At 41.7% G+C, this 139,686-nt stretch overlaps 11 protein-coding genes, 1 non-coding gene and 3 pseudogenes across 18 annotated transcripts in view; 7 read left to right on the forward strand and 8 right to left on the reverse strand.

Annotated features, from left to right (window-relative positions):
- Positions 1 to 1,132: 1,132 nt before the first annotated feature.
- Positions 1,133 to 2,085, reverse strand: LOC100541756 (olfactory receptor 5J3-like; annotated as a pseudogene).
- A 4,662-nt stretch (positions 2,086 to 6,747) lies between these two features.
- Positions 6,748 to 7,686, reverse strand: LOC104910969 (olfactory receptor-like protein COR4). The gene has a single exon (XM_010710911.3). The coding sequence runs from the start codon at positions 7,684 to 7,686 to the stop codon at positions 6,748 to 6,750; it is 939 nt and encodes a 312-aa protein (XP_010709213.3).
- Positions 7,687 to 7,753: 67 nt separating this feature from the next.
- On the forward strand, positions 7,754 to 10,569 carry LOC100541913 (olfactory receptor-like protein COR4; annotated as a pseudogene).
- Positions 10,570 to 12,653: 2,084 nt separating this feature from the next.
- Positions 12,654 to 13,947, forward strand: LOC100542067 (olfactory receptor 5J3-like). Its single transcript, XM_085226098.1, is given in 3 exon segments — positions 12,654 to 12,753; positions 12,756 to 13,271; positions 13,274 to 13,947. Coding segments are annotated over 3 exon segments (933 nt in total). The 3' UTR covers positions 13,591 to 13,947.
- Positions 13,948 to 17,092: 3,145 nt separating this feature from the next.
- Positions 17,093 to 18,031, forward strand: LOC104910968 (olfactory receptor-like protein COR4). The gene has a single exon (XM_085226099.1). It carries the CDS (start codon positions 17,093 to 17,095, stop codon positions 18,029 to 18,031), a length of 939 nt encoding a protein of 312 aa, XP_085082225.1.
- A 7,875-nt stretch (positions 18,032 to 25,906) lies between these two features.
- Positions 25,907 to 28,305, forward strand: LOC100542222 (olfactory receptor-like protein COR4). Of its 2 annotated transcripts, XM_019615308.2 has the most exons (2): positions 25,907 to 26,594; positions 28,055 to 28,305. In XM_019615308.2, exons 1-2 carry the CDS (start codon positions 25,907 to 25,909, stop codon positions 28,303 to 28,305), a joined length of 939 nt encoding a protein of 312 aa, XP_019470853.2. The 2 variants fall into 2 exon arrangements, with proteins under 2 accessions (XP_019470853.2, XP_085080088.1); XM_085223962.1 differs by lacking the exon at positions 28,055 to 28,305 and having other exon boundaries at positions 25,907 to 26,857.
- A 920-nt stretch (positions 28,306 to 29,225) lies between these two features.
- DNAJC17 (DnaJ heat shock protein family (Hsp40) member C17) lies at positions 29,226 to 46,446 on the forward strand. Of its 2 annotated transcripts, XR_014883350.1 has the most exons (13): positions 29,226 to 29,371; positions 30,979 to 31,048; positions 32,226 to 32,284; positions 33,550 to 33,637; positions 34,031 to 34,113; positions 34,508 to 34,604; positions 36,054 to 36,103; positions 36,602 to 36,679; positions 37,335 to 37,415; positions 38,182 to 38,310; positions 45,357 to 45,486; positions 45,578 to 45,691; positions 46,398 to 46,446. XR_014883350.1 is itself a non-coding variant. In XM_010710869.4 (12 exons), the coding sequence occupies exons 1-11, from the start codon at positions 29,294 to 29,296 to the stop codon at positions 45,477 to 45,479; spliced, it is 936 nt and encodes a 311-aa protein (XP_010709171.2). In that variant the 5' UTR covers positions 29,226 to 29,293; the 3' UTR covers positions 45,480 to 45,486; positions 46,398 to 46,446. The 2 variants fall into 2 exon arrangements, 1 of the variants encoding a protein (XP_010709171.2); XM_010710869.4 differs by lacking the exon at positions 45,578 to 45,691.
- On the reverse strand, positions 41,704 to 43,676 carry C5H15orf62 (chromosome 5 C15orf62 homolog). Of its 3 annotated transcripts, XM_010710868.4 has the most exons (3): positions 43,547 to 43,676; positions 42,457 to 43,106; positions 41,704 to 42,326 (listed from the first exon to the last, which is right to left on the reverse strand). In XM_010710868.4, the coding sequence occupies exon 2, from the start codon at positions 42,987 to 42,989 to the stop codon at positions 42,459 to 42,461; it is 531 nt and encodes a 176-aa protein (XP_010709170.2). In that variant the 5' UTR covers positions 42,990 to 43,106; positions 43,547 to 43,676; the 3' UTR covers positions 41,704 to 42,326; positions 42,457 to 42,458. The 3 variants fall into 3 exon arrangements, with proteins under 3 accessions (XP_010709170.2, XP_010709168.2, XP_010709169.2); XM_010710866.4 differs by having other exon boundaries at positions 41,704 to 43,106; XM_010710867.4 differs by having other exon boundaries at positions 41,704 to 42,990; positions 43,547 to 43,670.
- GCHFR (GTP cyclohydrolase I feedback regulator) lies at positions 45,816 to 53,317 on the reverse strand. Of its 2 annotated transcripts, XM_010710864.4 has the most exons (4): positions 53,184 to 53,317; positions 50,658 to 50,752; positions 47,502 to 47,588; positions 45,816 to 46,714 (listed from the first exon to the last, which is right to left on the reverse strand). In XM_010710864.4, exons 1-4 carry the CDS (start codon positions 53,217 to 53,219, stop codon positions 46,591 to 46,593), a joined length of 342 nt encoding a protein of 113 aa, XP_010709166.1. In that variant the 5' UTR covers positions 53,220 to 53,317; the 3' UTR covers positions 45,816 to 46,590. The 2 variants fall into 2 exon arrangements, with proteins under 2 accessions (XP_010709166.1, XP_003206173.1); XM_003206125.4 differs by lacking the exon at positions 47,502 to 47,588.
- Positions 53,318 to 57,548: 4,231 nt separating this feature from the next.
- Positions 57,549 to 89,788, forward strand: RMDN3 (regulator of microtubule dynamics 3). Its single transcript, XM_010710910.4, has 12 exons — positions 57,549 to 57,832; positions 59,513 to 59,708; positions 60,881 to 61,027; positions 65,014 to 65,281; positions 66,491 to 66,593; positions 67,874 to 67,934; positions 80,091 to 80,166; positions 80,928 to 81,005; positions 82,090 to 82,188; positions 83,527 to 83,580; positions 85,309 to 85,389; positions 87,068 to 89,788. Exons 1-12 carry the CDS (start codon positions 57,616 to 57,618, stop codon positions 87,119 to 87,121), a joined length of 1,434 nt encoding a protein of 477 aa, XP_010709212.3. The 5' UTR covers positions 57,549 to 57,615; the 3' UTR covers positions 87,122 to 89,788.
- A 4,411-nt stretch (positions 89,789 to 94,199) lies between these two features.
- LOC100545420 (cytochrome P450 1B1 pseudogene) lies at positions 94,200 to 95,856 on the reverse strand (annotated as a pseudogene).
- A 3,288-nt stretch (positions 95,857 to 99,144) lies between these two features.
- On the reverse strand, positions 99,145 to 106,223 carry RAD51 (RAD51 recombinase). 2 transcript variants are annotated; one of them, XM_085223964.1, is made up of 10 exons: positions 106,128 to 106,223; positions 105,519 to 105,618; positions 104,568 to 104,705; positions 103,726 to 103,843; positions 103,324 to 103,415; positions 102,668 to 102,762; positions 101,794 to 101,907; positions 100,478 to 100,607; positions 100,164 to 100,285; positions 99,145 to 99,902 (listed from the first exon to the last, which is right to left on the reverse strand). In XM_085223964.1, the coding sequence occupies exons 2-10, from the start codon at positions 105,603 to 105,605 to the stop codon at positions 99,779 to 99,781; spliced, it is 1,020 nt and encodes a 339-aa protein (XP_085080090.1). In that variant the 5' UTR covers positions 105,606 to 105,618; positions 106,128 to 106,223; the 3' UTR covers positions 99,145 to 99,778. The 2 variants fall into 2 exon arrangements, with proteins under 2 accessions (XP_085080090.1, XP_019470852.1); XM_019615307.2 differs by having other exon boundaries at positions 106,012 to 106,150.
- Positions 106,224 to 108,074: 1,851 nt separating this feature from the next.
- KNL1 (kinetochore scaffold 1) lies at positions 108,075 to 135,918 on the reverse strand. Its single transcript, XM_010710861.4, is given in 28 exon segments — positions 108,075 to 109,089; positions 109,198 to 109,317; positions 110,424 to 110,542; positions 111,069 to 111,178; positions 111,325 to 111,393; positions 111,667 to 111,767; positions 112,210 to 112,311; positions 112,426 to 112,465; positions 112,827 to 112,910; positions 113,593 to 113,680; positions 114,317 to 114,433; positions 115,929 to 116,019; positions 116,627 to 116,742; positions 117,925 to 118,023; positions 118,147 to 118,214; positions 119,203 to 119,347; positions 120,108 to 121,480; positions 121,483 to 124,968; positions 124,971 to 125,283; positions 126,738 to 126,790; positions 127,136 to 127,173; positions 128,256 to 128,289; positions 128,747 to 128,802; positions 129,236 to 129,297; positions 130,878 to 130,937; positions 132,136 to 132,175; positions 132,581 to 132,650; positions 135,494 to 135,918. Coding segments are annotated over 28 exon segments (7,332 nt in total). The 5' UTR covers positions 135,666 to 135,918; the 3' UTR covers positions 108,075 to 108,983.
- A 7-nt stretch (positions 135,919 to 135,925) lies between these two features.
- Positions 135,926 to 136,007, forward strand: TRNAS-GCU (transfer RNA serine (anticodon GCU)). The gene has a single exon. It is a non-coding gene; the product is annotated as a tRNA-Ser (tRNA).
- Positions 136,008 to 137,871: 1,864 nt separating this feature from the next.
- Positions 137,872 to 139,686, reverse strand: part of RPUSD2 (RNA pseudouridine synthase domain containing 2) — a 3,849-nt gene continuing 2,034 nt past the window's right edge. Inside the window, exon 4 of the mRNA XM_085223820.1 lies at positions 137,872 to 139,686. This exon is cut by the window's right edge and continues 63 nt beyond it. Within this exon, the coding sequence (XP_085079946.1) occupies positions 138,961 to 139,686 (726 nt within the window). The 3' untranslated portion in view covers positions 137,872 to 138,960.

A 139,686-nucleotide genomic window follows, 5' to 3' on the forward strand; every position in this document is an offset into this window, starting at 1 on the left:
GTTTCTATTTTCAGGACAAATGACAACTCTGTAAGATATGAATGAGGAACTCCAGCTGAGTTGCTTTGGGACATTTGTTCAAGTGTTTTCATGCAAAAATCAACCAAACAAACACATTAATCTGTTCATACATTAATCTGTTTATACTGGGCAGTGACTGAAAGGACCTAAAAGTAGCATTTTCCAGTTCTTTGTCTGAGGAGGTCTTTCCTCCTTCATGTTTGAAGTAATGTGTGAAAGTTCACACTCATAAAAAATACAATTTCATACCCACCAAATCCATGTGTGTATGAGTGTAGCCTGACATTGCTGAATATCAGGTTGTGTACTCTATAGTGCAATTCAGATAAAACCATCAGCACTGGATAAAATTTTCTTGCATACTTCTGATCATGGTGGTGCAACTGAAGATAATCTCCTTGTAATTTGTAGGCAGTTACAGTAATTCTGAGTACCACCTCTACGAAATACGCTTGATTTACAAAGCTCCAAGGAAAGGAGAAGGACAAACCGAATTCTCAGCTGAGAATTCATGACAACATACTTGCTTAGATAGCAGGTTTTGTCATTTAATTTTTTTTTTCTTAATTTGCCAAGAAACAGTGCATGGTTAAGCTGAGACCTTACAGGATTTTCTATGTAGATAATGCTAGTCCAAAGTCATCTTGGGCTTCTTTTGTGGAGCTGAACCTCATCTGATATTGCGACTGAAAAAGAACCAAAGATTTGGGAACAATAAAAACATGTCAAGCAGGATCCAATACTGGAAAACTAGCACTGCAGGCATGCATGTGAATTTATGAGTCTCTGCCCTTGAAATAAAGAATTACAATATTTTCCTGGATGATCACACCAAAAACATGGAGGTACTTTACAGAACCAAACAGTAGAAGGAGACAATTTTCATCTTCTTCTCTAGGAAGATAGAAATGTGTCAGAAAGATGAAGGAATACAATCATCATCATCATCAACCCAAGCAAATAAACAAAGATGAGAAGATTGTTTGTTTTTCCTACTGTTAGTCCTATCATCCATTCTCTATCTTTTGAGTTACATTTGATTCATAAGTGTTCATAATTAGTACAAAAGTGGTATCTCCATCTCTTTCCAAATCTCCTAGGGAACTGGTTATTATCTTGACAAGCAAGCTGATGGACAGCATTTTTTCCTCTCCATTAACCTTCTAAATGCATTTTTCACCTCCTTGTTCCGGAGGCTGTATATCAGGGGATTCAGCATAGGAATGACCAGGGTGTAAAATACTGCAGAAATTTTTTCCTGTTCCAGTGAGTATCTTGAACTGGGCTGCACATGACTCAAACTCACAGGCCCATAGAAGAGTGTTACAGCTGTCAGATGGGAGGCACAGGTGGAGAAGGCTTTGTACCTGCTTGCAGAGCCCATGCTCAAAACAGAGGAGAGGATGTAGAGGTAGGAGATGATGATGAAGAGAAGTGTTGACATAGCTACGATCCCTGAAAGGTTACAAGCACCAGCTCATTGACATGGTTGTCAGAGCAACTGAGTTGTAGCAGCGGGTTTGTGTCACAGAAAAAGTGGTTGATGGTATTAGGGCCGCAGAAGGACAATTTCAGTAAGCCACAAGTATGTACTAATGAGTTACAGAGTCCCCCTAAATATGACCCAACTACCAGGCAAACACAGACTCTTCTGGCCATAAGAGTGGTATAAAGCAGTGGGCTACATATAGCGACATAGCGGTCATAAGCCATTGCAGCTAGCAGAAATCCTTCTGTGGTCACAAACACAACAAATGAAAAATGCTGGGTAAGACATCCTAAGTAAGAAATAGTCTTATTCTCCACTGAGAAGTTTATTAGCATCCTCGGAATAAAAACAGAAGAATAGCAGAGATCCACGATGGACAAGTTAATGAGGAAGAAATACATGGGTGTTTGCAGCTGGAAGTCAATTGTGATCAAGATGATCATGCTGAGGTTGCCCATCAGGGTGATGGTATAGATCAGCACAATCATCACGAAGATTGCAGGCTGTAGTTCTGGGCGCTCCGTCAGTCCCAACAGGATGAAGTAGGTGACTGTGGTGTGATTGATTATCATCATCCTCACCTCTGTAGCAGTTTAACTGCTGAGATGAGGTGTTTGGTGACCATAAAGCTAAGAGAGGAAGAAAAGTATTTCATGAGTAGTCCTACCATCAAGAAGCACGGAGGTTGAGATTGTGTACCTGGATTTTGCTTCCTTTTTGTCCAGCTGTGATTCTTTAGAACATCCTCAAAACTGCAGATAATATTTTCACCAATTAGACCATGCTCAAGGGGATAATAATAGTGAGATGCCCAATGATCCTTCTTTGGGGGACAGCAGTGTGCATCTGCAACAACACAGATCCTAATTAATATATTTTGTTGATGCTAAGTTTGACGAGCAAGTATCAGAAACACACATGCTAAATGCTGAATGAGTTCTGCAATTGCCTTTGTCTTTTCAGCTAGGCATTTCTTGTTACCTATTCACCAGGAAATAATTAAACTCACCAGGGTGTATTTTGTCTGGAAGGGAAGCATCTAAACTAAACCAGGAGCTCTCACTTTGGCCTATGAAGGACCCATTCTTTGTCAGTCACTAGGAGAGGCAGCCAGATTACCCAACTATTTAAAATATTAACGCAGATTGTGGGAAATGGCAGATTTGGGTATCTTTCATGACTAAACAGATGCAAATCCAAAGCTGCTTTCTAGAGGAGGGTACATGATGGGTTGGTCCTCTTTCTCATGACTGAACTTGTATTTTAATCAGAAGCCACTCACACAAAATATAAATAAATGACATGCATTTTTAGATATCTTGGTATGTTGTTAGATCAGAGGAGACTTTCCCAGGCAATCAGACAGTTATCATTTCCATGTCTAAATGTAATCCAGACTTCCAAATCAACTAGGGTGCTCTTGCAACCCATGCATTATTAAACAGCTATGGAGGCAACTACTCATCTTATTTATTTCACCTCCTATTTGGAAGGGAGTGAGCAGACTGGAAGCCTATGAGTAGGCTGAATTACCCTCTGGGGAGTCTAGTCTTTTTCCATTAACCAAAAAAGCAGCCAAAATGTGTAGCTTGAATGGCCACTCCTATTTTTGTGTACAACAATTGCTCTTAATGGTTTAAGCTAACCTGACCATCTTGCTCACATGGAAACACACAACTTAGAAAAGAAAACAAAAAATAATGTTTTGAGGCCTCTGGGTGTGAAATTCAAAGAACAGGATTGTTTTCCCCAGCCTTTCTGCCTTTCTTGTGCATTCATACCTGGATTTTTTAGAGGAGGTTGTTGGGATGTGTTTGTCAGACACGCAGAGCAGGAGACCTGTCAAGGTCTGTATGGCAGCTCTGTGCTAGAATTGGCAAGGACGTACCTGGATTGTAAGGCTCAGAAACACTTCTTTCGCCAATCCTGAACTTCCAAACACTCCAGCACTGCAGATCTGAATCAGATCTCCCTCTGAAGGATGCCATCACAGCCTATGTCTGCCCACAGAAAGGTACCTTCATGGCTAGTTTTCAGCTGGGTGCTCCAGGCTCCATCATGACTTTTTGTCTAAGTGATGTCTCTGCTCTGTGGATTCTCCTTAGAGAAGATGTGCAACTAAAGGAAACGTCAGGACCTGCTACTGCAAACATTTGCTCCTTGGGCTCTTAGGAACTGAACAAACAACGGAGTCTTTTTTGGCTAATATGTTTCAGATCGAACTCAAAGGACATAATTACAGAGTCCTTGTGGGAGTCCTCTAATAGGCAGACAGAGGTCTTGTCTCCCACAGCTGCTCACAATCCTCTACAGCCCCATTTAGGGCAAATCCTGTTTGCTTTACTAAGACAAAGGAATGGGGAAGGATGCCTTAGGAATATTGTATGTCTGTAGGACACTGGAAAATCAGCGGAACACACAGGAACACAGACATTTAGGTCTATTAACCTGATGCTGGTCACTTCTCAGACAGTCTGCACTCTCATCCCCTCACTCGTGCGGCTGCGTATCTTGTAGAGCATGGGCACTGCAGAGGCAGAGTGCTGTTCTTTCTGGCCGATGTGTCCTTTGGGTGGACTCAGTGTTCAACGTATACCGAGAACTCATGCTGGATGCCCTGTAGTGCGAGGGCTCATTGCTCTGGTTACTTGTTTCTCACACAGATGTTGTGCTGTGTTTGGATGACTGAAAGAGAATGCATGACCCCGTAATAATACCTGGTCACGCAACTTGACCCATCCTAAATTCAGATCTTCAGCTGATGGAGAATCCGTCAGAAGTGGAACGTTATACTTGGTTGATTACAGCTGCTGATGAAAGCCAAGCAAAACATTGCGTAATTTCAGAAATGCCAGTTTCTGTGCCTAACTACCTGAGAGAATAGGTGTTCTCTTTTGGAAAATAACAAATAGAATATTTTCCTGATGGTCTTCATCCAGTTGAGGATCACCAAACTAGTCACATTTACAAAGTGCACGTGTTCCCCTGAGTAAGGAACCTACAGATGTCCACAGGACAAAAAGTAAAAAACTGTTGTCAAGCAGACCAACCCAAGTCTCATCCAGGACTTTTTAGAAGATAGGTGGAAAAGTGGAACGGATGGATTGTGTTACTTTCACATTACGTTTCTCTCCTTCAGGAAAGATCTGATCGCCTCTTTAAATGGCAGGAGCCTGAGGCAGAGAAAAGAAGCTGCAAATAGATTTCTGAAGAGTTCTGCAGATGTAATAACAAAATTCACAAAGCCCAAGAAGCAATCTCAAAAAAAGAAGAAAAAGAAAAAAAAGAAAAAAAAAAAAAAAGGTTGTACAAAATATGAAAAAAAAGCATTTGTAAAGCATTTCATAGAATCAGAGAACCGTAGGATTGTTTGGGTTGGAAGGGACCTTGAAGAACATCTGGTTCCAACCCCCCTGTAATTTCAGTCATTATCTTTCATTGTTTTTCTTAGCCCCTTTTCAATGACCTTCAGAAGCAATCTCTCTGATCTCTCTTTGTTCTGCTTGCTTTTGCTTGCAGTCACCAGATGAAGAGTTAGAGAAGGAGGAAGGAATGCTTCTGAGAAATGTCAATCATGGAAATGTCTTTAAATTTGCGGGGTTGCAGTGGTGGGGAGAAGGAGCTCTCACTGTCAGGAGCCTGCAAGACCTATGTTGAACTTGGCAGGTTAACACGTTAGCTCTTTGTACAGCCCACAGAGAAAACAGTCAGCTTCAGAGACAAGTGCTTCTAATCTGTTTTAAGACTCCTTTCTTGAGAAGGATTGCACAAATTTGAATGCTCCCATGTCTCTTTTGTAACCCATTGGTTACAAAAATGGAGCAAGCTTGCAAGAGATATCCAAACATAAACATTTATTCTAGAAGGATTAATCCCACATTGGTATCCAAAGACTTCAAAGAGGAGACAGCTGACCTCTACGATGGAGAGCTTCAGTAAGGCCAGAGTAAGAGGATTCATTTGTGTGTCTTTCCCTATTACACACCCTTCAATTAGCAATCTTCACAACATGTCTGTTACACGCTAATGTAAAAGATTCAGGAACCCAGCCATTTGTGGAACATTTTTTGCATGTGTAGAACAGTGAGTTACAAATGGCCATCTAGCAGTCATATGCCACTGCAGCCAGCAGAAACATCTCAGTGGTGGCAAAAATTGCAAAGAAGCCAAGCTGTATACGGCATTGTAGGTCCTTCCCTGTAGAAAGGATCCCTGGGGGTCCTGGTGGGCATCAGGATGGCCATGAGCCAGCAGTGTACCCTTGTGGGCAAGTAGACCAACAACATCCTGGGCTGCATTAAAACATGTGCAGCCAGCAGGTCAAGAGAGGTGATCCTCCTCCTCTACTCTGCCGTGGAGAGGACACATTTAGACTACTGCATCCAGTTCTGGGCTTTCCCGTTCAAAAAAGACAGGGATCTCCTAGAAGATGTCCATTTGAAGGCCACAAAGATGATAAAGGGCCTGGAGCATCTCCTTGATGAGGAAAGGCAGAGTAACCTGGATCTGTTCAGCCAGGAGAAAGGAAGGCTGGGGAGGAGGGGAAGGGGGGAATCTGATAGATGTTTATAAATATAGTGATAGGACAAGGAGCAATGGCCTAAAACTTGAACATAGGTAGTTCCATGCAAACACACAGAGGGGCTTCTTCACTTCTTTAGGATGATGGAGCACAGGGACAGGTTGCCCAGAGAGGTTGTGGAGTATCCTTCTATGGAGATATACAAGACTCATGTGGATGCCTACCTGTGTGACCTATTGTGGGGTACCTGCAGGGGGTTGGATTTCATGATCTCATTAAGTCCCTTCCAACCTCTGCAATTCTGTGATTCTGTAATTCTGTGAAGGCTGAGACCCATCTGTAAATAAATCTGTCAAAGGAGATCAAAGATAACAAGGAAGTCTATGGAAAAACAAAAGTCTAGTGATAATGTGGGTCCAGTACAGAATGAAGTAGGTGCCCTGCTAACAGGAGACTCTCAGAAAGCAGAAATGATGAATAAAATAGAAATTTAGAGTATTTTGATTTCACAAAGACTTACTAGACCTTTTGCTTCTCCTCAGTTGTGTTCAGGACAAGGAATGTCAGGATATAACAATCATCTCATTCGGTAGTCACCTACAATTTATATTTATTTCTCTAATAACATTCTGCTAGAAGAAGGGAACCAGTCTCAACCTGCCCTTAAAAATCTCTTTTCAAATTCAAAATGGGATCTCACTAGACAGCCTAAGGCTCAGTGAAGCCAGACGTTAGTGGCTATGACTTTGCGTACAGCATCATTTACCTCCTTGTTCCTCCAGCTGTAGATGAAGGGGTTCAGCATAGGGATCACCACAGTGTAGAACAAAGATGCAATTTTGTCCTTGTCCAGAAAGAAGCTCTTGACAGGTCGCAAGTACATGAAGATGAAGGTTCCATGGAACAAAGAGACAGCCATCAGGTGAGAGGTGCAGGTGGAAAAAGCTTTGTATTTGCTCTCCTTGGAGCGGATCCTCAGCACAGTCAGAATAATGAAAATATATGAGATAAGGGTGGAAATTATATTGATCACCATAAACAAGCTGCCAAAAATGAAAACCAGCAGCTCATTGAGAGCGGTACTGGAAGAAGAAATCAGGAAGAGTGGGCTGATATCACAGAAGAAATGGTTTAGCACATTTGAAGAGCAAAAGGATAGTTTTAGCAAGCCACTGGTGTGCATCAGAGAGTTGAGGAAGGCCAAGAAGTACAAACCTTTCACCAGCCTCCAGCAGACTGCCTTGGTCATGATGACAGTATAAAGCAGAGGTTTACAGATGGCCACATACCGGTCATATGCCATCACAGCTAGCAGCAGGCACTCTGAGATTGACAACAAAACAAAGCTAAAGTACTGCAGAATGCAACCTCCATATGAAATTGTTTTTGTTTCTTCCAAAAACGTGGCCAACATTTTGGGAATGATGACTGTAGAATAAGCAGCATCTGTGAATGATAGATTTTGCAGGAAAATATACATTGGTGTTTGAAGCTGGATGTCTATGCTGATTAATGCAGTGAGACCCAGATTTGTCATCAAAGTGGTGATGTAGATGGCTAAAAACACCACGAGGAGAGGCATCTGCAGCCTTGGATTGTCTGTCAATCCAGACAGAATGAATGTGGTTGGTGCTGTGCAGTTTCCTGAAGCCATCAGGCTTGGCTGGTGTGCTGTCTGCAGGAGGAGGGGTGATAAAGCTTTTATTAGTGCTTAGAAATTAATGAGGTAAGGAAACGTGCAGTGCTCGCATCCATTATCAACAAGTACACAGCAGAGACTTGGTAAATCCCCAGTTCCTAAAATGCATTTTGCTATGAGAAATAACTCTACCTAGATAACAAAATCTTATTTACCCATTCATTTATTCCACCCAAACCAGCTATCCAAAATCTTGAGGTTTGTTAGGAGTCAGTTGCATGGGCTCTCTTTCTCTGCAGTGAGTGGAGACATCAGATTAATCATGTTCTTGGGTGAGGACATAAGTGTTTTTGTTGACCAGAGAAGAATATAGACCTGATACAATTTTAGGGAGCATTCATATCAATATAAAGCCATGTAAAGCTATGTACGGCAGCCAAACTTGTCTTCAAAGACTTCCAGACTTCTTACATTTAGCAGAGAGAAGTAAGGCACCAGTAGGATGGCATGCATCACATCTACTCCACGCACTTGTAAGATACGTATCTGAGGATAAGAATCTAATGGCAAGAAACCTACAAGAGTTACTTATGGATGCCACGTCAAGATGTGATGTCAGTCCTACATCCTAGGGCAAACATGCTATTCAGTACCTGTGCTTATCCTGTGTTCACTCCTTTCAGTTGCACAGGAGAAGGATTCAAGCTATGCAAGCTAGAAAGGAAAACAACTCAGAAGGTCCCCAGTTACTGATTAGAGTCTTTGTAAAAAAGGACACAAACTGCTTTACTCTCTTCTAGAAAGTCTCAGCCCATTTGATGTAGAGACATGCCTTTGTGACTAAGACTTAATTCAGTTCTGCAGTTGTGCAGAATCAACAGGCAACTTATAGCAGATACCTACTTTGCAAAACTAACTTCAGTGAGGACTAATTTTCACAGAAAGTGATAAGAGCTATCCAGCTTCTTTATGTCTTGCTCATACCTCTGATTTTTAATCCTTGTGTCCAGAAGGCAGGCTCATAGCTGCAGAGCTGTGTTAGTACACTCAGAAAATGTCTGAAGCAATTATATATTGGACAGCCAGACCACAGTAGCGTGGCAATTATCCTGTACTTCACATCCCCTGAGAGAGAGGAGCTAATTACATCACAACGACATCTTAAGAAGCTTTATGGTATTTCTGATGCTTTTAGGTGTTGCTTGTTGTCAGTGGTTGCAGTCTGTGGAGACCAGAGTCTCGATAATACCACACATGCTATTTACTTGTTGAAAGACAGTATATAATTTGCTATTTGGAACCAATGCCAAAGATTTGTCCCACAGCTTTTCTTTTGAGACCAGGTGTTATCAACATTTATAACCAATAGCTGCTGGTGAAGTTTTCTGGTGTTGTTTGTTTTTTCTTGGAATTTCACTCATTTTTTTCCGTACTAAAAATATTAAACATAAACAAAGCTTTCCAATATGCTTAAAACAATAGCAGGCGTTCACCTATAAAGGTGTAGACATTTACAGTGGTAATCGCAAACATGAACATTTGTCTCTTCCCAAACTTAACCTTCTTTGTCCAATTCAGATGTCTACACAAGTTCTTCACTTGGACTTCCTGTTAAGTCATGGGAAAAAAACAAGCAAATGAACAAACAGGTATTTCTGGGGCTCAGTCATCCCCAGCTAGTGGGAGTAGGAGTCTAAAATCAGTTTGTGATCCTGGAGTGTAAATGTTTGGTCTTCATTATGAAGGGAAATGAGAGAAACCAGTTCAGAGGTAGACGTCTGTGTTATGGACGTGCCAAATTAAACAAGGGAGTCTTGTCTAATTAGACTATAATGACACTACAAGAAAGTGATTTCAAGTGATCCAAAAGTGGATCAATAGCAATTACATATGCAGTTTGCATTGCACAGTATTTTAGCTTTGTGTTGTTAACACTTTCAGAGTGTCTGCTGCTAGCTGTGATGGCATATGACTGGTATGTGGCCATCTATAAACCTCTGCTTTATATTACCATCATGACTGAGATGCTCTGCTGAAGTTTGGTGAAAGGTTTGTTCTTCTGGGTCTTCCTGAACTCTTTGGTACACACCATTGTCTTCCTAAAACTATCTTTTTTTCTCTTGAAATGTGGTGAAGCATATCTTTTGTGATAACAGCCCACTCTTCCCTCCAGGAGAGAAGACTCAGATTGGATGTCAGGGGAAGATCTTTACAGAGAGAGTGGTGAGTTGCTGCAACAGTCTGCCCAGATATGTTGTGGATACTCTGTCCCTGGAGGTGTTCAAGGCCAGGTTGGATGGGCCCGTGCAGCCTGATCTAGTACCAGATCTGGAGGTGGGTGGCCTTGCTTGTGGAAGGGGTGATGGAACTTGGCTATCCTTGGGGTTCCTCCAAACCCAAGCCATTCTATAATTCTGTGATTCTATGATTCTATGACTCTTCCAGACTTCTTCCAGTACCACTCTCAATGAGCTGCTGGTTTTCATTTTTGGCAGCTTGTTTATGGTGATCAATATAATTTCCACCCTTATCTCATATATTTTCATTATTCTATCTGTGCTGAAGATCCACTCCAAGGAGAGCAAATACAAGGCCTTTTCCACGTGCACATCTCACCTGATGGCTGTCTCTTTGTTCCACGGAACCTTCATCTTCATGTATTTGCGACCTGTCAAGAGCTTCTTTCTGGACAAGGACAAAATTGCATCTTTGTTCTACACTGTGGTGATTCCTATGCTGAACTCCTTCATCTACAGCTGGAGGAACAAGGAGGTAAAAGATGTGGAAGTCAACCAGCCCACAGTGTGGATTGAAGCTGGAGGATCTGTAAGGTCCCTTCTAACCCATCCAAAAGGCAAGGAATTTTCTCTTGCAGAGCAGTTAAACTCTAAACTCTAATCTCTAATATCTGTCTCTAGACTGTTTATCTGAAAAACTTAAAATTGCTGATTATGTGGAGCTGTATTTATGAACAGGTTCAAAGAGAACCACTGATATGAAAGCTGACTTCTTGCAGTTCCTGCTGCTCAGGTTCAGGCCATTAGGCTCAGGAAAGCAATCTGTAAATACCTACAGAACAGCATGAAAGGAAATAATCAGGCCCTTGGAGTATTAAACCACAGAGGGCACAAGCTCCAGCTCCCAGAAGCACACTGCAGATCTCTCCTTTAAAATCAAAATGTTCCTTGCACGCTGACTTTAACTCATTCCTAAAATCAATGCAAGAAACTCGTGCTCTGAAGAGGGCTTAAGGCTGAGTGAAATGATGGAGCATCAAGACAGGTAGATTTTTGAACTGCAAGAACTGACAAGATGACCAATGACTTGCAATATTATTTCTTTGTGTAATAAGCCTGGAAAATTGCATCAGATTACTCCAGCCTGGCATTCAGAGGATAACTGGGAGATAAGGATTCAAGACAACAGGCAAAAATTAAAAATTGTTTCAGGTCGAAAGAGATATACTTCAGGTCCATAGCTACCTAATTCTATCAGTCTGAATTTGGGCTCTACGGAAGTCAATCCCAGGTAAGAAACTGCAGTGCATTAGAACTTCATGATGCTGGATGTAGTTGGCTGCCAATTCTCGATGTGCTTCTAAGACGATGGTTCCTTCCCAGGTTGCTACATTGTGCAAAGCTTCTCTACTTTCACATTTCTTTCCCTTCAGTTCTTAGCTTTGTTCTGACACCAGTAGACAGAAACTTCCTATTTCCATGTGCTACTAGGAAACCATGATATAGTTGCCATCACAAAAGCAAGGTCTTGCACCTGGGTCAAGGTAACCCCCACTATCAATACAAGCTAGGGGATGAAAGGATTGAGCCAGCTCTGCTGAAAAAGACCTGGGGGCACTGGAGAGATGGGAAGCTGGACATGAGCCAGCAATGCGTCCATTGCAGACCAGAAAGCCAATTGTATCCTGGCTGCATCAAAAGAATTGTGGTCAGCAGTGTGAGGGAGGTGATCCTACCTGCTCTGTGCTGTGAGACCTCACCTGGAGCACTGCATCCAGACGTGGAGTACTCAGTGCAGGAGAGACATGGACCTACTGGAGTGTTTCCAGAAGACAGCCACAGAAATGATCCAAGGGATGGAACACCCTCCTGTGAGGACAGGCTGAGAGCCGGGGATGTGCAGCCTGGAGAAGAGAGGGCTGCAAGGTGAAATAAGAATGGCTACTCAGTATCTGAAGTGGGGCTGTAAGACAGAAAGGGACAGACTCTTTAGCAGAGTCTGTTCTGCTAGGGCATGAGGAAATGTTTTCATGCTTAAAGAGGGTAGATTTTGGTTGGATATAAGGAAAAAAGTCATTTACAGTGTTTTCCAGGTCTTTCTCCTAGCTATGTCTGTGTGGACTTTAATTTGGAATTCAGGTCAGGAATACAAACGGACAGCATCTGATATCAAGTATTTGATCAATAGTATTGATAATGATGAGGAGGAAGAAACTAGCTGAAACTGGAAATCCCAGCTGCAGTAGAAACTGTTGCAGAACTGGAAGAAATCCCCAGAAAAATTCAATGTTTATGTTGTTGTTGATCTTCTGGTTTTGTTTTTGTAAAAGACATCTAGGAGACTGGCTACATAACATTTTGACTAGTAAAGGAAAATGACAGAAATCCCAGATTAAAGTCACATTTATGAAAAAAAAAAAAAAACAAAAAACACCTATATGCAATAGCACTAGCTTTTGAAGTCTAATCAGTTACATGTGAGATTGGAGATTCAAGAGAACATTTGTTGCTGCAGTATTTGCATAGATTTTACATGCTCCACCAGGTGTGTAACAAAACAAAATATCAACTGCAAATCTTTGTGGCACCCCTTCTCACATCAGCATGAAGGCATGATCAGGCTACAGTTCCAGAATAAACCTAAAATGGCCAGTTCAATTTTCTGTTTGTAATGAACACCGTTTCCTTCACACTGACCACTCTTTGTAATTCAGCAGATCTCCCAGGGCATCCCACAAGTGTCAGATGGATGGGAAGAATGACAGCAGGATCACGCAGTTCATCCTCCTAGGACTGACAGATCGCACAGAGCTGCAGGTCCCTCTCTTCTTCACCTTCTTAGTGATCTCATCATCACTGTGCTGGGGAACCTTGGGATGATCGTTTTGATTTGGACTCATCTCCAGCTTCACACTCCCATGTATTTCTTCCTCAGTAACTTGTCTATGATCGACCTCTGCTCTGCTACTGTCTTTGCTCCAAGGGTGCTGGGGAGCTTCTTCGTGCAGAGCAAAACCATTTCCTATTCTGCGTGCCTTTCCCAGACTTTCTTCTTTGCTGTTTTCATCTCCACGGAGGGCTTCTTGCTAACTGCAATGGCGTATGACCGTTACGTTGCCATCTGTAGCCCACTGCTCTACAACACTGTTATGACTAAGAGAGTCTGTACACAGTTGGTGGTGGGATCATACCTGGGGGGACTCCTGAACTCACTGACACACACCTGTGGCTTGCTGGGGCTGCCGTTCTGTGGTCCCAATGTCATCAATCATTACTTTTGTGACATCCCTCCCTTGTTGCAACTTGCATGCTCGGATACCCATCGTAATGAGACTTTGCTATTAGCTTTCTCTACTATATCATCAGCTTCACTCTCTTTGTCATCACTGTTTCCTATATGCTCATCCTATCTGTCATTCTGAAGATCCAGTCAGATGATGGCAGGAAGAAAACCTTCCACACCTGTGCCTCTCACCTGACAGTCATCACCATTTTCTTTGGATCCCTTACTTTTAGCTACATCCAGCCCAGCTCCAGCTACTCAATGGAGCAGGAGAAAATCTCAGCAGTCTTCTACACGCTCCTGATCCCCATGCTGAACCCCTTGATCTACAGCCTGAGAAACAGGGAGGTGAGAAGCAGCTTCAGAAGGACATTTAGGATGAGAGAGCTTTTCCACTAATCACTGCAAGCACCTTGCAAAATGCAAAGACAAAGCTGAGAGAAAGGACTTTGGGGTTATAGTTCCAAATACTTAAATTCATCGTGTGTTGCAACAAGTAAGTGACATGTATAGTACTATCAAGTACACTTTTCTTTTGAGAAACTCTTCTGCAATAGTATGAAGATTTAACTTCTTGCTTTTTCCAAAGCAGGAGGCCTTGAACTGCCTCTGAATGTGACTGGCAATCACAAGATCTGAACTGTTTGTTGACCTCTTCTCATGTACCTGCCTTCTCCCCAAGACACTGTCTGTTGTGAAAGGGTGGTTTCATGTTTGTGTGCCTGTGTTATTAAACAGAACAGAACCTTTATTTTTTCATGGAGACAATATTTGCTAGAGAAGGTGTGATCTGCTTGACCACATGGCCTCATTTAAAATGTTTCTAGGAAGGGACAATTGCATAGCTCATGTTTAGAGAGCTGCCTTCTGAGTAAAGAGAAACAGATTCCTAAAGTGCTGATTTTTGCATGAAAACACTTGAACAAAGTTAATGAGCATACCTGGCTGTCATTCAGTGGACTAACTGGGCTTTTGGATGGTGATAGTATCAAATCTCTAGGTGAAGAAGGATGTGCAAATTGCGTGGATGGACACTGTTAGGTTAGATTTGATGTTATGTTTGCTTGCTAATCAGTTCTCACTGTGCTACCCTTTCCTGAAACAACACAAGAGGAAGATGGTTGTCACCAGCCATCTGCTTTCTCTGGGGCCCAGGACATTATTAATTAACTTCTATGGAAACAGCAAGAAAAGGTATGCAATCCACTTTTGAATCACTTGAATTATCGAGTACATTTGTCTTTTGTGGTATTATTCTGGGACAGTGTGAAGATCTAACTTCATTTTCCAAAGCAGAGTGCCTTGAACATCCTCTTTCAAGCAGGAACAGGTGTCTCAAAGCAACTCAACTAGAGTTCTTCCCTCATTTCATACTGACGTGTATTCAAACTGCAAAAAAATTGAGATGATTATTTGCTGTGATTAATTACAGGAATCAGCTGAAATATGGGATTCCTGTGCTCACAGTTTTATGTAGCTGTTCAAGGCAATGTGTCTTGCCCTGTTCTACAAACGGAATACATGAAGCTCCATACCAAGGAGTTGTGCAATATGCAGAAGCTGGTGAAAGAAACAGAGATTAAAGCAATTTTAATTAGCTGTTCAACATTCCACGTGCTGTAACGTAATAGTGTTTTCACTGACATACATGAAATCCGAAAATCACACAACTACATGCAAGCTGATTTACTCAGGGACCCTTTAGAGACACAACGGGGGGGCAGTTGGGGAAATGTCAGTATTTTTACGGTTGTGGCTGAATTATGCCCATATTACCCTTCAGACAGTCTATCTTTCTTCACTGCCTAGAAAGAAAGCATATACAGATGATAGCCATATCATAGACCGATAATGAGAAATTAAAGACTACACGTTCACTCTGGAAAAGCCTTCTAGTTTCCTTCTGCCAATGCAGATGTACTGGTGTCTGAGAAACTTTAGCTGAATCATCTCTAAAGATGGTCTTTGTCAGTAAGGCAGCTGGAAAGACAAGGCTGGAATGTACACCTAATGCTAGGCATGGTGGGACCTTAGATTTCTATACACCAATGAAGAACAGAAGTTAGACTCAGGCAGTAAGAAGACATAGGTATTCTCAAACATCTTCTGGAGTCATCTCCCACTCTGCATATACACGGAACAGGATGACTCAGAGGCTAATTAAGTATTAAACTATCTTAGAATAAGATAGATTAATGTGACTATATAAGAATATCCCTCCTTGTGTCAGCCTCCAGGCTGAAGAAGTGAGGCTTTTTAGAGAAGGCTCCAGGAGTCTTCACTGTGGCCTTCCATTACTTGAAAGAGCTTGTAAAAAAGAGGGAGATGAACATTGTATGCAGTCTGATAGTGATAAGACAAGGGAGAATGGTTTTAAACTTGAAGAGAGGAGGTGTAGAACAGACATTCAGGGAAAATCCTTTATTCAGAGGGTAGCAAGGTAATAGCCCAGGCTGTGCAGAAGAAGCTGTGAATGCCCCATCCCCAGAGGTCCCTGAGGCCAGGTGGGGGAGAGTCCTGGGCAGCCTGTTTGGGTTCAGAGGCAACCAGCCCATGACAGGGATTGGGGCTGGGGGGGATTTGTGGACCTTCCAACCCAACCATTCTGTGTTTCCGTGATTCTGGGATCTAACCAAAGTCTGAAGAACACAGTAACAGATTTTCTTCACTGTAATCAACTCTGGTCTCCACAGACTGCAACCACTGACAACAAGCAACACCTAAAAGCATCAGAAATACCATAAAGCTTCTTAAGATGTCGCTGTGATGTAATTAGCTCCTCTCTCTCAGGGGATGTGAAGTACAGGATAATTGCCACGCTACTGTGGTCTGGCTGTCCAATATATAATTGCTTCAGACATTTTCTGAGTGTACTAACACAGCTCTGCAGCTATGAGCCTGCCTTCTGGACACAAGGATTAAAAATCAGAGGTATGAGCAAGACATAAAGAAGCTGGATAGCTCTTATCACTTTCTGTGAAAATTAGTCCTCACTGAAGTTAGTTTTGCAAAGTAGGTATCTGCTATAAGTTGCCTGTTGATTCTGCACAACTGCAGAACTGAATTAAGTCTTAGTCACAAAGGCATGTCTCTGCATCAAATGGGCTGAGACTTTCTAGAAGAGAGTAAAGCAGTTTGTGTCCTTTTTTACAAAGACTCTAATCAATAACTGGGGACCTTCTGGGTTGTTTTCCTTTCTAGCTTGCATAGCTTGAATCCTTCTCCTGTGCAACTGAAAGGAGTGAACACAGGATAAGCACAGGTACTGAATAGCATGTTTGCCCTAGGATGTAGGACTGACATCACATCTTGACGTGGCATCCATAAGTAACTCTTGTAGGTTTCTTGCCATTAGATTCTTATCCTCAGATACGTATCTTACAAGTGCGTGGAGTAGATGTGATGAATGCCATCCTACTGGTGCCTTACTTCTCTCTGCTAAATGTAAGAAGTCTGGAAGTCTTTGAAGACAAGTTTGGCTGCCGTACATAGCTTTACATGGCTTTATATTGATATGAATGCTCCCTAAAATTGTATCAGGTCTATATTCTTCTCTGGTCAACAAAAACACTTTTGTCCTCACCCAAGAACATGATTAATCTGATGTCTCCACTCACTGCAGAGAAAGAGAGCCTATGCAACTGAACTCCTAACAAACCTCAAGATTTTGGATAGCTGGTTTGGGTGGAATAAATGAATGGGTAAATAAGATTTTGTTATCTAGGTAGAGTTATTTCTCATAGCAAAATGCATTTTAGGAACTGGGGATTTCCCAAGTCTCTGCTGTGTACTTGTTGATAATGGATGCGAGCACTGCACGTTTCCTTACCTCATTAATTTCTAAGCACTAATAAAAGCTTTATCACCCCTCCTCCTGCAGACAGCACACCAGCCAAGCCTGATGGCTTCAGGAAACTGCACAGCACCAACCACATTCATTCTGTCTGGATTGACAGACAATCCAAGGCTGCAGATGCCTCTCCTCGTGGTGTTTTTAGCCATCTACATCACCACTTTGATGACAAATCTGGGTCTCACTGCATTAATCAGCATAGACATCCAGCTTCAAACACCAATGTATATTTTCCTGCAAAATCTATCATTCACAGATGCTGCTTATTCTACAGTCATCATTCCCAAAATGTTGGCCACGTTTTTGGAAGAAACAAAAACAATTTCATATGGAGGTTGCATTCTGCAGTACTTTAGCTTTGTTTTGTTGTCAATCTCAGAGTGCCTGCTGCTAGCTGTGATGGCATATGACCGGTATGTGGCCATCTGTAAACCTCTGCTTTATACTGTCATCATGACCAAGGCAGTCTGCTGGAGGCTGGTGAAAGGTTTGTACTTCTTGGCCTTCCTCAACTCTCTGATGCACACCAGTGGCTTGCTAAAACTATCCTTTTGCTCTTCAAATGTGCTAAACCATTTCTTCTGTGATATCAGCCCACTCTTCCTGATTTCTTCTTCCAGTACCGCTCTCAATGAGCTGCTGGTTTTCATTTTTGGCAGCTTGTTTATGGTGATCAATATAATTTCCACCCTTATCTCATATATTTTCATTATTCTGACTGTGCTGAGGATTCGCTCCAAGGAGAGCAAATACAAAGCTTTTTCCACCTGCACCTCTCACCTGATGGCTGTCTCTTTGTTCCATGGAACCTTCATCTTCATGTACTTGCGACCTATCAAGAGCTTCTTTCTGGACAAGGACAAAATTGCATCTTTGTTCTACACTGTGGTGATCCCTATGCTGAACCCCTTCATCTACAGCTGGAGGAACAAGGAGGTAAAGGGTGCTCTACGCAGAATCATAGCCACTAACATCTGGCTTCACTGAGCTTAGGTTGTCTAGTGAGATCCCATTTTGAACTGAAATGGATGATTTACCAATAAGTTTATAGAAGAAACCATACACGTTCATATTCAGTTTTAAATGTTTGTTGTCTTTACATATTAAATATGTTTTAGTGAATTTTAGTGTTATTATGAGGAGAGTATTTGCTGATCTGAAGTTTATTGCATGTGTAACAGCATTTATTTTCCTCAATCCAATTTGAGGTATTATTTTCCTTTTAAAGCTTCAGGTTGACAGTACGCTATAACAAGTAGAAGAGCACAAACCTTCCTCTCTACTAGTGTGGCACGTATTTTTCTGGTTCCAGTTCCCTGCTCTGTCCAAGGGAAATCTCACTGGAGATGCTCTCACTGGTGAGTCCAACTATATGTTCAGTGCAACACGAGTGAAGTCAGTCTCTCCCCTTGGCACATCTTCAGTGTGGAGAGAACTGGAGGCACTCAGATCTTAAACAAGAAGCTCAGTGTAGCATCATAGAGGAGAGGTGAGCAAATCCACAAAAACAACTTCTCTGTATGTAGAGATGAGATGTGGAGATCTCTGCCCTGAGATACAGAGCAAGGCAAGGAAAGGAAGAGAATAGATTTACATGGATTTTGTATTAATGTGTCTCTGCTGTAGTGCCACTGCACTCACAATGCCAGAAAATCAGCAGTAGATGCGTGCTGAGGATACAATCCTGCCCCATGGTGTGACTCAGCTCACAGAACAAACATTTGGAACAGGACATGTAGGTGTCTATATGTCACCAAGATGCATCTCATCTCAGTGTACTCATGGACACTCATGACTGTTGCTCGTAAATGAGTTGTCTCAGTGTCAAAGTGGCTTTGATTGTATTGACTGTATCTGGACAGAAAAATATAAATGTGCATTTGAGGTTATTTCCACCTCTTTGTCTTTTTTATCCAAGAGAAAGGGATTTTTAAGGGCAGGTTGAGACTGGTTCCCTTCTTCCAGCAGAATGTTATTACAGAAATAAATATAAATTGTAGGTGACTACCGAATGAGATGATTGTTATATCCTGACATTCCTTGTCCTGAACACAACTGAGGAGCAGCAAGAGGTCTAGTAAGTCTTTGTGAAATCAAAATAACTCTAAATTTCTATTTTATTCATCATTTCTGCTTTCTGAGCGTCTCCTGTTAGCAGGGCACCTACTTCATTCTGTACTGGACCCACATTATCACTAGACTTTTGTTTTTCCATAGACTTCCTTGTTATCTTTGATCTCCTTTGACAGATTTATTTACAGATGGGTCTCAGCCTTCACAGAATTACAGAATCACAGAATTGCAGAGGTTGGAAGGGACTTAATAAGATCATGAAATCCAACCCCCTGCAGGTACCCCACAATAGGTCACACAGGTAGGCATCCACATGAGTCTTGTATATCTCCATAGAAGGATACTCCACAACCTCTCTGGGCAACCTGTCCCTGTGCTCCATCATCCTAAAGAAGTGATGAAGCCCCTCTGCGTGATTGCATGGAACTTCCTATGTTCAAGTTTTAGGCCATTGCTCCTTGTCCTATCACTATATTTATAAACATCTATCAGATTCCCCCCTTCCCCTCCTCCCCAGCCTTCCTTTCTCCTGGCTGAACAGATCCAGGTTACTCTGCCTTTCCTCATCAAGGAGATGCTCCAGGCCCTTTATCATCTTTGTGGCCTTCAAATGGACATCTTCTAGGAGATCCCTGTCTTTTTTGAACGGGAAAGCCCAGAACTGGATGCAGTAGTCTAAATGTGTCCTCTCCACGGCAGAGTAGAGGAGGAGGATCACCTCTCTTGACCTGCTGGCTGCACATGTTTTAATGCAGCCCAGGATGTTGTTGGTCTACTTGCCCACAAGGGTACACTGCTGGCTCATGGCCATCCTGATGCCCACCAGGACCCCCAGGGATCCTTTCTACAGGGAAGGACCTACAAGTCTTCCAACAAGTCATCCCTAACCTGTACTGATGCATATGGTTATCTCACCCCAAGTGCAGGACCCTACACTTGCTCTTGTTGTAAATAAACCTCCCTGTGCAACTCTCCAGTCGGTCCAGGTTTAGTTCAATGGTAGTACAGCCTCCCAGTGTGTCAGCCACTCCTCCCAGCTTTGTATCAACACAAACTTTCTGAGCGTGGACTCTATCCCTTCATCCAGGTCATTGATGAAGATATTGAGCAAGACCAGACCTGGCACGGACCCCTGGGGAACACTGGTAGGTCTCCAACTAGACAACTGCACACTCTTTTATACTTCCTCCTTAGAAATATATTCTTCTTAGGTGTCTGCTTTTTTTCCACTGCTACTCCCAATATGCTGCTCAGCTTTTTAAAGGTATCAAAGGGAGTGTCGTACAGTGGATGCCGTATACAGCTTGGCTTCTTTGCACTTTTTGCCACCACTGAGATGTTTCTGCTGGCTGCAGTGGCATATGACTGCTAGATGGCCATTTGTAACTCACTGTTCTACACATGCAAAAAATGTTCCACGAATGGCTGGGTTCCTGAATCTTTTACATTAGTGTGTAAAAGACATGTTGTGAAGATTGCTAATTGAAGGGTGTGTAATAGGGAAAGACACACAAATGAATCCTCTTACTCTGGCCTTACTGAAGCTCTCCATCGTAGAGGTCAGCTGTCTCCTCTTTGAAGTCTTTGGACACCAATGTGGGATTAATCCTTCTTGATTAAATGTTTATGTTTGGATATCTCTTGCAAGCTTGCTCCATTTTTGTAACCAATGGGTTACAAAAGAGACATGGGCACATTCAAATTTGTGCAATCCTTTTCAAGAAAGGAGTCTTAAAACAGATTAGAAGCACTTGTCTCTGAAGCTGACTGTTTTCTCTGTGGGCTGTACAAAGAGCTAACGTGTTAACCTGCCAAGCTCAACATTTTGAATTTTTGTCTGTGCAGATTTAGGTACCTCGATCGCACCTCAAGGCTTCAACTATTCCTTGTGACTGCTGTCATCATCCCCTGCTGCTGTCTCAAGGATTAGTACAAAACAAGAGCTACTACTGGCATACCTTGGCAACATTCAGAGTATGTGTGAGTGTTGTGAAAATTTAGCAACTGGGCAATTCGAAAGGTGACTCAAGTTATCTAAGAGGGAAATAAAGAGAGGAAACTCCATCTTACATGCTTTGGAAGCATGAGACATGGGCAATTATACCAGCGGAAACCCTCCAGAGAGTGGCTTATAAAATGGAGTGGTGTTTTGCTCGCAGAGTGAGTGCTTTGAGGACCACAGTGTGATTTCTTTCTCATACACACGCCAGGGCTTTAGTCAGGACGGTGAACAAGCTCTGACTGGCTGAAGTCTTGGAGACGGAACCTTTACCAGCTCGGTCCACAGAAGCTGTACTAAAGCTTTGCAGAGGTTGCTCAGGTGGAATCTGCTGACGAGAGCTTTGAACAGGGCTTGTGCTCCCCCCTTGCTGTGCTTCCTATGTACAGAGTAAGTCTGGCTTTCCAGCACACATTCCGGAGGTCTTGCAGGCTCCTGACAGTGAGAGCTCCTTCTCCCCACCACTGCAACCCCGCAAATTTAAAGACATTTCCATGATTGACATTTCTCAGACGCATTCCTTCCTCCTTCTCTAACTCTTCATCTGGTGACTGCAAGCAAAAGCAAGCAGAACAAAGAGAGATCAAAGAGAGATTGCTTCTGAAGGTCATTGAAAAGGGGCTAAGAAAAACAATGAAAGATAATGACTGAAATTACAGGGGGGTTGGAACCAGATGTTCTTCAAGGTCCCTTCCAACCCAAACAATCCTACGGTTCTCTGATTCTATGAAATGCTTTACAAATGCTTTTTTTTCATATTTTGTACAACCTTTTTTTTTTTCTTTTTTTTCTTTTTCTTCTTTTTCTTCTTTTTTTGAGATTGCTTCTTGGGCTTTGTGAATTTTGTTATTACATCTGCAGAACTCTTCAGAAATCTATTTGCAGCTTCTTTTCTCTGCCTCAGGCTCCTGCCATTTAAAGAGGCGATCAGATCTTTCCTGAAGGAGAGAAACGTAATGTGAAAGTAACACAATCCATCCGTTCCACTTTTCCACCTATCTTCTAAAAAGTCCTGGATGAGACTTGGGTTGGTCTGCTTGACAACAGTTTTTTACTTTTTGTCCTGTGGACATCTGTAGGTTCCTTACTCAGGGGAACACGTGCACTTTGTAAGTGTGACTAGTTTGGTGATCCTCAACTGGATGAAGACCATCAGGAAAATATTCTATTTGTTATTTTCCAAAAGAGAACACCTATTCTCTCAGGTAGTTAGGCACAGAAACTGGCATTTCTGAAATTACGCAATGTTTTGCTTGGCTTTCATCAGCAGCTGTAATCAACCAAGTATAACGTTCCACTTCTGACGGATTCTCCATCAGCTGAAGATCTGAATTTAGGATGGGTCAAGTTGCGTGACCAGGTATTATTACGGGGTCATGCATTCTCTTTCAGTCATCCAAACACAGCACAACATCTGTGTGAGAAACAAGTAACCAGAGCAATGAGCCCTCGCACTACAGGGCATCCAGCATGAGTTCTCGGTATACGTTGAACACTGAGTCCACCCAAAGGACACATCGGCCAGAAAGAACAGCACTCTGCCTCTGCAGTGCCCATGCTCTACAAGATACGCAGCCGCACGAGTGAGGGGATGAGAGTGCAGACTGTCTGAGAAGTGACCAGCATCAGGTTAATAGACCTAAACGTCTGGGTTCCTGTGTGTTCCGCTGATTTTCCAGTGTCCTACAGACATACAATATTCCTAAGGCATCCTTCCCCATTCCTTTGTCTTAGTAAAGCAAACAGGATTTGCCCTAAATGGGGCTGTAGAGGATTGTGAGCAGCTGTGGGAGACAAGACCTCTGTCTGCCTATTAGAGGACTCCCACAAGGACTCTGTAATTATGTCCTTTGAGTTCGATCTGAAACATATTAGCCAAAAAAGACTCCGTTGTTTGTTCAGTTCCTAAGAGCCCAAGGAGCAAATGTTTGCAGTAGCAGGTCCTGATGTTTCCTTTAGTTGCATATCTTCTCTAAGGAGAATCCACAGAGCAGAGACATCACTTAGACAAAAAGTCATGATGGAGCCTGGAGCACCCAGCTGAAAACTAGCCATGAAGGTACCTTTCTGTGGGCAGACATAGGCTGTGATGGCATCCTTCAGAGGGAGATCTGATTCAGATCTGCAGTGCTGGAGTGTTTGGAAGTTCAGGATTGGCGAAAGAAGTGTTTCTGAGCCTTACAATCCAGGTACGTCCTTGCCAATTCTAGCACAGAGCTGCCATACAGACCTTGACAGGTCTCCTGCTCTGCGTGTCTGACAAACACATCCCAACAACCTCCTCTAAAAAATCCAGGTATGAATGCACAAGAAAGGCTGGAGAAAACAATCCTGTTCTTTGAATTTCACACCCAGAGGCCTCAAAACATTATTTTTTGTTTTCTTTTCTAAGTTGTGTGTTTCCATGTGAGCAAGATGGTCAGGTTAGCTTAAACCATTAAGAGCAATTGTTGTACACAAAAATAGGAATAGACACTGTGCCAGAGATTTAACGGAGCTTCAGAATTCTCCACTAATTACATTCAGTCTAAACATCTCAACTGCTTTTTTGTTAATGGAAAAAGACAGGACTCCCCAGAGGGTAATTCAGCCTACTGGTAGGCCTCCAGCTTGCTCACTCCCTTCACAACTGAGGATGAAATGAATTGGATAAGTAGTTGCTTCCATTGCTCTTGATCATGCATGGATTGCATGAGCACCCTAGTTGATTTGGAAGTCTGGATTACATTTAGACATGGAAATGATAACTGTCTGATTGCCTGGGAAAGTCTCCTCTGATCTAACAACGGACCCAGATGTCTAAAAATGTAGGTTATTTATGTATTTTGTATGAGTAGCTTCTGAACAAAATATAGGTTCAGTCATAAGAAGAGGGACCAGTTCTCATCTCCCAGACATGCTCAGCTTGATCATGGTTGACATCCAGCATGATTGACACCCATGCACTTGTCCATCATGGATCTCTGTTTTTCTTCTGTTTTTATTCCGAGGATATTAGTAAACTTCTCAGTGGAGAATAAGACTATTTCTTACTCAGCATGTCTTGCCAATTATTTCTCATATGTTGTGTTTCTGACCACATACAGAAGGATTTTTGCTGGCTACAATGACTTATGACCGCTGCGTCACTATATGTAGCCCACCGCTTTATACCACTCTTATGGCCAGGAGAGTCTGTGTTTGCCCGCTGGCTGGATCATACACAGGGGGACTCTGTAACTTATTGCTACTCATTATAACACTTGCGGCTTGCTGAAGTTGTCCTTTTGTGGCCCCAATATCATCAGCCCAATGCCAGGATGAATGGGGCTCTAGGCAGCCTGATCTGGTGGAAGTTAACCAGCCCACAGCGTGGGTTGGGGCTGGACGATCTTTAAGGTCACTTCTAACCCATCATTTCTCTAGTTCTATGCTTCTGTGATTTCACCAAAGACAAACTTTGATCCCAGCTACAAATCTGTAGCAAAGATCAGCTCAGAATAGAATGCAAAGAGAGATTTAGATGAGTGGACCATTTTGCTATAAGCTTCCAAACCTTTGTGCCATTACTAAGACTAGAGTACACTGTAACAGAACACTAACAGCATTAATCGGGTCAGCTAAATGTCATAACAAGCAACACCGTCAACTATCAGAAATACTGTAAGGCTTCTTAAGATGATGTTGTAATGTAATCACCTCATTTCTTCCAGGAGCTGAGAAGTACAGTAGCCATGCTTCTGTGATCTGGCTGTCAAATACATAAATGCTTTAGACGTTTTCAGAGTATATTAACAAAAAGATGCACCTAAATGCCTGCCTCCTGCCAATAAAAGTTAAAAATGAGAGGAAAATGGCAAGGCATAAATGAGCTGGACAACTCTTCCTGTTTCCTGTAAAAAATAGTTGTCTGAAAAGCATTTTGAAAGTTGTGTGTTGACGGCTTCATTCTATAGAACTATCATACACGTGCCTGAATTAAGTTTCAGTTACAAAGCTATGTCTCTGCATTAAGTGGAGTAAGACAGTGTAGAAGAAAATGACAAGCTTTATCTTCTTACCTTACTTTTACAATTGCTTTTTATCTATAACTGTGGACTTTCTGGGATTTTTCCCTTTCCAAACTGGATTGCTTGAACACTTCTCCTGTATGGCTAAAAGGAACAAGCAGAGGATAAGAACAGATATGGAAAAGCACTAGGCTTTAGGATCTGTCTTGACTTTGGGGTACATAGGCAAACATTGTAAGCATTATGCCCTCAGATTCTCATCTCAGATATATATCATAGAAGTGCATGGAGTAGATGTGATGCATTCCATGGTGCCTTACTTCTCTCTGCTACATATAAGAAGTCTACAGGTATTTACAGACCAGTAAAATTCATCTGCCACACACAGAGTGGGCCTTATATTTGATAGCAACTTAAATCATTTCTCTTGTAGGTTCTACTCGTGTCAACAAAAACACTTATGTCCTCACCCAAGAACATGATTAATCTGATGTCTCCACTCGCTGCAGAGAAAGAGAGCCCATGCAACTGAACTCCTAACAAACATCAAGATTTTGGATAGCTGGTTTGGGTGGAATAAATGAATGGGTAAATAAGATTTCATTATTTAGGTAGAGTTATTTCTCATAGCAAAATGCATTTTTGGAACTTGGGGTTTTCTCAAGTCTCTGCTGTGTGCCTGCTGTGATAATGGAGGCCAGTACTGCATGTTTCCTTACCCCAGTAATTTCTAAGCACTAACAAACCCTTTATCGTCTTTCCTATTTTTCTTGATGGGAGACAGCACACCAGCCAAGCCTGATGGCTTCAGAAAACTGCACAGCACCAACCACATTCATTCTGTCTGGATTGACAGACAATCCAAGGCTGCAGATGCCTCTCCTCGTGGTGTTTTTAGCCATCTACATCACCACTTTGATGACAAATCTGGGTCTCACTGCATTAATCAGCATAGACATCCAGCTTCAAACACCAATGTATATTTTCCTGCAAAATCTATCATTCACAGATGCTGCTTATTCTACAGTCATCACTCCCAAAATGTTGGCCACGTTTTTGGAAGAAACAAAAACAATTTCATATGGAGGTTGCATTCTGCAGTACTTTAGCTTTGTTTTGTTGTCAATCTCAGAGTGCCTGCTGCTAGCTGTGATGGCATATGACCGGTATGTGGCCATCTGTAAACCTCTGCTTTATACTGTCATCATGACCAAGGCAGTCTGCTGGAGGCTGGTGAAAGGTTTGTACTTCTTGGCCTTCCTCAACTCTCTGATGCACACCAGTGGCTTGCTAAAACTATCCTTTTGCTCTTCAAATGTGCTAAACCATTTCTTCTGTGATATCAGCCCACTCTTCCTGATTTCTTCTTCCAGTACCGCTCTCAATGAGCTGCTGGTTTTCATTTTTGGCAGCTTGTTTATGGTGATCAATATAATTTCCACCCTTATCTCATATATTTTCATTATTCTGACTGTGCTGAGGATCCGCTCCAAGGAGAGCAAATACAAAACTTTTTCCACCTGCACCTCTCACCTGATGGCTGTCTCTTTGTTCCATGGAACTGCCATCTTCATGTACTTGCGACCTGTCAAGAGCTTCTCTCTGGACAAGGACAAAGTTGTATCTTTGTTCTACACTGTGGTGATCCCTATGCTGAACCCCTTCATCTACAGCTGGAGGAACAAAGAGGTAAAGGATGCTCTACGCAGAGTCATAGCCACTAACATCTGGCTTTACTGAAACTTAGGCTGTCTAGTGAGATCCCATTCTCATTTTTAAGGCATGATTCACAGAAAAGTCTAAATAAGAAACCACTTAAGCACATATTCAGTTTTATATTTCCACCCAGATGCAATGGCAAATACATTTTATCTGTATTTAAGTGCTATTTTGAAGAGAGTATTTCCTAGTCTGAAATTTATTGTATGTGGAACAGCATTCATTTTCCTTAACCTATGTCAAAACATGTGAAAGCAACTTCAGTATATGTTGTAAAATGTTACCAAGATTTACTTAAAGGTTAAAATTGCAGAGAAGAATGCAGCAGTCAGGCATGAGTTATAGAAACAACTGATTATTAAGAAAGTAAATAAAATTTTTTTTTGGTTTTCATAAGATCATTTATGAGTAACAAGAAAATATTCTGTGTGGATTAGTTGGTAATTGCTCTGGTTGAAAAGTAAATGCAAAGAGTGAAGGATTAGGAGCTTTAATTTTGTCTTTGTACCTTTTGCATTAGCAGAGCTGCTTTTCACTATGACAGCAATAATAGTAACAATAATAAAAATAGTATGGATGGCAGAAGCACAATTCATTTACGTTGTCCAGGTATAAATGGGAAGCCAGGTTTGCCAGCTTGCTTTGTACATCTTAGATTTGCAATGACTTGCAGGTCTGAAAGCACATCCCCAGGTCAAAGAGCTGTTGCAACAACAAATTGAGTCTTCTATATGTATTTCCAAAGATACAGTCTAAGAGGGATGGTGGAAGATACTTCAGAGGCCAACTCTTAGTGAATCCAATGATTTAACTGGTTGGAACAAGAGAAGGCAGATGAAGAATGAGACTCAGGGAAAAAAAATTCTCCTGTCCCATGTTAACAATTCTGCAAGCAGTTTCATTTGAGATAATTCTACACGCCTGGGGTTCTAGAGGCATTGCAAGTCTTTCCATTTAGCAGATGCACAAGAAGCAGGAGCCATGTATCCATGTATAAGCCAGAGATTTCTAATCAGAAGGACTTAGTTGTATATGCTTTACTGAAGATGTGGAATCTGAAGGTATTTCTGACCAGAGCTTTCCATGCCTCTGTGTTTGCTTATGTACTTCAAACTGGATTAATATCACACCCCAATATAAGACTGCCTCGAAGATCAATGAACACTAGAATCATAGAATTACAGAATTATCCCAAGGTGGAAGGGATATATGCTCATGTATATGCTCTTCCAGATGATGGCGGGAAGAAAATCTTCCACACCTGTGCCTCTCACCTGACAGTCATCACCATTTTCTTTGGAGCCCTTACTTTTAGCTACATCCAGCCCAGCTCCAGCTACTCAGTGGAGCAGGAGAAAATCTCAGCAGTCTTCTACACGCTCTTGGTCCCCATGCTGAACCCCTTGATCTACAGCTTGAGAAACAGGAAAGTGAGGAGCAGCTTCAGAAGGACATTTAGGGTGAGAGAGCTTTTCCACTAATCACTGCAAGCACCTTGCAAAATGCAAAGACAAAGCTGAGAGAAAGGACTTTGGGGTCATGGCTCTAAATCTCAAAATTGAATAGGAACATGTAAATGGTATGCATAGTGTTATCACATATACTGTTCTTTTGTGGCATGCCAATGCCATTCAACTAAAGCTGTTGTTTCATATTGTGTTGTCATTCATACTGTAAATTGAAATGAATGTGTTAAAATGGTCACAAGCCCCTTGTAAAATAATTGCTATTAAAAAGTTGTTTGTGTACATCTCAACTTTTTGTGGAAAGCTTAATGGCTTTCATAGGAATAGATGAAAGTGCATTGTGTTGAAGGAGGTCTCATCCATGCATTGAAGTGTTCTACCTTCATGTGAGAATCTAGCCAATGTTATCTGCCAACGTTATTAGCAGACTACAGGAATTGCTGTGCAATGAGGCATGCTGGCCAGAGAGAACACTCAGTTTGAACAAACGTGCACAGAAACATTTATTTCAGATGCTTCTGCTGAGTTCCAGCTCAGTCCCTGGAACACCGGTCACACTTTGAGAACGAGCACATTGTGAGCTCCCACCCGAGGGGACACTCGCCTGCTTCTTAAGGCTAGTGCTTTCTTACGTTTCTTGTGGGTTTGTTTTTTATTTCCCACCCCACAAATCTGTACAGTAAGCTGCTAGGACGTCATGGAACAGAATCAGCCGCCCCCCACAGGAGGCCAGCCTCTCAGCGCCGTTCCGACGGGAGCTGCAGCTTCCCTGCCGCCCTGTTCCCCGGCAGCAGCCACCGTGGAACTACACCCCCAGCATGCCTCGCGCCCCGCTCTGCACTTTGGGAGCGGACCTGTTGCCGCGGAGCATTCTGGTACGTGTAGTCAATGTCCCCGACTCCTACTGGTCTTGAGCGGGGGGAGGCGGTGAGGAAGGACTCCGTTTCCCGGCAGGCAAGGCGGGCCCAGCAGGCGGCGCGGGCCGAAGCCGCTCGGCGACGAAATGGCGGTTGATAAGGACCTGCTGGAGTTGGATCTGTACGGCCTGCTGGGGGTCGGTGAGAAGGCGTCGGAGAAGGAGGTCAGAGCTGTATTGCCTTACTTTACCCTTCTCTTTTCTCGCCTCAAACCTGTGGGGACAGATCTTGGTTTGGGAAGGGTGACATCAGTAGAACTGAACTGCAAAAGTGTTCCCAGCCATTTCCCTTCATTAAGCCCTCGGAGCTCCGCAGTGTCTAGCAGAAATCCAGTGACTAGAGGGCGATTTAGGTACCTGGCATCATAAGTCATCACGTTAATTTTGTGGGTTTGGAATGGCGTCTTTATATTTTCTCTTTAATAGTTAGGTCGATGCTAATTGCCCCAATGACTGACAGGACTGAGCTGGGAAAGTAGCCCGGTGGAGGGGAAGAAGGCTCTAGCACCTGAACGTAGTTAAAATAACAATTTTGTTTCCCCCACTTAGGCTTTTTCTTTGTTCTTTCAAGTGCAGCAGGTAAATCGTGGAAGCCAAGGACAGTGTGTAACCAGCAAATGTGTTGCCTTGATGTAAGCATGTCAGATACAGTTCACAGGGATCAATGAGGCGAAGGACTTTGCTGTTGAGATGATTCCTGGGATGGGAAAAAAGGATGAGGAAGTGGTGAAGTGGGTGTTACACTGTGACTTAAATTGACAAGTGCTATGTAGAGTGCTGGTCCTTGATATAAAATACTTGAAGCAACGCAAAGCCCACTTGTATTCAGAGGTGCTTTGCCAGAAGAGACGAACAAAGGGAAGCAAGGGTTACTCCAGTAACTGTTTATATGGCATGTTGAGGAGATGTAACTCTCTTTGCTGGGGTCTTATAGAAGCCGTCTCTGCTTATGGAAGAGACGGAGTGATGTATGCTAGGCTTCAGCTGCATTCTCCTTTCATCTGTTTTATCCACCAGGTGGTGCTCAGCCACCACTTATTCCATCCCATCTGAAAATTCTGTTTGGCATGCGTTTTCTTGCATGTAGATGTTCTGCTGAGGAAGGAAACTCATATTATAAAAACTTTACTAGTGACTTATTCCATAAAGTCTTTTTCTCTGAAGTGTAGAAGTGATTAAACAGTCTTTGGTCAGAAAATCTTCACCTTGCCAAGTTCAGTTGTTGCGCAGTGAACTATATTATCTCTTTATCAAATAATTGTAAAGAGTAGAGCATCTCTTTGGCTAGAAAACTGCATCTGTGAATCAGACTTGACTTTGATGATCATGAGATTACGTTGCTGTAATACAGTGTAAAACTTCAAGCTTCAAAAAACTGAAAACTCATTCAAAATGTGGCTGCCTGCCTACTATGTATCCTGGCCTCAGATGCTTATTCTTGTAGTACAGTGTGATTAAAAAGGGCAGATTGCTTCACTGAGTAGACTAGTGGAAGATATTCTAACACGATGTACTAATGGTGCTGTCAGCACTCTAGAAGTGGACTTTTCTATGAGGCATGGGGAGTATGCAGTAACATAAGTGAATGTTGGTTCAACCAAGTCTTCTGCTTATGAGAAATGTGGTTTAAACTAAACAAAACAAAGAACAACAAACATCCACTGAGTTGTAACTTTCTTGTTCCTATAGTGTTCCTTTTTTTTTTTTTTACCAAGTTGCATTTGTCAGCATGGACTAAATGAAAAAAACTGACAGATCTCTGACTCTTGTAGATTAAGAAAGCGTACCGCCAGAAGGCTCTGACTTGTCACCCAGATAAGAACCCAGATAATCCCCAAGCAGGTGAGATAGAACTGTATGGCTGCAAGCTACTCTTGTTTGTTTTCACACATACAGACTCCTGGAAGTGTCTCTATTTAACTTCAGGTCTGTCTTTTTATGCAATTAGAATGCCTCGATTTGTGTTATGTGATGTACACATATGCAAGACATGGAGTTACTTGCATCACTATTAACCAGCTCTGTTTTTTAAAGTTGAGTGCATGCATATTGATTTTAAAAAAATAAGAGTGTTATGTCAGTACTGAAATTTTGTTTGCACCTCCCCATATCCCTCAACTAATACCTGAATCATAGAACTGTGGCTCTTCTAAATGTTTACTGGTAGATCAGTATCTTAATTAATACCTCTCACAGTCAAAACTTCAATAACAAGCTTATAAATCAGTATTTTATATCACCATTACCCAATATTGTCTGTTAGCCTAAACACTGTAGAACTGAGTATATCCAAAATATAGCAAGATCTGTTCTTTTTACACCTGTCCCGTTTAAGTTTTGTAGCTATTGGTAGCAAAGAATAGTGGTGGTAACTGAAAGGACATTGCTCCTCAATGACTTCTCACAATATTATTCTGTGTCTTCCATTTTCCTGATTGATAGGTTGCAGTCTTAAAGTTTTGTAGCTGTGTTATGGGAATTGTCACTATGAATAAAAAAGATCTTTAGCAGAAATGAGAATAGAGCTGGAGGTTTTGATGTATGCAGAAGGCTGGGAGGTGGTCTGAAGTGTGTGAAGAGGCCTCCAATTCATATGTGTATCCCTCCAGTAAGTGGGTCAGCAAAACTGATGTAAAAGGGGAATTTTGTAGCTCAGACTAAAAAGCTGTTAATGAGATGGAGAAGTTTTTTGTAACACTCAGACTAACTGCAGGTCGAGGAATTCCAAGCCTGTAAATCAGTTCTATTAAAGAAACCTTGCAAACATGATCTTTAAAAATAAAATGTCTGTTGTTTTTGTTTCTTGATCTACACTGAAGTCTATATAACAAATGTTCTTTCAACTGTAACTATATTTTGCAGATTTTGTTTATAAATTTGGCTTCAAAATGCTTTGGAAGGATTATTTTTCTTTCTGATGTTCTGCAGGTCTCTTTCAGAAGAGGTTGTGTTTTCTGATTGATCTCCAGGCCACTAGCGTGGTTTTCTGCATCTTACCCTTTTTTCTTCTAATTCCCAGCGGAAGTCTTCCACCAGCTGTCTCAGGCCTTAGCTGTTCTGACAGATGCAGCAGCAAGGGTAAGGATGCCTATCCCTTGTTTATATTGGGACTGTATGGTGTTACTCTGCATGCTGGAGAAGTAGAAACTCTCATCCTGTCTGGCCTGATCTCTTCTCCAGTTGAGCCTCTGTTAATGCAAGTCTTGTCTGTTATTCCCTGTAATCCTCCATGAGATGAAATAGCAGGTGCTAGATAAGAGCTTTGATAAATGTTTTTTCTGATCTGATGTAGCTCAGTTTGCACTGAGTGTGAGATAATGTCTTTAATAACATTCTCAGTTAGGTTCTATCTCATTTAAAAAAAATAACCACCAGTGATTGGTTCAGTTTCTGTGGCAGCAGTGCATTTGAGATTCCCTTGAAATCAAGATGTGACAAGTAAATAGTATCTAGACACGATCACTAAGGCTCAGAACCCTTCTCTCAGTGGGGCACGAGGCTTGTGAACAGAAAAGCTGAGTCGTAGTTGTGATCTCTGTCCTTTTGCTGCAGAAGCTTTCCAGGCTGCCAGATGTAGCTCAGGCTTCCTGAAGGAAGTGGTTGAGTGCCTTCTGCAAGGCCTGAGAGTATTACATGCTTTTCCTGTGAAAAGCAGGAATAAAAACAGCATGAAAGAGGGTCAGCATGAGCAAGTAATACCATCCAGATAAACTCAGGAGAGAAGGCATATTAAAATTTCAGATAAGATTTAAAAGCAAATGTTGGCAGAGATTGTAAAGGATAATGATATGAGGGATAATGGTAATGGTTTGAGCAGATGTCAGTGAAGTTGCTGGTTTACCCCAGTTCTTAAGTCACTAAGTGAATGTTGATGTGCTGTCACAGCTGAGGAATTCTGGTGTTCTTTGCTCTGATACATTTATGTGAATCAACCATCTGTCTTATCAGTAGATCTTTTATATAAAATAAACCTTTTTCATCATAGAAGTTTGTTCTAAATCAAACTTGATTTGTTTTTGGTGCCCCTAAATTTTCTTTTGACCTGTTCAGAGAAGAAAAACAGAATATTTTTCTCACCTCTAAAGATGGTTGAGATTTTTTTCTACAGTAAATTTCACAGTTACTCCTAGATTTCTTCACTCTTTCAGGCTCAATCTGGATATCCTTCTTGTGTTTTCAGGATATTTATGTTAACTCCAACATTTTAAAAGTGCAAGCGAGAAGTAGGAAATGTTTCACCTCTTCTTACTGTGTTTTGGTAGCTGACCTCCCTTCTACTCACAGCTTCACATTTTATCCCTTTTGCTTTACATAGTTATGCTGTTCTGTTGGTTTTTTGACAGGTGGCATATGACAAAGTGAGAAAAGCCAAAAAGCAAGCAGCAGAAAGGACACAAAAGCTTGATGAGAAGCGAAAGAAAGTAAAGCTTGGTAATGAAATCAAAACATAATTTTCTTTGGGCTTGGAGTCTTCATTAGCTGGGTGCTTACGTTTCTTTGATGCTGGAAGTCACCACAAATTGTTACATTGCTGTTCATCTGCTGTGGCCTTTTTTTTTTTTTTTTAAATATTGCCCATCCAGTACAATACAGGAGCCATGTGAAATCTCCAGTAGTCACAGCTAGGGATGATTCTGCTCTGGCAAGGAATTGGGGCTTTGATCCCATAATATATTGCTGTGTTTGAGCAGAGACAGAAGAGCTATTATGTCTCTACTTTGAGTTTGTTATAGATGTAGCCAAGTTCTGGATCATTACACCCACCTCTGGACAGGAGTGAAAATTCTTTTTGGTTTGTTTTAATTTTGTTTTTTTTCTCTGCAGATCTTGAAGCCAGGGAACGAGAAGCCCAGATCCGTGATAATGAAGAGGAGGAGATCCGGATAACAAGGACCTTAGAACAAGAGGTAACAATCCATTTTTAGATTTGTATGCTGCGTCTGAGAATAACTGCTTAAAGTCATTCATAATGCAAACCATGTGAGTTGTGGCAACTCTGTGTAGCAGTCCCTCAGCCTTTGGATTAATGGGCTCTGTGAAAGAAGGGCATGCATGACAGTCTGGCAAATGTCAGTCCTGCTTTTTGGCATAGCAGAAAATAACTAATTGATATATGCTGGCTGGTAGGGACTGTGTCATTAGGAACAGGAGGGTCTAAATATTAAATAAGCACTGGAGCTGGGACAGTGGGGCTAACGGAAGGCTTACATCAAAAGATGGGGCTAAGTTAGAAACTGTCTTTGGCAGTCTTCAGCTGGCATGAGTCAAGCATGTTCCAATGCTGTCTTACCTTTGCTCTAGATAATACGGTTGCGTGAAGAAGGCTCTCGTCAGCTTGAAGAGCAGCAGAGACTCATTCGAGAACAGATCCAACTTGAAAGGCAGCAGCGCATCCAAGGTGAGATAGGTGACTGAAGTGCTTAGCCAAACTAAGTACCCCTGGGTCTCCAACTTCTTTCTAGATGGAGCAGGGTTTGCATACAGATAAAGTCTTCTGATTTGGTCATCTTGCGACATATAGGATCCTATTAGACCTTTGTTGAGAATAAGACTAGCATTTCTATGAGGCTTTTTTCTTGTATGTGGCAGATTGCTCTTTAACATATTCTTGTTCCTCTCCAATAAAGATTCTGAAGTTTTGAATGTAGATGGCCTGATGAGGAGCCCCACAGCTGTGCTGGAAGGAAACCTAAAGTCTTACTTGTCCATCATAATTAAATCAGTCGGTGTTGCGCACAAAACAGGGACTGATTCAAGGTTGCAAAAAAAAAAAGTTGCCATCAAAGTTACTACCTCTGTATCCCTTTGAAAGTTCTCAGTACCTATCACCCAGAAGAGATACTGTGAAGTTTTGTATGGTGTACAGTTCCAGAGGTTTTACTTACTGGAATTTGATTCTCATGTTTTTTAGGCATGTGCAGTCTTCATCCCAGGTTTGTACAAAGACTGAGGACAAATCTGTCAGAAGGAGCAACATGTTGAACAGGAAAACACCTGAATTTTGTGTTACTGTACAACATCAGCAAGTTATCATGTTTGAGATTATCTCCCTCTAATTCTTGGGGGCTGCTCACTAGCTGTAATTAGTCCCCTTCATACGGGACCAGATGAGATGTATCTAGAATCATAGAAGCTTAGCCTCTGGTATTCCTGAATCTCCTTCCTATCCACACGTCTCTCTAGAAATTTGCCTTTTCTAACATTCTGCATCTCTGTGGGTTTCAAATGTACAGTTCTATATTTCAGAAAGTTTTCTTCTACTTTTCAAAAGAAGATAGAGTGCTGTTTAGAATTTCAGTTAAACAGAAAAAATTAATGTCTCTTGCTTCCTACTGCGTTCGTTCTGGCTGAGAACTTAGAAGGTTTGTGGAACAGGAGCAGATCACTATTAAGCATTTCACTATTGAGTATTTAGTTGTAAGACCAGATTAAATTCTTGGGTTATGTCTTAATGTTGAGATTTTTTTTGTCCTCCCTTAGCTTTCCATGCTTGTTCCTACCAGTGCAGCCTATTGACAGGGAGAATCTAACAGATTTCCTTCTTGTGGTTTTCTTGTTTAGTAGTTTTCTACCCTTGATCATGGGATGTCTTGGAATCACGGAAGGGAAAGATACTGACATCCAATATTTACTTTACACTACAGGTTCTACTGATATTGTCATATAAGTCTTTTGGGGTGCTGAAATGATCAAGTGCAATAAAAATTGAGACATGCGCTTGCTGTTACCATAAATACATTTGCAGGGCAAATTTTGTGGTAGTGCTATTTAGCTGATGAATTTTCACCCATTCACCCATATTCTTGCATCTTTTTATTTTTATTTTTTTTTCCTCTACACTCTTTAGGCAACCGAGTAGGAAATGGAGCAGAAGGCAAAATAACTCCCAAACTCAAAGTAAGTCATCTCTTAGATCAGATAGAATGTTTGCAGGTCTGGAGGGCAGAAAGGACTCCTTTGCTGAGCTGGCATGCCCTTTTGTACAGTGGTGGTGAAGATCCTCTATTTAATGTATATCATGAAAGCTAACACCTCCCCATCCCTGCATCTAAAATATCCTTCTTCCCTATTCTTTTCTTCTCTTACTTTCTCATGTAAACATTCGAGCCTGAAATTGAGTCATCTGTGCTTTAGGCACTGAGAAACATCTGCTTATTACCCTGATACAGCCATTAATATACCTTCAGGTACAGTTTTAAACTCCTATGAGTCCTTCCTCACTGTTCTCAAAATAATTTGTTCCCTGTGCACACTGATGTTGAAGTTATTGTCTTGGCCATTCTGGACTGTAGCTGTAAATAGCAAACTTGATTACTGTGCAGGTGGTGTGAGCTGTGTTCAGCATGGCAGCATGTTCAAAATGGACAAAATTAACTTCTCACATTTATTTCCCAGCTAAAATGGAAATGCAGAAAAGAAGATGAGACAGGAGGGGGATACTCAAAAGAAGTTTTACTGCGGATCCTGCAGAAGGTACTGTCTGATGCTTTTCTGTTACTTGATGTTCCCCTGCTTTCAGTGCTATAAGAGAGGACAGTAAATTCTGGGAAGCCCCATTTTCTTTTCTTGTTGAGCCCTCTCATTCATGCTGTTTTCAGAGATCATCAACACAATCCATTTGTTATGAACTGTTCCTAGTTGCACGTTTGCCTCCTTCCTAGTAGAGATCCCCAGTGAAACAGCAACCACAAACTCTTCCCTGAGTAATTCATGTCCTTTATAAAGGTTAGACTGGCTATGTGATTATAATGTGCACTTTTACCTTTACTTAAAGCACTGTACGTTAACTTCTGTGGGGAGTTCAGAGGCAGGAACAGACAAGCCTTTGGTCAGATTAATCCCAGCATGTGGTCTTTGTTCAGATGAATATCTCCTGTAACTGAGTTGAACAGCCCTCTTACCTTGGGATTTGCTGGAAGCGAAGTTTGTAGTTATGTGCAGCCCCAGCACTGTTTCCTGGAGGGACAAATTATGACAGATTGGGATCAATGGAAGCATCGTGTAAGACAGAAGGGGTGACAGCTCAAGTCTCATGTCTGTGAAGACACGTTTTCCTTGCAGTCACGCCATAGGTGAACTTGACTTTTCTTCTGGGTCTGTAATTAACTTTTTTTCTCTCTCCTAACAGTATGGCGACGTGCTAAATTTGTTGATCTCCAGTAGGAAGGCTGGAAGTGCAGTCGTGGAATTTGCTACTGTTAAAGCTGCTGTAAGTCTGGTGGAGACCACAGATGTGTACAGTGGAGAATGGGCAAGAAGGGGTGTTTCAGAAGGGAAGGGTTAGCTGTCTCACAGCCTAGAAATGCTGCCTTGTTATTAAGGCAGTGGAGAAGGGTAATGAGAGTCTAAAGGTACAGATGGATGAAGGGAGTGGCAAAGCTTGAGGCATAAACTCAGAGCAGATCACATAAACAAGTAGGCTGTGCATGTAAGCTTCTGAGGGAAGAGACACTGCTTTTAAGGGAAGACACCAAACTATTTAACCAGCTCTCACTGGAGGTGATGGGCTTAATGAATCTTAGAGATTATATCAAGCATTTGCAGTTTAAAAGAAATTAAAATGTCTTAACTCGTGATGACTTACAATAATTTCATGTTCCTGTGGAAATAATCTGTATAGTAGCTACTGTAATGAAATAAACCTGTAATGTTAGTAGTTCCATCTGCTTAAATTTACAATAGTTTTGTTTCACTTAATCTATCCAAATAATTGCAAAAAAATAATAAATAATAATAAAACAACCAGAAACCCACAGCTATCTGTGCTCTGTTTATCAGAAATGCTGGCAGTGGTGTTTTATCCATCCTTGATGCAGAAATGAACCTTGAAGGGTGCTTCTCATGTAGGGCAGCTGTGAAATCTTCGTTGACCTTGATAACAGCCTGAGATAGAAAAATTCCTAGGATTGTGAGCTGGCTGTGAGGGAGTGTGACCCAAAATTCAGATGGTGATGATGGAATATTTTCATTGGTAGGAGATGGCTGTGAAGAATGAAGTTGGTCTGACAGATAATCCTCTAAAGATTTCCTGGCTGGAAGGCCGGCCCCAGAGCAATCCCAGCAGTGTCCATTGTGACAGCAGTGGTCAGCCTAGGACTTCACAGGTAAGAGAGTATAGGCTGCTGTTATTTAAATCTGTTTCTATAGCAATCTAAATTAGGAGTGCTTTGCATATATGGTAGGATGCATTGATTCCTAGCGAAGCAAGAAAATAAACTGATAGTGAGATGACTGGCTTCCTGATGAACCTTTTTATGCTGAGTCAGTGACTTTTTTTTTTTTTAAAGGACTTTCTGTAGGTGTAGCAACACATTGAGGTACAAGCTACTTGAATGACTGGATGTTTGCACAATATCCCCCTCTTAAAAGTGAAAACCAAGGATGATCCTTGCTCGACACAAAGCCTCTAATTCCATTCTTCTGTGAATTTAGTCTTAGCATACTTCGACTGTGAAATCCTTTAGCAGATAGTTCACTGAAAGAGGTCTGGAACCTTTAGAGAGGTTTAGTTACTGCATTCAAAAGAGGGTGAAATTTCAGTGCTAAAACCAAACCTATATTCTTAGGGTCTGCAGGAGGGAAACTAAAATAATATCAACTTAAATATCCTTTTAAAGAGTCCTTATCTGTTTTGGTTCTTCTTTACCAGTGTTGGTACAGCTTGGTAGATGCTTCAAGTGCAAAGTGTTTGCCAACTTCTTGGTTATTCCACCAGATAATCAATCTGAAGCTGCTGCTATTGAATAGCGAGTTTTGCCTTTTATCTCTTTTGTGATTGGAATACAATATATAGTGGCTAAAACATAGAAAATGTCTCCTCTAATGTGCCATGCTACATGGAATTGTTTGCCAACAGTTACCCTGTACTCCTGTCACCTTTTTGGGGTGGGAACTGTGTCCACTTCTTTTAGAGCAGAACAATTCTGTGTTATAAAGCAAAGTGTAATATATCTCATGCTCTGCCTGTGTTCTGATTTGGTTAATTGTTTCTTTTCTGAGAGAAAATGTGAAGGGGCCTGAGATCCTCTGGCTATTTGAATTCCTGTTCAAGCTTCGTGTGACACTTCCTCTCTTCTCCTTCACTGCCTCATGCTGTACAGTTACCCTCAGTCCATGCATTTACAACCAAAATAATGTAGCAGTTTGTAAGATTGTTTAATACATTCTCTCCTGACTTCTGAAGTATTTTCTTCACATGTCAGAATACCTTGCTGCTATTCTAGTTCTGTTTTTTGTTTTATGTTCTCTTTCTGAGCAGCATGGCCTGAGCAGCATCACTTCCCAGACATTTCAAGCAATGGCAGTTTGAGCATCATAGCCCATAGCCATGTAGGTCTCCATGCACAATGTAGAATCAGTGAGTCCTGCAGACAGAGCAGATTCAAAAAGGTGGCCAAAGTGCTTTGGAAAAAAGCAGGATTCAGTTGAGCGTATTTGAGTATCCCTCACTAGCAGAGCACTAGAACTGGCTCTGGAGAGCTCATTCACACCTAAGAGAGGGAGAGGAAAGCCACTAGTGCAAAGGTTAGTAGTGTATTCTTACCTGTGTGTTTTCAGCTACTGAATATTGTTTGATTGAATTGATCTTGGCTTGTTTCCATGACCAAAGCTTGTTAATTTGAAACTGCAGTGTCTGCCTGCTGTGAAGGACTAGATGGTGGAGCAGCAGCAGCAAGGGAGGACAGACTAAAGCAGCAAATGGAGTTCATGCTGTGTGGAGCTGGTTACTCTGTTCGGTCCAGCACACCTTTATCAGTCCATTGTTGGATGTCAAAATGATGAGTTCTGGGCAGTGATTTGCAACCTTTTCCAAGAGCTGCACTTCTAATGCTTGTGTTCTTTCTACTGCTTTTATGTGTAAGCAGCAGCAATTTCTTTAATCACATTGCTGTCTTGCTGTCTAGGCTAAGATACCCAAGCTGCTCCGGTTTGTTTTAGTACTTGCTTCGTTAGGCCTTCCCAAAGTCCTGCTGCTGCTTCTGCATGGATGTTTCCAAAATGTACAACTCTTCCTTCCATTCTCTTAGCTGTTGTATCAGTCTTTGTTCTTAGCTCCTCAGTTCCAGTCTTCCAAATGAGGTTTTTCAGTTGTCAGTTGACATTGCCTCAGTTTACTACCTACCTTATCCCTTTCATACACAGTCTAGCTTTCCATCCATCAGGGGCTACGTTCGTTCTTTCAGGCTCATTCTGATTTTAAGCTGCCCTCACTTCCTCTTTGCTGTCTCTGGGCAGCTCCTATTTTTGTCTGATTCCACCTTCTGTTTGCTCCCACTCTGTGCAAATGCAGCTCCTTCCCAGCTCTGCTTCAGGAGAAAGCTGAAGCACTGTTCTCATGGCAACACACTCACTACCCATCCCGTCTGTGTTCCATGCGTGGGGTTGACAGCCAGGAGCTGCTCACCAAAACCCACAAATAATGGAGAACCACAGACAGGCTAGACCAGGACAGCTTTGGAAGCAGTTCCTAGGAGAAATCAAGGCTGACTGCTGAAAGATCATGCTGTGAGGAGGCATTAAGTTGCAAATTATGTACCTACACAGTTTTTGCTGACTTGTTTCATCCCACAGCAAAGAATGAGTGTTGTCCTTTCTAGAGAACAGGAGGGTTAAGCTTTACAAATTAGAAAACTACAAAAGCTGTGGTTTGATCACTGTTACTTTAGGATACTTGAGAGCAACAACCATTTGATAGCTGCAGCTCTGATTGGTTCAAAGCACACAAAGACTGTGTGGTGCTGTGAGGACTATTGCGTACACTATTTTTGTAATGTTTTGCCACTGCAGCAGCATAAAGTGCTTGCTCATGGGAAAGTCATCATTGCACCTGGTGGTGTCACCCTACATGTGTTCCCCATTCACTTTTGACCATCCATTCAGCCACAATAAAGTGCTGAGAAAAGCCTTCTGTCAGATATCCTCTTGCGAACTTTTCTAAGCTTTGAGGCTTCAGCAAATGTGATTCGTATTATCTGACTTCACCAGATTCACATCAGGTTGTCGGCTGAGTTCTGTGCCTTCTCTGGGATTGCATTTTGCTGCTTCCAAAGCTCATGTTTGTCTGGGTCCATGGGATTTTTGTGGGTTTTTTGTTTTTAGAAGAGCCTTAGTATCTTACCTAGCTATGAAAAAAAGATAAGACATTGATGACCCAGTAGGTTGTGCAGTGTCTTTTTAGCAGGGTAGTGCCTAATTGGTACTCAGCCTAGCAGAGCATTTTCCACTGTCCACCTCACAGAATGAAGAATTGTGTTCCTTTCTACACTGGGTCTTGGTCCTGATATGTCTGCTGCACTCTCCTTCTCAAGGGAAGATAGGGTACCAGCAGCTCTAGCCTTTTCCCAACCCAGAAAAGCAGAGCTGCTTTTCCCACCTTCATGTATGCCTCAGGTGGCAGAGAGGGTTGATCTTGGTCACTACAAGTAAGAGACCTATGCTCCTGCTACCTGGCCTTTGTTGTTTTGGCTTGCTACCAATGAAATGAGGCAACAAGGCACTTCCAGTCACAGAAACATTTATTCTTCCATGTCTGTACAGCTGATAGGTCAGTGCATGCTTCAAGCAGCAGTATCTAGAGGAATTTCTTCTGCTAGTAGGCTAAATAAACTGCTGTTCCTGTATTATGAGCTTATATAGATGGTTACCTGTTTCCAGGCTGCAAGTACCAACTGCATTTGAAATAGGAGGAAAAAAAAAACAAAAAGGAAAAAAAAAAAAAAAACTCACATTGAAAAGAAATAAAGGGAGAGGAACAGCTTTGATTTTTCACATCCAAACATGCTGGGAGAAGAAACATCAGTTTCTATCTCTTGACCCTTGCCATAGCTATGGTTTTGAGATAGTAACACTGTCTCCTTACAAGCTGCCTGCTTATCCACGAATTATGTATGCCATACCCCTTTCTGTCCAAACTCTGCAGTGTCACAGCCACATCTCTAAAACAAGTCTTTAGTCAAACAATACCAATCTTCTGTGAGGAGAGATGCACAGTCAAGAGTGAGAAATTCCCAGTGTGGAGAATGGAAACTTGCCCACAAGGTTCCAGAAGACAGTGCTCTCATCTAGGCATGGAGCCTGTCAGCTCTGCTCCGAAGGACTTCTTGGCGAGGACAAGAACAGCCTGTGATGGGTAAGGCAACAACAATAAAACAGACCACGCGCAACAGGGGTACTACAGTATCCTTCTTCCTTTAGAACTAGAGAAACTGGCACCAGCAGTACGTAAGTGTGATACATTAAGTCATAAATACCTTCAAATGGCATAATCTCTTGGATTCTGTTTCCTGAGGGTCTGCAGAACATCCTCGAGAAGCGATAGCCCCAAATCCACTTTGAAGGACAGGAAAGGATCAGACAGGTCACAGAGAGTGGTGCCATTCTGGGAACCAGTCTCTGAGGTCACGCAGTCTGTAGCCTGGTCCTTGTGGAACTGAGTTTGAGTGGCTTTGTTGTATTGATGAGAAGCAGCAGAAAAGGAGACATCAGAGTGAGAATCCGTGTGGTCAATGATGTTAGGGCAGCTAGAGCTGTCCAGGTACAGCCGGGGTGGTTTAGGAGGTGCTTGTGCCTTGGCCAGGTTTTGCTCACTCTGACACGACAGGTAATCAGACTTGTCCTTCAGATCCCTCAAGCATTCCCTCTTCTGGCACTGTCCATCACTGTCCAGTGTGTGGCTGTTCTTGTTCAAGATAATGACCTGGTTGCCCAGCTTTTTGTGTCTCCTGAGTGAGAAACGTCTGAAGAACGTTGTGGACTTAATGGATCCTCTCCGCCAAGTATCCATCCTGATAAAAAGCAAAGAGAAAACTGCTGATTCTTCACAGTCAGGTGTTGAACTTCAGTCACAGGCTCAGAGCAAGTCGCACAACAGGAACAACCTCTTCCTTCCCTGTTCCTGTAGCTGGAAGGAAAACAGAGAGGCTGGTATTGCAGGAAATGCAAACTTCACACTACATCTCTGTATTAAGGAGCAGTTGACCCGTCTGATATATTAGGGAGTCTCGTTCAGTGGAGAAGGAATGGTGATGTCTGAGCTCGTTAAATCTGTGCCGCAGAAACAAGCTGATGAAGAATAGCAAAGGCACATAGTCACCATGAGAACAGATTTAATCTAGCATCCAGAACAGAAGGGCACTTTGGTACCATGGTAACCAGCCACCTTCATGGTGAAGGGCACAGTATAAAAATCTCAGTGGGTGGTTAGGAAGGGAGCCGGTGACTCAGTAACACTGAAGGAAACCAAAGAAATAGTTGAAAGTAAAATAATAAAAAAAAAAAAAGAAAACAAAACAACGATGTAGAAGATGAGCATTAGGAAAATGGAATGCAAAATAGACTTACGGTATGTCGGAGCTGCACCTGAATCCAGCAGGCAGAGAGGAGAAACTGCTGAAGTACTGAGAGAATGGTGACCACCACGTTCTGAGATGCTGGAAGAAGAAAGTCCAGGGGCAATTCAGCCAGGTGGAACCTAGAGCAATAAAAATCCACAATGTTGCCTTCTCTTCATGTGCCTCTTGTCACTGCTTCCCAGGCTGCAGTTCCTTGTGCGTATGTATTTGTTTTGAGCCAAGCCCTTGCTGAGTCAGCCACGTCAGAAACTGGGTTTTACACTATTGGTAATTGCCAGGATTGCAGGAAGTAGGTGTGTAAAGTGGCAAAGCATCAGCCCACACTCTGCTTGAGGAGAAAGCAAGCTCCCTCGGAGACACGCACCCAGATTGCTTGAGAACCATCAACATGAACGTCAACTTGGAGCCCATCTTGAATCAGACTGCTTCTTCCCTACTGCTGCTTCTAATGGCTTGTTTTATCAGCAAGACTCCCATACAAGGCAGGAAATAATCTCTTGTCTGTTTTAAATTTAAATCCAGAGCGTGAGGTAGTGATTCAGGTTTGTATGGTGACTCATTTGCATGAGTCTCATGTAGCCTATTTCATTCAGCCAGGCAGATGACAGTAAATATCTGTGGTTAGTGGACAAGAACTTTGAAGAAACCTTGTTCTGCCACTGAAGGCTGATATAATCTGTTGCTTTCTCAGACACTGTGAAAATCTGTGCTGCACAGTACTGAAAGATTATTTCATTCATGCAGTTCCAAAGATACCAATTACAGCATATTAGTCTCTTTAATTCCCTACTCCAAGTTTCTTATCTACTGTGGGCTTCTATACTGTCCTCACAGCTAGGTGCTCTGCAGCTGGAGTAACTACTTTCCTTGCTCCGTTTTCCTGCAGAACTTTTGCTGGTCTACTGCCTTTCATCCCTCCTACTTTCTATTCAAGATACCCTTTAAATCACCACTAAATTTAGTTCCTGGGAAAATGAATGTGAGGTTTTTGTTTGTTTGTTTGTTTGTTTTGGTTGTTGTTTTGGATTTTTTTGTTCACTTTTTGTCAAGATGATCTTATTTCTGCCTAAACTATCAAGCAGATGAAATGGATGTTTCCAAGCACTGTGGCACTTAGAATACATCTGAAGTCAGTAAGGCCACCTACTAATACTAAATGACTTTGGAAAGGAGAATGGCAAAACTATCATTTTGCTCTGAGATAGCAGCTGTCATTTGCTGCCTACATTTATTAAGTAGTGTGCAATCACTACATAGCTGACGTGACAGTTACTACCACACACTGCAGAAAGGCTCAAAGAGCTTTTGGGAACTGAAACTCTTGTGCCAGGTTTCAGAACGTACCTGGTTTTCTTCTGTGCAGCTCCTCCCATAACTAAGTCACAAAGGTTTGGTTTTTGTGGCATTAGCCTTTATAATGAATGAAGTGTGTGCTGGACTTTGTGCATCAATGTTGTGCTTGCAGAGCAAGCTTCCAGAATAACCAACCATGACAAGGCAAGCCATGCTTCCCCATCCATCCTCGCTGTGAGAAGCAAGAGGTTATTTCAGCCACCCTGATGGTTCCATTCTTTGTCTCAGGACTAGTGCTGTCAAGGGTCAGCACTGGTTCCTATGAAGCCACCTACTTTCTGTAGGCAGTTTTCCCACCTTACCCAATTTCCCTGGAGTCATAGTCCTCTGAGCTGTCAGGAATGTGTGTGTTGTGAGCGTGGCTTAGGGAGAAGGGGACTGTGGGGAGTCAGTGACTTTGCAATGTGCACTATCCTTGACATGTTGCATTTGTTTTCTGCTCCTAGGCATCTGTGGTCTCTGAGCGGGATTATGAGAGCCTGGTGATGATGCGGATGCGCCAAGCAGCAGAGAGGCAGCAGCTGATTGCACAGCTCAAGCGGGAAGATGAAGAAGAGTCCCACACCTAGCATGAAAGTATGGCTTCTCCCCACCCCATCGTTCTTCGTTTCCAAAGCTGTTTCTTAAACTAAGGCAATAAAGCTCCTTTTTTAAAAAACTGTTGTAGGCACCTGCAAGCACTTTTCAGAGAACGGGGAAAGATGACTGCATAAGCTTCAGTGTTACCCTGTTAGCCTGTGTGCTCAGCATAGCTGTCCGATCAAAATTCAGGATTTGAGAGGTACTAAGAGAACAAACACCAAACTTCTAAAAGTGTCCTAATTTCTGAATGCTTGCTTAGGAGCTATGGATTGAGAAGTCTTTGGCACCAACTGATCAGAATAATCCACACAAAGACATCAGTCTCTCTAGTGAAATGTTTTATTGGTGTTACCTCTACGTCAGGATCAATACACGGTCCAATGCAGCATTGCAACTGCTGCTGTTAACTTTACGTAGCCCATAATTGAAATGTTTTCAAGACCTGTTTGCGCTGATCTAGGGCTACTTTGGGAACCAATGTGTTATGTTTGAATGGAACTTGAGACAGCAACATCAGGCTTTCAAACCATGGCTCTGTTTGGGAGGGAAGCTGGCCTTCCTGCTGCATGAAGAGATTCTCAAAGAGCACTATGTAGATTAAGCAGTTTTTACTTTCATTTTGGGGATGAGATAGTGCACCTACCACTCTTGACCTCCCATACTTGCCCCCCAAAATCTGGAAGGAGGCTTGTTTGAACTCACAGTTCAGCACATACCCCCTGAGACAGCCCTGAGGAACAGACAGGCAAGGCTGTGATTTGAGCTCCTTCCAGTGCACGCTAAATAGATTATTAAAATGCAGAAAGATGGTATTTGCCAGACTGCATTCAGATGAATGTGGAGTTAGAGCCGTCTGTTTTATGTGCATGATATAATCTGGACTGGGCATACCTTCCTCCCCCCAGGTCTTAGGAAATGGCAGGGATGCTGAGTTTCCATTAGGCGAAGCCTTGCTTCTGCACTGCTCCTCCCCTGACGCCTGAGTGCCTGGAGTCTGGGACAGAAAAGAATTACTCAAGGGGAAAAGTTTGCTGTCAGTCTGGTGTGAGATGATCCCCAGCAGGGCCTTGCTGAGGTGGAATGCAGAAGTCTTCTTTGCTATTCCTTGTGGAGGCACCACACCAGCGTCTGGCCCACACCCGTCATGCTCACCACCCGGTAACCACAGCTCTCCAGCTTGTTCAGGACTATCCGTGGTGCATCGTTCACGTAGTACTCCCAGCTGCAAGGGGGAAAAAGAGGAAAGCTGAAGTGAAAAAGGATACGAGAATTTCCTTGTGGAACTGGGTCTGCCTCGCTAATTAACTGGTATGAACACACTGCAATGGCCACATCTGGCATAGTGCCTGTGTGATGCAACACCTTGGTTAACCAAGGGGAAGACCAAAACCCACAGCTTCCAAATGAAGGAGAAAGCTGCCCAGAATGGAATTCGATCTTAAATTGAAGTGTGGTTTGGGGACTGGTTACTCAAAGCCACATGCTGCTTGCTTAGCTGAGCTGAAACCACAGCTACAGAAATCATAGCTCAGAATTCGTGGAAAAAGAGAATGGTCTTTGCAAAGCAGGGGAAAAATGTAGGACAGCAGCTTCACAGTGTTGTAACAGCAAGATATTTTTTTCTTTGTTGTTCCCGTGTTCCTGCAGGTTGCAGACCTACAACTTGCAGACCTGATAACTCCCTGTTATCAGACCCTGTTTGCTGTTGCTTTCAGCAGGCCTCAATTTACGTGGCTGGACCATTCTGGAAGCTTTTTACAAAACAACTCATCTGTTTTAAAGGTCTGAAATACCAATGTTCTGCATTGCTCTTACCATAAAGAGTAGCACAACACAGACATAAAACATGTTGAATTAGGTTAGGAAGTGGCAGAACTGAAATGGCAAGTCTACCTTTCAGTGCTGGATTTGGAAGCCTTTCTGTTCCTTTAACACAGTTGTTTGGGCTGCAGTATTTATTCAAGCAGATGGGATAAGCTTCATAATTGTGTAGCTCTTAGATGACTCACCGTGCCTGATAAGCTGATAATGATGGGCTGCGGGATCGTTGATGATCTCGGTTGGGCATCCTAACAAAGACTATCCCGACTTTCATGCTAATAATAATAAAAAAAGACCCAAAAGCATTTCCAAAGTTGCTAACATTGCAAAACGTTTATAGTGGTGAGCATTTTTAAAGCATGAAATATCACTAAGATGTGAAAGTATTTTTCCAGTTTCTCAAGACAGAGTATGCAATAATTATAGATGTGATATAAAGATAATATCTATTATTATAGTGCCTTTGAACTTAATGTTTTCTCTAAGAGGCTTGCCACATACCCTTCAGATTCACATGTTGGAGTTGGTAAATATTATTGGCATTATGCAGAGGAAGTAGCTGAGGCAGGGTGTTATTTGTAGGAACTAAATTGGAGTGGCTGAGCTGAAAGCAGAAGGCAAGCTAAGTGGCCTAAGGCCTTAAATACAACTCCACACTGAGCAAAACAAAACATCTTGCACGATGCCTATCAAGTGTGCCACCGTCTCCACAAGCAAGCAGTCTGAATCAGGATGGGGACATTTGTAAAGTCTTTCAGCCTGAAGCCAGTAGGGGACAGAGGTCAGCCTAGAGAGGAGAGGAATTCTTCACATGCCCATTGCAAGTACACGAGCCTTTGGCTCCCAGGTATGCCAAAGGTAGGTGAGTGAGCACGTGCTATGTTTGGGAATGGGGCTGAGCTACAGCACGAGCATCCTAATGCAGTGACTTTTAGTCTGATTTTAGATAGTTTGCTATTTAAAAGTAGCAGCATTGATTGATAGATAGCCTTTACTATGACAGGAGGTGGAGGGGACGTTGTCCAGCATCTACTCAGAATCCTATTTTGCAGTAGCTCAGGGTTGGCTTTGCCACACAAATGTCCAAAGGTTCTGCCCCTACACATTAGATAAGGGATGGAGGATGCGTGCCGGCAACTGATGGTGCTTAATGATGTGCCATTTGCAGTAGCTGTTTAACAGGATCCATGCTCCCCTTTATTAGAGGCAATTACGTGTCTTATGTATATTACAGTGCTACAACAGATCCATACTGCCTAGACTCTTTCTTTCAGGCTCCCTCTGAGCTCCTTAGGTCACGTTTAAGGCTTTGGATCTCAAGATACTGTGGAAAGGGTGAGATTTGTGTTGTCGTGTGGCAGTGGGACAGAAAACCCTGCTCGACCATGGTGCTCTCCTCCCCAGTGGAGTTTTTTGGCAGAAGGTAAATGGAACTTGCCTTGCTGGCATACCACTGTGCCTCTCAGGGTGTCGGTATTCCAGCCACATTGTTTCCTCCACCCTGTGTTGCTCAAGAGCAAACCGGGAAGACATGCTTGAAAATGTCTATCAGGCCACAAGCAAGCACTAGTGGAAATAGAAGGATCCCCCAGGAAGCAAAATCTGCCACTCTACTTCCTTACTACCCTGAAATGGCCTTAAGAGGACGTTCAGGCTGGACATTAGGAAAAATTTCTTTTCAGAAGAAACGGCGATGTATTAAATGGGCTGCCCAGGGTAGTGGTGGAGTCACCATCTCTGGAAGTGTTCCAGAACCATGGAGATGTGGCACTGAGGGACGTGGTCAGTGGGCATGCTGGAGATGGGTTGGGGTTGGACTTGATCATCTCAGAGGTCTTTTCCAACCTTAATGATTCTATAATTCTGTGAACTCCTCCCTGGCTGCTTGGGCGGACAGCATGGAGGCATTTCACCCTCCTTCCCTTTTTGTTCCACTCAAATCCTAGAGATTCGCCCCTATCTCAGAGCCAGCAGCACTTCATCCTCCTCGAAGCCTCTCCTGGCTTTCTCCTCAGGTCTCTTCTCCTATTGCATAACTCCCAGGCTCAGCTCCAAAGGCAGCAGCACGAAGCTGGCACTGTTGCCAATTTCTGTGCCACCCACGGGCTTGGGAATAGCAGCACAGAGATGGCTCTGCAAACCCACCTGAGCCCCTGTTGATGGAAGGGAGCAATGGAAGAGGCCAGGTTCCTGCCAAAGCACCTGACCCAAGTTTGCATTTTGGAGAGTTTCTTGAAAATCAGGGATCCTTCCATTATTTTTTCTGCTCTTTAAACTCCTAAGTTTTGTAATGCATTGGAGGAGCTGGGCCTTGATGCCTGCCAGCCCAGTGCTGAGGACATGGGTCTTTCCAGCTCCGCTGATGGAAGTCTGAACATGCTGGGACCAAGGAAACGCCTGGTTTTCCTCCCACTCCTCTGCGCTGCTGCATGAGTGGGCAAGCATGAACAGAAATCCAACTGCTGCCCTCTGCTTTAACTTGATTTGCATGTAGGCATTTTGTTTTGCTTTGGTGTTTTTTTGTTTGGTGGTGGTTTGTTTTTGTTATTATTATTTGAATCCTAGAGAAAAACAAGAAGTCAAGATACCAAATTGGGGGGAGGTGATGGAGGGGGGGTGGGACGTGTGCCAAGATGTAAAGAACAGGATGGCAGCATTTCCAAGCTGCACCCTTGGTTTCAAACTCAGCGTAGGCAGGGAGAGACACAGGGACGCAAAGAAGCATCAGATGTGTTGGAAATACACAGCCTAATGGGCTGGAAACACAAAGCAGCTCAAAGCCTGGGGGCTCAGCACCCCAAGGAAAGGCTTCAGGGAGGGATGCTAAGGGCAGAAAGGGAGAAACCTGAAGCTGGGATGGGTTGGGACAGGCTTTGGGAGAGTACTTAATGTGGGTTGGCACTAAACCTGGCCAGAGCCAGGCTGTGAGGAGAAGTATGGGCACCATTTGCTTCTGAGCACCTTGGGGCTGGAAGTGATACCAAAACAGAGAAGGTGTGTCACTGAGGATGGGATAAAGGCAGAATGTTATGCAAAAAGGTTAAAACGCCCACTGTGTCTGTTTTATTTCAGCCTGGGCAGGTAGCACCCAAAAGCATCCCAAGAATGCGAGGTGTGAGGATGAGAAGATGCATCAGGTGCTACAAAGGGGTCATAGTGAGAAAATAACAGAAAACTGCTTGAAATATTGGAAGATATCCTTGGATGAGCACTCACAGGTGGGGGCAAGGACAGGCACATGCCCCTCCAGCAGCAAATCAGTCCTAGGTTTAGAAGTAGGTGTGCCAGGGAGTGAAGCTTTTGGGAAAACAGGGAGGGGGGAGAGATTTAAACATTGCACTTACAAGTGGTTCCCGAGCATGTTCCTCTTTCTGGCCCCCAGGAACTGCATCAGGTTGGGATCCGAGTGCTCATCTCCCACCATGGTGGGGCCAACCTCCTGCAGAAAAGCAGCAAGTGAGCAATGCATGGCAGTACAACTAACTGGGAAGAGAAGGGTGTCCTGAGAAGAACAAGGTTTCTACTGCCACCATTAATGGGATCGATGTGGGCTCCTCAACTTGTAGGAGCCTAGATATGTCCCAGGACAAAGCCACCTGTGCCTCTCAGGTGAGGACCCTGGTGGCTTTGCTCTGGAGGGCCACCTGCTGGCTGAGCACACGGTGGCTGTGATCATTCAGTCTGTAGGACAGCTATGAGGTGGCACTCATGGTTTCGTTGCACCAAACCAGCAAACCTCAATGCTTGGCCATGAAATGATAGGGCCACTTAAGTCTTGTCCTGGCAGAGGACAGCTTTGGGAAGGGCTCCACTAGCAAGGAAGAATGAAAGAATAATTAAGGTTGGAGAAGATCTCTGAGATCATGAAGTTCAACCCATCAACACATCACCGTGCCCAGTAACCCATGTTCCTCAGAGCCACATTCATGTGACAAGGAGGTGCCATGGGTTGGTTTGGACAGATTGGCACCTATGGGACAAGAAAGGACTGTCATGTTGGAGCGACAGGAGGCAGTTGGAGACATGAGTCATCTCCCCAAGACAGCCATCAGAAAGACTTCCCACATGTCATATGGAGGGGACAGGGACATTTTCACAGTGTGCTCCAAAAGTGTTATTTTCTGAGATATTCTGAGTCTGAACAACTTCCAGAACTAAGGAGCAGGGCACAGCAGACATGTATAGCTCCCATGAGACCTCCGTAATGACCACACTGGAGGTGCTGACACTCTTCATGCTCCAATTTCTTACCCTTGCAAGCTCTTGCTTTTTCTCAAAAGAAAAAGAAAAAAGGAAAAAAAAAAAACCACTTTTAATTGATTTTAATATGAGGAGCCACTTTTCCCTTTTCATTCTCCTCCATTCTACACATGAAAAATTTGCAAGTTAAAAACTGTTGTGAAAAATGCCCCTAATCATTGGCACTGCCAGCAACAAACTCACATTAATGATCATTTCATTTATAATATGCAAAGGGCTGGACAGTCTGACCGCAGAGAAATTGTATTTGGCTTGAAAAGCTGAAGAAATGTGGTTTGGGGAAGGCTGAAGCGCAGAGCTGGAAGAGCCTTTCTGCAGCATCCATCCCCAACCCAGCAAGCTGTGTGTTGACTGTGAGCCTCTACCAGACCCCAACTGAGAAACACTTATGCAGTACCCCTGAGCAAACATTTTGGTAAGCCACCAAAAGCAGCAAAGCCCATCACCTCCTGCTAGGTGCCAGTATGAGCTGTTTCCAGCTGTGGCTTGCTGCCAGGGTTCAGGCTGTAAATGTTTGCTTTGTCCTGCTAAAGAGCAGAGTTCCCAAAGACTGCAGGGAAAAGTATTTCAGCCCATTCCATTGCATGCATTTCACTGAAGCGCCTTAAAACATGACTACCCAATGCATTGTAGCTTAGTCCATAATTATTCAATCAACTTGTATGATGCCAAATGCCACCACAAATGGAGGCATCTCCAAGGATGTGTCTCTCAGGCCAGGCTGGATGGGACAGCCTGATCTGGTGGGGGGCTACCAGCCCACAGCATGGGCTGGGGCTGGGGGGGCTTTGAGGTCCCTTCCAACCCAACCATTCTATGGTTCCATGATCTTTAAGGACCCTTCCATCCCAACCATTGTTTAGTTCTATGATTTGGTGCCGCAGCATCCCAGTGTGTCTTCCTCAGTTCTCTGTTCACTGGGTCTGAGAAGTACCTGTAATGAGGCATCTTTGCATCTCTCATTAAACTCCTGCCAACTAGGTTTGCCATTTTCCTCATTGCACCCTTCCTATTGTAAAACTGTGGTATTTGTACCTATAGCTCCCCTTGGGAAAAGAATAAATATGCCTAGACATCATTCTGCTTTTGCAGATGTGCAGCTGGCTGCAAGAGCTGCTCTGAGGGCTGTAGATGCTGCAATCACCAGGAAGCAGCTTTTTATGACAATGTATGTGGCTTTGGGTGCTACACAATGATCCTGCTACCAGTAACACCCTTCCCTTTTGCTGGGGTATGTTTTCCTCGGGGACTTTTCAGGGAAGAGGGAAAACCTGCAGTGAGGCCACATGGCTAGAAATTACTTTCCCTGACTTTCACAGGCTCCTGCAACAAGTTTCACACGTGATGCTGTTGGGTATTTGTAGGGGGAACAGGGTAGCTCTACAGGCACCCCACAGCACAGAAAGGATGGGACGAAGGGAGGAAGGCTTGTGCACAGCGCTATTTGCACAGCATACCTCGGGCATCGCACCCCACGGGGAGCCCCCTCCCCATCCCGCTGCTCGCGTCGCCCTTTGCCCTGTGCAATCCCCAGCCTTAAATACGACCCACAGCCCGAGCCCTAAATATCTCCCCACAGCCCGGAGGGGTCCGGGGCGGGGCGGACTCACCATGCGGATCTGTGTGCTGATGAGGAGGTACGGCATGATCCCACCGCTAGACCGCAGCCCCGGGGCAGTGCCCGGGGGAGGCTGCGTCCCCTCCCGTCCCGCCCCCGCTCCGCCCAAGGGAGGAGGTGGCCGCACTGCACCCTCCCCGGGGGACTAGAGCGGGGGAGGGGGGTGAGGGAGGTGCGGAGTCGGCTTTGTGCAGGGATCTTGGCTCTGCTGGGCCACGGAGGGATGGGGATTAGGAAGATGTGCAGGGAGACGTGGGACAGAAAGAAAAGGGAAAGGGATGGAGAGACAAACGAGGGAGGTGACAGGGATATAATGGACAAGGAGATTAAGGACAAGAAGATGATGGATAGGAAGATGTTGGATAAGAAAATGACAGACAGGGAGACAAAGGACAGGGGATGAAGGGCAGAGAGATGAAGGACAAGGTGATAATGGAGACAAAGAACAGAGAGATGAAGGAGAGGGAAATGAAGGACAGGAGATGATGGCTCAGGGGTGCTGGAGCAGAAGACAATGGGCAGGGATGTGATGGACAGGAATTTGATAGACAAGGAGATGAAGGACAGGAGATGATGGCTCGTGGGTGATGAAGCAGGAGATAATGGACAGAGATGTGACAGACAAGGATATGATGGACAAAGAGATGAAGGACAAGGAGATGAAGGACAGGTAGATAGTCTGGGAGATGATAGCCTAAGAGGCAGTGGGGCAGGAAACACTGAATAGTGAGACAATGACTTGGGAAATGATGGATAAGAAGATGATGAACAGCGAGAAGGACAGGGATATGAAGGACAGGAGGATGGCAGATGGGAGATGAAGGATAGGAGATGATATCCCAAGAGGCAATGGACCAGGAGACATCGAATAGTCAGACAATGATCTGGGAGATGATGAACAGGGAGATGATGAACAGGGAGATGATGGACAGAGAAATTAAGGACAGGGAGATAAAGAATGGGAGATGGGGGATGGGACATGATATTCCAGGAGGCAGTGGATCTGGAGACATAGGACAGGATGACAATAAACTGAGAGATGAGGGAAAGGGAGACAAATGACTGAAAGATGATAGATAGAGAGATGATGGACAGGGAGATGATGGGCAAGGTGAGGCTGGGTCCTGCAGCTTTTAAATGTGGTGGTTTAAATCCTTTCAAAATATGAAGGGGAAAAAGTCTCTCCCCATCTTGATCAGCAACTGTTAGCATGCCATAATTAATCCCTAATTTCTTATTGATCTTCAGAAACAGGCAGCTCAGGGGGAAAGCAGAAGGCTGTTCCCAAGCAGCTGGGGCATGCTGTGTCCTTCCTGCCTGACCTGGAGCTCACTTCCCTGCAATGCCACAGTTACTGATTAACCCCAGTGGGGACTGAGAGGGAAAATCCACATTTCTACTAGTTTGTCTGAAGAAAATGCTCCAAGAAAGCCAGATTTTGCTGTTGTTCCTTTTATGCTCATTAGTTTTGATTTGACAAAACAAAACAACTAATTGATGTTATCATCTTCCTAAAATGTGTTGATATTTCATCCCATGGGTTACACATCCATTCATTTAGATCACCCTCCTGCTAAGGAAGGTCTTCCTGAATTCCCTGGTGTGAAAACAACCCAAATGTTTATTCCTAAGATTTATTTCTTAACATAAATCTGTGTTATTTTCACTTTTTTTTTTCTTTTTTTTTTTCCCCCTATCACCCAGCAACTGATACAGAAGTACTTTCCCTGCTGGTTTCACCACAGTTGTTTTTGCTTCCTATACCCAAATCCATCACCCTGCAACCTGGACCAGATGATCTCTGCTGTGAGAGCGTTCCCATCCCAAGAGAGCCCAGAGCCTTGGATCTTTCAGCAAATTAAAGAAAAATATATATATCCAGGGCTCTTTTGGAGTGGCACGCTGCCCAGCATTCACTCTCACTGCTCAGTTTGGCTCCCACAGAGCTCTTTTTAAATGGAGGAGAGGGAATAAAAGAGAGGAAAAAGAAAACAGAGCCTGCACACGATATTTTAGTATCAGATTTCCCGTTGAGAAATCAAAATCTGGGAGACAGCCCAAATGCTTTGCATGGCAATGGCGTGAGAATAAGCCATAAAACACAGTGCCATGTATCTCAGTGGTGCCATTCATCATCAAAAAGCAGTTACTGCCCCCTTGGCATGGCTCTGAGACGTCTGCTTAAAGTTGGACATGGACAGCAAGAATTTGCGTGAAAGAAAGCAGAAGGCTTTTTGGCAAAAGGTTATCTACAGTCATAAATCCCTTCTGCACAATAGTGACACTGAAGAGCATTGAAGAACTCTGTTTGTCTCCTTCTGACAGCAGTGGCTTTTTCTAATTACCACTCTTCTTTCTGCAATACCAATCAAATTTCTTGCCTTGAATAGTACTGATTAATGGGATGGAGGCAACGTTTCCTAACAACTCAGTTCCCCTGAATTTAAGGTACGGTTCTGTTTCTGGAAGGTGAATCGCACTACAGAAGGTGCACAAACTTCTGATCAAGGAGAAATCCCAAAAATGTACTGTAAGCTGATTGAATAGCATTGCTCATCCTCTAGGGCTGCTGCTGAGAATCCCCACCCTTGGGTTGGAGTAACAGAATGTGTTTAATTGATCTTCTAGCTGGAAAATAAAACACTGTGCAAGTTGCTGAAGTTGTCACTACTTTCCCTTCAGCTGTTCTGGGAAAAGGCATTTCTAGTTGTAATCCTGGTGTATATAACCAGACAGGAAACCATTTCACCCATAGTTCAGTCATTGACTGTGGAATGAAAAAATTCAAATTCCAAAACCTTGAGATGATGATTTTGCCATTCATGTTATCATTAATATCTCCCTTGTCTTACACAGAGCCCATTTCCACCCAACATACTGCAATCACAACCCACAAGTGAGCAGTTTTTGGACTCGATGATCTTTAAGGTCTTTTCCAATCTGAGTGATTCTATGATTCTATGATTCTCACAAGACCTTGAATTGTCTGCTCTGTGAAATAACCATCATCTACTCCCACCGTGGTACTCAGCATCTTTCCTCAATGCTATTTTTTGCTATTTTTCTCCTTTGCTCCTCGAAGTCGACTAGAAAAGAGAGCTGAGACATGTACATGCCTCTGTTGCTCTCCCAGAGCTCTGTGCCATACTTCAGGGCATGTTCTGAACCCCAGAGCTCTCTGGTGATGGGTCAGTTCATCTTGAAGCACTTCTGCAGGGGGGATGAGGAGCCTGTGCTGCACTAAAAGGTTTGCTATTCCAAGAGCATTGCGCTTAATGCAAAACTGATGCATACAAAAGTGACTGCATTTCTTTTAAATAGTGTCCCGAATTACTAAAGAAGTCATTCATCCACAGCATTGGGTCCTTGCAATCTGCTGGTTTTTATCCTGCTCCAGATGATATTCATTTTATCCAGAGCCCCATCATGTTCCATAACTAACAATGTGGTTTCACCAGTGATCTATAATTCATCCCCTCCCTCCAACCCCAGCAAAAAGATTTGTGCTGAAGACGCAAAGGGCATTATTACAGCAATCTCTTTGTTTCTAAAGGTTGTGATGACAATAACAAAACTGTGGCGCAGTTTAGGGGCTTGTTTGCAAGGGCTGGCAAGGCAGACCAAGAGATACTACTATATGAGCAGCTGGAGCTGTTGTGGTGATAAACCCAGAGGGGCTTGTGAAAACCAAAAAGAAAATGAGATCCAATGGAGATTTCACATCTTTACAATGCACCACCAACATACGATTGTTATCTGCTGTATTACAGGGGTTAAAGGGAAAAAGCAAGGCAGCTCAAGCAGAGACCATTATTTCTGGGAATTATTTCCTTCAAAAAGCTTGTTTTTATTACTTTCATTAAAGTTCAATGCAAGACAGGCAGGAATAATAAAGCTGCAGCATGATGTTTCTCTGATACCATCTTTAATATCTGCAGCACCACAGATTTCTGCTGCCTTGGGCTGTACCCAATAACCACGAAAGAAATTCAGCTTCCTGCCTCCATGCCCACGTCATGGGCTGCACAGCCAGCGTTCCTATGCTTGTCACCCGAAATGTCTGCATCAGTTGGAAAGGGTCGAGCAGGTTGGTGGCACCAGGATTTGTTGGATGCGAGCTGCGGCTGCAGGGATTGTGTTGGAGGTGACGCAGCTGGAGGAACCGGGGTTGCGTTGTACAGATGCAGATCCAGATACACGTGTAGGTACAGACGTGGGTATAGCTTTACGCGTAGGTAGAAGTGCAGTGTAGATGCAGGTATGGGTGCAAGGGAAGGCGCTACAGGATGGACTACACGAGGAGCCGTAGGCGCCGCCCCGCCATCGCGGCTTCTGGCTCTCCGTCGCGAAGTGATGACGTAGAGTGCGCCACGCGACCATCTCAGTGACGTCATCCGCGCGCCGCCCGCGGTTGTCCGGGCGGCATGGCGCGGTCCGGGCCCGGCCGCCTGGCGCTGGGGTTGGCGTTGGGCGCGGTGGCGGCCGCGGGCCTGGGCCTCAGCCTGCTGTGGGCATTGCGGCGGCGGCGGCGCGGCTGGCGGCGGGGCGGCGGCGGCGGCCGGGAGGCGGCTGGGGAGCGGGCCGGAGACACGGCGGGACTCGGGGACGGCGGCGCGGAGGCCGTGGGGAGTCGCAGCCAGGGTAAGGCCCGGGGCAGGACCGCAGGAAGGGGCTCTGATTCCTTCCCAGATGTACCGGCGGCCGTTCAGCAGTCGTCGTGGCGTTCTGTCAAAGCCATTTGGGCGCACCTGCTCTCCTGTTACTGGAGGATGCCAGAGTTCTTGGTAGCTCATGCCACGTGCTGTATGGCAGGAACGTGATAAGCCACCGATATCGAAAAGATGCTTTTGTAGCACGAACGGGTTCAAACGCTTTTCACAAAAACCTTAGAAACAGTGACGAGGCTTTAAGATATGAGACATTCAAGGCAAAGTGTTCTCCTATGAGCAACTTCTGTTTATTTATTGTATTTTCAATCTAGGCTCCTGAGCTCTGCATGTCAACAAAGTGAAACACCCGCTTGTACCCACTCTCTCAGATCATCAGGTGCAACTGTCAGCCCATTGCCACCATGCCCCATAGAAAGAATTACAGAATCATTAAGGTTGGAAAAGACCTGTAGGTCATCTAGTCCAACCAATCAGTCCATCACCACCGTGCTCATTAAACCACGCTCAAGCCAAGGGAAATTACATCTTTTCATGACTCTCCTGCTATTTAAAGTCCAGTATCTCTTAATACAGATGTATGTAGAATAGAAACTGAACTTATTTTGCAGTAAGGTGTTTTTAAAGAGAAGCAATTTGCTCAACTGCCGTGGTCTTTGTAGTATTCAGTATGAATTTTGCATTTTTTTTTAAGTGTTTCACAACGGGATGTAATTGAAAGAACTCATGGAATCATGGAATCACTTGAGTTGGAAAGAACCTTTAAAGATCATTTAGTCCAGCTGCCCTGCAATGAACTGGGGTGCCTACAGCTTGATCAGGGTGCTCAGAGCCCTGTCTAGCCTAACCTTGAATGTTCCTAGGGGTGAACTCTATTCACTTTATTATCATTATGAAAGTGTTTAGTGTGACTGCATGCTCATGTCAGAATGGAGTGGTAAACCAGTGCAGGAACCAAAAACACCAGGCCAGGTCAGAGGGTAATATTCAAGATTAAACTTTATACCCTCTGTTTTCTGAATACAAAATTAAACTGGCATTTCCTATGAGGAAACCCTTTCCCATTTCCCTGTACTCGGCACTGGTGAGGCCATACCTTGAGTATAGTGTTCAGTTTTGAGCCCCTCTCTACAAGGAAGACATTGAGACCCTGGAATGTGTCCAGAGGAAAGCAATGAAACTGGTGAGGGGTCTGGAACACAAGTCTTACAAGGAGTAGCTGAGGGAGTTGGGATTGTTTAGTCTGGAGAAGAGGAGAGTCAGGCAGACCTCATTGCACTCTACAACTTCCTGAAAGGAGGTTATGATGAGGAGGGGTTTGGCCTCTTCTCCCAGGCAACAAACAGGACCCGAGGAAATGGCCACAAGGTGTACCAGAGGAGGTTTAGGTTAGACATGAGGAAAAACTTTTTCTCTCAGAGAGTGGTCAGGCATTGGAATGGCTGCCCAGGGAGGTGGTGGAGTCGCCATCCCTGGCAGTGTTCAAGAGGTGTCCGGATGAGGAGCTACGAGATGTGGGTTAGTGGCTTGTGGTAGCAGTGGTAATGGGTGGATGGTTGGACTAGATGATCTTGTAGTCCTTTCCAACCTTGTGATTCTATGATTTTATGATTTGCATCTGATAACCTTTTTTTTCTGTCTTGTTTTCCCAAAGCTCTACCCAGAAAGCCAGTTCCTGTAGAGGCAGGAGACTGTGCCGTGTATACACCTCTCTTAACACACGGCGAGCAGGTGGATGTGCTGGACCGCCTGGATTTTGTGCTGACAAACATCTCGGAGCTGAGGAAGGAAGTGGAGGAGCTACGAAACAGCCTGCAGCACCTCGCTGCTGATATCGTGGGTGAAGTCAGGTTAGCATCTGCCCTTCTCATTTTGTCATCTTTTGTCTGCTGTTGTACGTTTATGTTCTACAGCACAGGAAAACATTGTGATCAGTTGGATGTCTGTTAAATGGAAAGTGGAAAAAGTGGAAAAAAACATCTCTTTAGTTTCCACTGCCATTATATCTTGGCAGTGAGATTACGTTGAAATAAGACCAAGTGCTGGATTCTGTCTTCGGTCAAAGCAACCTCATATATCACTACAGGCTTGGGGCAGAATTGCTGACAAACTGCACGGAGGAAAAGGATCTGAGGGTATTAGTCAGCAACTGGCTGATTAGTAGTGTAACTGGGTAGCTAAGAAGGCCAATAGCATCCTTGCTTGTATCAGAAATAGTGCAGCCAGCACGAGCAGGAGGTGATCGTCCCTCTGCAGTCAGCTCTGGTGAGGCTGCATCTTGAGTACTGTGTTCAGTTTTGGGTCCCTCACTGCAAGAAAGACCTGGATCAGATCCAGAGAAGGGCAACAGAGCTGTGAGGGGACTGGAGCACAAGTCTTATAGGGAGCAGCTGAGGGAACCGGGATTGTTTGGCCTGGAAGAGGAGGCTCAGGGGGGACCTCATAGCTTTCTACAACTTTCTGTTGTAGAGGTTGTGGCAAGGTGGAGGTTGGCCTCTTCTCCTGAGTATCAGCAACAGGACAAGAGGTGATGGCCTTGAGTTATGCCGAGGGAAGTTCAGGTTGGATATTAGGAAAAATCTCAGAAAAAGTGGTTGAGCATTAGAACAGATTGCCCAGAGAAGTGGTAGTGTCACCCTGGGGGGTTTTCAAGAACAGTAGAGATGTGGCACTGAGTGGTATAGTGGAGTTGGGTCAGTGGTTGGACTCGATGATCTTAGCAGTCTTTTCCGACCGTAATGATTCTGTGATTCTGCAATGTGTTTCAGAATTCCTTTGTTCACTGAGGAAAGCATATGATAAAATTATCCTTTACCGTGTGGATTTCAGTGGTCAGACTTGCTTTAACTGTAGAATACACTCTTTGCTGTATGGTAATGAGGTGTTTGTATAAGCAAGAGCAAATCACTTTGTGAATTCTTGGGGATAGAGCAAATTGGAGAGAAACTGTCGGAGAGCAGGAAGCAGAATATATAGCACAATATCAAGTGTTCATTTGTTCTTCTTTTTGCCTTTCTTCCAGGTCGCATCTGGAAGAAACCCAGAGAGTAACACGCCGAAGGCGGTTCCCATTCCACAGAGAAAGAAGTGATTCCACAGGGTCCAGTTCAATTTATTTCACTGCTAACTCAGGAGCAACCAACACAGATGATGGAGAAAGTGAAGGCGGGTAAGGCAAACACCATGTTGATGGCAGCTTTTGTAGGTTTTGGTGTCCAAATGCTTATTTCTGAGCAGTTTATAAGTGAAGTGAAGGTGGGTTTTGTTTGTTTGTTTTTTTCCTTCCAGTTGGCTTGAATTGTAACTTTGGAATGTAGATACATCCCTCTCTCTCTCTTTGTATTACATTCTAAAGGTGCTTACTGAAGCCTGATAAAGTTTCCCGAGTATCTGAACAACAGTGTACAGATCAAAACAAACACACACACAGATGCAAAACCTCTGAAAGTTTGAACTAATAAAAAATGTGAAAGTTGGGAGCATCAGGAGTCTGTCATTGGTGTATTAGGGGTGATCAGGAGTTTTTGCTCCTTTTTTTTTTTTTTTTTTTATTGTATGGAGATAAAATTTCCATACAATAAAAAATACGTTGTAAAGGGTCTAGAAAACTTGAGAAAGTTAAATATATTCATGTTAACTAAGATGTCTTTTGTGTAGAGTATTTCTTCTAAACTTTTCTCAATGTGGCACAGTGATCACTTATGTTGCTTAGGTTCTTAGACTTTAAAAACAGATGAAAACACACAAAAAATCCAATTGAAGTGCAAAGAGATAATAGAAAACAAGAGGTTTGCTCCATACATATTTCAGACTTTCTGATTAAATGCTTCTGTGCCTTAATCAGATGAATTTCATAGCTTTTCAGATGTGTAAATGTTTTCTAAAGCATGCAGTGCTGGCACTAAACATTTTCCCAAAGATATGAAGCATAAGATAAAGACAGTTTCATTACAGCACAGAGAGAAAGTCAGAATTTGTGTGTTTGGTAGCAGTCAAACTAGCAGTGAGCAGTACAGACTGACACTTCGTAACACGTCTGTAATCAGAGCACAAAGCTGCCATTGCTGTAGCAACCTCCTAGAACAAAGGACACAAATCTGTGGGAAAACAGGCTTTGTTGCTTCCATTAAAATACTGCGTTACTGTCTCAGTCAGTGCAATTTATAAGCAAGAAAGAGTTGATGAGGTCTCCTTCAGGTTATAGATGTGCTTCATTCATCTGAAGTGAGTGCTGAGTATTCATAAAACAAGCAGAATTTGAAGTAAGTGATTCATGGCAGTGTGACATTTAAGAAGGCTACATAACTAATTTTAAAATGACAGGGCCTGTGCTAGCTGCTTAATAGTACATGTGTTCAGTCATCAGGTTTCCAACAGATATTTTGTAAAGCACACTGAATAGGAGAGAGTTTTCAACAAAAACCTGTCCTGAGTGGCACCTGACCATTAGAAATGTATAAATTATGCTAAGGGCCAAGGAGGTTTGCTCAGGCTTTCACCTTGGAGGACCTTAAGTGAAGTGTGGAGCAGGGGATGTATTTTCCTGTAGAACCTCATATATGGTTATGGCTATATGGAGTCATTGCTGTCATGTTGCTATGTGATGTTAGGGGGAGTTTTCACTTGTTGCTTAAAATATGTAAGTAGGTTTAGTGTTTGGTATGAAGAATTAGTGGGTAAGCTCTCATCTGATTTAATTTAAAAAGTTTGAATAGTGTATCATGTCACTCTGGTCCAGTTTATCATGTGTAAATAGATATAATGTCAGTCTGTTCAGCAGTGCTGTCTTCTATGGGTACAACTTTTCACTTTTTGGAAAACAAACTTAGCTTTTTAGTAGCTACTAGGAAGAAGAATAAGACTGCCCTCAGCAGATACATTTCAGCTATGTATTTATTTCTGACAGTTACATTCTTGTAATGAAGATCAGAAGGGGGGGAGGAGAGAGGAGAGTCATGTTTCAGCTTTATTTTTTAAACCACACGGACATGAGCATCTTCTCTGATTTCATACACAATTGGCAAAAATCATTACAAGTTTTCATGAGCCCAAGCATCTTGGGCTGCTGCAGAACTTAATTTCTGCCTATTGTTTTGGCAAGGCTTTGGTCTTTTGGACTGCTTTGCTTCCTTCCATATGCTTTTCAGTTTCAGACAATACATTTTCATTTTCCATCAGGATGTGTGCCAGCCAGAGGCCTCAACATACAAAAGCATTTAAGAACTTTCCATCATCATAAATTTGAGGAAAACAGTTGGATAACATCTAAATCCTGTAATTTTCCTAAAAACTCTGAGTTTATGAGGTTATGTACAGCATTACCTCTCTTTTTAAGCTAGCAGTATCTTGTATGTACTGTCTTGGAGAAAAAACACATATTTGTGTTGGAGAAAAAAAGGTCTATTGTTGCTTGTTTTTAAAGACCATATTGTATTTCAGCATGGAAAATGGTTTTCACCTGAAGTACTGAAGTCTCTGCAGCCACCAGGAAAATGCTGTAGTGAAACAGCATCCCTGCTGCATCCCATCCACAGGACGGGATGGAAAGCAATGAATCAGGCTAAATGTAAGCAGCAAAGAGAATTGCAGGAGTTTTTGTTAAGTGCTGAAAATGAAGTAGTCTGGGGAACTGATAACAGCGTTACTAAGAAAATACCAAGAAATCAAGCTTTTAACTCGGTTTGAAATAGACCCACACCAGTGTCACCTACATGGTTGCTACACCATCCATTAAATTCATTGCTGCCTACTTAGTCTTCAGCACGTTGTCTTGTTTGGCTTTGCAGTGGTAAGGCACTTTATTTTCATCTTAATTTTCACTACAAAATTGTACTTCTTAAAACTTATGGATGAAGGTTTTATTTACCCTCTACCAGAGAGGGAAATGCTTGAGCAAAAGGGATGGTTCTTGGAAACTTGAAGTTTTGATAGCCAGATGTGTTTTGTTATCTGCGTGTGGCTAAATGAGTGTCACTGCTTTCTTTAGATACAGACCCTGCTCACCTATCTCTGTCTCCAGACAAGGGCAGCTTCAGACACAGAGCACAGGGCTCTGTCTTGAGTTACTTGAGCTGTAGTTACTCATTACCCCCAGGTTGTGATGGCTTTTAGTCGTGAACAAAGTTTTCAGTACTTGGTTTGGGCACCATTTATTTGATTAACAACTGCATTCTCCTAGAATTAAATATTTATGGGATTTGAAGTATTCTGCTTCAGGAGAGAGCCTTCTATCTGAATATGGAGGTGCAAATTTTTTAAATTCCTGGGTAACTTGGGCTTATTCTTTGATCAAATATTCATAGATAAATGTGAAGGGAGGGGAAATAATTTTAAAGAAACTTCTTAATGTATTAAATTGTTTGAAGCTATGTTCTTACACCTGGGCCTAATTATATAAGCAAACATCTTCCTGCAGTGATATCAGTAATACGTAATGCTGTTTTAAATGTGCCCATATGTGATTTGGAGGAGCTCAGTTTTGGCCATTTTTAGAATCTTTGCTTTAAGCTTTATCCTATGTTGTTTGATTAATTTAGCAGCTAATCATTGCTCACAGGGTGCCTTTCTGTGGCTCTTCTGCCATTTCCTTGCTTACTTCTCAAGTGAAATAGTTTGGGTCTCTCCCCTCCCGTTTTGCAATGTTTCACATGTCAGTGTGAACAAGCTGGTTTGTATTTAGCATTCAGACAAGATGGTGAAGGTACTAAATATTGCCAAAACAGCCATTGCATTTGAAATTCCTTGAAACAGGCAAAAAACCTCAAATTATATATTCTACATGGATGAGTGTGTTGTGTCTTTTGTTGAAGTTCACTTTCATAATTCATACACTGAACTGAATTGTTCTGGTTCTAGTTTGTTTAATTTTATATGAAGAGACCTAAGATAAAATCATGCAGACATTATGTGGGCACTTGTGACTGAGCTGTGTGTAACTCTGGGGGGCTTTCTTTCTTTCTTCAGCTTTTTATGGTTGCGTTACATGAGAAATAACAAATGGTGTCATTTGGGAGACTTGAATTACACAGTGCTCTCTGGGCTAAACTAAGATATATTGCTCTATTAGGAAGGGGTTTTTTGTGTGCCACCTGCGTCCCAGCATAACATCTCCACCAACTAATTTTCCAATATGTTGGGTTTTTTTTTTTCTGAAAGGTACACCACAGCCAATGCTGAGTCTGATTATGACCGAGAGTCTGAGAAGGAGAGTGAAGAAGGGGAGGACGAACTGAGCTGTGAAACAGTGAGAACAGCAAGACGGGATTCCCTGGATCTCATCAACGAGGATGAAACACATTTAATCCTCGATTCCTTGCTGGATGAAGGACTGAGCCAGCTACTGCAGCAGGCAGATCACTTGCACAATGGCGATGAGCAGGAAAAGAGAGAGGGATTCCAGCTGCTGCTGAATAATAAACTGGCGGTAAAAGTTGCCTTTTTGTATTTTCCAGCAGTGATTTGTGACTTAGCTACATAGCTGGGAAAGAGGAAATAGCATTTCTTAGCAAGGTCCAGTTCTACGCAATGACTGGGCCAGTTTCCAGTTGCCCCCTTTCTCAGGAGCAGCTTGAAACAGGCTGAAGATCAAAACTGCTCAGGCTGCAGCAGCAGACAGTTCCAGTTGCCTGACCTGGAGTTCATCTCATCTCTTTCCCTTAGACAATACGTTGTGCATGTGTGAAACAACAGCATGTTGTAAGCTCAGTAAACATGTAGAGAACATTGATAGCACTGTGTTTTTGTCACCTTAAAGCTAACACGGTGATGTACCCTGCACTGAAATGTGACTAAACGTGACTACAGCTGGTTCAGGCATGCCTGTGTCTGGCACTGTTACCCTCTGTTGGTGTTTTCTTAAGCCAGTGAAGACAGCATGTCAGGTTACCAGCCTTTTAAAAATCAAAACTTCTATTATTTGTGTATATAACAGGGGGAAAATATTATTAAAATGGTTTGGGTTGAGTTCTTATTCCAAGGAAATTCTTTTTTCCTTCCCATCAGAAGTAAATGGCAGGCCTGTCAGCTTCTCACATTCTTTTATATGCTTCTTGTATTTACAGTGCTATTGTAAAATGAATCAGATTGTTGGGTGGCTGTGTTTCTAACGGGTTTTGTTGTTCTTATTTTTCAAGTAAACTAGCATTTGTCAGAACACAGCTGCTCCAAAATCAGTGGTGTACCTATGGTACAGCATCTGGTTCAAGCACGATCCAAGAACTGAATATTTGAATGCTGGCTGAAACACGGAAACAGTACCATTCCATTTGCACCTTTAATTAAGCGGGAAGGTTTGAGGTTGTTTCTTTTTTCCAGTGTTTTGAGGTTAATGGACACTGCTTAAAAAAGAATGGCCCCAGTATGACCTTCAGAGTGAAGGAGCACTCTGCTGGAAGGCAGCAGTCATTAGACCTTTCCTTAATTATAAATTTGGTTACTGTTTGCTCTTTTGTGGGTTTGCTTCAATTCTCACATCAAGGACTTCTAAATTTTCAAAAAAATGTCCCTACAACTGCCAGTATGTGTCCTCATTTGATTTTTTTTTTTATTTTTTATTTTTCTTCTCATACTCTTCGTCAGTGGCAGAATGGATGGTTTATGTGGCTGATGCATCTCATTTATGTTTTTACTGCAGTATGCAGACCAGGGAGACTTTCTTTGGCGCCTAGCCCGAGCACATAGTGACATGTATGATATCACAGAAGACACGGATGAGAAGAAATCATATGCATCTGATGGTAAGGAATTGGGTGTTCAAAGGCAAGGAAAGGTGGATGCAAACCTGAGTTAAAATGTTGCTTTCTGAAAGGCAGTGTAAGTAGACCAAGGGCTTATGTAAAAGTTGGCTTGCCAAGCCTATTTTATATATATCCTGTCTGATAGTAAGATAAGTAAGTTTATGCTGTAATCTGTTTAATTTTTTGTTGCTGACACTAGCAAGTATAACAAAAACAAAGTTTAAAATGTGTATTTCTTACTGAAATCCATTCCATTTCATTTCTTCATTCTCCTCTATTTCAGCTGTGGTATACTGCTTATAGGTGCTTAGTTCTTACTTTTTTTTTGAGACTGCAGGCTCTAGAAGGAGGTGGGGAAAGTGGGGCAAACTAGATCAAAAGCTGTGAGATGAATCAGATTAAAACCATTGCAAACTCCTGTTTTCTCGTCACGTTGAGAAAGATATTTTCATTACATGTGAATGTACTTCCAAATGGGGTGAAACCATATTGACAGGTCAACATAATTTGCTACTTAAAATTTGCATGAGCTCTTTGAGCGGTTTTGGATGCTCAGTATTGCTGTGAGAGTGTGACATTTTGTGGGGATATGGTTTCACACTGGGAGCTGAGCTCTGCTGTGTTGCTCTCTCGCTCTCCCTCCTCAAGAAAAGAGGGGAAAAAGTAGGATGACAAAAAAGCCTGTGAGTTAAGGACAGGAAGATCACAAATTATTGTAATTAATTGCCTATTGCTAATAGAATAGACCCGTGAGAACTCCAAGCAAATTAAAATTGCCTTTCCCTCATCCACCTTCTGTGTCCTCAAAATGGAGAAGGGGAACAGGGAATGGGTTTTGCAGTCAGTCCAGAACACCTTGTCATCCCCTGCTCCTTCATCCTCACTCTCTTCTCCTGCTCTGCCATGAGCTGCAGAACTACTGCTCAGGAGTACCTCCTGCCCTCCTTCTGCACTGACCTTAGCTGCTGCAGGACTGCTATTTCTCCCAGTTTGTCACTCCTGCACAGCAGTTTTTTCAACATGATTTCTCATTCTGGCCAGTGGTGAGTCCCTTTAGGATCTTGCTCTTAGTTAACAAGGGGCAGCTGTTGGGCTCTGCTCACCCCTCTTGCAGCTTGTGCTGCTACCAAAACCTTGTCACTGAAACCCAGTACAACAGGATGTTTTTGAGCCCAATATTATAACACTAACAAATATATAACTTTTCATGCCATTCTGTTATTGTACTCTAACAACTTTAAAGAAAAAAGTTGAAAAGTGACTGAGTTTCTTATTTGCAGGGAAAGAAGAGCTGGAGATTGCCTTTCAGAAGTGGGATCAAAGTGCTGAGTGTCATCAGTGGTACGTAACTCTGAGTTTTGTTTTTAAAAAGCAAGGGGACTGCTGTGACCTGACCTGCATCTAAAAACTTGGAAAAAATAAGAAAAAGCTCATCTGCTTTTAGTAGGAGTGCGCTACACTGATGCTATTTTTACCTGTTAAAAAGACACTTTTACCAGCTTTGGTAAAGTAATGTCTTGATAGACAGCAGGTTTTGTTGCAGTTAGAAACTTTGTTTTGCTTTGCTTTTGCCTCTTTAATTATGAATTTCTCTGTGACAAGATGAAGTTCTCTGGCAGTATGAAGGCTTCTGTGCATCTGTGCCCAGCAAGGCAGACTGGTGGTGGTGGTAGTGAAGGATGCTGTTATATTCAGACTTGAAGAAATACAATGGGTTTTAGGTGAATTAATACAATGAGCTCTATTAAATTTAGCTCCAGTGTAAATTCAGCAGTCTAGAACTGCCTTGTCTTTGGTATGCTTATAGCCTCAGTGCATTTATTTTACAAAGGTGAAATGAGTGAAAATTCGCTTTAGAAGCTTTCCAGGGAATGCTAAAATAGAACGTGGAGGACGGTTTGCTTAGCAGCTGGCTTTTGGGCTCCATGTCTGTGCCTTTTGGCACAGAAACTCCATCAACACCACTTGGTTATTGCGCAGACCCTGGGAAAATGCATATTTGAGCATCCTGGGTGTAGAGGGGCTGCCAAAAAATGTTTGACACAGATAAGTTGCAGTGAGCTAGTTCCTGAGTTTGAGCCCTCAGTATGGTGAGGCTTGCTTTTATTTTCTTTGACAAGTCCTCTGCTTCGTTTGGTCCCTTTTCAGATCCCCGTAGATGAGATGTGTATCACTGAAAGCCAAAGCTCACAGCCAGCTGCACAGCTGTGGGGGCAGTCTTGAGAGTTACATACTAAATATGCATGATTTTTCCTTTGTGTTCCTCCAACATTCTTGGGTTAATTATTGATATTTCACTCTGTTACTGACATTTCAATAATGCTTTTCTGCACAGAGATGCCTGCCGTATGTCAAGAGTATTGTATTTGCCTCAATCAGTTAGGCCTGTTAGCGTGGGCTCAGTGCTGTGCAAATGTTCTTCCATTCATCTTAATTCATCTGGAGGAAGGAGAAACATTATTCTCACCAGATTTTTAGTCTTCTGGAAAATGTCTAATGCCTGTGGTCTGACCATGTGTGCTGCTTGTCACTCTGCAGAGCACTCTGGCTTTGAAGTGTGTTGAGATAGTAGTAGTATATGGCTTTCTTTGTCATATATTAATGTGTAGATTTCTTTTTGCATGATAAAAGATGAAATGATCTGTAATTTAACCAAGTAATATCCATGTAAATGCTCCAGCTGCTAGGATTTCAGTATGGAGGTAGGAAGCATTAAGGTACACAAGCACAAGGAGGATGCAGAGCTGTTGTAGCAGGTCCAGGGGAGTCCATGACTGACATTTAAAATAGAGCAAAAGTGAAATGAATTATTTTTATTAGTAGCTGTTGGGTAAACAGGATGCAGAACGTCTCTGCCAATCAACATCCATGCTCTTCTCAGATGAGTAATTTGACAGTTGGACTCTGATCTTGGAGGTCTTTTCCAACCTTGGTGATCCTTTGCATCTTTGATTTGGAGGGTGGGTTGGACTGCCAACCTCTAAATAAAAGTATTTATTGTCTTGGAAAAATCATGCCTTTTAGCTCCTAGTAATTGAATGCTGTTCTCAGCTAAAGCTTTGATATGAATCAAAGGAGAGACAACATAACCAATTCCTAGCATGTTATGGTGCTTTGTGTTTTCTGCTAGGGAAACATCCTGAAAGAATCTGTTTTTGTGCGTTGTTTCTTGTGGCTTTTATGTTGAGTCTTGAAGTTTCTAAGTCACTTTGGTATCTGAATTTTTGACATTTTCCAAGGCAGGGTTCTAATTCAGGATAGAATATTGATAGCTTTGCTCCATCATTCAGAGTTGTATTGTAGCTGTAATGGGATGCTCAGTCATGTTTCTAATATAAAATGCCAAGCCTCAGGATCTGAGCACACTGCTGTGTTCTCTGTACCTGTATTACAGCCTGTGCCCTACTCTTCCCTGAACAGCTTTAGTTAAAGGACATACAGTTCTTGTCCTGTTGGATCTGTCCTTTTTCCAAAAAGAAAAAGGCTTCTGCACATCAATTTCTTGCTGTTAATTATGGAGAACAGCTGCAGAGAGGGCTGCTGGAGAAAGGAAATAGCAGAGCAGCATGTGGGAGGCCTGGGATTTATTGGAAATGAATATGTAACTACCTTTATCAGTCGTAGGAATAATTACTTGCTGTCATGAATAGAACAGGAAATTACTCCCTTTCCAGCTCTGTCTGGGTCATGGGATGGTCACAAGCTGTTTTAATTACAGCCTCTCCTTACATTAATTAATTTTACTATGGCAAAAAATGTATTGCTAACAAAATGATGCTTCATACATCCAAAGATATATATATAGATCTAAAAAATGTAGGATAAATCCTAATTCCAAAAGACACTGTAGTTTGATTTCCCTTTACTTGAGTAATGAGTAATGCTTAGAATCGAGTAAAGCTTATAATTACTTTTAGTTCACCACACTATCTGTTTAGGAAAATGTGTGTGGAGTGGGGGGGGAGAAAGGGGAGAAGTAGATAATGATGACTTCCCTTCAGTTTGCAGTCCTTTACTCCTGCAGGCAGGAGCACAGAAGTGAGTTTGCTGACAAATGATGGCTCTTGATGGACCTCTCTTCTGTTTGTGCAGTCCTTTTTCAATCACTTCCCGTTCCCATGCCATCCTCTGGTACAGATTCCATTCCTGTGACACAAACCACCCCCTGCTGAGTTGGCTTTAAGCTTGTTAAGCAGGATAGAACATGCTCACTCAATCTAATCATCGTTGGAAGCGAAGCTTATTTTTCCTCTCACTGTCTTGTGGTTATTGCAGTAATGAGTGACATTTTAAAGCAATAAGGGAAGAAAGAAATGCTGTGAACAAGAGGGCACTGCTGAGAGCTGGCTGAGGCAGCAGCGGTTGGAGCATGAGTGGCTGCAGCCTGAGATGCTTTGTGACTGGAAGGCTTTGGCAACATGAAAGTGGTTTCTGAATGAGAGGGAAAGCAGTAAGTGTGTGGGACTGTCTGAGCTAGCCGTGGGATCTGCCCAAATGCAGAGGAGAAGCCTTGCGTGGATCTCCTGGGTCTTCTCAACATTACATTTGGTACAAAGCTGCTATTGTGATTATTTGCTCTTGGAACCCAGCTGGTCCCAAAAGAGCCTTCTCTGCAGAGCTGCTTGAAAGAGAGCTGAGATCTGATGAGTGCAGCACAGGCGAGTCAGCCTGTGCACAGCAGGACTGATCTCTGGCTGTGTTTTCCTTGCAGGCACCATTCTGCAACACAGAAACATGTAAGGGTTGTGCTGAGTGTCTGACATTTGTAATGCCTTTAGAATAGGTTCATGTATTGTGAGCTGATGGATGCTTTACCAAATGTTCTTATGCCTGTGTACTCCTGTCTTGGTATTATCTGATTCTTATTTTTTTGATACCGACATAAATGTAATTCTTTTGCTGTAATTGTAAAACATCTCTGATCATAGAATCATAGAATCATTAAGGTTGAAAAAGACTTTCAAGATCATCACTACTAAGTCCAGCCATCCAGCCATGCCCACTAAACTATGTCTCACCATGATCAGGTAGATACGATGCCCAATTAAATAATTTGCATACTAAATACATTTCAGCTCATGAGTAGGAGAACAGCACAGGCTTGTAGGTTTGTTCTTGCTTGCTATTAGAGATGGATGGAGATAGATTGTTTTACAAACCTATGCATTTTGCTACTTAGACATAAGTTTGTGACATCCTCATGAATGAAGTGAGAGAAAAGCTTAATCATTGTTAGAATCCCCTACCCATTTTGGCATTTGGTGTTTGTAGTGCAACTTCAAGTACCTAACAGCAGCCTTAAAGATCAAGATCAGGATTTAACTCTTTGTGGATTGCTGCCCAAAGCTGATCCATTTTGAGATGTGCCTCAGTTTTGGCCTGAGCTTTTCTTGTGTTCCCCAGGTGGTTTAAACAGGGGATTCTATCAGTTAGGGACAGAACAGAGTACAGCAAACAGGAATAGGCATTGCAAGATATTTCAGCATGTAGAGGAGCATGCAGCAAGAGCACCTGATGGCATTCCCCATTCTCAGGAAGGTCCTTCCCTTCTCCAAGGCTGTCAGCATCCTGAGCATCTCTGTGTCCTGAGCCCTTCAGATGCTGAAGAAGAGCCAGGGAAGAGGAAAGCTATGAAAACTATGGGCAGGAACAGAGGAAATCTCAGCAGGGATAATTTTCTTCCTTTTTTTCACTCCTTCTTTTGGTGACAGTGAAGTAAGTTGACATTTACAGTCTGTGGGTTGCTTTTTATCTGTTAGACAAGAAAAAAGAGATGTCTTGTTTAAAATGAAACAAAGGCTGTTGGCTACAAATTGGCCCCAACATGTTCCTTTTTTTTTTTTTTTTTTTTTTTTCATTTCTTGAGAGACACTTACAATGAAAGTGGTGCAAAGGGAAGTGTGTTACATGGAAATAATTTTGAGTTTCTGTACCCTGTTCCCATGAAAACCACTGTTATTTCTCTAGAATGTGATCCTTTGTTCCATGCTTGCTGCTGGAGAGCAGCAGGTGATGTTAATGAAATTTTCAGGTATTAGTCATATTTCTGATGAATCTTGAAATTGCAGAAATAGGGAGATTGTTTGGAAATAATACAAAGTTCCATTTTGTTTGTGTACTGTTTCATTTGCATTTAGGTCTTCTAGATGAGAGCTTTTAAACTGTACGTCTACTGAGATGTAGTTTTGGTGTGTCAGCAACAATGTTATCTCTATGATGTTTAAATATATGGTTCTGAACATAAAAGCTGTAATTTCTAATTGTGCTTAGTACTTGCTTTGAACTTCACTGGGGCAGAAGGGAGAATAGTCCTAAAGGTTATGCTTATGTTCACTAGGTCTCTTCTTAGATTGCAGCTTTCTTTAAGGGAAGAAGATCAACTAATTTAGGCTATTCCATTAAATATGTTTTGTTTGTCTTTCCATCTTGTTTCTACCTTTTCAGCAGGAATTCTGAACAGTTGAAACCCAAGTAGTCTTGGTTCCTTCTTAAGATTTCTGTATTGCCCTTTTTTTTTTTTTTTGAGGGCTTGATTCCAACCCATCAGAGCAGTTAAAGAAGAGCTAGGTTACTGCTACCATATCTGTTGCTGCCCTTTCTTGGCTGCTGGTCTTCTCCATTTGAAAAGCTTTTAGGCACACAAAGTGACTGACATTTGAGCATGAGTTCTGAGAAATGAGGTCTTAACAGCATGGGTATGTCAATAGAAATCCCTCATAGCAAAACTAATGGTGCTACAAACCTGGGAAACAACTTATGCACTACAGAAGACTTTGTTGTGAAGCTCTTCTCATCAGTGTTGATGAAGATGATACCTCCTTCCTTGAAAGCACCAGTAGTTTTCCTGCAGTAAGTCATTATAATAGGAATATCCTGCCAAGATATGTGCCAGGCTCTTTCAAAGTAGTTCTTGGGGAAAACTTGTAAGTTTTTCCACTAAAGCCAGAGGTTTAAATGAGCACAAAGTCACCACAAAAATAATATGTTCCACGGAATAATTACCATTTGTGTCTTCAGGCTTTGCTGGGAATGAATACTTATTGTTCTGCAAACACATATGGTCCATTCCTGCCACCTCCTGAGGCAGACTAGAGATCTTTTAGATGAAACCAACTTGGAAATCGAACAGAATTGAAGACACATTTTGTATTCCAGCTTTGGTAACTAATAAAGGCTTCAACCTTTTCTAGGATTAAGGAAAAATTGATCAGGGTATGGGTAGGAAAAGGGGGCATTTCAGCCTTTCTCTTTTGTGACAGCGATCAGTTTTGACTTAGATAGTGAATGAAGATTAGTTTTGGTTTTAGCCAGATAACTACATAGACTCCTTACTTAATGTAATCAGCCAGGATTACTTGCTCTCCAGACATGGAAAAAAAAAAAAAATATGTGGAACTATTTGTAAGAGAATAGAATAGTTGGTCTACTTGCCATAACATTTGAGTGTGACAATGTTGTGCAAGCTTTCTGTTCCTGTAGTTTTGTGGACTCCATCCGATTGTCTTTTTCTTTTTAATTTATTACTCAAATATTGTACATACCACTTCAGCTGAGGCATTCTAGTACAGCATCATATTATTGTCTTGGGCTACTTATGATCTACTGTTTTAAATTTGATTCTCTGCTTCCACCCACCCACTACTAGATGAATCTTCAAACATAGGCTGATCTGCCATCTATTTAAATTTAATCTGCTATATTATCCAGCTTAATGAAATCATTTAACAGTGACAGCATTGATGTCGGGGGAATCTTTTGCTGCACCATTCAATATCCATTAATTCAGTCAGTCTCAGAAAAAGTTGATCATGTAAAATTGGGATAAAGGAGTCCCAGGTAATTTATTCACTCCAAAACAAAAACCATGTGCTTTCTGATGAATATCTTCCAAAGCAGATTAGGTGGACCTCCAGCAGTGAGGCTCCCAAACTAACCCTTCGATGAACCACAGATCATCTCTGTATATGGTCATTCTCATATTCTTTGTTTGCCAGTGTTAATGCCTGTAGTTTTTCAGAATTGTAACATTTTAATGACCACAGGTATGTGAATATAGGATATCTTCTTCAGTGTTTAGTCTTTGTTTAACACCATTTCCTCCCAGCCTGTCAGCCTTCATTCTCAGTGACCTATGCTGTTGCTGGCTGATTTGTGTTTGGCTTGGTTTGTTTGTTTGGGTTTCTTTCAGGGGTTTATTTCTTGTTATTTTCCAAGAAATTCCTGTGTCCCAAGCCCAGGTTGTTCGAAGTTTGGTTTTTTACTTTTCGTATATAAAGCTAGAAGTTTTGCTCCCACAGTAGTCCCAAACCAACCTGTCAGGGTATGAACATTGCATGTTAAAGAAAGCATAGAATAGATAAGGTACATAAATTAACCATATCAACAGATAGCAGAGAATCTCTGTGAAATTAAATTCTGTGTTGAAGTACATAGAAAATATATATCATTGACTAAGATTGTCATACACAAGCTTGTAAATTACTTGATAAGGATGATAAGGTTCCAGAGCATTGAAAACAGAGAAACAAGTCTCAGTTTGGCATCAGTAGAGTAGGGTTCGGGGTATATTAACAGCAAAACCATTTTATGGTCATTACCATGAAGCACTGAGATTGAACGTCCTTTTACAGGAGCATGGGAAAGATTTCAGTAAGTAAAAATAACTTCAAAAGAAACAGAATGACTACAGGAAAGTTTGAGTACAGGAAGAGTGCTAGCAGTAAAGTGCTTGTTGATAATTCAGAGCTTGTTTAAAGATTGTTTTGGAGATTTAGTGTAAATATAGGCTACTCATTAACAAAAATTAATATAAAAGAAGCCTTTAATCATGGTACTCTAAAATTTCCTTTAGATGTCAGAAGAGACTATGGAAACTACAAGACATCCTCAGAGCCCTGTGCAGTAGAATGCTCAAGCTAAAGCTAAGCCAAAACTTAGCTTAGAAAGTTGCAGAAGAATGTCATTGCATGCAGTGACTATGTAAAAAAGTATTTTTAGGCTTCATCAAATACAGGAAACAAAGCATCAGTGGCAGGAAACAGGTTTTAGTGCACATTTCTTTTCTTTAGAATAACTCATGTTAGTAGAGGACAGTTCAAACAAGCTGTATGGATTTGATGTTCAGTGACCTCAGTCAAAGTGATGATGCTAGGCAAGACCAAAATGCCATCTGGAATATTTTTGTTGACACTTTCTCACTTAACACCTGTAGCTCTGACGGCTTATGATGTTAAAGCCTTAATTGCAATGTAAAATCAGTTCTGTAGGAAGTCCATCTTTTCCTGGAAGAATATGATCCTCAACAACATGTAATAGGAGCAGATGCTGCAAGATGTTTCTCCTACAACTTTTTTTTGTTAGGTTTGGTTTTTAATTTTGGGGTAGTGTCTTAAAATGTCTCAACCAAGAAGATCTACACTAACAGAGCAATGTCTTAGGCTATGGCTCTAGTGGTGTTCAGAGGTAGGGTTTGATCAAGAAAACCTTGTGTCATTCATTAAGTATGAAACAGTCATCTGGCTATGAATGCCTACAATTCATGGGAAATCAAGGTAGCTACTGCTAGTATTAGTTCCAGAGTATTAAATATTTTATATAATATGAGCTTGCCATTCCCGCAGAGTCTGCAGAATGTTTGAAGGTCTTTGGGATATAGACATAAAGAGGAATTCCTTTGGAAAGGAAATGTTGTGCTTCAGAAACACAGATCCAAAGGACAGAGTGCAGAACCTGTGTGAGTAAAGCAAACAGTTTTATTGCAGGCAGAAAACTCTGTACTGTAAAGCAACATATGTGCATATGCATGAAAAGACTTCTCATCCACTAACTATTCAGAAAGTTGCAGAATACCATGCACGGTGACCCATGTGGGTCAGTCAAAGGCTAAAATGTTTTAACATCTCAAAGTTTGGTGTGGCTCCAAAGGTAAAAGCAAGCTTTTCATCTAAATTGGCTTTTAAAACTGGTTTTGGTCCTGGAAGATACAGGTTGGATATCATGGGCTAGGTATGTTTTATTTCATGCATCATCTGGAAGGAACATTTGTAGACATTTGTTGCATTGAGGAAATGGTATCGAGTGCATCTTTCACATCAGATACACTTTAACTTCTGAGATTAATGCAGACAGCAGCCTTTAGATACATCTGTTGCATAGAAACGAGTTCATGTCTGTGGACAGCAGCCAGTTCTCAGAATTTATAAATGAAATGCTTTCAAAGGAGTAGTGGAAAGCATTCTGAGAAGTGTTTCTATATACAACCTTGATTTTATGTATCAAGATTTTATATAACTACATAAAATCAATTCTGTATACTTATACATGTGTCTAGGTCATACAGTTTGAAGCAGCGAGTCAGAATGGGGATGAAGCTGCTGTTCATCACTCTGTTCTGTGGTGTGATCCCCAACTGTGGGAATACACTTTTTTTTTTTTTTTTTCATTTCCATGGAAAATTGAGACAATAGTAAATTAGTGTTGCTCTAGTCCAGAGCAATTTATTGTGCTTAAACTTGCAGTGTGTACGCCAGTATCACCGAGTGCTTTATTTAAACCATCCGTGCTGCAGAGTATGTTGGAATGAGAAACAATGCAGCATAATTAGTGCTATGTGAATTTACAGCCCAGCCTCCTCTTCAGCTCTCTGGACAATCTTCTCATTTTTTCCTTCAATCTTGTCTCCCTTTGTTTTGAAGTTTAGGAAAGCCTGATCTCAACCCCTTTGCTCTGTATGGCCATAATGACATAATGCTCATTAATTTAAGGTTAAGTTTCTGGGAATTTTGCTGTTTCTCCCAAGATACTGAATCCCAGAATTAATAAACATTTGAATTTCTGGTGTGTTTCGTTGCACAACTACATGCTAGTTGTTTGTCTCACTCCTTTGCAAGTGAAGAGACTCAGTGCGCAGGTAGGTAAAAAAACTGGTAAAACTGACAGAATATTGCCAAAACTTCTCAATTTGATATAAAGAAAACCTTGAAGCTCTGTTCCTCTGAATTATTTACTTGATTAGGAAGAGTTTTATTCTTTCTGTCTTTTAATTGGCTCTTATTGATGAAAGTAGAGCTCTGACCTAAGGTTTTCATCTCTTTGCCTTGTGTGTGATGAAATCTCTCTCTTGATTGACTGTCAGTGTTGTTTAAATAACACCAAACAGATTTACGGGCTAGCATTGATATTTTCAGTTGACAGCTAGTGCTGGTTGACTAGCAGAATAATCTAGCTCATTAGTTTGTTGGGTACTGCAATGTAAAATTAGTTGAATACTTGTGAAGCAAAACTTTATCTGAATAAAATGCAAAGGCTTTCATGTCCCTGTGCTGTTGTCAGCTGTCCAATTCAATTTACTTTTTGTCTTATTCAGAAGGAGGCACCAGCAGAATTAACTAGTGAGTCTTTGAAACTGTTTGAAGAGATAAGAGCTGTATTTGGGTTGGCAAGCCATCCTGGCCATGAGGCTGTTGGTGCTGGGCTGTGTATTTTGTGTTCAGAGGCCAAAAGTCCTGCTTTCAAATGGGAGTCAGCCAGAGTGCAGCATTGGAAATAAGGCTCCATCAAAGCTGCATGTTCTGAGCCTGGGGATTTGAGAAGGAAGAGCAAGCAGGCTCTCATCTGGTGGTGTATTCTCTCCTGCTGCACAGAGTTTATTTTCTAATGAATGGGGAAATCCTTACTGAGCTGAGAGTTCTATGGGAACTTGTGGTTTGACCTTAATGAGTAGTTCTGGTTAATAATTAGTCCAGCAAGTCTCATAATGCAGGGTTTAAGTAACTTCTGAGACATCGATCCTAGTAGTTACCAAATGTTTACAAAAGATGAAATGTCCAGTCTGAACTCATTATTCTTAATCTAGCCTATTATTGTTAGCCTTTGTGCAACTTGGTAGTGCCTCTCGTGACAATTCATCCGAAGGCATTCCATCCAAAGACATTTCACAAAAGAGATTAAAATAAATAGTTCCAATACTGAAGAACAGGCCAAGCTAAACAAACAGAAGAGAGAAAAGCAGGAAGCCATCCTGGTGCTGCATAGAGGGAGAGGAAGAGAAGCTAAAGACCTCAAGAAATCTCAGATCAGAGTTTCATATGTAGAAACCACCACCATGCCCTGGATCTTGAGGCACAAATGGGAAAGGAAGGTTCATGCTAAGGCTACTCTTCCTGGGACTGCAATGAAAGACCAATTCATAGAATCATAGAATGTCCTAGGTGGGAACAGACCTTAACAAAATAGTTCCAACCCCCTGCCATGGGCAGTGTTGCCACTCACAAGGTCAAGTTGCCCATGGCCTCATCCAGCATGGCCAGGGATGGATCAACCATAGCTTCTCTGGGCAACCTGTTCCAGTTCAGCTATCTCTTGCTTTATTTCTTACCACTTGTTTCATGACAGGTCTGCTGTTGACTGCTTATTTTACTAACATTTCAATGGTCTGCTTAAAAAAATAAAAATCTGATCTTTATTTTTACTTGACTCCCCTTGCACCACTTGATGTTGGTATGGTGGTTGTTGGAGAGGTCAGGCTAGGCTCCCTTCATCCGTTTGGATTTATGGGAACAGACCTGTAAGGCTTGCCCTGGGGAGGGAGGGAGTGGTATAAAGAAAGATTATACAGAATTTTAGGTTGTATTTAATGTACATATCCAGAAGACTTAAATAGTATGGCTAGAGGAACCATATTCAGCTGGGACCCTGGAGGGTATCATGAGGAGACAGAGGATCTGGCAGTACGAGCAGGGCTGTGGGTATGGCAGAAGAAGTCACAAAGGAGATGTAATTGCATCTTTCTTCTTTTCAGCTTTATTTTTGAGCCTCTGAACCAATTTCAGGGAAGAGCAGTGTGTGGGGAGGTGAGATGGGAGAGTGTAAATCCATGGGCAATCAGTTTCCCTGCTTTCACTGCTCACAAAATAACTGCTTTTGCTAGGGTTGAATTGTAGCATCTCTTACTAGAGAAAACTAAATTGGCTTGAGCTTGCAGCACTCAAACCATGTTATTTTGTTTCCCAAATGCAGTGGCTGCTCAAGCTGCAAGACATAGGTAGGTTGTCACAATATTTTCCCTCCAAGTAGGCATCCTAGCCTAGCTAGGATAGCTAGCGTGCTATGGGTTTGCTGTTGTGTAAGGGAGATGCCTGTGCATCTTACAGCTAATTAGAGCTTTTTGCAATTCTGGCTCCTGCTTCAGTAGGATTTGCTCTTCAGCATTCCGTATTTTCACACAATTCATTGCTGAGTAAGGAAATTTAGGGTGTAGAAGTGCACTGGAAGACTTTCCATGGTCGGTGCAATGAACAAAAGCCACTCCTGCTCAATTGCTGACATCCTTGGAGCTACTGCCTTCTCATGCAAAAAGTGCTTGCTACATAGGTCCCCTCCCTGTAAAAGATGTGAAGCTTAAACGTGCTTGTATCTTCAGAAGGAAGATACATACAGAATGTAGATGTATATTTAAAGCTTCTAGTTTAGTTTCATACAGATGCCTTCTTTATGCAGGTATGCCATTCTTTGTGGGCAGCTGGCAGAACATGAGAGCATCCAGAAGCGCATTCAAACTGGATATATTTTTAAGGTGAGTGAAAGGAGAGTGCTGGCTTCTGTGTGTGTTAAGCAGTACTTCTGTAGTAGGGTAAGTTAGGAATACAGGCTCCAGCTTTTACCAGGAGAGCTGTAGGTCTCAAAGGGTTGCTTTTAAGGGGTGGTTTGAGTGAGGAAGGTGATGCCAGCAAGACGTGCTGGGGCTGACTGGTTTCACTCTGCATTTGTGCACACTGTAAAGTCAGAAAAAAGATGAAGAATAAAAGTCTTGCAAGTAAAATACAATCCTAGTGAGAACTTTAGATGTGAAATTATCATATGGTAATAAGATACCAAGTTTTCCTGCCTGCTTGCACCCCCAGCAAGTACCAAATAATGAATTTTCAAAGGCAGTTCATCTGCGTCAGGTTCCTTAATTTGCCTTTCAGCCAAAACTGGGATATTGCAGGGGAAGGAGATGCACCAGTTGCTGCAGAACTGGCCACATAAAATTAGTAAGTTGGCAGCTATTCGCATAACCACTAATTTGGTTATGTCAGGGTTAGGAAAAGGAGGTAGAATAAAGTGAAGGGCAGCTTCTTTTTTCGCATGCAGTAATTCTTTTTTTTTTTCCTGATAAAATGCTGATTTGGGGTTCACTGAAACATTTTAAAGAAAATTTGGAATCTCTTGGTCGCTGTAATTTTCCTGATCACTGACCAATTGTGGGCTTATTCCTTTCCTCTTTCCATACATGCTCATCTGCTCTTGGCTTCTAACAAGAACATAATGTGTGTTGGTGATGATTTTCCATAGGAACACATTGATAAAGCGATTGCTCTGAAACCTGAGGACCCAAAGTCTTACTACCTTTTGGGCAGGTGGTGTTACCAGGTAAAACAGCTTGTTAATGTTGATTACTTATTTCTTCCCTGGAATTTAGTTCCTTGTTTGAGTGAAAGCTAGGTGGATTAAAGCTAGGTGAATTGAAACCTTATCCAATGAATACAAGTTTGGGGTTCCAGCCTTCATGTTTTAGTCTCTGCAGGTGGCATGGAAGCTGGCACGGCAAGGAATGGGCTAAGAAAAGCACTAGCTGCAAACTAGCTTACTGTTTGCCCTGCTTTACTCCGTAAAAACAAACCACCTTTAAGCACACATGGATGTGATCAACGACATTTTGGGGCTGGCAAGAGCTTCTGCACACAGTACAACTCTATAATCCTTTGCATGTGGTTCTTCTGCTACACAAAGTATTGGAGATATTAGAATTGTGCAGACTGCTTTATATTTCTTGACTAGGAAAAGCTTGGAGTCAAATGCCGTAAGTCAGATTTAGTGTCTATAAAAAGAAATAAGGGCTTGCAGTAACTATCTGCTTTTTGCTTTATGCAGTTTGTAAGTGCTTTGCTGCTGTCAGAAATGAAATTACGTGGCAGAGATTGTAGCCAAGGTAATTGACTTGGTTAATTACAGAGGAGCAACAAGCTCAGCCAGTGAAAGCTCTGCACTCTGTTCAGAACTTTCTGCTCAGCCTTCCTGCTCTCACAGCTCAGAAGCTGAGAAACAGAGGCAGATCCACATAGAAGGGAGACAGGAGGGTTGCATATGTGCCTTTGCTCTGATATATACGTGAAAACTGCCAGGAGCTGGTGTGGTTGTGCTGAGAAGCTTTGGGATTTCAGACCACCCACACAGCTGCTCTGCTGCGATACTGAGTTGTAGAGACAAATCCTGTATTTAACACTATGCATATGGCAGCTGATGGATGAACCTGCAAGTGGTGACTAGCACTATAGGACAAAGAAAAGCAAATCAGGTTTAAATCCGTAGCTGGATTTGGGTGCTTGACCAGAATCTACTGGTACTACCAAGATTTTTGGTCTTCTCCCAGGTGCCTGAAGCAGCTACAAGAAACCAGTTAATTCACTGTCTTTGCATACATGGGTTTGATGATTTCATCTTGCTGTCTCTGCAGGTTTCCCATCTGGGATGGCTCGAAAAAAAGACTGCTTCTGCTTTGTTTGAAACCCCTCCTACAGCCACTGTACAGGATGCGCTGCAAAACTTCTTAAAGGTACTGAAATCTGACACTCAGGAGAATCACTGACAAACGTACACTGACAAATGTAACCACAAGCATTGAATTTGAGTACTTGTGTTCTGCTTAAGCTCATCGCTCTCCAAGTGCTTCATGATATCTCTCTATCGACTAGAATCTGAAGAGGAAAAACTGGTGGAAGCAGAAAGTTAGGGGCCTCTATTATAGAACAGCCAGGTGGAAGAACATGATTTTCAAGAGCTCAGAACTAGATCCAGAGCATTCCAAATATTTTCAAAGGGTTTTGATTTTCCTTTTAAATGCTGCAAAATCTGATGAATTCATTGCTTGGTGTTAAATGCATGTGGCCTGTACTCTTTTCATGATCTTGTAAGATCTGTTTAGGTTCATCCCTAGGAACACTTGCATAGGTAGTCATAACATTTTGTCACTTTAATTTCCCTCAGAATATTTTAATAAAGGCTTTTGATTAGATTCTCCAGACTTTTGAACACAAGTTTTTAAGCTTTCAGAGTCAGATATGGGTTTTTTTTACATAGATACACCTCTGATGAAATGTTGCAGAAACAAATTGCCCCTACCACTTTATAACTCATAGATTGGGCCAGCAGTTCTGCAGAGTGTTAGGGGTTATCAGATTTTATCAATTTCTTGTCATTTTGCCTAAATGTTAAGGGTAAGTCTGTGGTAGGTGTCTGCCCTAGGCAGTCTGCTTTTCAGCCTAATTTTAGCCAAAATGATTAAATCATTTGAGAGCAAAGTTTGAAGCAAAGTATGTTCTTTCTTCTCAATAGAGAAGAACTCTTGATGAGTTAGAATAGCTCAGTGGTTTGAAACAGGAATTTGGATTTTTCTGAGCTTTTAGCTTTGGTCACACCCTGAACAAGTGCACTTCCTATATGCTCAGCAGAGTCCATTTCAGCATTCAGCCACAGTTAGCACGTTCCAAGGGAATGGAAATCATCTCAAGAATTGCAGCTCTGGGTTATTCACAAGCTGAGCTAGGTCTAAAACCAGACAACAGAATTAAGAAGAGGAACACTGTCTGCATTGAGTTCTCATTGCTTGCTCTGATACCCGGGTTCTGATGTCTTGGTTGCATGCATTGTGAAATTTGAATAAATAGAACACAGGGTGTGCTACAAAGGGTTTGTTTGCAGTGGAACAGGGAAAGTATGAGGGCTTTTACTAATGCAGCCAGACTAGCCTATGAAAAGTGATGTATGGACTTGAAAAAGTGTGGCTTCCTTATCTAATGAAGAGATGGAAAAATTTGAAACAGCTTTCAAACTGTCCTTTGCATATCCTCATATTTGCTTTTCTCTGCCTGACCCTTTCTCTCTGCTGTTCTAGGTCGAGGAGCTAAGCCCAGGATTTTCCAAAGCAGTAAGAGTGTACATTGCCAAGGTAACCTGTCACTTTATTGAGTACAGTTATGTGTTTCTAGGATAAGAACTATTCATCTTAAAAAATACATATGCATCTTTGGATGGATTGTTGTACACACACTGAAATTACTCCATGTAGGAGCAAGATTTTATAAGTTTTGGATTTCTGTGATGTATACAGGAAGTGCATCACGAGGAAGAAGTAAAGTATTAAATGCATCTCTAAACCTATATACAGAATTTATTTCATAGTGTCTTGTTAAAGAAAAACAAAGGCAACCAAAGGAGGAGAACTCTGTAGATGTGGTGGCCTTCACACAAGCTGGATCATACACTGTCACTCATTACATCTGTTCAGTGATGAGACTATGTAGATTAAGTGATGTATATGTAAACCAGCAAGCCTTTTGTTTCTGACAGCTTATGCACCCTGATGAATGTGCTCTTGATTGCATCTTGCTCTGTTTGTAAATATGGCCAGCAGTCATGCAAATTCAAAGTCACTTCCTGAATGTCTTGTAAAGAATTGGAACTTACTTTCAGGGAAGCTGAAGCAGCAGCAAATTCTTGCAAATCATGATCTGATAAATTTTCAGAGTTGATGTAAAAAAAATCTGGATTTCATAGTGGTTAAATTATAACCGAATGAGCCAATACATTGTTACTGGGCTCATAGTTCACCACATGTCTGGCAGATGTGGCTGAGCTTCAGAAATACTCTGCAAATCAGCATAGAAGTTAATAGGAGTACTTAAATCTATTTGGTTTTATTTTACCCAGTCCCAGAGTTGGTCATTTTGGATCACATCCTTCATCACAAAATTGTAGTAGTTCAATTTGTATCTCCTTAATTTTCCGGGAAGTAGTGTTCTAATGGGTCAAACTTCAAAAGAATAAAGAATTGAGATTTATAGTCATCTACTGATTGTTTTGACTGATGCTCAGGGACATGGGATTCCTGAAGGCTCCAAGGATGTCCATGACACTATCTGTTCTGAATTCAAGAGGTGTATTGACATTGAATTCACAGCAGAGCAGAGAGTTCTCTTTCAGAACTGATACACCCAAAACCACCAAAATGCACATACCCTGTTGTCACGATCCTAAAGGAGCGCTGGCTTTTTGAAGTAATTGCAACAGTGATTAGCTTCTGCTTTTTAGCAATCATTTCCTTCTAGCACGCTGATTTTGCAGTCCTCCATTGCCTCTGTGACTCTCTAGGCACCAGACCCCTTTGTGTTACTTAGAGCTGTCTGTTCCTGTGCTGCTTGAGAAGTTCACGATGAAAGATGTGAAACCTCAGAGACCTGTAAATATGAGATGTTACAGTGCTTGCACTTGGACCTGATTTTCAAAGGCCTGGGGAGTTAAAGCTTCATCAGATGATATGCTGCTGGTGTTGAGGTTTTATGATGAAAGCAGCGTGAGGAATGGTGGCTGTGGAAGTGGAAATAAAAATGGTGGAAGATGCTGAAAATCACAGGAGACCTTAAAATCTTCTGCCAAAAAGATCTCCTTGTCCAAAACATTAAAAAAAAAAAAAAAGAAAAAAAAAAAAGAAAAATCTATTATTCCATAACTTGATGGTGATTATCAAGCCTGAAACTATACCGTGCAAATGCCTAAGGGAGAAATAATCCTTTTTTATCAGTTGTCAGATTACAAAATTGCTCAGTTACTTTCTGCTGCCTGTTTCATCTTTTGTTCCCCCTGTTTAACTCTCCTCACGTTGTCATTTTTCCTTCAGTGCTACAAGGACCTGGGGAACAACTCTGCAGCTCTTCTCTGGATGAATCTTGCTTCAGAACTGCCAGTTAACAATAAAGAGGTATAGGATTATTTTCCAAAAAGAAAAGAAACCAAAACTAATTTCATGTTGTATGCATTTGACCCTTCAAATCAAATATGGTTATGTAAAATCCTCTGCATATTTGTTATGTGGAAAAATTAATCATAGGGAAATTTTCTAAAATCCCAGTCATTTAACTTAAGGTCAAGACTTTCTCTGGCAGTCTGACTTGGCATGCGTGTTCTTTGGGCTGATCAACATTATAGACTGCATTTGCATTAAGGTGTTAATTGCTAAAGACAAGCTGAATGGTTTCAATTTAAGACTTTCGATTTTCACTTTAAGCTCTTAATGAAGTATTTTAGGCACTCTCTGAGTTAGACCCAAAGAACTGAAGGATGTAGACTTTTTTGCACCTTAGTCATCTAGTAGTTCCTATCTGTTGCTTTTAAAGCTCTTGGTGCCAGATTGGCTCCTAAGCTCCTCCAAGCTGGATCAGATCAGGAGTCTGGGTGTGCTGCTCAGCATTTGCTTTTCTCTATCTAGGATATTTTAGCTCTTCTATTGCTTTCACAGGGTTTCAGAGAGCAGATTGTACTGCATTTCAGAAACTGCCACGTGATTGTGTTTCCCATCTGGGAGCTCTTTTCCACTTTCTTTTTCCTTTGCACTTTTTCTGTTAAGCTGAAACTGTATAGAAGGTGCCATCAAATTAGTGCCAGGTAGAAACTAAATAAAAACATTCGTGATACCAATCTGCTGTTCTTTGCGTTGTGGAGAAAAATGCAGCAAAGTGACCAGGATCCTCCTAGTCTCATGCCTTCAGCCTTAGTCTGACGGAATCTTGGATGTAAGGCAGAAGTATATGCCAGATTTTCCTGCCACTGTGTTTTTAAGGCCTCTGGGTTGCTGTAGCAAAAGTATTGCTGAAATTCACAGCACAGGTGTGCAATAGATCTTGGCCCACCATCTATCAGTGCTGACTTGCCTGTGCTACCACCTGCAGGGCACTGGCCAGTACTGCTGCTGGGAAACCAGGGCAACAAGCAGAAAAAATATCCCTTCTTCCAGAAGGAAATATCCCAGCTCTGCCAAATGAGGAGCCTCCTCGCCATCCACTTCTTGGAAATCATTCCAGAGTTGGAATGGTATATCAGATAAATAGAGGATTTTTTTTTCTTTGTATATTGGAGGCGTAAGGATTAAACCAGGAAAGCACTGAGATTTGCAGGAAAGAGCAGCCAAGAGCTGTGGGCAGAAAAGTCAGGAACAGTTAACTCTCTTCTGATCTGAAATTAAAAGTGGGAAATCAGTGAGGATGCCAGTATTTTAGTGGCTTTGGCTGAGTCTTTGCAAATGGCAAAGCTTGTTTCATCCCAAAGAGGCAATCAAATAATTTCCATCAGATTGAGAAGGGTAAAAAAAAAAAAGGACATTTGGCCAGAGTAGGAGAGTCCTCAAAGGAGCAAAGGTTTGAAATCCACTGCTCTGGTTTTCAGTTTTCTCAAAAGGAAGCATGACAGAAACTCTCTTTGATATTTGGAGAATTTTAATAGGCTGCTGAGAGACAAGTATGAAAAGAGAAGCATTAGGAGGAAAAACATAAGGTTAGACTATACCTTAAAACCTGGTGTGGGGTTGGAGAAGAAAAGGGGAATTATCTTTTTTAACTATATTGAATTAGCCTGTGTATTAATGCCTTGTATTGCATTTCCAGGATTCAGAAACTGAGAGAGAACTTGAGGAGATGCGATCAGTCTTGGAAGAATAAGAACAGAAGAGGTTATTCCACTCAACGCTGCACAGACAATAAAATTCCATTGAAAGGGGTTTCATGATCCTAACAAGTTTGGTTGCACGGCATGGATAAGCCAGAGGAGCTGCCAGGAGGACACACTCAACAGTCTCATCAGCACTTCCAGGAAAGCATCTTGGTGGGATTTAAAGAGATAAAATCTTGTGTTGTTTCCCTACTGAGAGCACAACGTATGTTTGTTTGCTTTTAAAATTCCTTAAAAAAAAAAAAAAAAAAAAGGCCAAATAGTCAAAAAATCAACCAGATATTAGCATGTAGGAGTATATGTGCATACACACATGTGTGTATGATACTTGAGTTTTAGGTCTGCTTGCTGATGAGCTTCCTGGGGAAGTCCTCAGCAGATAATTTTCCCTCATTTGACTGTTTTCTCTTTTCCTTTCTAAAACACTCATTGAATCAGTTGGAATAACTGATTGCATCTTTGCATAGACGTCCTGCTGAGAGAAAGATGAGAGTCGGTGGCATTGTGAGGCTGATTTTTAGCAACCTGATCCACTGCAGGTCATGGGAGTTCCTCGCTTCCCTCAGCCTCTTGTTTCAAATGGACATTGACACAATGGCTTGAGGAAAGGCCACTGCAAAAAAAAAAAAGACTACACTGACTTAAAATAATTGAGTTGCTGTGAAAAAACTGATGGTGATGTCCAAAACACAGTCCTGTTGGTCCTGTCTGGTTATACCTAAACTACCTTCCTGGTTTTCTGTTGAGGAGAAACCAGCACTGCTCGTTACAGTGAGAAAATACTGAGGAACCAAGAAGATCTCATTCACAAGAAGAACTTTTATTTTTAAGAAGTGCACATCAGAACAGCAAGTAATGAGGTTTTCAACTTCAGGACTTTCTCCTGTGACATCACTCACATGAGAGCGAAAACTTGGTATGACCCTCCAAACTATGTAGCTATGATTTAGATAAAACAGCTTAGCAGTTGTGCATCAGTGTAACACTGCTTACAGGAACAGGAATACTCTGTGGCAGAGCTGACACTTTGCTGTATATTCCTCCAGTTCCTGTTGACGAATGCACTGGCACTGAGAAAACGGAGTTGGCAGCTGACATTTTCTCTGACAGTTTCTAGGTACCAAACAGAGAAAGTAAACTTTGCTGTATGCTGACAAAAAGGGTGAAAAGCAAAAACAGTGTTCAGAAATTTCCCAAAGACTTGAGCAAAGCTTGCTTTATATCCCTGCTTTTCCCCCTTTCAGCTTTTCCCCCTCGATGTTACTTTCATAAAGTAGATGTTAGCAGACTCAAGCTCACAGACTTCCCAGTTTATACATTTGACACTTTTCAGCTATTTTTATTTTGGTCCAAATGGAACTCTTGACAATTTTGATTTGCTTGAGGCTATACATATGATTCTTACAAACAGAGAATTGAATTCTGCCAGGCTGAACTGATCACCGGATCTTTGCTAAAAGATACCAAAAGTCCGGAGCTTTTCTTATTTGCAGCCTTCACCTGTTGTCTAAATCTTAAAAATATAAAACATTAGGGGTTGTTTTGAATTAGGTATTTTCTGGAAATAGTTTACATGTTGTGTTTTCTAAGATGTAATTTCTTCTTATTTTTAGTTTCTTTCTTGCTTAATGTCTGTTTCCATACAGTGAGAAACCATAAGTTTGAGGGAAGAAAATGCTGATTTGTTTTTCTGCTCATCTTGTGCTTTGGATTCCGCACTGAGTTAAGTTTCGGTCTTTCACACTGTATGTTCACTGGGGTGATGATGTAAATCCCCTTAGCTTTAAAAGGGTCGTGGACAAGGAAGGAGTTCAGTTACTTGTCAAGGTGCCTTATGGATAGAAGGACGTCGTGGTAGAGTGCTGGGAAAACAGAGCTTTGGGTTACAGACTAAACAAAGCCTGTTTGGAAACAAATGCCAAAGTCTTGTTTTTCTTACTGGTAGAAGCTGAAGTGAGGGAATCTCTTCCTCGTGTCTGTACTTCAGTAGCTTTTAGACAACGCAGAAATCAAGGCTTCTTTAATTTTGCACATACTCTGCAGATTAATCCCTAAGTACAATGTGAATTTCTCAAAGATGCCTGCACTGTACACTCCCAGAAGTTGGATTTTCATAGTAAAAGACTCTAGATGTTCTTCTAGGCTTATCGTAGAGTAAGACAACAATTTCCTGAGCTAAGCTGACTTTGGAAACACACCTCCTTGTGGCTAACCTATGATACTATAGAATAACTGAAGCTGTTTAACTAATTTATTCTCATTGTGCTGGTCTATTTGAGATAAGGTATTTGCAATTAAGGAGAAGGCCATCCTGCTTAGAGTTTCCTGTGTCATTGTCTTGTTTGTTGTGTTGGTACATAGACAGGTAAAGAAACCCAACAGTCAGGAGGAAGTCTTCTAAAGTATTGTGGTGTCTGTATGTGTGGTGGTGTGCTGGAATATTATGGGAAGGTAACATGTAAAATTATTGTTTATATATCATGTTTATACGTATGTTTATAACTGTGTGGGTTACACCTCTAGCACATTCTGTATGTAAATACCATGACTACTGTTTATGTTTCTAAATTGCACCAAAGTAATATAGCCACACATTATGGTGAGCAGCGTGCTCCAGGTGAGATTGTTTTTCAATAAATGTGAGCGATCAGTTGTGACCAAGTCTAAATATTCTATGCTCCACTTTTACGGCCTGAAGGCCATCCCCACCTGCTCCAGACAGAAGCCATAAACAAAACTGTGCTTAGCATTGCTTTTGAGTGTTTTAGACCTGCTGACAACTCTTATCTCATTGTGTTCCAAATTACTTTGCAGAGAGAGTGAATTATAGCACTAGCTGTAATTCTTCATTCCTTAAAATTCACTGAACTGAGGAGTACTGATTGATAGCATAGTTGCACTGAGGAGTAGGTATAGTGGGAAACAATGTTTGGGCTGCCTAATGGAGTAGATAAGAGTGATTTGGCTATGTTAATTTGCCTGCACATTAGTCACATACCATCCCTGGGAAAAGGATGTTGGAGCTATGTGCAATCACAAGTATGAAGTCCTCTCCCAGTAAGCAATGGATAAAATCATAAAATCATTAAGATTGGAAAAGACCTCTTACGATCTTGTCCAACGTTCAACCCAACACCACCATGCCCACTAACCACGCCCCAAGTGCCACGCCTACACATTTCAAGAAAGCTTTGTCTGTCCATGGTAAATTAGGACTGGATTCAGCATGCCACTTTTCATCCCTTTTGTTTCCTTCTTAAGGTGAAATTGTAGCATCTTCTAGTGCACTGAACCACCTTACAGAGCCCTTGGTTTAGCCCCATAGAAGGTGTGGCACTGAAGACAACAGCCCAGGAGAGGACATGTAGGTACACTGTTGTTCAACATAAATCTCTAGGACTCTAGAACCTCTAGAAGACTTTTTAAGTGACATTTTGCAATACTTGAGTATTAGCCATCAAATGAGTGCTTTGCTGCAATCATGCTTGACCATGGGTAGGAAAACACAGCTAGAAAAATATTTTTGAGTCACTTCAACATCTCAGAGAGGAGGTCAGCACTGACCTATGGCTTAGGACTGGGTTGCCAGTTGAGAACGAGGGATTTAAAAATAGGCAAGTTCTGTTTGGAAGTTGATTTCCAATAATTAGAGCATACCAGAGCTGTGACCACCTCCCCAGTTTCTGGGAAACATCTGACTCAGTATTGGAGTAGGAATGTCAACATTGCTTCCTACCAGGAATGGCACAGTCATTCTGACTCCCACCTTGGCTTCAGGATTTCTGCAAAGTCCAAATTTCATGGTTCAATGACATCTGTAGCTCCTTGGAAATTCCCTGGCAAAGGCTGACCTGCTGAGATCCTTGGTTTGAGGGAGACCCTGAAATGGGACGATTGCAATAGGCTTGCATCTTGTTTTTTACAGCAAGTCTTACCGACACATGGCAAACCATTGGTTCATGTAGGTGAACTGACATTATTTTTCTCAGAGTTATTTAGCATAGGCCCATTTCAGAGTCCCCTGAGTATTATAAAAAACAAACTTTTTTTTGCAGCAGTACATATGTTGACTTTGTTGATGTTGGCATACGAAGCGCACATAATAAAACCAGGCAAAATTCAGGGGAGAAAGGATAAATTTGAACACTGCTACTGTTTGCTGTAGACCTGTGATGCTTTCACAGGTTTTGCGTGTGCAAGTAGATGTTGCAGTCTCAGTTGGGCATGCAAACATGATCTCAAAAACTTGAGAAAGATTAGTTCTCTGAGTGAGACTTATTTAAATGTTGCTTTCCCCAAAATAAAAACATGAGAAGGGCTCAAAGGCTGCGAAGGAAGACAAGGCAATGCGAAACTGGGGATAGAAAGTCCCCATCATTATAAATGCATTCCGTAACAAAGGTCAGCTTCCTATTTACTGGGCTAATGTCAGCTTGACTGATGGAGAAGCTAAAGGCCCTTTGGATCAGGTTTAAATAATGAAATCATTTCTGAGAAGCACAAGAGGCTTCGGGATTGGTGTAGACTCTCTGTTCTGGGTTGCTTACATACCTGCAGACAATTGTTTAGAAGGAAAGATTGATAATGCACTGATTGCTTTTCTTCTTAATGAACGGGTTAGTTCTGCAGCTGGATCTCTTGTGCGTCTTCTGCTACATGATAAAGATCCTATTCCAGCATTTCAGTATCTTGAAAACTGCGGGGAAGCTGTGCAGCACCTGCTTGCGTGTGAATATGACCGTAATTGTGGATGAGGAGTGGGAATGGGTTTGGACACAGGGGACTGTAAATAACGCATTTCCTGGCATCGCGCTTCCAAAAATCGTATTTCCTGGCAGCGTCTCTCTCTCTCTAGATTTGAGAAATGGGGTGGTCAAAACATTGCAAAATCATTCGAGGAAGTGCTGTAAGCAGCTTCCATCCCCCTGTGAGCTGCAGCCGCACACTTTGCACAGCGCTGCCGCCAGCATGCACTCAAGAATAATTTCTGGACACCATCAAACGCGTACACCTCAATCTCCACAGTTTGAGCTTAAAACACCAATTTTATATGACTTATGGGTAAGGTGGGAACTGGAGCTAGAAAGAAAGACGGATGTGGCACCATCTGCAAAGTGTGGCTTCAGTCAAGGGTGTTTTTTCCCACTTCGGCATTAGTTGAGTAGAGTACACGAATGGTTAGTGTTAATGATGGGGATATAAGAGCTGTGGCCATGTGTTGCCTGCACACCTGCAGGGAATAATAGTAGGCACAAGGGAAAAATGAGCAATATTTATCAGTGCACTCTCCCCATCTCCAGCATCTCGGTGCTATAGTATTTTCAATGAGCAGAAATATGGAGCCAGATGGGAGCCAAAGAGGAGGAACAAAGCACAGGCAATGTGCCAGTGGGAGCTGTAAATGTGAATCTGGTCTTCTGGCTTTGACTCAAATCAGTGTGGATGCCTTTGCTTTGTGCCAGTTCCCATTAGGTTACAGCGAGCATCTTGGTTCTGTTGACCATCGCAGCATCCATGGTAGATAGCAGAGGTGTGAAGCAGACTTGGAAATATCCACATGCTCTGAGATGCTGTCAAAAGGAGGGCTGAAATGGTGAGGATGTATTCAAGTCTTCTCAGATAATTAAATCTCATCTTTGGTAAAGCTTCCGGAGGAAGGTGAGTTTGCTGTTGGCAAATTGTTGTCATTAGGAGGTGATTTATCCCATCATCTGCAACTCCTTGGGGTGACTACACTGTGGTGGCACTGAGGTGAGCATGATAGTAGCTTGGGTGGAAACTGTCCTCTGTTTTGGGGATGGTGTATCTCCGTATTTTAGAGCCAATTCTATTAACTTTGGTTGAACATGTTCACCTGCATTATTATTTTTAAATATGTGTAAGAAAGACCATGTGATGGCATTGGTAGCATACGGGCAATAGCAGCTACCAAACCACAGTGTATTTGCACAAAGGAATGGTGACTCCCCCAGAGAAGAGGATTTCTTTGCAAGTCCGAGTCAATGCTTCCAGATGCTGTTCAGGAACATTTAGGGGAAGAAAAAATCTTGTTTTTCGAAAGGGGCCATGTCCCATTTCAGCTAAGCATCTCAATGTAAGCTGCCCAGTGGCTCTTTCTACTTAAAATTAAAGGTTCATAGAGGAGAAACAGAATTCCCTAATTGTTTCTCTACCCCAGCAGATGTACTCCCACCCACTTCGAAACTCCTAATGCTTGATGTTATATGGGGTAAGTTTAGGTTGGATATCAGGAAACACTTCTTCAAAGAAAGGGTGCTAAGCACTGGAACAGGCTCCCCAGGGAGGCGGTTGAGTCATCATCCCTGGATGTGTTTAAAAACCGTTTGGATGTGGTGCTCAGGAACATGATTTAGCAGAGGGCTGTTAGGGTAGTATGGTTAGGTTATGGTTGGACTTGATCTTTAAGGTCTTTTCCAACCTGAGCAATTCTATGATTCTGTGGCATGGAGTATCCCTTTGGGCAATTTAAGTCAGTTGTTGTAATTTTGTTCCCTCCCAGCTCCTTGGACCTTTCACTGCAAACAGCCTTGCATAATTACAAAAGAGCTTAGCAGCAACTATAAACAGCAATGTATTATCAACATTGTTTTTCTCCTACAACCAAAACATAGCATCGTATCAGACACAATTCCCTCCCAGCTGAAGCTAGGATGTGGGAATTGGGGGCATGAAAGCAGGGTGTGCTCATGGGCTCAAACTGATGGGGCCATGCAGCAGGACAAGACCTGTACAGGCCACCATCGGTTACCAGTCATAAACTCAGGTCTCAGTGATGAGGTTCCCCCAGCAGCTCCCTTGCTCCACCATGGCTTTCCCTGAGTTCTGAAGTACACCTTCTATGAATGTCTCACTCCTGCTAAAAAGAGAGAAAATCACTTCTTGCTACACTTTGGGGTACTGAGGGAGAGGGTCTGATTTCTGCAGTTTCAACCTGTCTTGGGGAACAGAGCTCACGGGTGTGTGTGATGGAGCTATAGGTACAAACGATGCTTCCAGCCACCTCACAAAGAAAATGAGCAGAGTCGGGTCCTGTGTCAAAGATGTTTATTGCTGCGGGGACTCATTGCCATTGTCACTGTGAATCAGCAAGAGTCATTAGCATGCAAGGCAAGGTATCCCCTGCCACCCTGTTGATGCCCCTTGGCTGGATGGGCCATCATGGCTGGATGAGCAGGTGGAGCCTCGGCCGCACATTGACAGTGAAAGGCAATGGCTTCAGCGCCAGCCCATGGATGCAGTCCATGGTGAGGTGCTCCGCTGGGTTGGCGTGGAAGGAGCACTGGTGGAGGAGGATGGCGGTGAAGAGGAAGAGCTGGAGCTTGGACAGCTGGTCACCAATGCAGCGCCGCTGGCCAGCCGAGAAGATCATCACGCTGCTGGCCCGCTCACGGTCCAGGCGCTGCTGCTTGTCCAGGAATCGCGTGGGATCAAAGCGCTGGGGCTCAGGCCACTTGCTGCAGTCATGGTTGACTGACCACTGGTTGACAAAGACCACAGTGCCCTTAGCGATGCGGAAGCCCTCGAGCTCCACATCAGCCGTGGTGGCATGTGGAATGGTGATGGGCACAAAGCTGCTGTAGCGCAGTGTCTCATAGATGAAGGCCTCCAGAAGGGGTAGATGGGGTCGGTCCTCAGCTGTGGGCAGACGGCTGTGTCCCACCACCCGGTCCAGCTCAGTCTGAAGGTCCTGCTGGACCTGCGGGTGCTTCAGCAGCAGCAGGAGGATCCATGAGAGTGCTGTGGACGTCGTGTCCTGCCCTGCGCCGAAGATGTCAGTCATAGCACCATCCACATCCTCAGGTCCCAGCCCATCAGAGGACCCACCACCACGCTCTACAGAGGCGATCATGACATCACTGATGTCACGGACTGCCCGCCAGTCAAAGGTCTGGCGGTGCTGTGCCACCTTGACCTGCACAAAGCCGTGCAGCTCACGGTTGAGGGCCTGGAAGTCACGGTAGACACGGCGGACGGGGTTGGGGAAGCGCAGGAGCCAGGGCAGCACATCTACCAGACTGCCGGCCCCCACCGTCTGCCCAAAGCGGTCATTGCGGCCAAGCAACGCGGTGAACTCGCTGTCAGCATGGTCATAGCGGCGGCCAAAGCAGAGAGCGCAGAGGACATTGGCGTTGGCCACCACTAAGAGCGGGCAGGGCTGGAAATAAGCACCAGCCTGGCTGTGCCTCAGGAAGAGCCGCACCAGGTCACCCGCTTCAGCCACCACATGCCGCTCCACCTCGGCCGCCATTGAGCGAGCCCTTAGGGCAGCGTGGGCCAGCCGCCGTCGTGCCCGCCATTGGGGCGAGCAGCTCCCAAAGGCGACGCTGCGCCCACCTGACACCAGGCCGAAGGAAGGGAAGTCAGGCCGGCCAGCGAAACACGTGCCCAGACCCACCAGCGCCCGCCGGATGGCCGCCTCACCATTGAGCACCACCACCCGCTGCCGGCCCAGGTGCAGCTGGAAGATGGCTCCATAGCGGCACGCCATGCGCATGAAGGTGAGGTGGGGCAGACGGCCCAGCTGCAGGACGTTGCCCACCAGAGGCCACGCAAAAGGACCCGGTGGGCTCTGGCCACAAGTGGCCTTGTGGCGAGTCTTGGCAAGCAGCAGGATGGCAGCGAGCACGACGGCAATGAGAAGGGCGGAGAGAGGTGACAGCACCGGCGCCGTGGCCGCACCGCTCGGGGTCCCCATCGCACTCATGACTGCAGCTGCTCCGCAGCGGAGGCTGGGGATCGGCGCGGCTTTATGGCTGCCTCCGAGGGGGCCGAGCCTCTCTCCTCCCCCCGGGAGGCAGCTGTGGGCTGGGGGGGAGAACACGGGCGGAGCCACCCCAATGAGACACACGGAGATGGGATCATGGTGGGGAGCTCCAAGGTTGGGTGTGAGGAGGGAGAGGGGTCCTGGGGGGGCTGTGGGGCTCAGGGAGCAGTGGGGTGCTGACAGCAGTCAGAACTTTATCATGGAGCTTGCTAGCATCACCCTTATCCTCCCTGAAAGTATAATGGACTCATGTGGAGTGGGTGATGCTACACATCCCTGTCCCCTTGTGGAGTTTTTCTTGCTTTATTTTTCTCACTCGTGACTGCAGTTGCGGCTCGGGCTTTGCAGCTGGATTCAATCATCTCAGTGCAGCTTTTGGCAGCTCCGTCACCAGACCTGAGCATCTCCGCTTCCCAGAATAGATCGGATGGCAGAGGTGAGGTGCGGGATGCAGGGTGGCTCTGGGGACATTGCTTAGTGCTCCAGAAGGATAATTTGTCGTCTCACCCCAAGCAAGGCTGATACTTGCATGTAATGTCCCCTGGACCAAGAAAAGGCAATTTTCCATAGCAAGGAGAAATTAATTCTGCACAAACAGGGTGAATCAGGCTGCATGGAGCTTTACAGTGTCTCTTTGGCTGTTTGCTATCCCAAAAAACAGCAAGTGAACAGTGCTGAACCAGCTTGGTTCCTGTTATCTTTTCTCATAACTCCAACCCAACTGGGGGACAAAACCAGAAGAATTAACTTTAATCACAACTTCGGGGCTCTCCCTCTCCCTGCTCTTTCCCAAACTCTTCCTTGGGTTGCTCTGATTCTGGCTTCTCCTTCCTTAAAACAATGCTCCAGCTCCTTCCTTCTGCTTCCATCCCTGTTGAATGTTATACAGCTGCCTCTCCTTGATTTTGGAGCTTACTCTCATAGTGTTGCCTTGGCTGGTCTTTCTGATGCCATGTGTTGCCCCCGGACCATGATGCTGCCTATTCTGGCTCATAACTGAGATAGGAGCACAGGCGCAGCTAAGGAAATACTGACTTATTACAGATACTCAAATATAATACACCACCTCTACAAAAAACAGAATAAGTCTTATGCTGTGCAGCTGTTCCTCTGGGTGGGGATTACAGACAGGCAAGGATGGGCTCTGAATGGTGGAAAAAAAGAAAAAAAAAAAAGAAAAAAAAAAGTGTTTTTATCCCCATACTATTTTGGTTTTAAAAAGTAGGATTTGACTTCTCCATGAAAGCACCCAATTTAAGTTACATAAAAAATAAATGAGGTATTTCCTTCTGGTCATTGGCCTGTTTAGGGGGCTTTCCTCAGCGTGGGTGTGAAACAGCAGAGAGAGACATTTTCCCATCATTTAACCCCAAAATACAAGCCTTAGGCACCAACCTCCTTTCTGTTTCCCCAGCACATACTGCTGTCCCTCCTGTGCTTTGAAGTGGTTTAGAGATAATTTGAAATTGAGGAAGAAAACACCAATTTGGACTCTCCAAGGAAGCCAGCAGAGACACAGCTCTCATCATCACATCCCTCTCAGATAATTTGGTCAAAAATCAGATGAGATTTGCTCAAAAGCAGATGCAATGTACTAGCTGTCTACATGTCAGTAAGGAAATAAGGTCAGCAATTTTCTGAGAGGTTCAATAGCAGGTTAGGGGCTTGGGATGGCTTTGCCTCTCTTTGAGGCTGTGAAACCAATGGCTGGTGTTCCCTATGCTCACCTTTTTCTAGTCCATTTGCTATCTAATGTTTCAAGGTATGACCTAAGCGTGGCCAAAGGGACAGCTCTTGTACTGCCCACAGTAAAAAACCATGGTTGTGTCTCATGTATTCTTCCAAAAGGATTGAGAGCAGGAGGAAATCAAGGTATTTCTGGGCTGTTGAGGACTTTTAAGCTTGAGTGGGCACAGTTCTCTGCCCAGTGCTGCTGGGGAAAGCGTAAGTGGTGCCACAAATCTGGAAGAGTGTAGTGCTGAGGCATGAGCTCCTAAAGGCATGAGATGAAACAAAATGCCATGTTAAGATGTTCCCCTGTAGCCTGATACCTGGGTTAAGAGCCAGGACATTCAGTGCAGGATTTTGGATATAGAAAGTAGCTCTCCAAAGCTCATCTTCTCACACTTGAGCAAGACAGAGTGATGAACTGTGCACATGGATGGCACAGAAAAACTAATTTATGTTTTAGATTTCCTCCGAAAATAAAGGCTGAAACAATGAGTAGTTCAGAACAATGCACCCATTTCTGTACACACTTCAACAATAAATCCCTTCTCATCTCTAGGTGTGGGTTCTAACAGAGCAAAAGTTGGCTGGGTGAACGCAAGCCAACTGGTTGTGCGAACACACAAAAACTTCTAAGAGCTTTTAAAGTTACGATTTCTAATGATACTCTGCTTCTTTAAGGGGAGCTATAGAGTTTTTAAGAAATGGTGAGACAAATACTTCAATGAAAGGCAGGAAAAATGTTTCCAAAATGTTATTAATTATAGCTCCTTGAGATGAAAGCAATGTTGACAATAAGCTTATTTTAATTAATGTTACATAGCCTTGAGTCACAAACAACTTAAACCCTTTATGGCAATACTTGAGGACATTCCTAAAGGTTCTTGTGCTTAAAAGAAACAAAAGACCCAAACCCCACCGAGTTCCAAGCCTGGGCTGTATAAAAGTTTAGAGGGCTGTATAAGAGCTTAGAGAAGAGGAAAACTGTTTCCCATTTTGTTGGATTTGGTGGCAGTTACAAACCTTCCAGCTTGCCCTAGGGAAATGCCGTGGACTGTAGAGAAAGCAGTTCGCATGCTAAGCGTTGGATGAACAGAGGGAACTTCAGAGGTTACCTCAGTTGTTCAGAGACTCTGACAAGAAGAATGTAATGGTCCTGTTAGATTAAACTGTGCAGCACTAACACTGAAGGACTGTGGTCAAGTCATGTCAGCCTACAACAAACTGCTGCCAGGTGTCAGCCACCAGCAGCACATAGCAGAGTGCAGGCAAGGACAAGGTCTTACAGCTGGTCACAGCTTCACCTGTACATAGGGCAAGTGTCAGCAACCAAGCAGCTGTACAGCACTTCTCAGAAAAGGAAATGATGTGTTTTGTAGAAAAAACACTCCACACTGAGAGTCACTGAAGATCTATGCATCTTTTCTCCACCTGCAGGAGAAGAGTACCTCAGTTTGAATTAGCACCTGGCTAAATTCCAGACACCTGTAATGTCATCAATATTTTCATGGTCTTTTTATTAAAAAGCAGACTTCCACAGAGAAATAATGATATACAATAAACAATGTTATTGAAATGTAAATTAGCAGTTCCCAAAAAGCAGTGTATTGCAGAATTCAAAGCAAAATTAACAGAAAGATTAGAGGTCAGTGATAATCTCAGTCACAGCAACATTCACACATTCTTTTTGTGGAATGCTATTTTGCTTTATTTTGTAATTAATTATGAAGGCAACCTGTTATGTTGTCCAGCCACCACTTTTCTTACCAGACTTACTTCAAAGTCATTAAATTACAAACTATTGCCACAAATTTTCAGATCACTGTGCTACGTCCACCTGTAGAATTCAACGGGAGCAACAGCTGTGAAGAAAGCTTCAAGCATATGGTCCTTAGAAAATATTCTCAAGAAACCACATTAACCTAACACGTGACTAAAGCCCGAGAGGGACAATCTCTTCCAAGCAACACCTGCAGACGTGTCTCAAATTGGATTCACATGATGAACATGTATGCTGAAATACAACAGAATCCTTGGACAGCATTTGAACAGCAGCTGCACTGGGAAAGCTTCTGTCACAGGAGCCATTTGTGGCCACCCAGTCTTAGTTTACATGGGGAATCAAATGAAGTCTTCACTCTTTTGCATCTCCCACTCCATCAGCATTAATAGCAAACATTGCTTCAGCCTCAGGAAGGCAAGGAGAGTCATAAATTTTACATATTCTGGTTTCACCTCGGCCTTTTCGCAGATAAAGTCTGAAGGGGAAAAAGAAAGAAAAGAGGTATAGCCTCCTTCCAGAGAATCCTGATAGTAATTATTAAAACATTACATTGAAAAATTACATGGAATGTAGCACACTCTGAACTGTAAGAAATGAACCTGCTCAGAGTTTCTGCAAAGCAGACTGGAAGTGCCACTGACAGACCAAAGGGAGACCCAGAATTAAAAAGTACGTATTCAGTGACACAAAATCTGCCAAAATAAAGCTAATGGACGATGATAATCTGTTCTCTCACCTCGTGGTGGAAGCATGGGCTATGATATTTCCTCCAATAGGTTTCTTGGGATCTGCTGCAAACATGGCTGCTCCATCTACCTGCGCCACAACTTGGTTAGTGATCACAACAGCCACACCAAACTAGAAGGAGAAAAGCAACAAGGCAAAATCATTTTCCACCACCTGAATACATTTTTAAACAAACAAACAAACAAACAAATAAATAAATAAAAAGGCATGCTTGTACTTCTGCTCTCCTCTCTGCCTTTTGTACAAGATTGCTGAGCTTCACAAGAGAAAGAAAATCAGTCTAGGGTGCTCCCTAGCATTTACCTCATCTGCAAGTCGGAGAAGCATACGCAGAAATCTGGCCAGATGCATCTGTCTCGCTGACAGCTCGCCTCTTCCAGAGTAATCTGTCCGATACAGAGCTGTCGCACTGTCCACTATCAGCAGTGCATACCTGGAGAAGTACATAAAGCATTCTCAGAATTGTTTCCAGTTGTGAATAATGTGACCATCTAAGTCAACTGTAAGCTGCATACAGATGTGGATACAAGCCCTTCTCACCTGCCAGTTAGCAGAACTGTTATTTTTACCACCACAGAGTCAATCTGCAGTATTCAGATTACTATGAAATAATACCCTTTGTAAGGTGTTTTACCATGGGTATGCTGCAGGTAAACAGGTCCCTGTGTACCTCATATCACCATCCCCTTCCCTCTAAAGGGTCTCATAAACCTCAGTTTCAAACTGAAGCTATCTGCACATGTCCTGGTTTTGGCTGGGATACTTAATCTTTACAGTGGTTGGTATGCTACTGTCTTGGGAAAGAAAAAAAAAGGTAAAAAAAAAAATATTGATAATACATTGATGTTTTAGTAGTTGTGTTTACACTGAGTCAAGGACTCTTGTGCTCCTCCTTGCTGCCCTGCCTGCGAGGAACTGGAAAAGAGCCAGGACAGCTGACCCATGCTGGCCAAAGGAATATCCTATACCATACATACTGGCATCAAACTGCACAGCAAAACTGGGGGAGAGGAGACTGCTACTGCTCAGTGATAGGTAGAGCATTGCTCAGCAGGTAGCGAGTAACTGCACTGTACCATCATTTTTTGTAGCAGTTGTGTTTTGCTTTCTTTCTTATTAAACTGTCTTTATCTCAGCCGAAGAGTTCTTGCATTTTTACTGTCTTCAGTTCTCTCCCCCACCCTCTTGGGGTCTGGGAGGTGAACAGCTGGTGCTTAGCTGCCTGCCAGGCTAAATCACAACAGCTGCACTGCTCTAAATCAACTCTCTTTCTGAAAGCAATAATATAATGTGATCTTTAAAGTTGTTTTTCAGGGTGGCATTCATTCTTTGTCAAGTCAAATCAGTTGTCACAGCTCAAGTCAGTTGCTACCATCCAACATTTCAAAAGCAACAGGTATTAACTCACAACTGAATTACTCACACATCTCAGCTGATAGACAAAACTTATTGCATGCATGCGTCAAAGCATAAGTTTGAGAACAACTTCAAATGTAAGCTGTTATTTTGACAATTCAGTCACGTAATGCAGGTGATGAACCAGTGCAAGAGAACTGTACAAGCATGTTTACAATGTACCAGCACAAAAATCACCCCATCTTAAGATGAGGTCTCATTACCGTGATTCAGCCATCATAGCAGATGCCTGATAGAGGAGCTGGGTCTGGTGATCTGTGTTAAAGCCTCGAGCATATGCCACGTTATCCAGGACATCACTGCCAGACAAGCCATACCTAGAGACACCAGTGACAAAAGTCTTCAGCAACAAACTTCAACTTCAGGAGTTACTGCTACCTCTCAGTAACTTGACTTTATTTCATTCATGCAGGATGATACGTTGATTAGGTCAATTTCCTCTCTAAAGAAAAGGGAACAACTCTTGTGGGCCAGCACAGCTCATATTAGTTTGATATTTAAGTATAACAAGAATCTGCACGTAGCCAGCAGAGTTTTTATTGCCTTCAGGAAACTCAGTTAATTACCTTACCCCTGATTTGTATACAAGACACTTCTGAATATTGTGAGGTAGAGGCAGGAGATGAGAAAACTGCCTTCCAACTGGTCAGGGGGGACCCTCACATTTCTCAACAAAAAAATTCCATGTACTGTTGCCATAAACTTTTTGTGAAAGAATCTTTGTTACAAAATACTAGTAGAATTTAAGGAAAGTCTTGGTATGTCACCAACTGTAGAACTAAATTTGAGGGGGATATTAAGTGAAAACATCATATGCCAGGAACAATGACGTTAGCTTATGTCATAGCTAAGTAAAAATAGAAACTTTGTAAAATACAGGTAATGAAGTGATCTAAAGGGCATCTAGGTAGGCAGAGTGATAGAACCCAGGAGGCAAGAAGAGCTGTTGCTTAAGGATAGTTCTTACTCTAACAGTTCAATGAATTTAAAGAGCCTGGCTGATTTTAACTAGGCTGCCTCACCATTAGGAAACACATTCCCTTCTCCACTTAATGCCTTTTTACTTCCAGCACAGACCTTTCAGCCACAGCAAGCAGACGTTCTGGACGGAAAGTGCCTTCAGTGTCGATGTACATGGCTTTTCCTTCTCCACCTCCTCGGTCAATGGGAAGCTAAAGGAAGAGCACATTTGTGAATACAAAATCAATAACAAGTAATCTAGTTACTGCTTTATGCCTTCAGCTGATGTTCACACAATAAATAATGTACCAAGCCATGGTGATTAAAGTCACATTTGTCTGGGAAAAGTGACAAGACAGATTCTTGTCTTCAGTGTCTGTGCAAGAGGACAGAACTCAGCTTCAAGCACCTCTGTGTGCTTAAGACCTATGATTATACCACAAGGCTAATGTCTGTTAATGGGATCAAAATATTAAGGCCAAAAAAAAGCTACAAAACATAAGCCAAATATAGGCAAAAAAGATAACAAATTTAACTGCTGCTATAGTAATCCTAGTAGGCAGGTTAAGCAAGGAACAAAAGACCCTAGCAAGCTGCAAGTTCAGTCATGGTTGCTGCAAAAGTTTCTGAGATCTCTTTGGGAATGGATAAAATCCACTCTTTGCAGCTATATATGGTTTTTTTTTTTGTAAGAAAATGGCATAAATAGAATTAGCAAATACACAAAAACTATGCTGTCTGAATACTTGATTTTAATAAAGTGGATAACTCACTTGACAGGTTACTGCCAAAGTATGGCACAACTGTGTTTTTCCAGTACGAAACTCCCCAAATAATTCTGTTATGGACCCTGTTTCTATTCCTCCTAGGTGGAAGAAAGGAAAAAAAAAAAAAAAAAAAAAAGATTGTCACATACTTCCAGTAAAGATTGCATACACAAAGTTTTAATTTTACACAGATTGAGTTTAACACTAACTTTGGCTGAAAGTTTTCAAGCTAATTGGAAAAACTGGTTTTCATACTGAGGTTTGCTCATTCTGAAGATGACAAGTTCAGCTAAGTTTATTTTTGAGGATGCTAAAGAGCTGAAGTGACTTAATTGTGCTTTTAGATTACAAGTGGGAACAGGGAGATGATCATGAAAGTTAACCAATAAATAGAACCCAAGTTATTACCTTGAAGAAGTTTATCAAGTTCTTTGGATCCGGTGGTGATCTGGATGATTTCAGATCTCCGCTGATGGAATTCCGTTGCTGTGGTAAAACCCATCGGAACCAGTTTAGCTGCTTCAGCCTAAAGAAAACCAAACTAAGCAGTGCAAAGAGAGCTCATCCCATTCATTTACCCCTCTAGTAATCAGTACTAAAAAGCTCAGGTGCCACCTGAAGTACTGCACTTCAAAGGGTTGTAACAGAGGAACAACTGTATGGGGTCAGCACAGTGGTTCCTAACTAAGCACCCTGTGCCTTGACAACTGCCACAAGTGAATGCTTGGGGAACAAGTGTAACAAATCAGGGAATAAGGAACTGATTCACTATCTGGTAATTCCTCTGAGTTTACCAAATGCCTCTGTGTGATGATTATCTCATTAACACTGCATTTAGCTCTTGGTATTGTTACACTATTAAACCATTCATGCTACTGGTGATTACAGCATTGTGGGACAAGTTGTTCTAGAACTCCATCATATCCTGTATGAAAAAATGCTTTCTTTGCTTCAAGCCTCCTTACCATGAGAAATACTGATCTGGAAATGACAGTCTTGGCCATACTCTCCACATCTTCCACAATTTTTTGAGACCTTCCTAATTGTTCCCCCCAGATCTTCACTTCTTGAAGCTGATCCTAGCTTCTTTTGAACTCTTCCCATAAAAAGCCACATCACATCTCTAATAAGCCTTATTACTCTTCTCAGTCTATCGTTAATGGAGACCTTTCAAAATCACTGGAATACTTTAAAAGAGCAAAAATAAACCTGGACTTTCTCAGCTTAAAGTTTTGGCTTAACGTTCTTACCAAGATTTTATCAGCTTTGGCTTCACTGATGCCTTTAATATTTAACAGCTCCTTCTTGGGTGCATGTGCAACAGACTCAACAGTGTGATATCCAGCTTCTTCTAATTTCTTCACGTCATTTGCATTTATACCACATTGCTGACAGACAGAGGAAAAGGAGACACAAGGAGTCATAAACACCAATCTCTGAATACTTCAACTGCCTTTAGATTTAAATCAAGCTCTGTAATTACAAGTCAGCACGTTCACTGTTACCATTCTAACACTTACAAATGGACAAGGGGAGTTGGCCTCAAGTTGCACTAGAGTATGTTTAGGTTGGATGTCAGGAAACACTTCTTCACAGAAAGGGTGCTGAAGCACTGGAATAGGCTCCCCAGGGAGGTGGTTGAGTCACCATCCCTGGATGTGTTTAAAAACCATTTGGATGTGGTGCTCAGGGACATGATTTAGCAGAGGGCTGTTAGAGTTGGGGTAGCGTGGTTAGGTCGTGGTTGGACTTGATGATCTTGAAGGTTTTTTCCAACCTGAGCAATTCTGTGATCCTGTTCTACGATTCTAACTTCATTTAGATTTAAATTAAACTCTGATATTACAAGTCAGCATGTCCAATGCTACCACCCTAACACTTACAAACAAATAATCTTTTAAATAAAAATGATCCTAATGCAATGTTTGGAAGAGCTACTCTCTAAATAGTGCAGAAAAGCAGATGTTGATTTAATAAATATAGAAGGTAACTAACAAATATCAAGGAAGAGATAGAAGCATAAAATTGTTTGAAGTGACCTTTAAGGGCAGCTGGTCCAATAATGCAATGACCAGACACCTACAGCTCCATCAGGTGCTCAAAGCCCCTTTCAGCTTCACCACAAACGTGTCCAGGAATGGGGCATCCCCCACCTCTCTGGGCAACTCGTGCCAATGCCCTTATCATACAAAACCTTTTACCTCTAGCCTAGATATGGGTTCTGGGCCAAAGCTCTCCTCCTCTGCAGATGTGTCGGCATTTGCCTCGAACTGCACCTGCATGGCCATGGCTGCAGCCGCCCTAGAAGGAAAGCAGACAGCTTGGTGACACGGGGTGCAACAGAAACGGGGCACGGGCACACAGAGCACTGTGAGAAAAGTCCTCTGTGCGCTCTCCTGGGCAGCGTTACACTCTAAAAACGAAGGCCCTAACTGACCTCACCTGACGGGAGGTTGAACAGAGGCTCCCGAGCATTCGGGAGGATCATGGTGAAAAAATCAGCACAGTGCTAGCGAACCGTCACCTTCAGTGCGCGCTCGCCTGACCCTCGAGCACTGCATGTTGGGAGGCTCCCAGCGGGGCCACCCGCAGCCCGAAGGCAGAGCGGTGTCCCAGCGTTCTGCCACCACACGCGTGGGAAGCGGCCTGTCCCGTTTCCTCTCCTTCTCCAACCTCGGGCCGCCCCCGCCTCACCTTAACCCAACGTTATCTTTCAAACTTCTCCTCACGGGCCCGCCTCAACCGCCGCGCCGCTCCTCCCCAGGCCCGCAGCCACCCGCTGCAACCCGCGCGGCCGCCTCGGCCATTACCGTTCGCGGCCGCCACCGTTTCGGAGGAGCCCGCCACCGCGTCACGTGACGGGGAAGAACGCGGAGCCCGCCACCGCGTCACGTGACGGGGGAAGACGCGGAGCCACGCCCAGCCAATCGATTTAGCGGGAGCCGGCGGCGCCTTAAAGGGGCCGCACCCCCTTTTTTACGTACACACACATATACACAAGAGTGCTGCTCACCCTTGGAAGCAGAACACGGGGTGAGATGGACTTCTGCATCTGAAGCAATGTAATGCAGAACAGGAAAATCTGCACCTCCCTGCTGCTTTTCCTGACCACAATTTATAAGGATTTCCACCTGCTTCTGTTTTAGTTGATTAGGATCAACATCGCACAGCTGTATTTTGTCCTAATGTTTATTACAGACGCCTATTCCAGCAGTAGTTCCAGGCTAGGCTCATTGGAAATATCCGCAGAGGGCTTGTGCTTTTCATTACAACGTTTATTAAATCCTTTTTAGTGCTGGCCAGGCATCTGCAAGGAGAAGGTCATGCAAAGATAAAGGATATAAGATATTAAAGAGATATGAGCTTCAATAATTGAGAATATTTGTGCAGCTAGCTTTAAAAAAGCCTATTAATAATTCCCAAATCTACCTGCACACAAATGAGGAAGCAAGAATACTGCTCAGAGGTTCGCTTTGCACATACTGTGAGCCTTACCCCTTTTCCTGGGCTGCATGAAGAAAAACGTGGTCAGCAGATCAAGGGAACACCTCTGCTCCATGCTGTGAGACCTCACCTGGAGCATTGCATTCAGATGTGGAGTCCTCAGTGCAGGAAAGACATGGACCTGTTGGAGTGTGTCCAGAGGAGGGCCACAGAAATGATCCAAGGGATGGAACATCCCTCCTCCAAGAACAGGCGGAGAGCTGGGGATGTGCAGCCTGGAGAAGGGAAGGCTCCATGGAGATCTGAGAGCAGCCCTTCAGTATCTAAAGTGGGGTTAATAGGAACTATTTGGACTAGATGACTTTTAAAAGTCCCTTCCAACTCAGGCAGTTCTGATTCTGTGACTTATCAATAGCTTCCTGTTTTAGTGGGTTGTGGTTAAAGACACAAAAGAGGCTGATGTAGTGCTGTCTCACTATTGAAGAAAATCATTAGAGTCTACTTGGACTCAGGAATTTCATTATGTCATTGAAAAGCTGCAGATTATTGGACGTAAGACCAACACTAAGCTATTACCTACAAAAAGACATGGAAGTTGGGAAGACTCCTTGTGCTGAGCAGCTAAGAAGGCGCTTGTTTCTTATGGTAAAACTTAGTTTTTACTCCCTCCCTTAGTACTGTAAACCCAAAGCTTTTCAGGTTGATCTATTCACCTGTGATAGTCCTGCAATCAAATGAGATCATCACAGCCTCTAAGAAATCACTCAGAAGTCTTTTTTTTCCCTGGCTTTATCAAAGCAAGGAGATAGCAAATGACATCAGCAGCTTCCATTGCTGCAAGTGAAACTTCCTAAAGACTATTTTTACTGTAAATACATGGAGCTTTTTGGTTTTGTTTCATCTGGTACTTCATTATCTTATTTTTTGGCTTAGAAACATGCTAGAGAAAATTAAAAACAAAATCCCTCAACAAACTAGACATGAAACAAACAAACAAACAGGATAAAAGATCACACAGTACTACTGCAGCACCCTCTACTGGTTTTTACTGCAGATAAAATGGCCTCAGGAAACTCAAAAGTAATTCCAGGTATAGCATCCAAGTCATTTGCAAATTTGTTACTATTTTCTAATTAAAAAAATTTTCTCCTGCAAAGATCACGCCATAATAGTCTAACACTGTGAAATACAAGGAAAAAAAAAACAAAAAAACACATTCAGATTATGAGAAGTCTCAAAGAGATAAAGTAAGAGGCAAACTTTCAGTCAAACGTTTAAACAGAGCAGTCAATAAACACAGCTTGAAGAAGGAATAACAGTAATTCAAATGTTTAATGAACTTCCACCTTCCAAAAAGAAGGAAAAAATTACAGAAAACACAAATATATATGCACTTAAAACACATGAAAACACTTTCAAATTCAATGTATTTTACAGATACAAAAAATACAGATAGCCTACAGAATGGAGAGCTTATAAACAGTAGGCATGCCAACACTATCAACTCATCAGGGTTACATCAATTTCAACATCTCAACCTATGTAATACACAGACTATACATAAAATCAATCTGGACTTCACCAACGACATTAAAAGATGCCTCCTAAAATTTAAATAGCTCAGTCTTCTAACTAAGTTTGTCATTACCTCCTCAGACAATGTACATAAATCAGGAGGGAGACTGTGCTGTACCAACCAAGCCTGTACACAGAATATCAGAACAAAGTTTTTGAAAAACTCGCGTCGATTAACTGATGGTTTTGAGTCTGTAGCACCCAGAAGAGTATACATGATTAAGCACAAGGATCTGTAGTCTTTAATATCAGAAGTCTTTCCAATTTTGGCCTGCTGTCTAATTATTACCAGTTACTTGGTTCATCATAAGCAAGACCATCATTTCAGCATTTTGGGAGAGGTTCCAGGAAACTGATGAGGATTAAAACTGATGCAGTATGTTAGAATGTTGTACAGTTGTGAAATAATGATAGTGAAAGAAAATTCCAGACACGTTAATTTAGAAATTCATCATCACCATGATGATACAAGAGCTCTGTAAATCAATCTAGAACAAAATTAACAAGTTATGTAATACAAATAGCCATTCTAGGGAAGACTAAAGAAGGAAGCCAAGACGACTGGTGAGAGAGACCATGCATTCTTATGATACGTAAGTCAAAGAATGTCCTCTTGACTACTTCAGCCTGCACGTAGACCTAAACAATCATCTGGGATCCTGGAGCAGATTTTGATGAATCAAGCTCACCATTCTTCGGAGATAGTGGTAACCAATAGGTACTTTAGAGAGAACAGCAGAAATTTCCTCATGTCTGGAAAAGATAAAGTTACATGCGTTTGAAAGGATGTAGAAGATTTAATTTCCTGGGCCTAGCTTTGAAATATAAGTCATGTGGGGTGGTTCTTTCTGCTCAACTCACCCAATATTCCCAATTTTTTTTTCAACAGTGAAAGGCAATGAAGATGGGTAGTTGGATGATAAAGACAGTGTCAACTCAAACTTCGCAAAAGCAGTGGAAGTGGAGAAGAGGAGTTTCACACTGTAAGAAACAAAAACATCACGGAATGTACATCTTCTTTGAACTCTGGCCCAGAATGAAATCTAATTGCAGAAACTTTCAAAATTGTAGAATACAGAATTATAGTGAAAAATAAGTTTCCTGGTTAACATAAAACATTTCTAGCTAGATAAAGTTTTCTGATCTTTTAAGCAGGACCATAATTCTAGAATTGTTTCATGAATTCAATCCTATTTAAATCAGGACAAATTTCCATCTAGAAAACTAGATTTCCATGTAGTTCACCTGTCTAGGATAACATCAAGGAAGAACAGAGCTGAATCTTTTTGTATATAAGGGTAAGACCATCACCAAGTACATGATGCCCAGGAAACATGTCTCGGGGTAGCACAGAATATGACAAGATTAAAGACGACCTTTTGAAGGCAGTTGTCCCACAGTAAATCTTTCTGAGAACAAGCTGCCTGCACACTTGTTTTATTGACTTAACTAAATGTAGCTTCTATGGGACTTCTGGCGTGTAGTAGAAGAATGCTCTTGCAAAGGGTACTACAGAATAATGTAAGTAAACAGCATCAAGGCATGCAAATAAAAATTAACCAGGCACTTCTTAGGTAAGAATGCTCATAAGGAATAAAAACTGTTTCACCTCATCCTTTTATCTTATCCCACAGAGATATGAAACAAAATTGGGAAGCAGTAGAAGAAAATGAAAGCTAAGGAAAATAAATTTTAATTTAAACGCTTTCATCCTTCAAAGACTGTTTCCACTTGGCTGAAGCAAATCAAAGTCTGAGCCTATTATAAAAGAAACAAAGCACTGAGCTACACAGGTAAACTCTTGGCTCTGTTTGCTTTGTATTGCTACATTGTGAGAGACTTAAGTCCAACAGGAAAGCAGTAAATAAGAAGAGATTAAATAAAAGCGAGGAAGTTGACTGAATGCAAGGGGAGCTTCATTTCCAAGTTTTTGGATAGCACAGTCCAACTGTAGTAAAAAAATAGTTGACTTTTTAAAAAATAATTGCATAAAACAACATTTTCAAGAAAACCAACATAGCATCTTTTACTTCTGCTTATGTAAAGACTCTGTAAATTTTGCATAAGCTCCATCTAAAGTTACTCACTTTGTGTCAATGATATCTGTCTTGAGAAGATTGTATTTTCCACCCCATTTCTTCAGAAATTCAATCTCCTCTCCTAAGATCCTGCAACGACTCACCACTAAAGAGACATCGTGAAGCACCTACGGAAGAGATTAGCAAAGGATTTACATTGAAACTGAAACCACTGCGTGACACCTGAAGTTTATGCTAGAAAGCATTAAAAATATGAGCTTAACTACTATCTCACTTTGTATACAAAAATGAAATTGTACAAGCATAAAAACAAATATACGTCCTTCTTTGCCGTAAGTTTTTCCCTTTAGCTTTGTCACCAAGGTTGCACAAATATAAGTAACACTAGATTTGGCTTAGGAATTTAAACTACTAATTCTCTTGAAAGCAGAATGGCATGCAACTCAATTCCCTGATTTCTACTAGCAGGAATAAGGCTTTTAAGCCATCATTGAGATAGTCAGATATCAAGGCAACAAGTAAGAAAGAAACCACAGCTTTCAGGTCTCTTGACTTCTGGGGCAGGTACTTTTCTCTCTTACTTCAGAGTATTTATGAAACAGATTTTGATTTGCATCAATACACTTTTATTCTCTGTATCACCTTGTGACAAAAAAGATTTCATATTTTTCTAGAGTCCTTCAAACACTTTACCTGGGGCAAGTACTGCAGCATGGGACACTTTTCCTGCCAGCATCCCTGACTTTCAATAAACTGGAATATGAGTCTTTGGACTAAACATGAGGAGAGTGGAGCTTTTTCCTCTGTAACAAAAAAGGAAACGGTGTTGCAAGAAATATTTTCAAAGCCATGTAGCAATGCACTAGCAGCTAAAGCACAAATGTATAATGTCCTCTCAGTAAGAGTATAATAGGGGCAGCTAATTGATGTGCTGTGTGAAATATCTTACCATCCAAGAGAGATTCAAAGCTCAGGCTAACTATTTTTCTGGAAGGATTTTCACCAAAAACATCACCATCTGAGAAGGAAAGGAAAAAGCCTGATGTAGTAACTATTTATATACTTAGTTCTCTTAGGAAACAGATACGTGGTACACACATTTAGAAACTTTCAAGAGTACACTGATAAACCTATTCAAATCCACTCATTTCTCTTAGCTTACATGCTAACTCTATAATTCATTTTTTATTTCAACAGAATTTTTACTAGTGTAAAATCTGTACATTTCTGTTGTGTAACTATTTAACCTATCAAATTCATGAAACAGAAATCTGCCAGTTTTGCAACTTACCTATTGGGGTTCCAAACACAACTGTGAGTTCAATAGAATCATAAAGAAAATTAAAGACTGCCTGTCGCTCACTCCATTCACTAATCTCCCACTCAGTGAAGCTAAAAGGAATAAAACAAATACAGACAACTTAAGTTTCAACCAACCAATCAAAACAATTACGTGAAGTATAAAGATCAGAGAATTAAGAATGCTTGCATGCATATATTGTATGAGAGACCAAATAAATTTTCACTTGTTAATAAAGTGTAAGAATCTTTTGGAATCCAAAGCACAAAACTATTCATTTCACATAAACGTTACTTTTGGGATGGGAGGAGAGCTGGATATAGAAAGAGGAAATAGAAAGAGTATCACTGTAAAGCCATTAACAGTTCACAGAAGTTTTGTTGCTTATCATAGGCTGCCAGGAGATGGGCATCCAAACACAAATCAAATAAAAAGGAAAAACAACAAACACATATACGTGTAGATAAAAATGTGAAACTCTAGAACTAGCTGATAAAAACAAAAACAGAACACCAGAAAATCTTTTTTCCTTACTTGCATCTCTCCAGGAGTTCCTGGCAGCTCTTTTCATCTTCCTGTAGGTGCTTCATCTGAGCAAGTATTTGCTCATTCTCAGTCTCCAGATCTGACAGCTCTCTACAAAGATAAAGAAAAACCATCTGATGTAGCACACTGGTGAAAAATAATACAAATCTCTAGATCCTGAATGTGAATATTTTTAAGCTCCTTAGATCCCCTTTGACATCTTACCTTTGAAGTTCTTCTTCTTGAGCTTTGAGGCTTCCCAATTCTAAGAGAAAACGGGGAAAGAAAAAGCTGTGAGAGAAAAGAGCAGCAAAGACAGTCCTAACTTACTGTGCAGGTGCAAAAGATCTCAACCTAATGGCTGTTACTCCTACCTGGTTGCAGATATGTGGTCAACAAAAGTTAGTTGTATTCAGCAATGACAGTGTTGAACGTGATAGCCAGCACACACTCTTCTAATCATGCTGACCCGAGTTCTAAGTCCCATTTTGCCATGAGAAGTAAAAAAAATCTGTTTCATACTTAAATATCTATGTTATTCGCTATATCCAATGTGAAAAAGAAAGCCATAATGTTTGCATCAATGAGTTTCACTCTCTTCAGAACTTAAAAGTTGGTACCATTACCTTCTTCTAGTTTTCTTGATTCTGAGTCCTCTCCTTCCATTTCATCATCACTGCAGTCTGTTTCACATTCTTCCCATTCAGAATCTGTGGGAAAGAAGTATCAGAAGATCTACAAAGAACTCCCAGATTCAATATTTAGAATCCATTTTATCTGTCTCTGTGTTCTAGACACATCAGTATTTCAAAAATAGCTGATAAAGTTCTGCAAGAAGCCAGAGAGAGAGGGGTATCTACCAAAAACCTGAAGTAACAGAAAAGGAAAATAAAACTCCTTTTACTGCACTGCTTCAAAGCTGTTACCAAGCAATGTAATTTGTACTCAAGGCACTGAAAGACAATTTAGAAGGAAGAAAATAAATGAAAATACAAATATGACAACCCCAAGTACTGAGTGCAGCTTGTGTGAATGCAGCTGAACAAATTTGCAGCCATTTTGAAGTGTGTACAGTACAGTTATACTATCATCACTAGCAGATTTAGTTACACAATTAGTTACTTGTTCATAGGCTACGATTATAATTCTATATTTCAGCTCATTTTGGTGTATTTTCTAGTCTTCATATGATGTGCAAGTTAATTCTCACAAGGCAAGTTTGCAGACACAAGTGAAGCCTAACAGATACTTGTAACTCAAGACATTTAAAATTCCAGGTGGCCACTGAACAGTCTTGAAACAGCAATTTAAATAGCATATCTACAGGGGAAAAAAAAAAAAAAAAAGGGACCAGACAAGAAATCAACGAACCACTTGCTTGGAAACACATACCTGCTTCCAGATCTGCAAGACAACTTTCTGCCTCCTTAAGCAATTCATCCATGTTTGCTATTCTTGATTGGAGCTTTTCATATTGTTCCTAAGGTGAGAAAATTGTGCTCCTTTGCAATGTATTCTTACACAAGTCAATGACATTTTAAAAGAAACCGAATGCCTTCTGGGACCACCATTTATATCTTTGCTTGCTAATAGACTAATTAAGGAAGCTGATACAATCTGTCATTAGAATGAAGAGAACTGACAATAAGGCAGATGCCATGCTTAAGAAAGTACTGAAAACTTGACACTGTATCTTCCTACCTACTTTTTTTTTTTTTTAAATGAAGGTGTGAGATGAGATACATAACTAAGTAAATTTCTAGATACTTATCACAATGCACTGCTTGTGCTTTTCCTTGTTAGTCACTAATATGGAATATGGTATAAAGAAGTGATTTCTGATGGCATTTCCTTTAATACTTCTGTTTTTCACTCCCATTACTTTAACTGCCAAAAGACTGAGGCAGAAGGTTCCTATAAGTAAGTGCAAGAAAAATGTCACTGTCCTAAAGTATCTTACAACTGCTAATAGATAAAAGAAAAACATGATTAGTAAGCAGACTTACGTTAGGGTCCCACATTTGATGGTCCCAATTTATGTTAGTTCAAGCACAGATAAAATATGGTAGATGTTCCTCTTTTAAACCTAAACCTCTGAAGCATTGAGGCAGATTACCTGTGCACTCTGCAGCAATTTGCTGTATAATGCCTCTTTCTCATTGTGAGCCAGGATTTTACTTTCCTTGATGAAATAGGATTTCATTTTGTTCAGTTCTGCTCCAAAGCTCTTCAGCTGCAAAGAATAGAGAATATGGAAGGGAAAGTGAATGAGAATATGAAACAAAGAATTTTTCAGTCTAGTCTTTAGACTCTCTCCCTTCTCTTCTCCCACTCCCTACAATATCCCATTTCTCTAGGAGCAGTATTTCATAAGTTTCAAATGAAATTGGGATTGTCCAGCCTTAAATTCAATTAATTCAAGTACAATCTACTAATAAAGCAATTTCCTTAGCAAAGATCCAACACAATCTTCCAAGAGGGAACAGCGCAGAAAGCAGAAGCATTGGATTTTAACAGTTCCAATAACTTAAGATTTACTTTCACAAAAAAATAATAAAAGGAGCAGCTTTATTAAATATGTCAGATGGCTCTTGTTTCAACTGTTCAAGACATACTTAGAACGCTTGTTCCTTTACTGTTAAAGAGGATAACTGAAATGATAGCAGAAGTCCAGGCAGTGCCTAAACCACAAGAAATGGTAACAAAGCCACCTGTTTGAATAGAACATAGCTACAGATTATGTAATACAATATTTTCTCTGACAACTATTAAGCTAAAGGTGCAAAATGTACAAACTGCTTTTTCGTACCACGTTTTCAATCCATCGCCACTAGGTGGTATCATTCTAAAGCCAGCATGTAAAGCTTTGCTTTCAAAAACCTTTCAAATTTGTAATTCTTAGCTAAGGTTCCTAGGGCCTTTTATTGTTCCCGAGTACATTCTTCCTGAGTCCAGTTAATATCCTAACCTCTCTGATATGCCTGTAACACAAATCTAATTATGAATTATGAAGAATACTGACTTTCATCATTTTAACTTTTTATTTTCATTGACTAGTCCTTTATTCTTGGCTTTAGAAGCAAGAAAAACAATCTCTTGATCTTCTTCCTTAATTCTGTCTGGAATACTCTTATAATGCTTCTGTTTTTTAAATGCAAATGTCTTCAGAGTGCTTTCTGTGCCCACTGTTATTAGCATTCTCCTTTATATATCCTCTGTCCTCACAATTTTTGCTTTGGCCTGTGACACCATTGTTGCACTCCAAATTCTGTATGAGGTTTTATTTTTTGTAATGACCTATTTTCTATTCATGATAGGTCTCACACTGTCGCACATACCTTTCCAAACTAAACAAACATTTAGGTTAATGAAATATTCTGCTCCTCCAATGAAACTACAGAGCCTCAACAGTAAGAGTAGTTCATTTTTTCCTTCCAAAATTGTGCTGCTTGCTTAAGTTCCTCTGAAGTTTCTCCACTCTGAACTAACCTGTATTATCAACTTCAGTTTTTCTATTTTATAGTAACATATTCACTCTAATCTATTTTAAATTGACTCTGCAACTTAACCCTTCTGACATGTATAAAATTCTTTATTCCACTTCTTACAGTAGTCTTTCGTCCAGAAACGATTTTGCCTTCTATCTTCTACCTACCGTTACACATTTGAACACATAGTTTAAACTTACTTCATTATGTAAAGAACATTATCTCTTCATACAATATTACCTCTTCATCAGAGCAGGTTCTCATTACTTCCCACAAACTCTTATTCACATTCACCAGTGGTTGATCCTGGACACTTACATACTGTTTTAATCTGAAAAACAGAGGGAAAAAATAATAAGTGAAAGAAAGGCTTGTTGTAACTACATCAAGCAGATAAAGAAGCTGAAGGAATAGGAAATGATGCTACTGGGGCTGGGAAAAACCTTACTACAGACTTGAATTTTAACATTAAACTTGTTATAACAAGTTTGGTCTAATACATATATGTCATCTAACATAATGTATTAGACCAAAAAGTGACCTTCAGGTAAGGAAATAATTCATGGTAACTGTATAAAAAACACTGGAAAATTGGAACAACAGATTGTAATTGGTTATTATTCTGCTTCCTGTGTTTGATCGTTTTCTGTATCACTCAAAACCTTTAACTCTTCTGATATGTAACTAAAACCCTTCATTAGTTACGGAGGAAAATCAAGCTCTAACTATATCCACTATCACAGCTCCTCTCCAGGAAGCTTCCCTATAACACCTAAACCTGTAATAAAACTGGCTGCCAGCATTAAATAGGTTAACTATCCTTTTTCTGTTTTTCCCTGTAAGTAATGTATTGACTTTCCCAAGGCCATTCTGCATGCCAACAGAGCTGAAAAATAGAACTACTAATTTAACCTATGGCTGAAAAAATACAGACATACTCATCTATCATCTGAGAAAGAACCTGGCAATCTTCTTCATAAATACGCATCTTGGGACGATAAACATATTGGCTGAGAATCAGGTCTTCTGGAGTAGGTGGAGCACTGACAGCACACTGGGAAAAAACAGAGGGGAAAATTGTGAGTAGAGGGGAAAAAAAAGAAGCATGCTTTTTAGACACACTAGTTTCTTATCCATTCATGTGCAGAAACCAACAAAAGGGCACAGATTTTTATAAATAAGTGAGTTTAATTTAATCCCTTCAGAGAAAGCTTTTAGGCTTTTTTTTTTTTTTTTTTTTTTTTTTCAAATTAGTAAAATAGGATTCCTTATTTCCAGGAAGTTATCTAAATTTTTAATGTGGCTATCCTGCTGACTTATTACCCTGACAAAGTGACATCTTGTAACAGTAAGATCTGCTTATACAGTTTATGCAAAACTAAGAAGAGAATGCAAGAAAACCACTTCGGTAACTGTCTTATCAATTTGCACATCAAAGCTGACTGTTCCTATAAATTCCTCTACTGTACTGCAGGAAGTGGCTATAGAAAGGGAAAGCAAGAAGTAGACTATGTAAGAAGGGATCAATCTTAATTGGAGCTGCTGAAAGAAACACTGGAAAGCAGATGCAACAAAATTAAGCAGTTACTTTAGTATTTCAGTTTGGACAGTTTTTTCCAGTGCTTTTCTTCCCCCTCCCTCCCCTCCTCCCACCAGAGGTAAATGGTGGAGCTTATTTCCAGGCACAGAATAAATATAGATTGAAGAAAGGGCCTTGCTGCAGTTGTAATTGACAGAAGCAACCCATTTGCTAAAGGAACAAAGTCATTGTAGAGCTAAGAATAAATCAGGTTTCTTGGTGCTATAATTAAAGGTAAAAGGTTTTTTGCACATATCTCACAATGCTTTCAGACATCATTCTGATTTCAGTGGATGACTGATATAGTAAGAAGATAAAGTGAATAAGCTAGATAGAGCTTCTAATTCTTTCAAGCATGTTGCTCTTTAAACAAGTTCAGAAAACAAGGATTAGCTTATTTATCCAACCACGAAGTAATACATTTCATTTTGTGAAGAGATTGAAATCTATTCTATTTTTCAATATTGAGGAAAAAAAGCATCAATTAGCAGTGAAACTAGCAAAGAGAGAATTGGAAGCATGTGGTGTCTAACGCTGGTCAAGGTGGAACTGACTTCTGCCTGGAACTACTCAGGGGCCTTTAATATAGAGCACTTTGAAATGAAGACAAATATAATGCAAAGTCAGTTTCAAGTATATCAAAGGAGAGATACTCACGCTGGCTGGAATATGACTCTGCCGGGGCTTCTGAATTGGAACATGGACTTGAAGAAGAGTAAAAAACTCCCCAACTGTGATGCCACCACTCTGAAATTTCTGCAAAGTTAGAAAAATCATGCAGGTAAGTGCATTCTTCAAGAAAAAAATGCTTACTGGTATATATCCACACAAGTATTTTTCCTGTTACGAAAAGCTGGCATCTCTCAGCTACATACATACCTCCCACAAATTATCTTCACAAATGCTATCTGTGAGAAGCTGCGACTCCATTTGACTGCTTCGTTGAACTAGGCAAAAGAAAGAAAGAAAGAAATAACAACGTGGCGGGGGTTAAAAATATTATTACAGAAATATGAATTGGTTCATTGGTTCTAGAAGAAAAACAATTAATGTAGAGTTTAACCTTCATGAGTTCTCAATGCTGAATGAAGTCAGTGGCAAATATTAAGAAACAGGTTGAAAGCCTAATGTGAAATAAAAGTCATGTCAGAGTGGTAATGAAATGACAGGTCGTTTTTCCATGGTAGAAAGACGCATGTATCATACTAAAAAGTAATAAACCTGAAAAACAGCCCCCAACAAATGTATGGAGAGCATCCTAGGTTAGCACAGACTAAAGAGTATCTGAGCTGAGCAACTTTGAAGATGCCCATGGCTCTCAAATTCTGAGCAACGACGACCCAGTTTATCACTCAAAGGAAAGAGTCCGGCTTCTACTGGATAAAACAACATCTTCCATGGTTGCAGTGGGCAAAGTTGGAGTTGGTTTTGTAAACAGAAGCAAAATATCACTTACCTGACTGGCAGATTTCTCCCTCATTATTAGGTACCAGCTAATTAGTGGGAGCTAACAAACCAAAAAGCTGAATCTGCCAAAAGCCACGTGGATGCCTCTGCAGCACTCCAAGGAATCTTGTTCCATGAGTGCAGTTCTGAGACGTGCAGGCTTTGCATGGAACCAGCTTAAAACAATCTTTGGGCTAGAAGAGTAGGAGTCGAGGATTTCCTCTGTGCTAAGAAAAATAAACTGTGTCTTAAGCACAACCTGGCCCTAAAAACAAAAACTTGAATTCTGCAACCTTTCTCCTTTTCTCAGTTTGCATGGCTTGGCCTTGTAGCCAGAGTGAAAAAACATGTTGATAAGCTGAACAGGAAACTGCAAAGCAGGCATTCAACTCCTTTTCCAGATGAGGTCTGCATTAAGGATAGGGCTAGTCTTTAATTAAGCCAAAAAGATACAAAAATTTGAGATAATTACCACAAAGGAAGCCTTACTTGTTAATTCTGTGTCAGCCTTAACAGAATCTAGAGAGCTGCTGCTGTTGGCTTGAGTACAGTCAGAGTTTTTAGCTGATATATTTGGAGAATCTTCACTTTCAGCAACTTCCATGTGGCTTTCAGGTACAGGGCCATAAGTAACCTAGTATTAGCATAATCAGAAAAGTTTCGTGAAATAAGGCAAGAATAATTCAATTAGTGTTTTTTGCAGCCACTTCTTGACATCCAGAATTGAGTTATTTTTGGCATCTGCACATTTCACACTTAATCAGCATGAAAAACCAGCATATGATTACTCAAGCTATTTCTTACCACAGCATATAGGAAATGATGTTCCAAAACCCTTCATTTGTTTTTCAATCAAAGCAGTAGCCAGCACAGCCCACTCTTGTAGTGTTCAGAGCTAAAAAGTTTCTAATGATGATACACAAACTAATTCTTAAGCTCAGATCAGCATTCTATATTTGCTCAGATTTTCTCGATCCGATAGCAAGTTGTGCTGTCCATAAGACAGCCAATTTAAAATAAAGATACATATTCAGATTTTAAGTGCTATCTTTTGGTCTTACTCTATAATTATGCATAAACAACAACTAGCAAATGGTTTAGTACAGATGACTAAGAATACTTATTTGAGAAAGGCTTATTAGAATACTATAGAGTGATTAAAAATCGACATAGCCTTTACTGCTTGTCACGGATCAGGAAAACTGCATACATTGATCTAACCATTGCAGTTTGGCAAAACAATTAGAAATACTGGGGAAGACATAGCAAAATTGCAGTAAACTGGTGCTAAAGAGCAACAAAAAACCCTACCAACAGATCTATACACACCTGAGCATACAAATAAAAGTGCTGTTAGTGTTAAGCGCATCTCAGTAATGAGTGATCAGGCTTACCTGCAAGTCTTGGGAGGTCCCACCAACCACAGTTTCATCCATCTTGAGCTTCTTTAGACTTTGAAGATCCTCCTCAACATATTTCAAAGCTCTTTTTGCATTGTTGCAACTTTTTGTCTCTTCAACTTGAATCTTTTCATTGTGGGAGACTTCTCTTTTGTTGCTGTTATTGCAAGCCTCTTCCACAAATTCGGAGCTTACAGAATCATTTGAATCCATTTCTTCTGGGCAAACAGGAAGAAATTCTTCTGCTATAAACTGAGAAGGGCTGAAGTTCTGCCTACTAGATTTGTCATAACCTGGAGCTTTAACAGTGTTCGGATTTACTTCTGGAACTGGTGATTCTGCTTTTCCTGAAGATTTTACATTTATGTCTTGCACACTAGAAACAGAAGGATTTCTTCTGTTTGGTAGTTTTGGCTGAAAGATACCTAGAGGGACATTTCTTCTTTTATATTTGTCCTTAAGGGCCATACCTACATTTGCATCTATGGAAGCAGTTCCAGATTCAAGATATGCATTCTCCTGCTCTTTGGCATAACATAACCTTTGTTCATTTATGCTATTTCTTCCTAACCTCAAGGTATCCTCTGGCTGAGTTGGTAACTTCGCCAAGTGGTCAGAAAGAACAGTTTCAGAAACAACTACAGATTTCCTTCTAATATTTTCAAGTTTTGAACAAATATTTAAAATACCTGATAATTTAGGTGCAAGATCTACTGGGTCAAGAGACCCAGTCTGTCCAGAGTTTATTTGGAATTCTGTTGTCTCTCCTTCAGCTGACGGCACATTTTCCTCCGATTCCTTCTTAGAAACTGAAACAATGCCTGCTCCATCCATAGCTAAACCTGTAGCTAGATCTTCATGTTTACATGAATCATCTTTCAATACTTGATTTCTCTGAGTACTAAGTGCATCTGGAGGTTCCTTCAAAGAATCTGAGTGCTGAGCAGGAAGAAAAACATGGGATATTACAACTTCACTTTCTTCACTGCAGTCCAAGGGGACATTACCTGGCAGCTTTAAAGACACTCTCCTTGATTTCATTGCTCCTGGATGTAAAAGATCCTGCTCACTGTTTATAGGAATTGAATTTTCTGTGGAAAGGCCAAGATCCTGTAGTGCCTGGACATCCAAAGCATCTTTTGGAATTGAGACAGAATAAGTAGAATCTGGTATTGTGCCACTGTGGACTTTGATAGGTCCTTTCTCAATAGGCGACGCTGAGGGTGATGAAGCAGAAGGAATTAAGGGCTTAGTATTAGATATTTTATGATCCCTGCCATTCAGGTCTTTTATTTGCAGAGAATCTATTTCATCTCTGCAAGAGGATGATGACGCACTGTGCAAGTCTGGTTGTTGAGTGCTTTTAGTGACGCTTCTTGATTCTCAAATCCTTCAGTATTGTTATTAACAGCAATAGTATGTGATGAAGTTATTTCCATATCATCTTGGTTGTGGCAAAACACAATGGTCTTATCAGCAGGAACTGCAGAAATGGCTGAAATGGACCTTCCATTCCATACACCGATCTTACCACTTAATACATCATGAGTCTTAGTGATGTCCATATTCTCAGCCAAAGGAAAAATGACTGTTTTGCTACCTGAAAGAGCCTCCTGTACAACCTGTGTGGGCAGATTTAATCTATCCTCACATAAATCCTTTTCAAATCTTCCATCAATAGGGTGATACTCAGTCATTTCCATGTCAGCCTGATCACTTGTAAACATAACTGAGGAAGTTAAAGGAACAGATTGATTGGGTTGCCTACCTTGCAGAAAATTTTCTTTTAAAGATACATTATGGGCTTTAGTGATTTCCATATCATCCATAGCAAACGTAGTATCTTCTCTGTTTGAAGGAACATCCTGTCCAACAATTTTATCCGAGATCAATGCATCATCACATGAAACTTTTACAGTAATTTTATTGGCAGAGCAAGACTTAGTGTCTATGTCAGCCTGGTTACTTGTGAATGTAACAGTTCTAACAGGATGAGCTGAAGATGGAGAAGGAAGCCCCACCTCATTTTGTGAGATGATTTCATGGTTTATTGCTGCTGTAAGTCCCTCTGTGATGCTCATGTCATTATTCTCACTCATTGAAAATAAAACAGTCTTTTCCCCTATTGTTCCCTTCAAGCTTTTCCTTCTAGCTCCATTAGTTCTGCTAAGCATCCCTTGAGATACAGCCTTTTCCATAGAATTATCAGCTGCAACAGAATCAAGCCTACTTATTTCCATGTCATTGTTTTTTGTAAAAACACAAGTTTTATCTTCAGAAATGAAGGATATGTCATCGTTTAAAATTTCAGGCTGCAAAATTGTTTTGTTGTCTGCTGAAGCTGTATGATTTCCAGTGATGTCCATATTAGCACCTTCTGAAAAGATGGTAGTTTTCTCATCTGCAGAAAGCAAATGCTTTATACCAGTCACAGTTAACATTTTCTTATCAGATACCCCGGAGTACATATCACACTCAGGCTGCTTCTGATTGTTCATCATCATTACCTCTTTTTTTAAGGATATTTTACTTTTATCTTCAATATGTCCTGGTGCTGCCTTTCTTCCTGGGAAAAGAGTACAGATATTTTGATCAGGAGCCACTACTGCAAGGTTTTCAGTCAAGTCCATGTTTTCACCAGAGGGAAATACAACTGACTTTTCTAAAAAGGAAGGCAACTGGGAACTTCCCTTAAGTTCTTTAGAATTACTGGCTAGTGACCTCTCTTCAGCACCTCTCAAGCGTAGGTCATCACCTGATTGAGGATTATGAAAACCCCCTTCTGAAGAAACTGTTTTACTGATCAAAACATTTCTCTCAAGATCTTCTGCAGTTGATGATACATTGTTTACTACCACCATAGGATGTGTTTTCTCATGCCTGTCAGCGTTTTGGCAATCTGAGATTATTCCCAATATTTTTCCAGGTCGTGCGTCTCTTCTATTTCTAGAGCGAGCAAGCTCATTACTGGAAACAAAGAAACCACTTGGAGCTAAATGAGCAACAGTTTGTTTCTTTGAGCTCACTTTGACATGTCCACATTCTATTGCTGCAGCCTGACTTGTATGATCTATGCCAGAATTATCAGAAAACTGGAAGGTCTGGTTTTGCAGCTGTTTGGCTTTTATATTATTTTGAACGTGAGTATTCTCATTTTCTTGTTCTATATTAATAGGAGTAACAACCAAAGAATGAGCTTTGGTTATGTCCATGTTTTCATTATCTGAAAACATGTCTCTTTTGTCATTTGTGCAGGAAACTGAAGAATTTAGAAGTTTATTTCCCAAAGGCTGAGATACATAAACTTTTTCATTTTGCAAATACGTGAATGCACATTTGTCAGTGATAATATTTTCAGAGACCTCCCTCTTTTGCTCCTGGAATGAATACATGCTCTTTGCACAGGAAGTCCAATTACTAGCCTGAAAGTCTGTTTTCCCAAGCATCCTATTGACTGTTACCACCTCAACACCGTCAGCACTCATTTCTATAGCCTGACTTCTTCTAATACTCACATCAAAACCAACTGCCTCAAGATTTTCCTTGTCCCTATCCAAAGGACATGCAGCATCACTAAAATTATTGTTCTGGTTCTTAGTTGGAATTATTTTACAATGCATTTGTTTTGCTTCCGTGGTTATCCCAATGCTTTGATCACCACTGACAACTGCCTGACATTTAGTTATTTTCATTTTTTCTTGCTCCCTTGAATTGGAAGATACAGACCTACTATCAGGAAAAAGTGGTTTGCTAGCAATAGAGTTGGACATTCCAGGAGGAGATTCATTTTCAGTATTCCTTCTATAACCCTTGCCAACACAATTTTTAGTCAAGTCCACATCTGATCCTGAAAATATTGCAGTTTTCTCACCTGGTAGTGAAACAAGTAGGGAGTTTGCTAGTCTGTGCTGAAGCCTACCCCTAGAAGAACCAGTGGACACTGAATTTGTACATGAATTGAAACCAGTGTTCAGTGAAGCAGTACTGTGATCTTGGATTACTCTTTCATTTTGTCCATCTGAGCCTGAAGATAGTTCACGTGCATTATTCTTATGTGATAGAGAAGTTCTATCATCTAAAGAAAGACTTCTTGTGCTGCCAGTATTTACTGGATGTTTTCTTTCTACTAGAAACGAATTTCTGCTAACTGGTTTTTCAAAAGCTTTATGACATGAACTGTTCATTCCTTTCGTACTTGTGTTATAGACTACATCTCTGTAATTCCCAGTAATTTCCATGTCATCACATTGAGAAAAAACAACGGTTTTATCATCTCGGAAGACAGTCTCAGAAGAAACAGATCCTGGGATAGAAGACAGTGTTCTGGTCTCCTGCTTAAAAGCCTGCAGTGCTGTAGCATCTACTGTGTCTTCAACATTTATGATTTTTTTGCTTGTACAAAGTTGAGGGTCTTGCATTATGATTAATTTCTGGTGAGATGTTCTCTTTACAACAGAGTAGTTGTCTTGCTCCAAGGACAAGAAATCCTTTTTGAAGTTTAAATTTTGATTACTTACAATGGCAAAGGGAAAATGCATTTTTGCAGTGTGATTAGTTGTCATATCCATTTCATCATCTGCAAACGCCTGAGTAACATCTGCAGATGGTAACTGCTCTGTCGGAACCTCATAAAGACCAGAATGCATATTTTGAATATCAGATGCCTGGCATTTTGTCATTTCCATTCCATCATCTTGCTCTCTAAATATTTTTGTTACATTGCAGGTGGCTAGTTGTTCATGGGAATATGCATATGATGATTGTGCCATGTTTTCTGAAACTTGTGAAGGGACAAAAAAAATGTTCTCTTTTTCAGGTCCTTCAATAGGATTAAGTGCTTTTTCATTTGAGTTCATAAAAAATCATTGGAATTTATTTTCTTTCTTGTAGCCGCATCTTCCTTCTGTTCAAAAGATGAGCAAAAACGGTCTGCAGCAAAGGAAAAATGAAAATCTTTGCTTTTTTCTGCCTTTCCGTTGGCAGAGTTTAACTCAGCCAGAAATGATACAATATCTATTTTCTCAGTTTTATCAGTTTCGTTGTTGTTTTTCAGGTTACGTGCAATCACTGAAGTGTGACTAGTTGTCATATCCATTTCATTTTCATCTGAGAAGATGAGTGTTGTATCAGGCCTATCTGTTCTCGGAATAGCATTGTCCACATCATGGCACTGAAAATAGACAACAAATGACAGCTACCAGCACTTGTAACAAATGACACAACAGTTTATTCTATTTAAAACAAAAATAAACTAATACAGTTTTAAGACTAGGGTTCTATCTCTACAGTTTTTTGTTTTGCTTTCTTTTGTCATGTGTTGTTGTTCTTTAAATAAAAAAAGATTTTAGTCCTTCTCACAAGTAATAACATATGTAAGAAAAGGAGGACAGCTTCACTTCAAATTCTTAGAGTCTGTATTTTATATATTTTTACATATACTTAAATGGCACTTCTTGAAACAATGCATTTCAGCTTTCTCTTGGACAAAATTTCCTATTTAGACACATGAAATTCTTCTAAGCATGGAACTGAGCCTTTTGAATCAATATTTTCTTAACACCCTACGATGTGGTTTCTGTCCTTTTCCTCTCGATCAACTGCAAATAAAATCCCTGCCAGCTTATCATGCACATTTCCCAGAGCAGCAGCACCAAGTGGGAATTTTTTTAATAAGACTTCCACCTTGACTAAGAAGATTTTAGCCTCCTTAATAGAAAAGATTTACAATTTTAAAGCTGTGGACAAAAACTGACCAGTACAAAGATTATACCGTGTTTCATCAGACATAATGGGTGTATATTAAAAACAACTTCATATTTATTTAAAATTACATATGCTATTTTATAAATGCAAGAAATAAAATATACTAGAAAAAGTACAACCATGTACATTACCTGACTATGACCCTTATAGGCTCATGGCACACATATTTTAATCAAAACTAGACTTTAATCACTTTTTTTTTTTAAACATTCTTTCACAAGAGATAAGACATTTACTTAAATTTAAATTAAGCATGGAAGTTAGAAGCCATTGCACTAAGGAAAACTCTTCAATAGTGCCATGACACCAACACTAATGTATAACACAACTCAGGATTTTTGTCCCTCTGAATGTCTTAACTAGACATTTTCTGTTATCGCTTCAGTTGGCTGAAGAATTTCAGTTACCTTTTTGTGTCACTCACTGCAATTTTTCTGAAGTTTTTTAACAGTGGGAAAAAGAAAAAGTGCATTTGTGTATATCTATTCTACTCAAGGAAGGAAAAAAAAAACTGTAAGCAGAGAGAAATATATGAAAAATATTTACAATCAGACCTATCTGAAACGTAAGCTTCTTTACATATTCTTAGATAAGGGGTGACAAGAATGTAAGAATTAGCTCAGGTATTGAAATATAGCTAGCGATTTTAGAAACAAAAGTTATCAATACTGTAGTATAATGCCTATCAGATTAGGAAAATACTTCAAAATATAGAAGATTATGCTTCAGATGAATTTTATGTGAATTCAAGGATTTATTCTTTAGATAGCTGTGGCACATCTTTCATCTTAACTACAGAAATTATTATAATATACTTTGGACACTAGTATTTTCAGCACTGAAGAAATAAAATTCACATACCTCAGTCTGCTGCACCAATGACTGGATAGGGGCATGAAGCAAAGTGTTCATCCCTGTTAAAAAAAAAAAAAATACTGTATTTGCTGATCTATTTTATCTTAATCAACTGAACAGAAGATCCATGCACTCATTATACAAGCATTGCATTGCGAGTGAGTGCAATTAAAGCCAAATACAACTTGAGAAATATTTTCAGTACTGCTCTGAACATGTACTATGTCTATCCTTACTTCCAAACAGTATGCTTGCAAAGAGCCTTATGGAGCAAAGCCCTATAAAGCAATAGTGATCTTCAACAGGGAGACTGTTCTAGGTACATTAAAATCATTCTACCGACAATTAATCAATAGTCTGGAATAAAAATAGCCATTTTCTATTAAATTTATTTTTAAACTCACCAGTAATCTCACATGCAACAGCTTCAGGTTCTTCATTTCTACAAAAGGTGATTTAGGTAAAGAGTAAGTTAAAAAACAGTAAACAGGTGGTTTCAACAATAAACTTAAAAAGCAGAGAATTATGTTGCATAGGTCATACATGATTGGGCAGCAGATATCAGACATAACAAATTTGCTTTCAATGTATCCTGAGTTACAATGTTACTCCTCCATGAGATTCTTATTTCCAAGCATGCCACAAGCCACATACAGTTGGCACTCTAATTTCTCATTGACAAGTAAAAAGGAAAAAAAAAAAAAGAATAAAAGAGACAAGATTAATACTTCATATTTAACTCAGATCTTCCACTTTCAGTCATCCCTTTCTCTTTGAAAAAGGGACATTGTGCCCCTAAAGCCTGAAATCATTTCTCTGTAAAACCAAAAGCCAGGCACAACAACAAACTTGTTGGCTTTTTGTCTGACACTTAATACCTTCTGCTCTTCAGTGTTTTCTTGACTGTTATGTCAAGACCAAGAAACCTGAGCTGGAATATTGATTTTTATTTACACACATGTTCACATATGTAACTATATTGCTTTGAAAACTTTAAAAGCATTTGTTAACTACAAATTTGTTAACTACAAAGCTATTTCTTTGCTGTAGGTTTTAACTAAGAAATTTTCCCTCATGCACAGTTTAAATGTGTTATTAACTCAATATAACGTTTGAAATCTCATAATCTTATTTTATATAGATAATAACTTTGATATCAGACAACACTATCCACCTTGAGTGAAGAATTTACATTAATAAATATCCAAAAAGATGTCTATGAATTGTGGACTCTGATAGGTCTCTCCTGAAAGATATTCCCAAGCAATTGACCTGGGACAGAGCAGTTTCAAGACGCAATTCAAATTTTCAGAAATCTCTATGTGAATGGCCAAAACAGCCATATCCTGCTCATACAATTTTTTAAACCAGACAAATGCACTGAGCAATTTTATATCTAAATAAGCACGCTGCATTTGTCTGTTTCTTTGAGGACTGATGTTCTGATGGTTGCATGCCACGTGAGGAGATGTATTCGCAGGACAGAGCTCTAGAATTGCTGAAACATTTTTCCCCCAGACTTACTGATTAAGCAGGACATGATTCTCTGTATCTTCTGCTAAAAATATGAAAATTAAACATATTAGAGTGAGAAACGGGATCAAAACATCGAGTAAACTTAATAGAATAGAATGTTCTGAAGTTCTCACCCTTGATGTTCCTTTTTATTGTGGTAAAAACCCAGGGAAGCAAAGTACTTGAAAATGCATTAGCTTTTCAGATTTTTACTAGGTAATCTTTGACGGAGTGAATGAGACATTCTTCACAGCCTTCTTTTAATCTAAATCACTGAAGCAAATTTTGTTCTAGCTGCCTGTTGTCTAAAAATAAAGTAATTCCTTCTCTGAGCTAACAGGTCCAACAATGCTAGTAACCAATGGGTTGTTATCCTGTCCATTATAAACAGCTGACCATATTGTTCCCTATCTGTGACTGACAAGCCTGACTTTCTAAATTCTGGGCTGTAATCTTGTTGCTAAGTCTGGGAAATCCACCAGAAGAGAAAGGAATTTTACCTTCATTTTCTCTTTCTGCTGCATTATTCTTAACATCTCGATGGAAGACCCTGCAGCTAAGAACAAAAAAGAGTTTTTGAAAACAAGACCATCAGTTTTGATGCATAGGAAAAAAAGGTTTTTTTTTTTGTTTTTTGTTGTTGTTGTTTTTCTTTTCTTTAAATCAGCTCTAATTTCAGTCTTTTACCACATGGTACGTTCTGAAATCAAGACAATAGCTGACTGAATCCAGTCACACTTTCCATAAGGTTAATGAAAAGTAGAATTTCCTAAACATATGAAATTTACTCAACCATTTTTTTCTAGCTAAGAAGAAAAAATGAATAATTGCTCTTTTAAGGCTCAGTATAAACTCAGTAAAAAAAAGTCACTCATTTTCTATATTGAATGCACACAGACGTATGCAAACAGCAATTTTAGATGATGGCAGATTACTGTCTTTAGCCTTATACTTCGGATGTAGATCTGCATCCTTCAGATCAAACTTACTTTATGGTGTCGGCAAAACTGACACGTCGGGAGCTTTTCCTACGTTTTTCTATGTTGAGATCCTGACAATAAAGAACATGATGGTTTGATTATAGAGAACAATTCTTATACCACAAGTCAGAATAATACAGATTCTCATCAACAACCTCAAATTAAAAAAACAAATCAAGTACCCTAACACAGGCATGTCCAACTCATGACCTGCATGTGGCCCATCATCTGTCCCAACATTATAAAGGAAACAGTTCTTCAGCACAAGTGGCCCCCCTGGCACACACCCATTGCCCAATAACAAACCAATCCTCTGTGTGCTATTAACTCTGCGCCCACTGAAACCAGGGGAGGGGAAGACCATTGCTGTGCAACACTGACTCAAGAGACAGCAAATAAGTGTGTGCATTTTGATACAGTGGCTAAACACAATGCTCTGAACAGCATAGAATACGCAGCCTTGCTTTCTGTTTTGAGGAATTTGAGAATATGTTTTAAGATTGCAAAAAAAAAAAAAATTTATGTGAGCAACTACTTTTTCAGTTGATATAAACACTACCTGCAAATTTTCAAAAGGAATGTATGGAGTTGCAATTAGATATTCAACTCAAAAATCTGATCATGTTTCTTTACCAGACTTCCATGGCACCCATTGACATCCATTGATGCTCACTGAATGTTTATGGAAGACCAAACAGTGCATATGACCACAGAGAGGCGTCGGGTGGTGTGTTTTAGCAGTGGCAACAGTGGGTCACTTGTGCTGATGCAGCTGTTTTTTGTTTTTTTTTTTTGTTGTTTTTTTACAAGCACAGCATGCAGCTCTCATTCATTGCTGGCAAAAATGCATAGCTAAAGGTGGTGGCTATGACGAAAAGCAGAGTTTTTGTAGCTGAGAATTTGCTCCACCAAATAGTGTTATTGTGCTCTTTGTTTCTACTGTAGTTTCCATGGAAATAAATAGGAGGCATTACTTTCAGAGCAACTTACATATATGTGGCCCAAGACAATTCTTCACTCACTGCAGTTTAGGCAAGCCAAAGGGTTGGACACTCAAGGCCTACCAAATACAATGGCTATTTGCCAACATCCTTAAACCACTTACAGTTCTCCAACTTCCCACTTTACACAGAGACACCCACCTCACAACAAGCAGGTCACTTTGTGCTAACTGCTTGGTTACACAGAAGCAGAATACCAGTTACAAAGCTTTTTGCTTGGAATAATATGTGATGAACTACGGAACAAATGCCACATTGCTTAGCATGAGAGTTGCAGGATTTATTTTGTTTTCTGTCCCAAGAATTGAAAAACTACAACACTGCATCGGGGTCTCAAGAGATCTCACCTCACTGATTTTACCAGTTATTGTTCTAACAGATCAAACTTCAAGTCAAGAGGACTATAGCAGAGTTCTATTTATTAATTTCTGGTTATTTCACCCCACTTGACAGAATAAATATTCTGATGTAAAATAAAAGAAAAATTGAATGGATTTATTGTAACACTTATTACTCCTAACATTACCCTCCACAGCAGTTATTGCAGGACTTTTTACATCTACGTCATTCTAGTGAAAGTTTAATCAACAACAAGTTGAGGAGCAAACTGAAGATTTTAACATCAGCAAAAGAGGACTGAATAGATCTACCTGAGTGAGTTCATTCCCATTTCCCAGATCATCAAGAGGATTTCGTGGAGCCTTTAGTATCTACAAGAAAGTATAGCAGTTGAGAAAATTAGCCCTCGCTACCACAAAAGGATGAAGCAACAAGTAAATGAGAGGTTCAATCACAGCTGGTGTACAAGCAGTTCAAGACATCACTTACACTCAATCAAACTACCTTGAATTACCCTACAGAACCTACAATTCACTCTTGTATTGGGCATTTGGACCAGACTCTGACCCTGCTTCTCACTATAGCGCTACACACAGGAATTCAGTTGGAGGTATACATGGTATACATCTTTCTGAGACTGCAGGAGCAGTCATAAGCTATGAGCACCCTGCTAGGCACTTTGTATAAGATGAAGAGATCGCCTGGTGAATGAATTAACAGGGCAGAGGTCTCAGGCAACACAAGATAATAATGGAAAAACAAGAGAGATAAAGGCATGGTGTTGGATCTTATGTTGTGAAATAAGTGCAGCAGGACTGAAAAAAGCAGATAGGAGTATAGTTTCACATCTTTTATAGAAGAAACAATGTACATAGGTAGGTCTTACTGAAGCATGCAGCCAATTTATTCTCTGTCTTAACATTCCATAGTTAATGCTTCGCATCTTTGGGAATTAATTTGGAAATAAAACAATCCTAAGTAAATAAACTTCAAATAAGCATATAAACCTCCATAAATTAAGATTTAGAAAGGGAATTCAACCATAAAAAGATGTATAAAGTAAATTAAAAGACTTAGAAAAACATCTGATATATAGTTGTCCAAAGAATTTGCAGAATTCTGAATCCATAACCATGGACATAGTTCACACAGTTTTCATTTCTGAACATCTTATTTAAGTATTTATTTTGAGAAGAGGGTAGGTGAACTGTCTTCTGAATATTAAATGCATTCACTTCACTCAGAAAATTACCAGGTAAATCCACTGTTTCACCTGCAAATCATTCTGTGGAAATTGCATGACCTTCTGTCACGTTGCTCATGTCAGCATGAAACAGCAGTGTATTCAGCAGCGAACTGCTGCTTCAGGAGGCTACATGAACTGATTACTTGGATGTAGAATACTTCATGAACACCAGCATAGCTTTCAATCACAAATCAAATAGAGTCTGTCTTAGATTTACTATTCTTTTCCCTCAGGCTGTGATGAGAAAACCAGTTTCTCTTTACAGCTTCCCTTTCTTCATTCACTCTCTCAGTCGCTCACTTCAGGAACGCCAAGTTACTCACAGAAGACAGTCGTTTTCCTCTGATGTGCTCTGTATTATCACTGGAGGGAGACAAAGAGAAACAGATATTAGTGCATAAACTAGACCAAGATGTATTTCTTGAACAGCACTGCCAAATTTTAGGTTAATAATTCAAATTCTCCTTTATTTTTACAAGTGTAATATTACATAAAGAAGCTTGCTTGGAACAGTTCATTTCAGCACTAGGTCCCAGAAATAAGCCTTGTAAAATTCAGCATATTCTGCTTGTTCCTGTGGTCAGACTCCAGACAATCCACTACTATAAAATTTCCTCAAGCTTTCCTACACCTGATCAAATAAACTTGCAGTTCTTCACGATAGACAGCTTTTCATTCATGAAATGCTGAAGTACACTTCAAGAAGCATTTTTCATCAAAAAGATTATAGTTAAATGACAATAAGATCCTTATGAAGTCTCAACTTACTTTTCCATGTTAGAGTCCACGTAAATTTTGTCCATTTCTGCAAGAAGTGTTTCTCCTATAAAATACGGTACTGAAATCCAAAAATATTAATGAATGACAGTAAGAATACAACCACAGCCAGATACTAGCCTCAGTAAGTTGGTATAATTTCTCTTTCTTTCTTTAGTCACAGGAATTCACTGATGTTTAATAGGCCTCTCAAGTCTATGTTTTCTATTGTATATCATATTATAAATCAACTGTGCCAACAGTTTGAGTGCTACTGTCCAGGCATCCTTCTGTTTAAAATTAAGATTCTGGTAAACGCTGGTAAATACAACCAAGGCTTCTACAATACAAAGTTTGCTCTGATTCTATTGAATCTCTACACTATTGCCTCTCCACCTTCTTGCAATAATACCTTGTATGTTACCAACTAGAATGCATATTAAAAATCACAGAGGGAGACAGTGAATTAACCCACACTGTGAGGATGCCTGTTTTAACAGACACATAACATTAATGTTTATTGTAAAGCACTATGGATATCAAAGCTATGATTACCAGATTGCCATATTCCTCATAACCTCAGTTTCTCATGGACCTGAAGGTCACAAAACACTGTACTATCAAATCAATAATAAATATCACTGTGTGCAATTTGCTTTGCTATTTCCTAGATTTCAGTGGTATTTATCAACATTTATACCCCCATCAATCACTTTGCAAAGGATATTTACATGACAGCTATACATAATCTGACAATAGCTACCACAGTACTTCATTTCCCTTTCCCTAAGCCTCAACAATGTCTGTAGAATCACAGAATGGCTCGAGTTGGAAGGGATCCCAAGGTTTACCAAGTTCCAAGCCCCTGCCACAAGCAGTGCCACCAACCTCCAGATCTGGTACTAGACCTAGATCCTATCTAACCTGGTCTTGAACACTTCCAGGGACAGAGTATCCACAACCTCTCTGAGCAGCCTGTTCCAGTACCTCCTCACTCCCTCTGTGAAAAACTTCCCCCTGACATCCAATCTAAACCTTCACTCCTTGAGCTCTAAAACCATTCCCCCTTGTCCTATCACTGTCTACCCTTGTAAAAAGCTGATTCCCCTCCTGTTTATAATCCCCTTTTAAATACTGGAAAGTTACAATTAGGTGTCCTCACAGCCTTCTCTTCTCCAGGCTGAACAAGCCCAGCTCCCTCAGCCAGTCTTCACAGAGGAGGTGCACCAGCCCTCTGATCATCTTTGTGGCTCTCCTCTGGACAATCTCCAGCAGCTCCACATCTCTCCTATACTGGGTGCCCCAGACCTGGACATAGTACTCCAGATGGGGCTTCTCAAGGGCAGAGTAAGAGGGACAATCACCTCCCTGCCCCTGCTGGCCACCCCTCTTCTGGTGGAGCCCAGGATACTGCTGGCCTTCCTTCTTCAGAAAAACCCTTAATTAGGGAAGGATTAAGTTAACTGTAAATATATATATATAAAACAATAGAGAGATTTGCACAGAACAGCCCAGCTTTTGCACTTCATAGAATCACAGAGGAGGTAGAAAGAGCCCTTAGGAGATGATCCAGCCCAAGAATGTGCTCAAAACTACAGCTTACCTGCTTCCAATTTTCAGTGCCTCCTGAGATGGAGACCCAACCACTCTACTGTTCCATTTCACTACATATTTTCTCATGCTTAAGTGAAATTTCTGGTAATCCAGTTTATGCCCATTGCCTTATGTCCCTTCAAAGCTAAGAGAAGTCTGGCTCCTTTAAACTCTCCAGTCAGGTATTTGTAAATATTGGTAAATTCTCCCAGTAATCAACACCCTTTGCTTTCCACCAAGACAGTCACCTCTGCATCAGCAGCATTCAAACCAGAGACCAACACTCTCATTTCCAAAGCCAAAACTAAGCTTAATGTAGAGAAAAGAAAGCACTAGATTTAGCAAAAACACTGAATCACATAAAATGTTATGCTGTGGAGAAGTGGAGGTCAGCCTCTTCTCCTCACTAACAGTGACAGGACAAGAGGTGATGGCCTCATGTTGCATCAGAGGAGGTTCAGGTTGGATATTAAGAAACATTCCTTCTCAGAAACTGTGGTGAGGCACTAGCACAGGCTGCCCAGGGTGGTGGTAGAATCACCATCCCTGTGGATATTCAAGGAATATAGAGTTGTGCCACTGAAGGATGTGGTCACTGGGCATGGTGGGAGTGGGTTGGTGGTTGGAGTTGGTGCTCTTAGGTGTCTTCTCCAACCTTGATTGATTCGACAATTCTATTTTTTCAGAAATGCCAGTTTGCTCAAAGGCACAATGAAAAAACGTAACTAAAGGATTGCTTTCCCAGCAAACTTCTGTTCACATAAACAGGAAAACAAACAAACAGTATTCTGAAGACAGCATTAAGTGTGAAAGCGTAATAAATAAGAGCCAGGGAAAGGCCTCCCATAGTGACAATTGTCTAGTACACAGAAAGCTGATTTGTTGAAAGCAAGTTTATTCATTCTTGTTTTATTTTTGCAATTAGCACCGAAGAGGTACCAGGCTCACATCAGAAGTAGGAGACCGGGGAGCCCTGGCTTTCAGGGCCTGCAGCCCTGAGGCCTGTGATCCAGGTGGGCATCCCACAGGGCTCCATTTGCTTTTCTCCTCCCTCTGCCACTGAGGAGAGAGTTGACAATCCCAGAGCGACTCCAACTCCCAACTTACACTCCACCACCGCTTACATCAGCAGAACCCCCCGGGGCTGGCCACGACCTCACCCATCGGGCGGTTTCAGCGAGGCTCCCATCGTCTCCAGGCCGCCCCAGCTCCGAGCGCGCCCAAATCTCCTCAGCCCCTTTCACCCCGCCCCAACGGCTCCTACTTCAGGCAGCCCCGAGCTCCCCCGGCTTCCTTACGCCTTTCCCCCGCTGCTCAGCCGCTCTCACTCACCACTCACGGCCGCTCTCCGCCGCTGACCCTCGGCCCCGCAGCGCCCATGGGGCTGAGCCGCCGCTGCCGCCTCACAATTCAAACCTAACCGCCACGCCTGCGCGCCGCGCCAAACTGCCGTCCTGGCGGCAGCGCCGTACAGCATGGCGCCCCCCAGCGCTCCGTACAACATGGCGGCTTCCGCGCTGTCAGCTCGCTGCCTGCCCTTTCCCCGTTAGCTTTCACCAGCGCCCACCGCACTCAGAGCGGTGAGGCTGGAGACTTAGCAGCATCCAGCGGGGCGAAGCCGCTCTGTTTTGAGCGGTCGCCTCATTCTGCGTTCCTCCCACGAAAGGACGGCGGGCGCCATCTCGCAGAACGAGGTGAATGAGAACAACGCCAGGAGCCATTGGCGCAGTTTCTTATAGGCTCTGCGAGAAGAGGAGTTCTCGTGACGAGGTGGCCGAGTGGTTAAGGCGATGGACTGCTAATCCATTGTGCTCTGCACGCGTGGGTTCGAATCCCATCCTCGTCGATAAGGTTTTTTTTTTCCCCCTATTTTTTCTTTTTTTCCCCGCCTACTATTTCTTTTTTATTATTTTTTTCACCTCACAGGCTGCACACCAATGCTGACTGCCGGCCTGCTGCAGGCACGGCTGTCAGCCCCGTGCCTCCCTCCCGCCGCTTGGGGCCGCCTCCCGCTGGGCGGGAAGAGCCGTGAGGAGGGGGGCGGCTGCACAGCGGGCTCTCAGAAACCCATCTATGAGGCAGCAGCCGCCAAAATCCTTTTTACAAGCCGAAGGGGAGGATTTAGGCTTGCCTAGCCCTCGATGGGAACCTGGAGTAAATAAATATTTGCAAAAGCGGGCTGAGGGAACTCCAAAACAATCCTTAGCGTACAGTTCACTTTGGAGAATGAATGGTTGCAATAGGGCTTTTTTTTTTTTTTATGGAGTTATCGAGATTTTCAAATCACACACTATCACTAAGAGATGCTCTGCATCAAAGTTAAGTTTTTTAAATGGCACTTGTGAGGGTGGTTACAACAGCTGAAAAAGCAAGGCTGTGTGGAAGTTTGGCCCCTTGGTCTCACACAGCATTTACCTCAGACAAACCACTGGGTGTTTCTAACAGTCATACTTTCACTGCTAGAAAAACTGCAAACGTTTGTGTGTTTCCAGCAGGATTTGATAGAAATTAGGCAGCTGTGCAGCGTGAAACCATCAGCCCTGAACTCTAATGTGACCCAATGAGTCCCTTCCAACTTGGGATAGTCTGTGTTAACTACAGCCATTAGGTTAGCCAGAAATAGTGAAACATGGCACTGAGCTGTGGATTTCATATTAAATCCTTCTGTCACCCAGCCTTCAAATGTTGGCACAAGTCAGTAAAATCCCTCTCCTTTGCTTGTTTCTTTCAAAGAATGGGGAAGAAAAGGACACTAGAACTTAAACTTTGACATGGCCCCAGTTAAAACCCAGTTGCCCCTAAACCCCACTATTTTTCCTCTGTACCTAGAGCTAACAGTACTTACAGCCTTATTCTAAAGGCACCTCTTCCATTTTTGTTATATAAAATATGTTATGTGTATGAAAAAATATGACAGTAGTCACACACAGGGGAGCTTTTACTTTGTTTAACAAACAGCCTGCAGATAAATGCTACACTAGGCCCTAATACATGATGGCAGTTAAGAAATTTAAATAAAATAAAATAAAATAACAAAACCCAGAAGACATGGATGTCTAGAATCACAAGAGTCCTTCAGGAAGGAGTGGAAGAGCATAGCTCAAGGCTGAGCAAACTCTTATAAAAAGTAAATCACTCCACAGCTGCATGCAAGAGGACAGAAAAAAATTAAAACACACTGCAGCTTTGAACAGTGGAAGAAATAAGCACTTTTAAATTCTATTTTGGTGCACAAGTCCTGGTAACATCAAAAGGTATCGTGCTTTTTGGAGCCTTGCTTAGGAGGCTGGTTATTCATGTGGCCCTGGAAAACCTAAATCCTGCAGCATTTGTCCCTAGCACCCCACTCAAGGGCAGATGTGAAGCACAGTTTCTCCAGTAAGCAGTGTGTCTCAGGGGGCTGAGAGACAATAAAGCTTCCTAGAGTACAGCATGACAAGGAGAGATTATCCATATGCCAGCAGGTCTTTGCTATGCTTGCTAAAGAGCATCAGGAGTTCTGGATTTCTTCATTCACCTAGAAAAAGGTTTCTAAAATATTAAAGAATTGTAGAACCCTATGTGCACAACTTATGTGAATGAGTGCAGATGACCCCAAAATATACAGCTCTGCCCAGGAAATTTTTTTATTGCTTGCATTTAAAGCCAGTAATTACCTCTGAGCATACATAAAGGAAAAAAAAAAAAAAAAAAAGAAAAAATCCCAAGCACCTGAGACAATACAATGATTGTAATCACCCTCCCAGAACACAAGAAGCAACTACAGAAACACTGATGAATATTAGAACTGTACTGATATTTATCATCCCAGAAATGTTACTATAAAATGTATTTTTAAAAAAAACCATAATAGCTTTTATTTTTCTTTAAAGCCAAACGTTACGTTGAAGCCAGATGAAGCAATATTAAAAACACACACCATTCCAAAACAATCTATGGTACAGCTAAAAAGAGTGAGAATTGGTAGACTGACCTTTCTACCTTGGATTTTTGCTCATGTACGAAGATATTTTCATTGAGGCGTAAGGGTTACAGATAATAGATTTCTCAAAAAAAGATTCTGAATGTTTCTGAGAAGGCAAAAAAATGATGCATCACAGGGGAGAGAGCAAAATATGAAGGCAAAATCTACTGCATCAGTTCCCTTGTAAATCTCAGAAGGGTAAAATCTTGGGATTAGTACCTTCAAAAATATACACAGATCAGTTCCCTGAATAACTAACCTTAAATAAAGTAACTGTATAAAGGAATTCCATAAGAGCAATTACAAAGCAAAGTCCACCTTGCTGACAAACAGTAAACAAATCAGCTTCACAGCATTCCCTGGTTTGACTTGCAGCATTCTCAGGGGTAATGTTTCAATTTTAAAATCAGCTTGACAGTAAAATCAAAGTACAAGCAGTTTTATGTATGACACCCAGTACATTGAACATTACAGCAGCTCTTACTGTACAGTACAAGAACAACACAGAGCAGATCGAGAGAGAAAAAATCCGTTGCTTAATTTAAGTGTACGTACTAAATTATCTGCATAGATAACTAACAGCAGACCCAAAACAGATTGAGGTGAGAGGCCAAGTTGCCTGTGCCAGAGGTTCCATAGGTGTTCACTAAAGGACAGTGTAATTCTAGTGTCATAACCCCATCTTCCTGCCTTTTTACAGCTACTGTTAGCAAAGTCTTCCCAGCCGATCTTAATTCACAGGCAATTTGTTCACCTCAACCATAACAAAGCTTTAGGTCTTCACAAGGCTTTTCTGGCCGTGCTGGAACCATGTCCATAGATGTCATGTCCTCTGTCACTCCTCCCAGTCCTCCATTGCCCATTCAGGCATCTTGGAGCAATAGTCAAACTCCGCTCCCTTATAACGCAAGGCATGTAGGTACATCACCAGCTCCTTGGGAGATGGGTCCTGCCTTGTTATTTTACACTCCACACATAAAGGGTCCCTCTCTTCTGAACTTTTTTCTCCTGTTTGCCTACCCTCATTTTCACACGAGCCCAGTTCTGTATTTTTTTCAAGCGTTTCTAGGTTGGTATTGAAGTTCAGCGGGTAAGCTGCTACTTCTGTCTCAGAACCCTTGATGTCCTCAGCAAGGCAGGAGTTCTCAATTACAGGATCAGCCTGCACAGATTCTGCGCACTCACTTGAATTTCCAGAGTCATTGTTTTCTGCATTAGAATTCAAGTCCTCTTCTGAGATACCCAAGATATCCAGGCTTTGTTTGGAACGATGCTCCTCCACCAGCGCCTTAAGGAGCTCTTCATCTGTCTTACCAATCTTTCCACCTTTGCCCTTTTCAGGGCCCCAGGCTTCCATATTATAGATGGGGTCATTGACAATAGGGTATCCTAAATACTGCAAATGGACCCGGATCTGGTGTGTCCGCCCTGTATGTGGAAGACACTTGACCACGCTGCTCTTGCCATTGTAACTGAGTCTCTGGAAGATGGTTTTGCAGCATTTCCCTTTGGGGTCCACACGGCACACTCCCACTTTGTAAGAAACCACCAGAATGGGCTC

Source organism: Meleagris gallopavo, chromosome 5 (genome assembly GCF_905368555.1).
Source record: "Meleagris gallopavo chromosome 5, MGAL_WU_HG_1.1, whole genome shotgun sequence".
Taxonomy (NCBI): Eukaryota; Metazoa; Chordata; class Aves; order Galliformes; family Phasianidae; genus Meleagris; species Meleagris gallopavo.

Coding starts and splice junctions, on each gene's coding strand:
- C5H15orf62 (XM_010710868.4), bottom strand. CDS start 42,989: ATGGATACTTGGCGGAGAGGATCCATTAAGTCCACAACGTTCTTCAGA.
- DNAJC17 (XM_010710869.4), top strand. CDS start 29,294: ATGGCGGTTGATAAGGACCTGCTGGAGTTGGATCTGTACGGCCTGCTG. Junction 34,114..34,507: donor CAAGGACCTTAGAACAAGAG/GTAACAATCCAT, acceptor CCTTTGCTCTAG/ATAATACGGTTGCGTGAAGA. Junction 36,680..37,334: donor TACTGCGGATCCTGCAGAAG/GTACTGTCTGAT, acceptor CTCTCCTAACAG/TATGGCGACGTGCTAAATTT.
- LOC100542222 (XM_019615308.2), top strand. CDS start 25,907: ATGGCTTCAGAAAACTGCACAGCACCAACCACATTCATTCTGTCTGGA. Junction 26,595..28,054: donor GACTGTGCTGAGGATCCGCT/CCAAGGAGAGCA, acceptor TATATGCTCTTC/CAGATGATGGCGGGAAGAAA.
- RAD51 (XM_085223964.1), bottom strand. CDS start 105,605: ATGGCCATGCAGGTGCAGTTCGAGGCAAATGCCGACACATCTGCAGAG. Junction 101,908..102,667: donor CTGCTTGCTGTGGCTGAAAG/GTCTGTGCTGGA, acceptor TGGTGTCTCTAG/GTATGGCTTGTCTGGCAGTG. Junction 100,286..100,477: donor TTCTCCGACTTGCAGATGAG/GTAAATGCTAGG, acceptor TTCTCCTTCTAG/TTTGGTGTGGCTGTTGTGAT.
- RMDN3 (XM_010710910.4), top strand. CDS start 57,616: ATGGCGCGGTCCGGGCCCGGCCGCCTGGCGCTGGGGTTGGCGTTGGGC. Junction 66,594..67,873: donor GAAATCATATGCATCTGATG/GTAAGGAATTGG, acceptor TCTTATTTGCAG/GGAAAGAAGAGCTGGAGATT. Junction 67,935..80,090: donor AGTGCTGAGTGTCATCAGTG/GTACGTAACTCT, acceptor TTCTTTATGCAG/GTATGCCATTCTTTGTGGGC.
- LOC104910969 (XM_010710911.3), bottom strand. CDS start 7,686: ATGGCTTCAGGAAACTGCACAGCACCAACCACATTCATTCTGTCTGGA.
- GCHFR (XM_010710864.4), bottom strand. CDS start 53,219: ATGCCGTACCTCCTCATCAGCACACAGATCCGCATG. Junction 50,753..53,183: donor TCAGCACACAGATCCGCATG/GTGAGTCCGCCC, acceptor GCTTTTCTGCAG/GAGGTTGGCCCCACCATGGT. Junction 47,589..50,657: donor AACATGCTCGGGAACCACTT/GTAAGTGCAATG, acceptor TATTATTATTAG/CATGAAAGTCGGGATAGTCT.
- LOC104910968 (XM_085226099.1), top strand. CDS start 17,093: ATGGCTTCAGGAAACTGCACAGCACCAACCACATTCATTCTGTCTGGA.